This window comes from Pseudophryne corroboree, chromosome 4 (genome assembly GCF_028390025.1).
Source record: "Pseudophryne corroboree isolate aPseCor3 chromosome 4, aPseCor3.hap2, whole genome shotgun sequence".
Lineage (NCBI taxonomy): Eukaryota > Metazoa > Chordata > Amphibia > Anura > Myobatrachidae > Pseudophryne > Pseudophryne corroboree.
Window position 1 is genome coordinate 547399739 of NC_086447.1, and position 121793 is coordinate 547521531.

General features: G+C 46.9%; 1 protein-coding gene across 2 annotated transcripts; it reads right to left on the minus strand.

Annotated features, from left to right (window-relative positions):
- Window positions 1–5203: 5203 nt before the first annotated feature.
- Window positions 5204–101530, minus strand: LOC134909933 (pantetheinase-like). 2 transcript variants are annotated; one of them, XM_063917360.1, is made up of 8 exons: window positions 101212–101530; window positions 78221–78318; window positions 54049–54179; window positions 53608–53800; window positions 51698–51989; window positions 29524–29894; window positions 28481–28651; window positions 5204–5797 (listed from the first exon to the last, which is right to left on the minus strand). In XM_063917360.1, exons 2-8 carry the CDS (start codon window positions 78272–78274, stop codon window positions 5690–5692), a joined length of 1320 nt encoding a protein of 439 aa, XP_063773430.1. In that variant the 5' UTR covers window positions 78275–78318; window positions 101212–101530; the 3' UTR covers window positions 5204–5689. The 2 variants fall into 2 exon arrangements, with proteins under 2 accessions (XP_063773430.1, XP_063773427.1); XM_063917357.1 differs by lacking the exon at window positions 101212–101530 and having other exon boundaries at window positions 78221–80232.
- Window positions 101531–121793: the final 20263 nt, after the last annotated feature.

Genomic DNA, 121793 nt, shown 5'->3' on the forward strand with positions numbered 1-121793 from the left:
AGTGATCACTATATGATCACATTCGAAATCAGTTTCAAGAAAATAGCTATGAGGGATCAACCAAAACATATAACTTTAGGAAGGCTAACTTCAGTATGCTGAGAAGTGTTCTAAACGACATTGACTGGGAAGATTTGTTTCATGGCAAGAACACTACGGAAATGTGGATACGTTAAAAGTGTTGCTAGATAGCAATATTCCCAAATTCATTCCCATGGGCAGCAAACGCAGGAGTAACAAACTCAAACCAATGTGGCTTAATAAGAAGGTCAAGGAAGAAATGGATAATAAGAAGCATGCTTTCAAAGCATTTAAATCAAATGGAACGGAGGAGTCATTTCAGTACTACAAGGAATGCAATAAAAGATGCAAAAAAGCAATAAGAGCAACTAAAATTGAAAATGGAAAGCAAATCGCTATAGAGAGCAAAACCAATCCTAAAAAGTTTTTTAAATACATAAACAGTAAAAGGTTAAAAAAGGAGAATATAGGTCCAATAAAAGATGAATTTGGAGTATTGATAAATGATGACGAAACAAAAGCGGAAATACTGTGTCACTGACCTAGGTTGGGGGTGTTGTGAACTCGGGGGTTCTCCCGATGGTAGGGGAGAGGAACCACAGTTGGGTCGGAACATGGATGGCTTGATATAGGTCTTCCTCATACAGGACTCTGACAGAAAGGCTTGGTGAAAATATTAAAGGACTTTATTGCAGGAAGAGAGCATCATAATGTCACATAACCGAGAAGGAGTGTATGGAGAAATGTCCAGGAAGTACTTGTGAGTGACGGTAAAAGATACTGGTGACTGAAGAACTTGAGAGCGGTGGTTAAAAGACACTGATGATTTGAAGAACTTGAGAGCGGTGGTTAAAGACACTGATGATTTGAAGAACTTGAGAGCGGTGGTTAAAGACACTGATGATTTGAAGAACTTGAGAGCGGTGGTGAAAGACACTGATGATTTGAAGAACTTGAGAGCGGTGGTGAAAGACACTGAGGACTTGAATAACTTGAGAGCGAGGGTTAAAGACACGGAGGACTTGTATAACTTGAGAGCGAGGGTTGAAGACACTGAGGACTTGTATAACTTGAGAGCGAGGTTTAACCTGCAGCCCACGCTGACTCCAAGAAGCACTGGTGACTAGAGCGCAGTGGAACCCAGCAGCGGCTGGGAACGCTGGAAGCTGTGCAACAACTGACACCTGGAAATGCCGGAGACACTGGGGTATGCTGCAGAGAGATCCGCCGAGGACAGAAGCACTGGTATCCACTTCAGGGGAAAAGACGATACTCAGGCGCCGAGGCGCTGCCCGGCGTCTGCCTTTGGATCTCCCGCCTCCGCTGGATTGGCGGAACAGTCTGATGATGCCACCTGCTCCCCGCCCACGTGATGCCGGGTGTCATGGCGGCGCCCCAGCCCCGGAGAACCGCCGGGAGCCGCACCAGCCAGGCGCCGGAGCCCGTGGACCAACGAAGGCGGAGGCCGCAACACAGACCAGCAGGCAAGGGTAAGCGCGGTGAACGCCGCCTATGGCGTGTGACATACTGAACACATTTTTTTCATCGGTGTTCACCAGAGAAGAACTGACGGTTGGAGTAGTGCATAACGATAGTGACAGCAATGATTCGTGGCTAGATACTTGTTTCAGTGAAGAAATAGTCCGGGAGAGACTAAGCAAAATTAAGATTAATAAATCACTTGACCCAGATGGACTTCACCCGAGGGTTCTTATGGAGCTTAGGTCACAACTAGCAAGACACCTATACTTGATTTTCAATAGTTCAACTAGATCAGGCATGGTACCAATGGATTGACGTATAGCTGAGGTAGTGCCATTATTTAAAAGGGGATCTAAAAATCTTCTGGGTAACTACAGACCAGTTACACATCTATAGTGGGGAAATTATTGGAGGGAATTTTAAGGGATAGCATACAGGAGTTTTTGCATGCCGCTAAGTTTATTAGCAAGAACAAGCATTTGTGAGGGACAGATCTTGTCAAACTAACTTAGTTAGCTTCTATGAGGAAGTGAGCGACAATCTTGACCAAGGAAAAGCAGTGGATGTGGTATACTTAAATTTTGCAAAAGCCTTCGATACAGTGCCTCACAGGAGATTGATAATCAAATTAAAAGGAGCTTGGCCTAGGAAAAACTATTTGTACATGGATAAGTAATTGGCTGGATAACAGAGTACAGCGAGTAGTGGTCAATAGGATGTCCTCCAGCTGGGCACCAGTAGTCAGCAGAATACCACAAGGGTCTGTACTCTGCCCATTACTGTTCAAGATATTTATCAATGACCTGGAAATAGGCCTGGAAAGCACAGTGTCAATCTTTGCAGATGATAATAAACTGTGCAGGGTAAATAATTCGGAAATGATGTGGAGTCTCTACAGAATGACTTATCTAAACTTGAAATCTGGGCATCTAAATGGAAAATGGGATTCAATATAGGAAAATGCAAAGTTATGCACTTCGGGACTAAAAACAAACTTGCAATCTACATATTAAAAGTGGAAAATCTAAGGGTAACAGTATTGGAAAAAGATTTGGGGGTACTCATTGATAATAAGCTTAATAACCGTATATAATGTCAAAATGCAGCAAAGAAGGCAAGTAAGGTGCAGTGGTGTAACTACTCGCGGTGGCTTGGGGGCGAGGGGCTGCGGGGGCGCCGCCACTGCTTTAGCGCAGATTGACATGCGGACGAGCGTCCGCATGTCAATCTGCTCTCACTAACCCTCTGCTGCTGTAAGGAGAGACACGGAGGGCACAGCGCGCGCCTCTCCTGTGTCCCTCCTGCGTCTCCTGCGGGTCTAATAAAGGAAGTGCCGTTCGTGAGCTCCGATTGGCTCACGAACCGGCACTTCCTTTAACAGACCCACCGGAGACCCAGGAGGGACACGGGAGAGGCGCGCGCTGCGCCCTCCGTGTCCCTCCATCACAAAACAGAGGGGGAGCGCGGGGGAGCGGGGGCACACACTGGGGGAGCATATGTGCACTGAGGGGGCATATAAGGCACTGGGGGGTGTATGTGTACCTGGCACATGGGGGGGCTATATTTGGCACTGGGGGCACGTGAGTACCTGGCACTGTGGGGTATATCTGGCACTGGGGGCATATGTGGCACTGGGGGGTATATGTGTACCTGGCACATGAGGGGGGGCTATATTTGGCACTGGGGGCATGTGAGTACCTGGCACTGTGGGGGAATATCTGGCACTGGAGGCATATGTGGCACTGGGGGGGTATATGTGTACCTGGCACATGGGGGGGCTATATTTGGCACTGGGGGCATGTGAGTACCTGGCACCATGGGGGTATATCTGGCACTGGGGACATATGTGGCACTGGGAGCACAGCCCTAGCAACAAGCACTACCCCCTAGCAACGAGCATGACACCCAGTGCATGAAACCCTTGGCAACGAGCATGACACCCAGTGCATGAAACACCTGGCAACGAGCATGAAACCCAGTGCATGAAACCCCTGGCAACGAGCATGACACCCTGAGCATGAAAACCCCTGGCACCGTGCATGGAACCAAGAGCATGAAACCCCTGGCAACGAGCAGGTAATTTAAAAGTAATTAGAAGCCTTACTATAGGACTTAATGCAGGCCTGGCCAACCTGTGGCTCTCCAGCTGTTGTAAAACTACAAGTCCCATAATGCTTTGCTACAGTTTTTCTATTAAGGAATGCTAAAACTCTGGCAGGGCATGCTGGGATGTGTAGTTTCACAACATCTGGAGAGCCACAGGTTGGCCAGGCCTGACTTAATGTGTAATGGGCATTATGGTGTGTGGCATAATGTATCACGGACATTGCGGTGTGTGTCATAATGTGTCACAGGCATTACGGTGTGTGGCATACTATATCACGGGCATTGTGGTATGTGGTATAATGTCTCAGGGGCATTGCAGTGTGGCATAATGTATAATGGGCATTGCGGTGTGTGGCATAGGGTATAACAGGCATTGCGGTATGTGTCACAGGCATTACGGTGTATGGTATACTATATCACGGGCATTGTGATATGTGGTATAATGTCTCAGGGTCATTGCAGTGTGGCATAATGTATCACGGACATTGCAGTGTGTGTCATAATGTGTCAGGCATTACGGTGTGTTGTATACTATATCACGGGCATTGTGGTATGTGGTATAATGTCTCAGGGTCATTGCAGTGTGGCATAATGTATAACGGGCATTGCGGTGTGTGGCATAGGGTATAACGGGCATTGCGGTATGTGTCACAGGCATTACGGTGTGTTGTATACTATATCACGGGCATTGTGGTATGTGGTATAATGTCTCAGGGTCATTGCAGTGTGTGTCATAATGTGTCACAGGCATTGTATGTGCTATAATGTATCAGGGGCATTGCAGTGTGTAGCATAATGTATAACGGGCATTGTGATTCATGTCATAATGTGTCACAGGCATTACGGTGTGTGGCATAATGTGTCGGGGGCATTACGGTGTGTGGCATAATGTGTCGGGGGTATTATGGTGTGTGCATATTGTGTCATGTGCATTATTGTGTGTGGCATAATGTCTAAGGGCCATTGCAGTATGTGGCATAATGTATACTGGGCATTACTATAAGGAGGAAAAATGACAAATAATGTAAGGGGCATGAATCAGGACTATTTTTCTTTCCTGTGGTGGCCAACGTCTGGGCGTGCAGGTTGCAATGCAAACTGGGGTATAAGGTAGTCTTTTCCTGCAATGCCACGCCCCTTTATGCAAAGCCACGCCCGTTCCAATGAAGCCACGCCCCTTTTGCGGCACATGTTTGTCCCTTTAATAGTGACAATTATGGGGGATGTGGGGGGGGGGGCGCCGAAGAATTTTTTGGCTTGGGGGAGAAAAATTTCTAGTTACGCCACTGGTAAGGTGCTGGCGTGCATAAAACGGGGTATTGAGACAAGGGACTAGAGTGTAATCCTGCCGCTATACAAATCATTGGTACGTCCGCACCTGGAATATTGTGTTCAATTTTGGGCACCACATTATAAAACAGATATCTGTGAACTTGAAAGGGTTCAAAGGCGTGCTACTAAATTGATTAAAGAGCTAGAGGGACTGGAGTACGAGGAAAGGCTTACTATGTTGAATTTGTATACACTAGAAAAGAGGTGTCTAAGAGGAGACATTATTAATATCTTCAAATATATAAAAGGACATTACAAAGAGTTATCAGAGGAATTGTTTATTAAAAGAACTCTGTATAAGACACAAGGTCACTCACTGAGGCTAGAGGAGAGTTAATACGCAATGTAGGAAAGGGTTCTTCCCTGTTAGGGCAATAAGGATCTGGAATTCCCTTCCAGAGAAGGTGTAATGGTGGACTCTATATCTGCATTTAAATATATCTGCATTTAAAAACGGATTGGATACATTTCTGACTGAAAAAGATATCCAAGGTTATAGTATTTAAAATATTGACATTGTTAATCTGGGAGGAACATGATTTACAGTTGATAACTAAACATAAAACATTATTTCAATTGGGACATTATAATGAACTCGGTTTAAGACAGATTACAGGTTGGACCCAATGGGCATTTTGCCTCTTTTCAACCTCATTAACTATTTTACTATGTTACTAAGTTACAGATAAGAATTCTACTCTAATTACATATAACCTAAAATAAAATTTTTATCTTTCTGTTTATATTTTCACTTTCCACTTGGGTCTTTTTCATACCATCTTCCAAAAAGAGATGCACTTAATAGTGGATGTGAAGAAATACCAGATTGGCTAATAAGGCGTCCATCATTCAATACCTGGAAAAACACAAAAATTATACAAAAATTACTATGATAAAACAAAATATACATTAGTGAAAGATTTGTGCTACCAAATAATGTATTTATATCACAATGTTCTTACAATTGTGGTAAGGTTATTGTATCTAATAATTCATTTAAATGTATGAAATAAAAGGAAATGTAGTAGATGGCGTGTCTTTCTCCCCTCATTTATGGTCGTTGGGACAAGCATAGTCCACCACAAAGATCAAGGGATTAACGAAAACATTTTGTGACATGCTTTGGTACCAGGTGTTATTCTGTTAGCACTTACCTTAAAAGGATTACCCCAAAAGTCTGTTGTATAAGTGGCAATCTACTTTAGCATCTCCATGTGAGACATCACCTATGGTTTATATATTAGACCATGTCATGCTCTATATTACCATTCAAAATATCTCCTGGATTCCATGACAACATAAAAGGGAGGCATTGTTTTCTTTTATTATATATTTTATAGATTTTATTCTTTATGATTGATAGCATTTGCGCAATCTACTGCATGATCTTCCTTTTGCTTCATTTCTCTATTTCATTTAGATGTATGTTCATAATATTTTGTTAGATTTGGTAGCTTAATATCTATAATACAGTTTTTTGTGAAAACCTAAAATATAATTTATTACTAGAGACATGAGAATGAAATCCACTTACGTAAATGTAAAAAGGACATTAATCAAAGATAAATAATAAAACAGTACTACAACAAAAGTAACGTGTACGTTGTGGAAACAGTTGGAAATGAAGAAAAGACAGTCATTGCAGTTCAAAATATATTGGTAAGGGTGGTAGCATATTAAAAAATAGGATTTTAATACCTACCGATAAATCCTTTTCTCTTAGTCTGTAGAGGATGCTGGAGCTGCTTCAAGAACCATGGGGTATAGACGGGATCTGCAGGAGACATGGTCACTTTAAGACTTTAAAAGGGGTGTGAACTGGCTCCTCCCTCTATGCCCCTCCTCCAGACTCCAGTTATAGGAACTGTGCCCAGGGAGACGGACATTTAGAGGAAAAGGATTTATTTAATTTTTAAACTAAGGTGAGATACATACCAGCTCACAACTCAAACATGCTGTACAACATGGCATTCAACAACAACGCATGCAACGGCATGACTAACATCAGCCACAGAGTGACTGAACGCAACACAACATGTGTGTAACCATAACCAATAAATGCAGATACAGCCCGCACTGGGACGGGCGCCCGGCATCCTCTACGGACTAAGAGAAAAGGATTTACCGGTAGGTATTAAAATCCTATTTTCTCATACGTCCTAGAGGATGCTGGGGATGGTTCAAGAACCATGGAGTTTATATCAAAGCTCTAGAACGGGCGGGAGAGTGCGGATGACTCTGCAGCACCGATTGACAAAACAAGAGGTCCTCCTCAGCCAGGGTATCAAACTTGTAAAACTTTGCAAAAGTGTTTGATCCCGACTAGAGATGAGCGAGTTTGGTTCGTCGGGATCCGAACCCCCCCGAACTTCACCCATTTTACACGGTTCCGAGGCAGCCTCGGATCTTCCCGCCTTGCTCAGTTAACCAGAACGCGCCCGAACGTCTAGAGATGAGCGGGTTCGGTTCCTCTGAATCCGAACCCGCCCGAACTTCAGTTTTTTTTACACGGGTCCGAGCGACTCGGATCTTCCCGCCTTGCTCGGTTAACCCGAGCGCGCCCGAACGTCATCATCACGCTGTCGGATTCTCGCGAGGCTCGGATTCTATCGCGAGACTCGGATTCTATATAAGGAGCCGCGCGTCGCCGCCATTTTCACACGTGCATTGAGATTCATAGGGAGAGGACGTGGCTGGCGTCCTCTCCGTTTATAGAGATTCGAGAAGAGAGTGAGACAGAGAGAGACACAGTATTAATTTTGGGGAGCATTAGGAGGAGTACTACTACTACTAGTACTTGCTGAAGTGATAGAGATAGTGTGACTGTATTATCTGACTTGTGGGGGAGACACTGACAGTGGGGAGCAGTTAGAGTCTGAGAGCAGGACTCAGGAGTACATATAACGTACAGTGCACACTTTTGCTGCCAGAGTGCCACACTGCCATTGTTTGTGACCACACTGACCACCAGTATAATATATATTGTGATTGTCTGCTTAGGACTCAGGAGTACTACTTGCAAGTTGCTGATAGTGTGACCAGTGACCTGACCACCAGTTTAATAATCACCACCAGTTTATGAGTTTAATATATATATATATATATATATATATATAATTGTATATAATATATATATAATATTGTATACCACCTAGCACCTACCCGTGTTTTTCTTTTTTTTTCTTTCTTCTTTATACATACTACTATAGTAGCTTACTGTAGCAGTCTGCGGTGCTGCTGAGCTGACAGTGTCCAGCAGGTCCGTCATCAGTCATTACATAATAAATATATATACCTGTCCGGCTGCAGTACTAGTGATATTATATATACATATATATTGATTTCATCTCATTATCATCCAGTCTATATTATCAGCAGACACAGTACGTTAGTCCACGGCTGTAGCTACCTCTATGTCGGCACTCGGCAGTCCATCCATAATTGTATACCACCTACCCGTGTTTTTTTTTTTTCTTTCTTCTTTATACATACTACTATAGTAGCTTACTGTAGCAGTCTGCGGTGCTGCTGAGCTGACAGTGTCCAGCAGGTCCGTCATCAGTCATTACATAATAAATATATATACCTGTCCGGCTGCAGTACTAGTGATATTATATATACATATATATTGATTTCATCTCATTATCATCCAGTCTATATTATCAGCAGACACAGTACGTTAGTCCACGGCTGTAGCTACCTCTGTGTCGGCACTCGGCAGTCCATCCATAATTGTATACCACCTACCCGTGGTTTTTTTTTCTTTCTTTCTTCTTTATACATACTACTATAGTAGCTTACTGTAGCAGTCTGCGGTGCTGCTGAGCTGACAGTGTCCAGCAGGTCCGTCATCAGTCATTACATAATAAATATATATACCTGTCCGGCTGCAGTACTAGTGATATTATATATACATATATATTGATTTCATCTCATTATCATCCAGTCTATATTATCAGCAGACACAGTACGGTAGTCCACGGCTGTAGCTACCTCTGTGTCGGCACTCGGCAGTCCATCCATAATTGTATACCACCTACCCGTGGTTTTTTTTTTTCTTTCTTCTTTATACATACTACTATAGTAGCTTACTGTAGCAGTCTGCGGTGCTGCTGAGCTGACAGTGTCCAGCAGGTCCGTCATCAGTCATTACATAATAAATATATATACCTGTCCGGCTGCAGTACTAGTGATATTATATATACATATATATTGATTTCATCTCATTATCATCCAGTCTATATTATCAGCAGACACAGTACGTTAGTCCACGGCTGTAGCTACCTCTGTGTCGGCACTCGGCAGTCCATCCATAATTGTATACCACCTACCCGTGGTTTTTTTTTCTTTCTTTCTTCTTTATACATACTACTATAGTAGCTTACTGTAGCAGTCTGCGGTGCTGCTGAGCTGACAGTGTCCAGCAGGTCCGTCATCAGTCATTACATAATAAATATATATACCTGTCCGGCTGCAGTACTAGTGATATTATATATACATATATATTGATTTCATCTCATTATCATCCAGTCTATATTATCAGCAGACACAGTACGGTAGTCCACGGCTGTAGCTACCTCTGTGTCGGCACTCGGCAGTCCATCCATAATTGTATACCACCTACCCGTGGTTTTTTTTTTCTTTCTTCTTTATACATACTACTATAGTAGCTTACTGTAGCAGTCTGCGGTGCTGCTGAGCTGACAGTGTCCAGCAGGTCCGTCATCAGTCATTACATAATAAATATATATACCTGTCCGGCTGCAGTACTAGTGATATTATATATACATATATATTGATTTCATCTCATTATCATCCAGTCTATATTATCAGCAGACACAGTACGGTAGTCCACGGCTGTAGCTACCTCTGTGTCGGCACTCGGCAGTCCATCCATAATTGTATACCACCTACCCGTGGTTTTTTTTTTTTCTTTCTTCTTTATACATACTACTATAGTAGCTTACTGTAGCAGTCTGCGGTGCTGCTGAGCTGACAGTGTCCAGCAGGTCCGTCATCAGTCATTACATAATAAATATATATACCTGTCCGGCTGCAGTACTAGTGATATTATATATACATATATATTGATTTCATCTCATTATCATCCAGTCTATATTAGCAGCAGACACAGTACGGTAGTCCACGGCTGTAGCTACCTCTGTGTCGGCACTCGGCAGTCCATCCATAAGTATACTAGTATCCATCCATCTCCATTGTTTACCTGAGGTGCCTTTTAGTTGTGCCTATTAAAATATGGACAACAAAAATGTTGAGGTTCCAAAATTAGGGAAAGATCAAGATCCACTTCCACCTCGTGCTGAAGCTGCTGCCACTAGTCATGGCCGAGACGATGAAATGCCAGCAACGTCGTCTGCCAAGGCCGATGCCCAATGTCATAGTACAGAGCATGTAAAATCCAAAACACCAAATATCAGTAAAAAAAGGACTCCAAAACCTAAAATAAAATTGTCGGAGGAGAAGCGTAAACTTGCCAATATGCCATTTACCACACGGAGTGGCAAGGAACGGCTGAGGCCCTGGCCTATGTTCATGGCTAGTGGTTCAGCTTCACATGAGGATGGAAGCACTCAGCCTCTCGCTAGAAAAATGAAAAGACTCAAGATGGCAAAAGCAGTAGCACCGCAAAGAACTGTGCGTTCTTCGAAATCCCAAATCCACAAGGAGAGTCCGACTCCAATTGTGTCGGTTGCGATGCCTGACCTTCCCAACACTGGACGTGAAGAGCATGCGCCTTCCACCATTTGCACGCCCCCTGCAAGTGCTGGAAGGAGCACCCGCAGTCCAGTTCCTGATAGTCAGATTGAAGATGTCAGTGTTGAAGTACACCAGGATGAGGAGGATATGGGTGTTGCTGGCGCTGGGGAGGAAATTGACCAGGAGGATTCTGATGGTGAGGTGGTTTGTTTAAGTCAGGCACCCGGGGAGACACCTGTTGTCCGTGGGAGGAATATGGCCATTGACATGCCTGGTGAAAATACCAAAAAAATCAGCTCTTCGGTGTGGAAGTATTTCAACAGAAATGCGGACAACAGGTGTCAAGCCGTGTGTTGCCTTTGTCAAGCTGTAATAAGTAGGGGTAAGGACGTAAACCACCTCGGAACATCCTCCCTTATACGTCACCTGCAGCGCATTCATAATAAGTCAGTGACAAGTTCAAAAAGTTTGGGCGACAGCGGAAGCAGTCCACTGACCAGTAAATCCCTTCCTCTTGTAACCAAGCTCACGCAAACCACCCCACCAACTCCCTCAGTGTCAATTTCCTCCTTACCCAGGAATGCCAATAGTCCTGCAGGCCATGTCACTGGCAATTCTGACGAGTCATCTCCTGCCTGGGATTCCTCCGATGCATCCTTGAGTGTAATGCCTACTGCTGCTGGCGCTGCTGTTGTTGCTGCTGGGAGTCGATCGTCATCCCAGAGGGGAAGTCGTAAGCCCACTTGTACTACTTCCAGTAAGCAATTGACTGTCCAACAGTCCTTTGCGAGGAAGATGAAATATCACAGCAGTCATCCTGCTGCAAAGCGGATAACTGAGGCCTTGACAACTATGTTGGTGTTAGACGTGCGTCCGGTATCCGCCGTTAGTTCACAGGGAACTAGACAATTTCTTGAGGTAGTGTGCCCCCGTTACCAAATACCATCTAGGTTCCACTTCTCTAGGCAGGCGATACCGAGAATGTACACGGACGTCAGAAAAAGACTCACCAGTGTCCTAAAAAATGCAGTTGTACCCAATGTCCACTTAACCACGGACATGTGGACAAGTGGAGCAGGGCAGGGTCAGGACTATATGACTGTGACAGCCCACTGGGTAGATGTATGGACTCCCGCCGCAAGAACAGCAGCGGCGGCACCAGTAGCAGCATCTCGCAAACGCCAACTCTTTCCTAGGCAGGCTACGCTTTGTATCACCGCTTTCCAGAATACGCACACAGCTGAAAACCTCTTACGGCAACTGAGGAAGATCATCGCGGAATGGCTTACCCCAATTTGACTCTCCTGTGGATTTGTGGCATCGGACAACGCCAGCAATATTGTGTGTGCATTAAATCTGGGCAAATTCCAGCACGTCCCATGTTTTGCACATACCTTGAATTTGGTGGTGCAGACTTTTTTAAAAAACGACATGGGTGTGCAAGAGATGCTGTCGGTGGCCAGAAGAATTGCGGGACACTTTCGGCGTACAGGCACCACGTACAGAAGACTGGAGCACCACCAAAAACAACTGAACCTGCCCTGCCATCATCTGAAGCAAGAAGTGGTAACGAGGTGGAATTCAACCCTCTATATGCTTCAGAGGTTGGAGGAGCAGCAAAAGGCCATTCAAGCCTATACAATTCAGCACGATATAGGAGGTGGAATGCACCTGTCTCAAGAGCAGTGGAGAATGATTTCAACATTGTGCAAGGTTCTGATGCCCTTTGAACTTGCCACACGTGAAGTCAGTTCAGACACTGCCAGCCTGAGTCAGGTCATTCCCCTCATCAGACTTTTGCAGAAGAAGCTGGAGACATTGAAGGAGGAGCTAACACGGAGCGATTCCGCTAGGCATGTGGGACTTGTGGATGGAGCCCTTAATTCACTTAACAAGGATTCACGGGTGGTCAATCTGTTGAAATCAGAGCACTACATTTTGGCCACCATGCTCGATCCTAGATTTAAAGCCTACCTTGGATCTCTCTTTCCGGCAGACACAAGTCTGCAGAGGTTCAAAGACCTGCTGGTGAGAAAATTGTCAAGTCAAGCGGAACGCGACCTGTCAACATCTCCTCCTTCACATTCTCCCGCAACTGGGGGTGCGAGGAAAAGGCTCAGAATTCCGAGCCCACCCGCTGGCGGTGATGCAGGGCAGTCTGGAGCGACTGCTGATGCTGACATCTGGTCCGGACTGAAGGACCTGACAACGATTACGGACATGTCGTCTACTGTCACTGCATATGATTCTCTCACCATTGAAAGAATGGTGGAGGATTATATGAGTGACCGCATCCAAGTAGGCACGTCACACAGTCCGTACTTACACTGGCAGGAAAAAGAGGCAATTTGGAGGCCCTTGCACAAACTGGCTTTATTCTACCTAAGTTGCCCTCCCACAAGTGTGTACTCCGAAAGAGTGTTTAGTGCCGCCGCTCACCTTGTCAGCAATCGGCGTACGAGGTTACATCCAGAAAATGTGGAGAAGATGATGTTCATTAAAATGAATTATAATCAATTCCTCCGTGGAGACATTGACCAGCAGCAATTGCCTCCACAAAGTACACAGGGAGCTGAGATGGTGGATTCCAGTGGGGACGAATTGATAATCTGTGAGGAGGGGGATGTACACGGTGATATATTGGAGGATGATGATGAGGTGGACATCTTGCCTCTGTAGAGCCAGTTTGTGCAAGGAGAGATTAATTGCTTCTTTTTTGGTGGGGGTCCAAACCAACCCGTCATTTCAGTCACAGTCGTGTGGCAGACCCTGTCACTGAAATGATGGGTTGGTTAAAGTGTGCATGTCCTGTTTATACAACATAAGGGTGGGTGGGAGGGCCCAAGGACAATTCCATCTTGCACCTCTTTTTTCTTTAATTTTTCTTTGCGTCATGTGCTGTTTGGGGAGTATTTTTTGGAAGGGCCATCCTGCGTGACACTGCAGTGCCACTCCTAGATGGGCCCGGTGTTTGTGTCGGCCACTAGGGTCGCTTATCTTACTCACACAGCTACCTCATTGCGCCTCTTTTTTTCTTTGCGTCATGTGCTGTTTGGGGAGGGTTTTTTGGAAGGGCCATCCTGCGTGACACTGCAGTGCCACTCCTAGATGGGCCCGGTGTTTGTGTCGGCCACTAGGGTCGCTTATCTTACTCACACAGCTACCTCATTGCGCCTCTTTCTTTCTTTGCGTCATGTGCTGTTTGGGGAGGGTTTTTTGGAAGGGCCATCCTGCGTGACACTGCAGTGCCACTCCTAGATGGGCCCGGTGTTTGTGTCGGCCACTAGGGTCGCTTATCTTACTCACACAGCTACCTCATTGCGCCTCTTTTTTTCTTTGCGTCATGTGCTGTTTGGGGAGGGTTTTTTGGAAGGGACATCCTGCGTGACACTGCAGTGCCACTCCTAGATGGGCCCGGTGTTTGTGTCGGCCACTAGGGTCGCTTATCTTACTCACACAGCTACCTCATTGCGCCTCTTTTTTTCTTTGCGTCATGTGCTGTTTGGGGAGGGTTTTTTGGAAGGGACATCCTGCGTGACACTGCAGTGCCACTCCTAGATGGGCCAGGTGTTTGTGTCGGCCACTAGGGTCGCTTATCTTACTCACACAGCTACCTCATTGCGCCTCTTTTTTTCTTTGCGTCATGTGCTGTTTGGGGAGGGTTTTTTGGAAGGGACATCCTGCGTGACACTGCAGTGCCACTCCTAGATGGGCCAGGTGTTTGTGTCGGCCACTAGGGTCACTTATCTTACTCACACAGCTACCTCATTGCGCCTCTTTTTTTCTTTGCGTCATGTGCTGTTTGGGGAGGGTTTTTTGGAAGGGCCATCCTGCGTGACACTGCAGTGCCACTCCTAGATGGGCCAGGTGTTTGTGTCGGCCACTAGGGTCACTTATCTTACTCACACAGCTACCTCATTGCGCCTCTTTTTTTCTTTGCGTCATGTGCTGTTTGGGGAGGGTTTTTTGGAAGGGCCATCCTGCGTGACACTGCAGTGCCACTCCTAGATGGGCCAGGTGTTTGTGTCGGCCACTAGGGTCGCTTAGCTTAGTCATCCAGCGACCTCGGTGCAAATTTTAGGACTAAAAATAATATTGTGAGGTGTGAGGTATTCAGAATAGACTGAAAATGAGTGGAAATTATGGTTTTTGAGGTTAATAATACTTTGGGATCAAAATGACCCCCAAATTCTATGATTTAAGCTGTTTTTTAGTGTTTTTTGAAAAAAACACCCGAATCCAAAACACACCCGAATCCGACAAAAAAAATTCGGTGAGGTTTTGCCAAAACGCGGTCGAACCCAAAACACGGCCGCGGAACCGAACCCAAAACCAAAACACAAAACCCGAAAAATTTCAAGTGCACATCTCTACGAACGTCATCATCCCGCTGTCGGATTCTCGCAAGATTCGCATTCTATATAAGGAGGCGCGCGTCGCCGCCATTTTCACTCGTGCATTGGAGATTGAACAGAGAGGACGTGGCAGCGTTCTCTCCCTGAAAAGCCCTGTAATCTGTGCTCAGTGTGCTGCAAATATCTGTGCTCAGTGTGCTGCAAATATCTGATCAGTGTGCTGCATTGTGGGGACTGGGGACCACCAGTATAAGACTTATATACATGATGTGGCCATTCACTGGTACCTGGTGACAGAACGTATACTGGATTCCCCCACAATGTAACTTTATATCTGTCATCTATATACATGATGTGGTCATTCACTGGTACCTGGTGACAGAACGTATACTGGATTCCCCCACAATGTAACGTTATATCTGTCACCTATATACATGATGTGGTCATTCACTGGTACCTGGTGACAGAACGTATACTGGATTCCCCCACAATGTGACTTTATATCTGTCACCTATATACATGATGTGGTCATTCACTGGTACCTGGTGACAGAACGTATACTGGTGGATTCCCCCACAATGTAACTTTATATCTGTCATCTATATAATAATTATAGTAGTACAGTACAGTAGGCCATTGCTGTATCTTGCAGCTCTGTGTCACTGCAAGTATCCATTCCATATCTGTGTGGCATTTTTGTGAGCAGTATATATATAGTATTACAGTGCAGCATTTTGGTGACTAACAGTATATAATTGTACAGTAGGCCATTGCTGTATCTTGCAGCTCTGTGTCACTGCAAGTATCCATTCCATATCTGTGTGGCATTTTTGTGAGCAATATATATAGTATTACAGATTTACAGTGCAGCATTTTGGTGACCCAACAGTATATTGTTGTGTACAGTAGGCCATTGCTGTATCTTGCAGCTCTGTGTCACTGCAAGTATCCATCCATTCCATTTTCTTCCAGTGATTTGGACCAATAATACCATTGATTAGAACGAATAATTCCAGTGATTTTGTCATTTTCTTCCAGTGATTTGGACCAATAATTCCATTGATTAGAACGAATAATTCCAGTGATTTTGTCATTTTCTTCCAGTGATTTGGACCAATAATACCATTGATTAGAACGAATAATTCCAGTGATTTTGTCATTTTCTTCCAGTGATTTGGACCAATAATACCATTGATTAGAATGAATAATTTCAGTGATTTTGTCATTTTCTTCCAGTGATTTGGACCAATAATACCATTGATTAGAACGAATAATTCCTGTGATATTGAGGTGTTTGTGTCGCTTAGCTTAGCCGTCCAGCGACCACAGTGCACCTCTTTTTCTCTTTTCTTTGCATCATGTGCTGTTTGGGGCCAATTTTTTTAAGTGCCATCCTGTCTGACACTGCAGTGCCACTCCTAGGTGGGCCAGGTGTTTGTGCCGCCCTCTTGGGTCGCTTTGCTTAGTCATCCAGCGGCCTCTGCAAATTTTAGGACTAAAAATAGTATTGTTAGGTGTGAGGTGTTCAGAATAGACTGGAAGAGTGGAAATTGTGGTTATTGAGGTTAATAATACTATAGGATCAAAATTACCCCCAAATTCTATGATTTAAGCTGTTTTTGAGGGGTTTTTGAAAAAAAACACCCGAATCCAAAACACACCCGAATCCGACAAAAAATTTTCAGGGATGTTTTGACAAAAAATCATCCGAATCCAAAACATGGCAGCAGAACCGAATCCAAAACCAAAACTCGAAAAATGACCGGTGCACATCTCTAATCCCGACCAAGTAGCAGCTTGGCAAAGCTGTAATGCCGAGACCCCTCGGGCAGCCGCCCAGGATGAGCCCAGCTTTCTGGTAGAATGGGCCTTCACAGATTTCGGTAACGGCAATCCTGCCGTAGAGTGAGCTTGCTGAATCGTATTACAGATCCAGCGTGCAATAGTCTGCTTGGACGCAGGAGCCCCTTGTTGGGAGCCCACAGGACAAACAGAGCCTCTGTTTTCCTAATTTGAGCCGTTCTGGCGACATAGATTTTCAAAGTTCTGACCACATCGAGAGACTTCGATTCCACCAAGGCGTCAGTAGCCACTGGCACCACAATAGGCTGGTTTACGTGAAATGATGAAACCACTTTTGGCAGAAATTGCTGACGAGTTCTCAACTCCGCTCTATCAGCATAGAAGATTAAATAGGGGCTTTTGTGAGACAAAGCCGCCAATTCAGATACCCGCCTTGCGGATGCCAAGGCCAACAACATGACTACTTTCCAAGTAAGGAATTTTAACTCAACCTTTACGCAAAGGTTCAAACCAATGAGATTGCAAGAACTGCAACACCACATTCAGATCCCATGGTGCCACTGGGGGCACAAAGGGAGGCTGGATGTGTAGTACGCCTTTCACGAAGGTCTGAACTTCTGGAAGGGAGGCCAATTATTTCTGAAAGAAAATTGATAAGGCCGAAATTTGTACTTGAATTGAGCCCAACTTTAGGCCCGCATCCACACCTGCTTGCAAAAAATGGAGCAAACGCCCCAGGTGAAATTCCTCCGTAGGAGCCTTCTTGGATTCACACCAAGACACATATTTCCACCAAATACGGTGGTAATGCTTTGCCGTTACTTCTTTTCTAGCCTGAAGAAGTGTGGGAATGACTTCACTGGGAATACCCTTCCGGACTAGGATTTGGCGTTCAACCGCCATGCCGTCAAACGCAGCCGTGGTAAGTCTTGATACACGCACGGTCCTTGTTGTAACAGGTCCTCCCGTAGAGGAAGAGGCCAGGGATCTTCTATGAGCAATTCCTGAAGATCTGGATACCAGGCCCTCCTTGGCCAATCTGGAACAATAAGTATCGCCTGAACCCTTGTTCTTCTTATCATCTTTATCCCCTTTGGAATGAGTGGAAGTGGAGGGAACACGTATACCGACGGAAACACCCACGGTGTCACTAGGGCGTCCACCGCCATCGCTTGAGGGTCCCTTGACCTGGAACAATATCTCTGAAGTTTCTTGTTGAGGCGGGAGGCCATCATGTCTATTTGAGGAATTCCCCAACGACTTGTCACTTCTGCAAAGACCTCTTGATGAAGACCCCACTCTCCTGGATGGAGATCGTGTCTGCTGAGGAAGTCTGCTTCCCAGTTGTCCACTCCTGGAATGAAGAGCGCTGACAGAGCGCTTGCATGTCTCTCCGCCCAGCGAAGAACTTTCGTGGCCTCGGCCATGCCACTCTGCTCTTTGTTCCGCCCTGGCAGTTTATGTACACCACTGCTGTTATGTTGTCCAGAATGTTTATGTGCAGACAAGCTTCCTGGCTTGACCATTTTCCCTGAAAATTTCTCCCCTGTGTGACTGCTCCCCAGCCTTGGAAACTTGCATCTGTGGTCACCAGGATCCAATCCTGAATCCCGAACCTGTGTCCCTCCAGAAGGTGAGAACCGTGCAGCCACCACAGAAGGGAGATCCTGGTCCTGGAAGGTAGGAATATTTTCCGGTGCATGTCCAGGTGAGACCCGGACCACTTGTCCAGCAGGTCCCACTGAAACACCCTGGCATGGAACCTGCCATACTGAATGGCCCCGTAGGCCACCACCATCTTCCCCATCAACCGAGTGCATTGTAGAATCGACACTCTTGCCGGTTTCAGAATCTGATTTACCAAGTTCTGTATTTCCAGAGTCTTTTCCACTGGAAGAAAAAACTCTCTGTAATTCTGTATCCAGAATCATACCCAGGAACGACAGCCGTGTCGTCGGAACCAACTGTGAATTTGACAAGTTTAGGAGCTAACCATGTTGTTGCAGAATCGTCAGAGAGAGTGCAACGTTTTTCAGCAATTGTTCCTTGGATCTCGCCTTTATGAGGAGATCGTCCAAGTATGGGATAATTGTGACTCCCTGCTTGTGCAGGAGAACCATCATTTCCGCAATAACCTTGGTGAAAATCCTCAGAGCAGTGGACAGACCAAACGGCAACGTCTGAAATTGGTAATGACAATCCTGAACAGCAAACCTCAGGTAAGCCTGATGCGGAGGATATATGGGGACGTGTAAGTAGGCATCCTTTATGTCAACCGACACCATAAAATCCCCCTCCTCCAGACTGGAGATCACTGCTCGGAGAGATTCCATCTTGAATTTTAATTTTTTTAGAAAGAAATTGAGGGATTTTAGGTTCAGAACCGGTCTGACCGAGCCATCCGGCTTCGGTACTACGAACAGACTCGAATAAAAACCCTCCCCCTGTTGTGATGCGGGTACCATGACAATGACTTGATTTTGACACAGCTTTAGTATCGCAGCGCATACAGCCTCCCTTTCTGGAAGAGAAGCTGGCCAGGCCGTTTTGAAAAATTGGTGAGGGGGTACGTCTTGAAACTCTAATTTGTACCCTTGGTTTACTATTTCTAATATCCAAGGATCCAGGTCCGAGCGAACCCAGACCTGACTGAAGAGTTCGAGACGTGCCCCCACTGGTGCGGACTCCCGCAGAGGAGCCCCAGCGTCATGCGGTGGATTTGGTAGAAGCCAGAGAGGACTTCTGTTCTTGGGAACTTGCCACAGCCTGTGACCTTTTTCCCTTTCCTCTTCCTCTCGCAGCAAGGAAGGAGGATCCTCGTCCTTTTTTGTATTTATTGGGCCGAAAGGACTGCATCTGATAGTGGGGCGTTTTCTTTTGTTGCAGGAACATAAGGTAAAAAATAAGAATTTACTTACCGATAATTCTATTTCTCATAGTCCGTAGTGGATGCTGGGGACTCCGAAAGGACCATGGGGAATAGCGGCTCCGCAGGAGACTGGGCACAAAGTAAAAGCTTTAGGACTAGCTGGTGTGCACTGGCTCCTCCCCCTATGACCCTCCTCCAAGCCTCAGTTAGGATACTGTGCCCGGACGAGCGTACACAATAAGGAAGGATTTTGAATCCCGGGTAAGACTCATTACCAGCCACACCAATCACACCGTACAACTTGTGATCTGAACCCAGTTAACAGCATGATAACAGAAGGAGCCTCTGAAAAGATGGCTCACAACAACAATAACCCGATTTTTGTAACAATAACTATGTACAAGTAATGCAGACAATCCGCACTTGGGATGGGCGCCCAGCATCCACTACGGACTATGAGAAATAGAATTATCGATAAGTAAATTCTTATTTTCTCTAACGTCCTAGTGGATGCTGGGGACTCCGAAAGGACCATGGGGATTATACCAAAGTTTCCAAACGGGCGGGAGAGTGCGGATGACTCTGCAGCACCGAATGAGAGAACTCCAGGTCCTCCTCAGCCAGGGTATCAAATTTGTAGAATTTAGCAAACGTGTTTGCCCCTGACCAAGTAGCTGCTCGGCAAAGTTGTAAAGCCGAGACCCCTCGGGCAGCCGCCCAAGATGAGCCCACTTTCCGTGTGGAATGGGCTTTTATAGATTTTGGCTGTGGCAGGCCTGCCACAGAATGTGCAAGCTGAATTGTACTACAAATCCAACGAGCAATCGTCTGCTTAGAAGCAGGAGCACCCAGCTTGTTGGGTGCATACAGGATAAACAGCGAGTCAGATTTTCTGACTCCAGCCGTCCTGGAAACATATATTTTCAGGGCCCTGACTACGTCCAGCAACTTGGAATCCTCCAAGTCCCTAGTAGCCGCAGGCACCACGATAGGTTGGTTTAAGTGAAATGCTGAAACCACCTTAGGGAGAAATTGAGGACGAGTCCTCAATTCTGCCCTGTCCGTATGAAAAATTAGGTAAGGGCTTTTATAGGATAAAGCCGCCAATTCTGATACACGCCTGGCTGAAGCCAGGGCTAACAGCATGCATTACCACTTTCCAACTGAGATACTTCAAGTCCACAGTGGTGAGTGGTTCAAACCAATGTGATTTTAGGAATCCCAACACTACATTGAGATCCCAAGGTGCCACTGGAGGCACAAAAGGAGGCTGTATATGCAGTACTCCCTTGACAAATGTCTGAACTTCAGGTACAGAAGCTAGTTCTTTTTGGAAGAATATCGACAGGGCCGAAATTTGAACCTTAATGGACCCTAATTTGAGGCCCATAGACAGTCCTGTTTGCAGGAAATGCAGGAATCGACCCAGTTGAAATTCCTCCGTAGGGGCCTTCCTGGCCTCGCACCACGCAACATATTTACGCCAAATACGGTGATAATGTTGTACGGTTACATCCTTCCTGGCTTTGATCAGGGTAGGGATGACTTCATCCGGAATGCCTTTTTCCTTCAGGATCCGGCGTTCAACCGCCATGCCGTCAAACGCAGCCGCGGTAAGTCTTGGAACAGACATGGTCCCTGCTGGAGCAGGTCCTGTCTTAGAGGTAGAGGCCACGGGTCTTCCGTGAGCATCTCTTGAATTTCCGGGTACCAAGTCCTTCTTGGCCAATCCGGAGCCACGAGTATAGTCTTTACTCCTCTCCTTCTTATGATTCTCAGTACTTTTGGTATGAGAGGAAGAGGAGGGAACACATACACTGACCGGTACACCCACGGTGTTACCAGAGCGTCCACAGCTATTGCCTGAGGGTCCCTTGACCTGGAACAATATCTGTCCAGTTTTTTGTTGAGGCGAGACGCCATCATGTCCACCTTTGGTTTTTCCCAACGGTTTACAATCATGTGGAAGACTTCCGGGTGAAGTCCCCACTCCCCCGGGTGAAGATCGTGTCTGCTGAGGAAGTCTGCTTCCCAGTTGTCCACTCCCGGAATGAACACTGCTGACAGTGCTATCACATGATTTTCCGTCCAGCGAAGAATCCTTGCCACTTCCGTCATTGCCCTCCTGCTTCTTGTGCCGCCCTGTCTGTTTACGTGGGCGACTGCCGTGATGTTGTCCGACTGGATCAATACTGGCTGACCCTGAAGCAGAGGCCTTGCCTGACTTAGGGCATTGTAAATGGCCCTTAGTTCCAGGATATTTATGTGAAGTGACGTTTCCATGCTTGACCACAAGCCCTGGAAATTTTTTCCCTGTGTGACTGCTCCCCAGCCTCTCAGGCTGGCATCCGTGGTCACCAGGACCCAATCCTGAATGCCGAATCTGCGGCCCTCTAGGAGATGAGCACTCTGTAACCACCACAGGAGAGACACCCTTGTCCTTGGAGACAGGGTTATCCGCTGATGCATTTGAAGATGCGATCCGGACCATTTGTCTAGCAGATCCAACTGAAAAGTTCTTGCGTGGAATCTGCCGAATGGAATCGCTTCGTAAGAAGCCACCATCTTTCCCAGGACCCTTGTGCATTGATGCACTGACACCTGGCCTGGTCTTAGGAGTTTCCTGACTAGGTCGGATAACTCCCTGGCTTTCTCTTCCGGGAGAAACACCTTTTTCTGTACTGTGTCCAGAATCATCCCTAGGAACAGCAGACGTGTCGTCAGAATCAGCTGCGATTTTGGAATATTTAGAATCCATCCGTGCTGTCGTAGTACTATTTGCGATAGTGCTACTCCGACCTCTAACTGTTCTCTGGACCGTGCCCTTATCAGGAGATCGTCCAAGTAAGGGATAATTAAGACGCCTTTTCTTCGAAGAAGAATCATCATTTCGGCCATTACCTTGGTAAAGACCCGGGGTGCCGTGGACAATCCAAACGGCAGCGTCTGAAACTGATAGTGACAGTTCTGTACCACAAACCTGAGGTACCCTTGGTGAGAAGGGCAAATTGGGACATGGAGGTAAGCATCCTTGATGTCCAGAGACACCATGTAGTCCCCTTCTTCCAGGTTCGCTATCACAGCTCTGAGTGACTCCATCTTGAACTTGAACCTTTTTATGTAAGTGTTCAAGGTTTTCAGATTTAAAATGGGTCTCACCGAGCCGTCCGGCTTCGGTACCACAAACAGCGTGGAGTAATACCCCTTTCCCTGTTGTAGGAGGGGTACCTTGATTATCACTTGCTGGGAATACAGCTTGTGAATGGCTTCCAATACCGCCTCCCTGTCGGGGGTAGACGTTGGTAAAGCAGACTTCAAGAACCGGCGAGGGGGAGACGTCTCGAATTCCAATTTGTACCCCTGAGATACTACCTGCAGGATCCAGGGGTCCACTTGCGAGTGAGCCCACTGCGCGCTGAAATTCTTGAGACGGGCCCCCACCGTGCCTGAGTCCGCTTGTAAGGCCCCAGCGTCATGCTGAGGACTTGGAAGAAGCGGGGGAGGGCTTCTGGTCGTGGGAAGAAGCTGTCTGTTGTAGTCTTTTTCCCCTTCCTCTGCCCCGGGGCAGATATGAGTGGCCTTTTGCCCGCTTGCCCTTATGGGGACGAAAGGACTGAGCCTGAAAAGGCGGTATCTTTTTCTGCTGCGAGGTGACTTGGGGTAAAAAGGTGGATTTCCCAGCCGTTGCCGTGGCCACCAGGTCCGATAGACCGCCCCCAAATAACTCCTCCCCTTTATACGGCAATACTTACATATGCCGTTTGGAATCCGCATCCCCTGACCACTGTCGCGTCCATAATCCTCTTCTGGCAGAAATGGACATCGCACTTACTCTTGATGCCAGAGTGCAAATGTCTCTCTGTGCATCTCGCATATATAGGAATGCATCCTTTAAATGCTCTATAGTCAATAATATATTGTCCCTGTTTAAACTTTTACTCTAAGCAGCTCAGGAGAGCCACCTAGATTGCACCCTTCTCGTTCGGGCACAAAATCTAACTGAGGCTTGGAGGAGGGTCATAGGGGGAGGAGCCAGTGCACACCAGCTAGTCCTAAAGCTTTTACTTTGTGCCCAGTCTCCTGCGGAGCCGCTATTCCCCATGGTCCTTTCGGAGTCCCCAGCATCCACTAGGACGTTAGAGAAATGACGGCAGAGACGCCATAGCCTTCTTCGAATCAGCATCAGCATTCCATTGATGAATCCACAATGCCCTCCTGGCCGAGACTGCCATGGCATGGGCCCTTGATCCCAAAAGGCCAATAACCCTTTCAGCTTCTTTTAAATATGCTGCAGCGTCCCTGATATGACCCAGAATCAAAAGCACGTTATCCCTGTCCAGGGTATCTATCTCAGATGACAAGTTATCTGCCCACTTTTCAATAGCGCTACTCACCCATGCCGAAGCAACGGCAGGCCTGAGTAGCGAACCTGTAGTGACATAAATGGATTTTAGTGTATTTTCCTGCTTACGATCCGCAGGATCCTTTAGGGCTGCCGTGTTAGGAGACGGAAGTGCCACCTTCTTGGACAGACGGGACAGAGCTTTGTCCACTGTGGGGGTTGACTCCCACTTTTCCCTGTCCCCAGAGGGGAACGGATATGCCACTGGAATTCTTTTGGGAACCTGTACCTTCTTGTCAGGATTTTCCCAAGCCTTTTCAAAAAGAGCGTTCAGTTCATGAGAGGGAGGAAACGTTACCTCAGGTTTCTTTCCTTTAAACATACAGACCCTTGTATCAGGAACAGCAGGGTCCTCAGTGATATGTAATACGTCTTTTATTGCCACAATCATGTACTGAATGCTCTTAGCCAGTTCAGGATTCAATCTGGCATCACTATAGTCGACACTGGAATCAGAGTCCGTGTTGGTATCTGTATCTGCTATCTGGGTAAATGCACGTTTCTGTGACCAAGAAGGGGTCTGAGCTTGTGACAATGCATCCTCCATGGATTTCCTCCATGTCTGGTTCTTAGACTCAGATTTATCTAATCTCTTAGTTAACCGAGCCACATTTGCATTCAAAACACTCAACATATTTACCCACTCAGCAGTCGGTGGTGCCGACAGGGTCACTCCCACCGCTCTTTCTGTCCCCACTCCGGCCTCCTCCTGGGAAGAGCACTCAGCCTCAGACATGTCGACACCCACGTACCGACACCCACAATCACACTGGGCTATAGGGGACAGACCCACAGCAAAGCCTGTTAGAGAGACCCAGAGGGAGTTTGCCAGCTCACAACCCAGCGCCTATCCCGGTACTGAAACTTTATATACAATGCCTCAGACCTGTTAGCGCTTTCCTAATAAAGATAATAGCACCAAATCTACTGTGCCCCCCCGTTTTGCACCCTGTTACTTGTACAGCTGTGTGGAGGTCAGGGCCAGCGTCTCTGCAGCTTCTGTGAAGAGAAAATGGCGCTGGTCAGAGCTGTGGGGGCTAAGCCACACCCCCTCACCGGCGCACTTCAGTCCCGCTCATTTTAACATTTTTATACTGGCGGGGGTCTATATTAAGTAAGTGCCTAGGCACTTTTCTTATAACTTTTGGCAGTTACTTTCAGGTCAACATGCTGCCCAGGGCGCCCCCCCTGCGCCCTGCACCCTGTCCACTGTGTGTTTGAGAGCATGGCGCGCAGCGCGACCGCTGCGCGGTACCTCAAGACCTGAAGTCTTCTGCCGTCACTGAAGTCTTCGTTTCTTCTTTTACTCACCCAGCTTCTTTTTTCTGGCTCTGCAAGGGGGGGTGACGGCGCGGCTCCGGGAACGAGCAGCTAGGCGTACCAAGTGATCGAACCCTCTGGAGCTAATGGTGTCCAGTAGCCTAAGAAGCAGAGCCTTTGAACTCACAGAAGTAGGTCTGCTTCTCTCCCCTCAGTCCCTCGAAGCAGGGAGCCTGTTGCCAGCAGAGCTCCCTGAACATAAAAAACCTAACATAAGTATTTTTTCACAGAAACTCAGTAGAGCTCCCCTGTGTGTGACCAGTCTCCCTGGGCACAGAATCTAACTGGAGTCTGGTGGAGGGGCATAGAGGGAGGAGCCAGTTCACAACCCTTTTAAAGTCATAAAGTGCCCATGTCTCCTGCGGATCCCGTCTATACCCCATGGTTCTTGAAGCATCCCCAGCATCCTCTAGGACGTATGAGAAATGGAGATGTAAAAATTTAGCAACAAGAAATTTAGTGGAGGTGAATAAAGCCTTCAAAAGAGATACAGTGGAGAGCAATAAAGGGTTCTATGTACTAAGGGCCTAATTCAGACCTGATCGCTGCGGTGCGCCGGTACATACCAGACAGCCGACGGCCGCCTCAGCCCTGCGATCGCTTCTGCCTGATTGACAGGCATAGGTGGTCGCTGGGCAGGAGGGGGCGGGCTGGCGAAATTTGGATGCTGTTTTAGGGGCACGGTCCGGGCAATGCAGGCATGCCCGGACCGTGCGGGGGGTGGGCCGCGGCCGCTGTGTGATGTCACACGCAGCCGCTGCAACCCGGACAGCGATGAGTAGCTCCCTGCCAGTGCGCAGGAGTTGCGCTGGTATGAAGCTACTCGTCAAGTACAAAAGCATTGCCGCTGTGCAATGCTTTTGCACTTGTGCGGCGGGGCAGAGCCAGACATGCGGGGTGTACTAGCCCTGTGCTGGGTGTCCCCCGCATGTCAGGGAAGCTGATCATAGATGTGTTAAATTTAGCACATCTACAATCAGGTCTGAATTAGGCCCTAAGCCTTGAAGTGAGAAAAAGTGGACAAAGCTAAAGTAGCAACCAACACAACCGGTAACATGGCAGTTAGATTCTGATTGGCTCTCATCAAAGTTTAGTACATAAACCCCAAAGCACCAACCAATCAGTTTCTAACTGTCTTTTCACAGGCTGTGATAGAAAAATAATAGAATCTGATTTGTTGGTACTTATTTATTAAGTCTTGGATGGAGATAAAGTAGACAGAGATAAATGTCAGCCAATCAGCTCCCGACTGTCATGCCACAGGCTGTGTTGTAAAATGGCAGATAGAAGCTGATTGGCTGGAACTTACTTCCACTTTATCTCCACCCAAGGTTTAGTGTATAGACCCCTAAATCTCTGTCAAAGCTTTGCTGCATCTCCTCCAGTGATAGAACAAGAAGTGGTAGCAGTCATTGGGGCAGATGTATTAACCTGGAGAGGGCATAAGGAAGTGATAAACCAGTGATATGTGCAAGGTGATAAACCCACCAGCCAATCACCTCCTAACTGTTAATTTACATATTGGAGCGGATTGGCTGGTGCCTTTATAACCTTGCACATGTCACTGGTTTATCACTTCCTTATGCCTTCTCCAGGTTAATACATCTGCCCCATTGTGTTATGCAAATGTCTGTCCTGTATGAATTAATGCACACCAGGATGGGGTGGAAGTTATTTCTTCTAGTGTTTTGAAACACTCTCATTCAGATGGGGAATAGGCTTGGATTGGTTTGTGCTGGAACACAGGGAACACAGTTCTGGTCATGGGACATTTCATGAGATGAGGGGTCCATAAACAACAAGTCCCCTTCCATACCTCTGCTATAGGTAACTTTCAACTTGTGGGCCCCCCATATTTGCTCAGGCTCATCTTTCTGGTAATCATGTAATCAGAAAGTGCCAGAGCCTTTGCCCTCTGCTGTGCTGGCTCTCTTTCCAATGACTTGATCGCTCATTCATTCATTGGTCACACATTCGGACCAAGTATAGGGAAGTGGGGCCCACATGGATATTGGCAAACCCCTCCTGGGTGCCTCTTAGATGGTGTGCACCACACACATTACAATCATTATAGATACACCACTGGTTCTGGCATTTCTTTTGGCCACAGAGGTACTGTTGCTGAGCTGAGCTTGAACACAGTTTCGTACAAAACATATTCACTAAAAAAATGCAATTAGGCATATGTGCTGAGTTATTTTAAATGATATGATAAATACAATCTCCATGCTTTGATAATTACCCCCCTAAAAGTAAAGATAGGTTGACATACAGTTAGTCTCAGAAATCCCAGTGACTAGAATTCCTACATAAAGTGATGAGCAATACAACCACATTTTGAATTTTGTCTTCTTTGTGGTCTATTCATGTAGGTTTGCCAGTGCAGGAGGGGAGAGAGGCAGGTTAAACAGCAGCCAGATTGCTTGGCATAATGATATAGGAGAAGCAGCGGCAGGTTTCTGCTGTGCTGAAGGACAGGACACAGGGAAGGTAACTGTCCCAAGCCACCGATCTCAGCTTGGTGTGGTCGTGTCTCCCGGGGCATGCGCGGTCAGGTCCTACTAGCGGATAGTGGATCACTGGTAGTACCACAGTTCTCCCCAGCATAGAGGCGTTCTATTGATTCCTTTTAGAACCAAATTATTAATCCTTCTCAGCGCTGTGTTCTCTTACCTATGGTTATTTGTGCTCAGTAATTATATTGTGTTTTTGTTCTGTTGTCTTTGGGTCATTTTGGGTACTACCCATTTCATCACTACATAGCTGCATTTAAAGTGAAGCACAGGATCCCGCACTCCACATACTTACAGTAAATGAATACCCAAACCTGTGAAAATAGCTTTTTTCACAGTTTACGAATGAATAAAGGGCTTTTCACTGTTTTATGAATAGACCCCTTTGTTTCCTACACATCAAACTCTTGCGATTGCTTAGCATGGCAAATGTGACCATTTATAGTTTTCATTTTTACATGTTTGTTAGTTTTTCAGACAAGTGCATTTAAAATGCTGCATGGACCACTTGGAAGGTCAACAATAAACTGGAGCGGTTTCTCACTGACTGAACACTTACCTGAAACATGTTAGGAGCCAAATGAACATCAGTTAGCAAAACTTCCGGGAATACAAAGGAAGTAGAGAAATTTCCGCTGAGAGCAAATGATTCAAATCTAGTTGAAGCAGTCTCTACAGATTCCCCACACGATTCTAAATCCATGCTTTGACATTTCAGTAGTGTGCATACCTGAAATACATGAAAAAGTCTTAAATTCTTCCATTTGGCCTTAGATTATTCCCAAAAGTGATTTACAATTGATTAACTATATTATTAACAATATGAAGCAAACATACAGTATTCTCACTAGTGATGAGCGGGTTCGGTTTTACTCGGTTTTACTCGGTTTTACTCGGTTCTCAAAACGGCATCTTATTGGCTCACGAATGTCACGTGTTTTGGATAGCCAATAAGATGCCGTTTTGAGAACCGAGTAAAACCGAGTAAAACCGAGTAAAACCGAACCTCGCTCATCACTAATTCTCAGTTAATGTTTGAGCGGTGCCATAGCTAAAGACCTTCCTATGTCTCTCTGGCCACAAAATGTCAAAACATCTACCACACAAACAGAAGGCAATCATATTGCCTGCTGTCGGGATCCTGGCGGTCAGGATCCAGACGCCAGAATCCAAACAGACAACAAAGCCGACAGCCAGTATACCGCCTCACAGGGACTATTTCCACGACACCCATAGAGTTGCTTCCTCTCTTGACTCTCCTGTGAATCATTCTTCCTTGTTGGCACTTTGTACCTCCTAGGTCTGCTTCCATTCTATCCTTTCTATTCAGCACTGACTGTTCCTACTTCCACTGCACACCACTGCTCGGTACCAGTGGTCTCTTTATGAGACACTTTCACATTGTTATAGCTTGACGTCAGCCTACAGTTCCCCTATGAGAATTCACAATGTGATCTTTGCCGAGAGTTGGTGGTATATTTCAACTCCAGTACATGGATCACAAGAGCCCTGATGCATGCAGAAATCATAGCATGCACTCCATTGGTTGATTGAAACTTTTCATTAGAATGTATTTGCATTAACATCGAAAGGTAAAATTACCTGTAGATAGTACTCCCCTTCCACCAGATGAAGCCCATCGAAAACTCCAAATACATAAACCTCGTCACTGTGTTTCTCCAACATTGTATAACTTAAATGGCAACAGAGGTCATTTTGACACACTGTGTACTCTCCATGGCATTCATTAAGTTCAGTGAAAGTGTAATTATCAGCAAAAAGGTAACCACTGAACACATTGCTGCCAGAAGGATACTTCTCAATGCTAGAGGCATACAAGTTCCACTTGGTTGGAGAGTATGTTGAAGATTTCCGTGGATGAGATCTGAGTTCGGAGATAAGCAGGCCTCCTGTCTCATTGTTCATGTTATAGTAATACGGTTCCGGTTTGTCGGGGGAGAAGATTCCACTGCCTGCCAACAAGAAATATTGGTAGAATAATCCATTAGGAACACTATGGGGGGTAATGGTATCCAATTGGCCACGATATTGCGTTTTCACAATAAATTATTGCAAATGCGATAATTCGTTATCCTATTAGCAGTGATAAGTTATCACTGATAAGTCTCCATAGGGTTTATGGTAAATTTCTACACCATCTCAGGGCTGGAGATAAGTAGTGCAAAATCCCTATTTTCTCTAACGTCCTAGTGGATGCTGGGGACTCCGTCAGGACCATGGGGAATAGCGGCTCCGCAGGAGACAGGGCACAAAAAGTAAGCTTTTAGGATCACATGGTGTGTACTGGCTCCTCCCCCTATGACCCTCCTCCAAGCCTCAGTTAGGTTTTTGTGCCCGTCCGAGCAGGGTGCAATCTAGGTGGCTCTCATAAAGAGCTGCTTAGAAAAAGTTTTTTAGGTTTCTTATTTTCAGTGAGTCCTGCTGGCAACAGGCTCACTGCTACGAGGGACTTAGGGGAGAGAAGTGAACTCACCTGCGTGCAGGATGGATTTGCTTCTTAGGCTACTGGACACCATTAGCTCCAGAGGGATTGAACACAGGCACAGCCATGGAGTCCGGTCCCGGAGCCGTGCCGCCGACCCCCCTTGCAGATGCCGAAGTTGAAGAGGTCCAGAGGTCCGGAAACAGGCGGCAGAAGACTTTCAGTCTTCATAAGGTAGCGCACAGCACTGCAGCTGTGCGCCATTGTTGTCGGCACACTTCACACCAGCGGTCACTGAGGGTGCAGGGCGCTTGGGGGGGCGCCCTGGGCAGCAATGTATAATACCTTTTTCTATGGCTAAAATACATCACATATAGCCCTTGAGGCTATATGGATGTATTTAACCCCTGCCATATATCGCAAACTCCGGGAGAAGAGCCCGCCGTTTTAGGGGGCGGGGCCTATTCTCCTCAGCACACAGCGCCATTTTCCTGCTCAGCTCCGCTGTGAGGAAGGCTCCCAGGACTCTCCCCTGCACTGCACTACAGAAACAGGGTAAAACAGAGAAGGGGGGCATATTTTGGCGATATTTTTATATATTAAGCGCATATAACAGAAACAACACCTTTTAGGGTTGTTTATATACATTTTTATAGCGCTTTGGTGTGTGCTGGCAAACTCTCCCTCTGTCTCCCCAAAGGGCTAGTGGGGTCCTGTCTTCGATAAGAGCATTCCCTGTGTGTCTGCTGTGTGTCGGTACGTGTGTGTCGACATGTATGAGGACGATGTTGGTGTGGAGGCGGAGCAATTGCCGGTAATGGTGATGTCACCCCCTAGGGAGTCGACACCGGAATGGATGGCTTTAATTATGGAATTACGTGATAATGTTAGCACGCTGCAAAAGTCAGTTGACGACATGAGACGGCCGGAAAACCAGTTAGTACCTGTCCAGGCGTCTCAGGCACCGTCAGGGGCTGTAAAACGTCCCTTACCTCAGTCAGTCGACACAGGTACCGACACAGATGAATCTAGTGTCGACGGTGAAGAAATAAACGTATTTTCCAATAGGGCCACACGTTATATGATCACGGCAATGAAGGAGGCTTTGCATATCTCTGATACTGCAGGTACCTCAAAGGGGGGTATTATGTGGGGTGTGAAAAAACTACCTGTAGCTTTTCCAGAATCAGAGGAATTGAATGACGTGTGTGATGAAGCGTGGGTTAACCCCGATAGAAAACTGCTAATTTCAAAGAAGTTATTGGCATTATACCCTTTCCCACCAGAGGTTAGGGCGCGCTGGGAAACACCCCCTAGGGTGGATAAGGCGCTCACACGCTTATCAAAACAAGTGGCGTTACCGTCTCCTGATACGGCCGCCCTCAAGGATCCAGCTGATAGGAGGCTGGAAACTACCCTGAAGAGTATATACACACATACTGGTGTTATACTGCGACCAGCAATAGCCTCAGCCTGGATGTGCAGTGCTGGGGTGGTGTGGTCGGATTCCCTGACTGAAAATATTGATACCCTGGATAGGGACAGTATTTTATTGACTATAGAGCAATTAAAGGATGCTTTTCTTTATATGCGAGATGCTCAGAGGGATATTTGCACTCTGGCATCGAGAGTAAGTGCGATGTCCATATCTGCCAGAAGAAGTTTATGGACGCGACAGTGGTCAGGTGATGCGGATTCCAAACGGCATATGGAAGTATTGCCGTATAAAGGAGAGGAATTATTTGGGGTCGGTCTATCGGATCTGGTGGCCACGGCAACAGCCGGAAAATCCACTTTTTTACCTCAGGTCACCTCCCAACAGAAAAAGACACCGTCTTTTCAGCCGCAGTCCTTTCGTTCCTATAAGAACAAGCGAGCAAAAGGACAGTCATATTTGCCCAGAGGCAAAGGAAGGGGTAAGAGGTTGCAGCAAGCAACTACTTCCCACGAACAGAAGCCCTCCCCGGCTTCTACAAAGCCCTCAGCATGACGCTGGGGCTGTGCAAGCGGACTCAGGGGCGGTGGGGGGTCGACTAAAGATTTTCAGCACACAGTGGGCGCGCTCACAGGTGGACCCTTGGATCCTGCAGGTAGTATCTCAGGGTTACAAGTTGGAATTCGAAAAGTCTCCCCCTCGCCGGTTCCTAAAGTCTGCTTTACCAACGTCTCCCTCAGAAAGGGCGACGGTATTGGAAGCCATTCACAAGCTGTATTCTCAGCAGGTGATAGTCAAGGTACCCCTCCTACAACAGGGAAAGGGGTATTATTCCACACTATTTGTGGTACCGAAGCCGGACGGTTCGGTAAGACCTATTCTAAATCTGAAATCCTTGAACCTGTACATACAGAAATTCAAGTTCAAGATGGAGTCACTCAGAGCAGTGATAGCGAATCTGGAAGAAGGGGACTTCATGGTGTCCCTGGACATAAAAGATGCTTATCTGCATGTCCCAATTTACCCTTCACACCAAGGGTATCTCAGGTTCGTGATACAAAACTGTCATTATCAGTTTCAAACGCTGCCGTTTGGTTTGTCCACGGCACCTCGGGTCTTTACCAAGGTAATGGCCGAAATGATGGTTCTTCTACGAAGAAAAGGCGTATTAATTATCCCTTACTTGGACGATCTCCTGATAAGGGCAAGGTCCAGAGAACAGCTGGAAGTCGGAGTAGCACTAACCCAAGTAGTGCTTCAACAACACGGGTGGATTCTGAATCTTCCAAAATCTCAATTGACCCCGACGACACGTCTGCTGTTCCTGGGAATGATTCTGGACACTGTTCAGAAAAAGGTGTTTCTCCCGGAGGAGAAAGCAAGGGAGTTATCCGAACTTGTCAGGAACCTCCTAAAACCAGGAAATGTGTCAGTACATCAATGCACAAGAGTCCTGGGAAAGATGGTGGCTTCTTACGAAGCAATTCCATTCGGCAGATTCCATGCACGAATAATTCAGTGGGATCTGCTGGACAAATGGTCCGGATCGCATCTGCACATGCATCAGCGGATAACACTGTCACCAAGAATAAGGGTGTCTCTTCTGTGGTGGTTGCAGAGTGCCCATCTGTTAGAGGGCCGCAGATTCGGCATACAGGACTGGGTACTGGTGACTACGGATGCCAGCCTACGAGGCTGGGGAGCAGTCACACAGGGAAGAAACTTTCAGGGCGTGTGGTCAAACCTGGAGACGTCTCTTCACATAAATATACTGGAGCTAAGAGCGATTTACAATGCTCTAAGCCTGGCAAAACCGCTGCTTCAGGGTCAGCCGGTGTTGATCCAGTCGGACAACATCACGGCAGTCGCCCACGTAAACAGACAGGGCGGCACGAGAAGCAGAAGAGCAATGACAGAAGCTGCAAGGATTCTTCGCTGGGCGGAAAATCATGTCATAGCACTGTCAGCAGTGTTCATTCCGGGAGTGGACAACTGGGAAGCAGACTTCCTCAGCAGACACGACCTCCACCCGGGAGAGTGGGGACTTCATCCAGAAGTCTTCCACATGATTGTAAACCGTTGGGAAAAACCAAAGGTGGACATGATGGCGTCCCGCCTCAACAAGAAACTGGACAGATATTGCGCCAGGTCAAGAGACCCTCAGGCAATAGCTGTGGACGCTCTGGTAACACCGTGGGTGTACCAGTCCGTGTATGTGTTTCCTCCTCTGCCTCTCATACCAAAGGTACTGAGAATTATACGGCTACGGGGAGTAAGAACAATACTCGTGGCTCCGGATTGGCCGAGAAGGACTTGGTACCCGGAACTTCAAGAGATGCTCACGGAAGAGCCGTGGCCTCTACCGTTAAGAAGGGATCTGCTTCAGCAGGGACCTTGTATGTTCCAAGACTTACCGCGACTGCGTTTGACGGCATGGCGGTTGAACGCCGGATTCTAAAAGAAAAGGGCATTCCAGAGGAAGTTATTCCTACCTTGATTAAAGCCAGGAAGGAAGTGACCGCACAACATTATCACCGCATTTGGAGAAAATATGTTGCGTGGTGTGAGGCCAAGAAGGCCCCAACGGAGGAATTTCAATTGGGTCGATTCCTACATTTCCTGCAGGCAGGATTGTCTATGGGCCTCAAATTGGGGTCTATTAAGGTTCAAATTTCGGCCTTATCGATTTTCTTCCAGAAAGAATTGGCTTCAGTGCCTGAAGTACAAACCTTTGTCAAAGGTGTACTACATATACAGCCCCCGATTGTGCCTCCAGTGGCACCGTGGAATCTCAACGTAGTTTTGGATTTTCTCAAATCCCATTGGTTTGAGCCGCTCAAATCGGTAGATTTGAAGTATCTTACATGGAAAGTAACCATGCTACTGGCCCTGGCTTCAGCCAGGAGAGTATCAGAGTTGGCGGCTTTATCGTACAAAAGCCCATATCTGATTTTCCATTCGGACAGGGCAGAACTGCGGACGCGTCCTCAGTTTCTGCCTAAGGTGGTTTCGGCTTTTCACTTGAACCAGCCTATTGTGGTGCCTGCGGCTACTAGCGACTTGGAGGACTCCAAGTTGCTGGACGTTGTCAGAGCATTGAAAATATATATTTCAAGGACGGCTGGAGTCAGAAAATCTGACTCGCTGTTTATCCTGTATGCACCCAACAAGATGGGTGCTCCTGCGTCTAAGCAGACGTTTGCTCGTTGGATCTGTAGCACAATCCAACTTGCACATTCTGTGGCAGGCCTGCCACAGCCTAAATCTGTAAATGCCCACTCCACAAGGAAGGTGGGCTCATCTTGGGCGGCTGCCCGAGGGGTCTCGGCATTACAACTTTGCCGAGCAGCTACGTGGTCAGGGGAGAACACGTTTGTAAAATTTTAAAAATTTGATACTCTGGCTAAGGAGGACCTGGAGTTCTCTCATTCGGTGCTGCAGAGTCATCCGCACTCTCCCGCCCGTTTGGGAGCTTTGGTATAATCCCCATGGTCCTGACGGAGTCCCCAGCATCCACTAGGACGTTAGAGAAAATAAGAATTTACTTACCGATAATTCTATTTCTCATAGTCCGTAGTGGATGCTGGGCGCCCATCCCAAGTGCGGATTGTCTGCAATACTTGTACATAGTTATTGTTACAAAAATCGGGTTATTATTGTTGTGAGCCATCTTTTCAGAGGCTTCTTCGTTGTTATCATACTGTTAACTGGGTTCAAATCACAAGTTGTACGGTGTGATTGGTGTGGCTGGTATGAGTCTTACCCGGGATTCAAGATCCTTCCTTATTGTGTACGCTCGTCCGGGCACAGTACCTAACTGAGGCTTGGAGGAGGGTCATAGGGGGAGGAGCCAGTACACACCATGTGATCCTAAAAGCTTACTTTTTGTGCCCTGTCTCCTGCGGAGCCGCTATTCCCCATGGTACTGATGGAGTCCCCAGCATCCACTACGGACTATGAGAAATAGAATTATCGGTAAGTAAATTCTTATTTTAAAATAAAAATGTCGGGATTTGGCTCAGAACCATTGGGATACCGCCTTGAATGATTAATTAGGCACTTAGAGGTTTATAATTATTTTTAATTAGCCATTAATACCATGTAATTTTTGGGGTCAAAAAATGCAAAGTGATGCAAATTGGGGTGCAAGGTATGGGACAGGTATATTGCGGTGCTTTGTGAGTTGAAAAAGTGTTTCTAGGCTTGCAGGTGGGAGTAATCCGTCCGTTTCCACTCTTTTGTTAAAGTCCACTAAACTGACCCAAATATATACTTGTACCCATTTTTATGTATCCCAAATGTAATGAAAGTACTTATTTTGCAGAAAAAAATTGCTTCCTATAATTTTTAAACATTTTAAATACAAATGTATATAACAGCCATTTGTCCAGATTTAATGACACCAATTAGTTATATTATGGCTACTAATAGACTTCTATAATGTTTACCGATATTAGTTTGCCATTTTTAGTAGTACAGGCACATTTTCCTACTTTGTCCTATGCTTTTGCACTAGAATTATCGCGTGATTGACGATCTTCCCGATTTTTTGGGAGATAGGTACGATAACATTAGCCACAATCGCGGATTGCGTTATCACGGCTAATTGGATACCACCTATACCACTTTCCAAAACTGTAACCTGTATTAAGATTATTATTAATATTTATTTATGTGGTAACTAACAAAGAAGTAAAATGGCTCTACTTGCACATAATCTAAAGGACTAAATATTTACCACTTACAGGGCCATATGTAACAATTATCAGGTTTTATATCAGATAATTGTAACCATTTGAGACAATAGGAAGTAAACATTTGCAAAAATGTTTCAAGTTATACACCCAGATTCGCTGATCACGCATATGTGGCAGCAAATGCTGAGCCCTTTCCAGTTGTGCAAGTAGAAATATTTTCTTAGTGGTACTGAGTGCTGTAAATGGGCATGGTTATGTGTTGTGATGGGTCGTGGTCAAACACCACTAGTGGGAGTGGCCACACGACACTGGGGGTCATTCCGAGTTGATCGTAGCTGTGCTAAATTTAGCACAGCTACGATCATGAACTCAGACATGCGGGGGGACACCCAGCACAGGGCTAGTCCGCCCCTCATGTCAGTGCCGCCCCCCCTCCGCAGAAGTGCAAAAGGCATCGCACAGCGGCGATGCCTTTGCACTTCAAGAGTAGCTCCCGGCCAACGCAGCTTTAGCGTGCTGGCCGGGAGCCACTCCCCGCACGGCCCGGCTACGCCTGCATTGGCCAGACAGCGCCCACGAAATGGCGGCCGCCGTTTCGCCCTCTCCCACCCATCGACCGCCTCTGCCTGTCAATCAGGCAGAGGCAATCGTAGCGCAGCGACGGGCGGCCATGCACTGGCGCACTGTGGCGCTGGCGCATGCACAGTTCTGACCCGATCACTACGCTGCGAAAAACTGCAGCGTGCGATCGGGTCAGAATGAACCCCACAGTCCCTTTGTTTTGCACTCTGGAGGCAAGGCTAGAAATATATAGTAATGCCTCTAATATAACAGAAATATATAGTAATACCCCCAGTATAATAAATATATATAGTAATGCCCCCAATTTAATAGCAATGCCTCCATTATAACAGAAAAATATAGTGCAGTAGTGCCCTTGGTATAACAGAAATATATAGTATTGCCCTCATAATAATAGAAACATACAGTAGCGTCCACATTACAATAGAAATATATAGTAATATCACCATAATAATAGAAATATATAGTAGCGTCCACATTACAATAGAAATATATAGTAATACCCCCATAATAATAGACATATATATAGTAATGTCCACATTATACTAGAAATTAATTACCCCACACAGTGAAGCCAGAGACACAGTAGCGCACGCAGGTGGGGGGTTCTGAGTACCCAGAAACCCCCCCTGACGGACCAAATATTTTTTTTTTCAGAGATGGAGACAGTCTTGTCTCCGTCTCTGTAACAGCCACGAGACCCCAGCTGAGATCAGAGCTGTCCGGCATTCCACTACCGGATCAGCTGTCAGCGTTTCTGCATCAAGTGACTTTCATATACCTGATGCGGAGCGCTGACATCTGAACGGCAGTGGGAGGCCAAGCAGCGCGCCACAGTCACAGACAGGAACATGGGAGGATCTGTGCTGCCTAGCTGCCAGGAGGGAAACGAAAACCACACACAGCTTGTCTGCAGGAGCTGCGTACCTAAGTGTGCTGTGTGCCCTGCGTTTGTAAGTGTAATATCGTGTATGCATTGTGTATAGCTATGCTATGTGTAATGTGCTGTATGCTATGTGTGTGTCTGCGTGTGTGTCTGTGTGTATGTATGTACTGTATTTTGTGTGTGTAAGTATGTTATGTGCATGTATGCTATGTGTGTGTATGCCCTGTGGATGTTTGTAAATGTGGATGTTTGTGCATGTATGCTATGTGTGTGTATGCCCTGTGGATGTTTGTAAGTGTGTGTGTGTGTGTGTGTGTGTATGCTATGTGCATTAATGCAAGTATGCAGTGTGTACTGTAATATGTATGTGTGCGACACATTTAAAAAAATTAAATAAAAATATTCTATGCCACTCGGTGCTCCCATCCATTAAATGATATCTATTGCTGTGTGCCCTCCATAATGAAATTGAAGCACACGTTCTAAACTGGTGGCACTCACAGACCACAAAAGAATCACTGATAGGTGCTTTGCTTCTATGTTTCGGTTAATTCGACCGTCATCAGGAATACAGATATACAGTAGTACATTATTTAATGCAATTTAACTAATAGCACAGATATAAAACATTTGTAGAAGCAAAGCAGCTATCTGTGATTGTTTTGTGGTCCGTGAGAGCCGCCACTTCGGAACGGGATACGGTTATGTGACCGGCGGACAGGAGACTGCTGGTCACAATACCAACATACAGTATAACGACCGATGTATAGAAACTCCCCCCCTGAAAATCCTGCATTTGCCCCTGAGACATGCCCAGCATCCCAGCCTGTGAAGAACAAAGGCCGCTCAGCGCCAATGCGTCACATGAGCTGAGTGAATGGTAATAGCTGCACTGCTGCTCCCTGCAAGGGAGGCTGCAGGAAAGTGCAATCAGGCTCCTCTCTTCACGCCAGCCACAGCTGCCAGAGAAGGAAGCGGGATGTGCACCATAGTCTTGTTGCTTTGTGATAATGGTGGTCACAGACAGGGGTGTCAGAACATTTATAGGTTGGGGGGGCAAGATAGATCCTCATTTTGGCGCCCCTGGGGGTGGAGGCGACACTATGAGGATGAAAAGGAGGCAGCACCACTGTGGGCAGGAGACCGCACCATGTAGATGGAGGCAGGGAGTCCCACTGACGGAGGTGCTGCGATGGGGAAAGGAGGAGCCTGGGACTGCAGCATTGCGCTGGAAAGTACCATTGTGTAGGTGAGGCTGGCCCCCAGGAGCAGGCAGGGACGGCAACAGAAATATTGGGGCCCAGTACACAGATATCTCTGGGCCCCCTTCCCCACCTCGAACCCATTCATCCCCATCCACTGCCACTACAATTCCCCTTAGGGGAGCAGGAGAGACAGGGGAGTGAGAGAGAAACAAAGAGTGTGTCAGCGAGAGAGAGAGAGAGGAGCAAGAGAGAGAGTGTCAGGGAGAGAGGTGCAAGAGGAGAGAGAGTGTTAGGGAGAGCGAGCATACGCGCACGCAGGGGGGATCTGAGTACCTAAAAGCCCCCCTGGCCACCGATCATGGCATATAGGGGGACTCCTCTCAGGCTGATCTCCTGTGGTGGATCTGAGAGGTGAGAGCCTGTCGCATGGTTGTGGCGCAGTCTTCCGTATCTTCACTCCCTGCCACAGCACTGACTTCAGAGCAGCAAGGTGCGGGTGGGCGCCGGTATTTAATAATGAATTAAGCTCTCCTTGACCAGCATGAGTGCAGGGACCGTGGCAGGGGCCGGGGGGGATAGTGAGGAATGATCATGGTGCCAGCCTGTTTACTGTCTATGTGGTGGTTGTGGTGCCTGTGTGCTATCAGTCCCTGGAGGGGAGGAAGGGGGTCTTGCTGCCGGTCTATGGAGGCCATATTATTATTATTTTTACATATATATATATATATATATATATACATATATATTTATATTTATATTATGAGGCATTAGTATTAGCCAAAATTCACATTATAGCACACAGTATGAGCTGAAATTCACATTATAGCACACAGTATGAGCCGAAATTCACATTATAGCACACGGTAAGAGCCAAAATTCACATTATAGCACACGGTAAGAGCCAAAATTCACATTGTAGCCAATGGTATGAGCCGAAATTCACATTATAGCCAATGGTATGAGCCGAAATTGACATTATAGCACACTGTATGAGCCGAAATTCACATAATAGCATACGATATGAGCCGAAATTCACATTATGCCACACGGAATGAGACACAATTCAGGGAAAGTGACAGCAGGAATGTAGGTACAGGGAGAGGGGGGCCAGCATACCGGAGCCGGAATCCCGACTGCCGGCATACCGACAGCTGGGCGAATGCAAATGAGCCCCTTGCGGGCACGGTGGCGGGCTACGCTATCTACTCTCCCTCCAGGGGGGTCGTGGACCCCCAAGAGGGAGAAAAGGCGTCGGTATGCTGGGTGTCGGGATTCCGGCATTGGTATACTGTGCGCAGGGATCCCAACAGCCGGCAACCTACAAACCACCCAGGAGATGGACAGGGAGAGTGACAGAGGGTCAGGGGGAGTGACATAGGAACAGGGACATATGGACAGGGAGAGTGACAGAGGGACAGGGGAGAGAGGGTTTGTGAAAGTGACAGCAGGGACAAAGGGAGAGAGAAAGGCAGCAGAGTAAAAATTACCTATTGAGCAGTGGCAATGCGGAGGAGGCTGTGGTCTGCAGTGCGGTGGATGAGGAGGCTGTGGTCGGTGTGGTTCATTGGAGGCTGTGGGCGTTCGAGATGATGCGGAGGAGGAGGCTGTGGGAGTTGGTGTAGGTGCAGAGGAGGCTGAGGGCAGCGGTGATGCAGCGGAGGAGGCAGAGGGCGGCGGTGATGCAGTGGAGGAGGCAGAGGGCGGCTGCGGTGCAAAAGAGGAGGCGGCTGTGGTCGGCGACCTTTGGTGCGGTTCCTATGACCGCCACTACTATTTCGAATCTGCCACGGACCGGCAGCCAATCAGGAACGGCTGCGCGGCTGCTCCTGATTGGCAGCCAGTTCGAGAGAGGTCTGTGATATGCGGAGGCGGGGATCTTCTGCAGTCAGTGCTCGAAGTGCCGGCCCATTTTTAACAATATATATATATATTTATATATATATATATATATATATATATATTATATGACGTACATACTGTATAAGGATCCCCCCCCCCCCCTTACAAATCCTGCATTAGCCATTAGAGAGGGAGTGGGAGCGGGTGGAAGAGTCTTTTACCTGACTCAACCCAGTCCCAGCCACAGCAGGTGCCATGAGCCAGCCTTGGTAAGGGGAGGAGGTGAGAGGGCGGCGGGCAGCCCCATTGAGCTGGGTCTGGGAGGAGGAGGGTCTGCACACAGCCGCATCCTGCCGCTGCTGCTCAGTCCCTGCATGGAGGTTGTGATGTGCGGTCTTTCAGCTGACCGCACATCTCTGCTCCTGTATATCGGCGGCGGTGCCTCTCCAATTTTGGGGAGGGCGAGCTGCCCCCTTGCCCGACCAGTTCCGACGCCTCTGGTAGATGCAAAGTGTGTAGCAGGTGGTACTGCGTACCCGCTGCCAAATTCTTAAGGGTACTCCGTACCCGAGCATACCCGCATACTTGCACCACTGGCTCTTTCCCAATACTTTTTGTAGAAACTAAGTAGCCTATAGGCTACAATGGCTAATACTGCAATCCATAGCTGTTAAATTTGACAGCTCTGGAGAAAGAAAAATGCTGATGCGCACTCTAAGTTCTAAGGACACTGATAATAAAAATAATATTGATAAACTCTTACAATTAACATGGAGTATAAGTGAAGTTCTTAGCACGTTTGTCCAAATATGTGAGCCCATCCACCGCGTCCAGGTGACTTCATTAGATGGGTCCCTAACGACTCTGATACTAACATATTATATTATTTATCTAGGTCTTACCTTCAAATAGAGCCCATATTAAGCATTCAGTATGAAAAGCCGGCAGTCGGGATGCCGTTGTCAGTATCCCGATTCTGGCATCCCAATCAAGGCAATACCGACAGGGGTGGGCTAGGTACCGTAACCTCCCTCCCCTACCCCCTAACCCTATCCCTCCCTGTCCGCAGTTTAACCCTAACCTCACCTATTGGTGCCTAACCCTAACCTGCCCCTGGTGTTGCCTAAACCTAACCCCCAATTTCCCATAGCCTAAACCTAGCCCTCTCCCCTTAGTGGCTAACCTTAACACTCCCCCGGTGGTACCTAACCCCCCCCTTTCTCTTCAGCCTAACCCTAACCTCCCCCACCCCACATCCTGACCCTAACCCAATCGGCATTGTGATGGCTGTCGGGATTCCGTTCCGGTGTTGGTATTATGTCTGCTGGGATCCCAAGAGCCGGGATCCTGAACATATACCCATATTAATATGTAGCCAGCAATGTAGGAACCTGTGCTAATTAAAACACCTGAGGGTAGATGGGAGGGGTGCCAATATCAGAATGAAGGAGCCTCACCTTCAAGTGTACAAAGTTTTTCTAAATATAAGGCTATGGTATACTGGGTGGTCTTCAGTATGCCGACTGTCGGGATCCCGACAGCCAGCATACCGATACTTTTTCTCCCTCGTGGGGGTCCACGACCCCTCTGGAGGGAGAATAAAATAGCGTGGCACGGGTAGCGCGCCACCGAGCCCGCAAGGGGCTCATTTGCGCTCGCCACGCTGTTGGTATGCCGGCGATCGGGCTCCCGGCACCGGTATGCTGGTCGCCGGGAGCCCGGCTGCCGGCATACCATACTACACCCAGTATATCATGTCCTTTATTATATTGTAATAGACATGAATATGGGCAAGAGTAATGATATATAAAGTTTGTATGTAAATGAACTCTATATTTAAAAGGATAGAATATTGACATGAAGTTGTTGTTGCTATTTTGTATTATTCAAATAAGTTTACTGCTTCATCTGGTTGTTAGAAACTGTAGAATTAATATTATTGAACAATTACAGTTATTGTAGTGTATTAAGTATTAACATGGTAGTAACTGTATAGACTAGCTCTTACTTCTTTAAAACCATATCACTGGGGGAATGTCATAGCCTGCAAAAAGCATTAAGTGCAAGACTTTGTGCGAGTTCTCCTGTTTTTTTAAAGCAGAAATCAGTTTTGCCATGTAAATGATTGATGTTTTAAAAAAAATGTGAGAACTCGCTCAAGCTATTACATCCCGCCACCACCAGCAGCACACACGGAACCAGCACACACATATCATTATGACATTATGAAAGTACCTAATTTCTTGCCATCCTGACAATACAGGTTTGAGTGTCCCATATCCAAAATGTTTGGGACCAGAAGTATTTTGGATATCGGATTTTCCGCATTTTGGAATAATTGCCTACCATAATGAGATATCATTGTGATGGGACCTAAGTCTAAGCACAGAATACATTTATGATTCATATACACCTAATACACAGCCTGATGGTAATTTTATCCAATATTTTTAATAACTTTTTCCATTAAACAAAGTGTGTGTACATTCACACAATTCATTTATGTTTCATATACACCTTATGCAAACAGCCAGAAGGTCTTATAATACAATATTTTTAATAACTTTGGGGGTCATTCTGAGTTGTTCGCTCGTTGCCAATTTTCGCTATACTGCGATTAGTCGCTTACTGCGCATGCGCAAGGTTTTTACACAAAAGTTAGGTATTTTACTAAACATCCTAGTGATATTTGGTGGACCCCCTTTATTAAAGTAAACCTTAGTTACCTTCTAATACCAGTAAATAAAGACACGGAGACATGATTTTGGCAGAAAAATTGCTAGCTATTTATTTGACCCTAACCATAGCAAACCTGTAAATGGAAAAATTTGTTAAGCTGCCGAATCACCTGGCAAAATGGTGGCAGAAAAAAGAACGGCTCTATTAAACTATTGGTAAACTTAAATTGGTAAACTGACCGAAACCGTCCAACACCTTATCAAAACCGGTAATAGGTGTCAACACAACCCCCACAGTGACTTCCCACCGCTCCTGGGTGCCCTGCCGCTGCCTCCCGGATGGGTGGTCGAGCGGCCATTAAGTCGATGGAGGTGAGTGCACCTAAACCAAATAAACTGAAACTTACTACCTATATAAGCGATACAACTACAAACTGCCGTTCTTTTCCGCCTATAAATAGCCAACGAATGAAAACCAGCCAGCAATTAAAAACGCCAATGCACTCCGCATCAAACAAAACAACCTCTATCCCAGGGCGGGAAGGAAATTCAAACAGCAAAGAGGCCCAAAATGGCCACTGCAGCCTATATATACCCTAACCCTCCCCCTTTTCCTAAGGCTGTACTACCTCACAGCTAGTTCCACCCCTCACAGGATGTTTAACCCATTCCTCTCCTATGCAGTCAATTCTTTCTCCTAAACATCCTAGTGATATTTGGTGGACCCCCTTTATTAAAGTAAACCTTAGTTACCTTCTAATACCAGTAAATAAAGACACGGAGACATGATTTTGGCAGAAAAATTGCTAGCTATTTATTTGACCCTAACCATAGCAAACCTGTAAATGGAAAAATTTGTTAAGCTGCCGAATCACCTGGCAAAATGGTGGCAGAAAAAAGAACGGCTCTATTAAACTATTGGTAAACTTAAATTGGTAAACTGACCGAAACCGTCCAACACCTTATCAAAACCGGTAATAGGTGTCAACACAACCCCCACAGTGACTTCCCACCGCTCCTGGGTGCCCTGCCGCTGCCTCCCGGATGGGTGGTCGAGCGGCCATTAAGTCGATGGAGGTGAGTGCACCTAAACCAAATAAACTGAAACTTACTACCTATATAAGCGATACAACTACAAACTGCCGTTCTTTTCCGCCAAAAGCGAAGGACTCCCTCCCAGAGTCCTCGCACCGCCACCATAACCTAACCTAACTCCTGCAACACTAGGAACAGATCCTCCAGGAAAAACATCATCCCCTCATTGGATAGATGTACACCATCAGGCCGAAAAAGGTGTTTGTCTCGGAACCGAATCCTAGGGTGGCGAACCACTTTGCCTCCGTGGGCCAAGACCCACTTCGCCACCGCCCCATTCACCTTTATCCTGGCCTCATCTATTACGCGTCCGTCCTCCACACCGCGCCAACTCAACCTTGGCACCATCAGGGAAAAAACCAATACGCAATTGGTCCATGCTGCGGCCACCTTTGCCAGATCTTGTATCATGGCCCACCTTAGCTCCAAGGAAGTCCTCTTCCCCAGGTCGTTGCCACCTAAGTGGACAACCAACACCTTGGGAACACCATGCTTCCTAGCTTGACTGACTAATCTACTCAATAGATCTGTCCACATCATTCCTCGCCAACCAAGCCATCTGATTCCCTGACCTCCAGGGAACCTCTGAGCCGTATCAGAGGCCAAGAACCTAGCTGCCCAAAAGACATAAGAGTGGCCAACCACCCAAACGGACAAGCCATCAGCGAAACAACCTGAATGGAGGAAAAGGGGTAAAATGTGTTACTAAAATCTATACCAGAAATAGAAATTGCGTTAACCTGAAGGATCTGCCAAAAAAGAAAAATTTTGTTGATAGCTTCCTAAGTCGCAGCAGTCACGGCCTAGCCGATCTCCCGATATTCAAATAAATTTGAAGCAAAGCATTAAGACTTTAAGGGAAAGGTAAAAAAAAAAAAATCAAAACGAAATCAAACAGGGGGGGGGGGGTATAAAAAAGAGGGTAAAACATGAAATAACTCAGCTGGAGGTGAAAGCATAAAAACCTGCTGAGGGACTTTGATAGCAAAGATTAGCCTAATTAATGATTAGAATTCAGTCCGTCAAGTCAGGCAAAAATAGCAAAATAACTCCAGACCCCCGCTGCCGGCTCACGCCCGCAGCGGCAAGTGGCTAATCCCTGAGTAGGATCACACACGGGTAAACGAACCAACATATAGTGAACATAACATATGCATAAACCAAGCAAACCTTATCTTACTCTAACTTATTGATGCCAGCTACGCTTACGCAAAGTATCTCATGCGACGGGGCGAATGTACCGCTTATAACAGGACGACTTCCATCGCCCCACCGCCTGGATCTGGGCTCCCGAAAAACCCGCGGCCGCTGCCGCCGTAGCAGCCCCAATGCGGAAGGAGTGTGTACCGAAGTGAGAGGGGGAAAGGCCCAAGCTCGTCAGACAGCGACCCATCATCCACCGAAATTGGAACTTTGTTACTGGCAGCCCATCATAGTGCAGCAACCACGACCCCCGACAGTCGGGCCTTACTGCCTCATACTGCACTGCCAGCCGTACTGGGCATATGCTCTCCTCAAGTGCCGGAACCAGGGTGACCCATCGGCCCTTCCCCACCTGGTCCGTCTTAGAGCGTCGCAATCTGCACAGCAAGGACCTCCCACTCACCACCACGTCCCCCACCAGCATGCGCGAATCCGTTTGCTTAGAAGGCGCTACCAACTCCGAAATCCTAAAGGCACCATGGTAGGCCATAGAGAAAGCCAATCTAAAAAGCAGCGATTCAAACATAGACGATGCGATGGCTCCCACCGACCCAATGATGTCAGGCAGCAAAGCTGCATCAATGGGCCGCCTCCTGTCAGGCGGCGTAGGTGCAACGCGCGCCCATCCTTTCATAGCCTTCAGCAGAATCCCGCTTTTCGTCAGATCGGGAACACCCTTAATTCTGCAGAAGAACGCAATGCCAGCCAAGTACCGGGACACCACCGCTCTCGACCTACCCGAAACATAAAGCTGCCAAATAAAAGAAAGCATCATCCGATGCCCACTCTTACCTCGTTGCTTCCGTCCTCTAGCAAATTCTTCCCATTCGCTCCAGGCCTGTTCGTAAGCCTTAAGCGTGGATGGCGCGACCGAGCGCAGTGCTAAACCTTCCAGTCCGGCTCGATGACCTGCCAGACATAACCGGGACAATGAAAACCCCGTTGGTCGGCCTCGGGAGCCAACAAGTAAAACCTATCCCAATGCCCTCGCGATAGCGCATCAGCGACCCCGTTCTCCAGACCCGGCACATGCTGCGCGCGGAACCACACGTTCCTGCGCAGACAAGTAAGCAGCAACTGCCCTAGGACCCGCAGCACCACCAGCGATTTAGCCCTCTGGTTGTTAATCGCGTGCACCACGCCCAGATTGTCGCATCTGAACAGGATGCTGCGATGCGCTAGCCGCTCGCCCCAAATCTCCAGCGCAACCATGATGGGAAAAAGCTCCAGGAGCAGAAGGTCCCTAGTGAGACCCGCCTGATGCCACTCCGCTGGCCACGATGCCGCGCACCAAGATCCCTCAAGATAGCACCCAAAACCGGATGCCCCTGCCGCGTCGGTGAAAAGCTGCAATCTGGCGCTATCTACCGTCGGTGCCTGCCATATTCGAACCCCGTTAAAATCTTCCAGGAACGAGGCCCACACTGCCAGATCTCTTTTTATCTCGGCTGGCAACCGTACAAAGTGGTGCGGCCTGGCACACCCCGCGGTTGCTCTTTCCAGCTTCCGGCAGAAAACCCTGCCCATCGGGATGACCCGACAAGCAAAGTTAAACATGCCCAGCAAGGATTGCGCCTGCCGCAGCTTAACCTTACGCGAGCCCATGAACTGGCCAATGGCCTCGCGAAGCTTAGCCACTTTGTCCAAAGGCAGACGACACTCGCCTGCCACTGTGTCGATCTCGATACCTAGAAATGACAGGCAAGAGATCGGCCCCTCCGTTTTGTCTTCGGCAACTGGCACTCCGAAGTGACAAAACAATGCTCGTATACTGAAAAGCAGGTTGCCGCACCGCGGCGAACCCGCCGGACCCGTACAAAGGAAATCATCGAGGTAATGGGCAACGCCGTGCCCACCCGACGAAGACTCCACGCACCAATGCAGGAAGGTGCTAAAACGTTCAAAATACGAGCATGAAACGGAACATCCCATCGGCAAACATTTGTCGATGAAATATTCCGATCCAATCCGGAAACCCATAAAACGAAATGAGTCCGGATGGAGGGGTAGCAACCTGAACGCGGATTCGACGTCAATCTTTGCCATGAGGGCCCCAGCTCCGTAGCTGCGGACCAAATTGAGCGCCTCGTCAAACGATTGATATACCACCGAGCAATGACCCGGAGGTATAGCGTCGTTGACCGAGGCCCCCGGTGGGTAGGAGAGGTGCTGGATCAGACGGAAGGCCCCAGGTGTCTTTTTGGGCACCACCCCCACCGGGGAGATGACGAGATCAGCCACGGGGGGTGAAGCAAAAGGCCCCACCATCCTGCCCAGCCTGATCTCCTTATCGACTTTTTCCCGCAATACTAAAGGCAAAGCTCGAGCCGACTGCAGGTTCCTCTGCGCCCTAACTGTAACCTCGCTTGCAACAGGCAAGCGGAACCCAAAACTAAAACCTTCGTATAAAAACCCGGCATCCTCCTTATTCGGATACCAACTCAACCATTTACGCATAGCCTCTAACCTAATTGGCGTTGGCGCCCTGAGGAGCACTCCCGCCGGGTGCTCCTCTAGAGTAGGGTTGTTTAGCGCGGGGACCCTGCCGAGTATTCTTGAAGCAGGAGGAGGCCGGGTGGGAACCCCCGCAATGGAGGCAAGCGTGACGGAACCGACACTGCTTGCCGTAGGTACATGCTGCGTTGTTAAACGCGAAGCATAACCCTTTCGTTCCTGTCTGTTTCCCAGTCCGGACGGCCGACCTAACTGGCTTGGCCGACCCGCCGTCCCCGCCGGGCGCATGGGCGGACGGCCCGACCCGGTGTCCGTCCGCCCCTGTGCCCCGGGGCTCCTTGGCCTGTTGTGAGGCCCTGGTGACCCTAAGCCATACCTCCACGTCCTTGAACCCGAAGTCCATCACATACAACCCGTCCTGTTTCTCTCTGAATTCCTCATCATATCTACGCCATTCGTCACCCGCCGACGTGCGTTGCATATCATGCACGAGGTGCAGGTACCGGATGACATTCATATGCTCGTCTGGCCTGTCCTCAAGGTAACAAGCCGCGAAAACCCAGAAACCTGCCAGCCAGTTATCGAACGTGTGAAATGCCTCGGCCCCTATGCCCTTCTTAGCGGTAGCTGCCTTGAACTCCCTCTTCGCGCCTTTCGTCAAGACGAAGACATCCACGTAGTCCCCCCTACGAATGCTTTTGCTGCAGCTATCCCTAAGCCCTCGCATGACAGCGGTATATTCGCAGCGAACCACGCCTGGCAAGTCGCGCCGCTTCCTAGCCTTGCGAGATTCTTTGCTAACCCGCCTTCGCCTCTTATGCCTCTCCTGCCTCCCAGCCGCCTTTTTGGCGTATTTAATCGCCCTTTTCTTCGCCTTCGCCGTGCTACTTATGTCGGACACCGCCGAGGAAAGGGAGGAGGAGGAAGAAGAGGAAGAAGAGGATGAAGGGGACGAGCTGCGCGAACTTGAGGGAGTACTCGCAACCGACCCAGACTGCTCCGCCTCACCTGAAACCGTAGAATGGTCGGATCCAGATTCATCAGGGGCGATGTACGAAACGTCCTCCACTTCCGATTCCGCTTCCTCCGTATCCGTCTGATCAACTGCGGGCAAAAAGGGGGAAGAGGACCCAGAGACACACAGTGGCGAGCGCCTAGCCCTTCCAGGCGATGGCGTGCCGGATGAACGCACATTCTCATCCCGCCGTGGCTGCTGCTGCAGCTGAGCCGCGGCCGCACCAAGCTCACGGCACGCACGCGCTACCCTCTGCGCGGCAGAACCCGCACCCGCGCCCGATCCGCTAGGAAACCCCCTGGACCCAACCTCGCGCTCGGGGGCCGCTGAGAGCGGGCCCAAAGCTGCCACCACCGTGGCGAGGGCCGTAGCGAAAGCGTCTTGTGTTATATTCGCATCCCGTGGCGCAGGCGCGTCGCCTGCTGGTTGCCGAGCGGGCGGAACGCGCCGTGTGGACCCGCCGCTGGGCACGGGAAGCCATGACCCATCCGGACCACAAATCGGTCGGCCCTGCGGGGAAAGGTCCGTAATGACCGGGCACCTCACCCTGGACATAAACCCCCCCCTACTTCCTGTGCCCGCCCGTCCAGGTCCCCCGGAAGTGCTGGATGAGCTGCCACGTCCAGCCCGGGAGGCCCTGCTCTGTGCATCATGTGACGCCCGCGGTGCCGTGCTGCCCATCCTTTGCGCACCGCTGGGAGAAAAACCCCGAAAACCTGGTTGATCACCACCAGGCCTGCTTTCCCTCCTCGCCCCGCCGGAACTAATCCGCAGCGAGGAGGGCTGAGGGGACACGGAACGATGCGGCGTCGCTGCGCGCACCCGTGCGCGAGAGACGCCGCCGGAGCCGCGCGTTGGTGCGCGCGCCCGTCGTGCGCGCGCCCCACCGCCTCCTGTCCTGGTGTGCCCCGCTGACGATGCAGCCTCTTGCTGTGCACTCCTATCCGACGATCCGGCGCTGGGCACACCGACGGGCCCAGGCCGGATCGCCGTCACGTCTGTCGCCCGCCCAGTTCTCCCCCGCCGCGTGGAGCTTCCAAGCGGCCCTGGCAGGAAGGACCGGCTGGGTGTCACCGCAGCGGGTGCCGAGCGGCGTCCAGCGAGGCGCGCTAGCGCGCGCCCGCGGGCTCTCACCGTCCCGACTCCCCCGACTGCCCCCGGAGGCGAGGACCGTTGGTCCCCTCTCTCCAGGATGTCAGACCTCCGGACCGCCACGTGCCGCCCACCGCGGCCGCCAGCAGCTACACTCGCGACCGCAGGGTCGCCGGAGGAGCGCGTCCTGCGCCCTGCACCCAACGACCCTGGAGCAGCCCCATGCGTATTAACGGCCTCCCCGGCGCCGGACATCCCGGCCCCGGGCTCAGCCTCGCTGGCCTGGTGACGGGCTGGCGCGCCTACTGATCGGCGTGGGCGGCTGGAGGCCATATTATAATTTGTTTCCTAAAACAAGTGCACGAAATATAGAAGGGTGAACAATCTGCCAGGCAGAACTCACCCCAAGGAAATTCAAACAGCAAAGAGGCCCAAAATGGCCACTGCAGCCTATATATACCCTAACCCTCCCCCTTTTCCTAAGGCTGTACTACCTCACAGCTAGTTCCACCCCTCACAGGATGTTTAACCCATTCCTCTCCTATGCAGTCAATTCTTTTTCCTCACGGCATAACAAAGCTTTTTCATCGCTGTGCTGATCGTAGTGTGATTAACAGGAAGTGGGTGTTTCTGGGCGGAAACTGGCCGTTTTACGGGAGTGTGCGGAAAAACGCAGGCTTTCGAGTTGCAAAACGCAGGAGTGTCTGGAGAAACGGGGGAGTGGTTGGACAAACGCTGGGTGTGTTTGTGACGTCAAACCAGGAACGAAAAGGACTGAGCTGGTCGCAATCTGTGAGTAAGTCTAGAGCTACTCAGAAACTGCTAAGAAATTTCTATTCGCAACTCTGCTAATCTTTTGTTCGCAATTCTGCTAAGCTAAGATACACTCCCAGAGGGCGGCGGCTTAGCATGTGCAATGCTGCTAAAAGCAGCTAGCGAGCGAACAACTCGGAATCACCCCCTTTGTGTATTAAACAATGTTTGTGTACATTAAGCCATCAGAAAACAAAGATTTCACTATCTCACTCAAAAAATTCTGTATTTCGGAATATTCCGTATATCGGAATATTTGGATATGGGATACTCAACCTGCATTTACATAAAAATAAGTCTAAATGTAAATCTTTATTATGACTCTAGTTCGGTGCTTACCTGTCATCCTTTTGCTTGTGTTATGGGTGTTAGCAGAGAGAAGGTTTACACCCATTCCCATGGCCCAGGCTGAGTGGAATTCTATAGCAGTTAAATGAGGGAGGAGGTTCATCCATGCAGTGGGGAACAGAATAGTGTCCACATTGTGCTGGACCACAAGGGCAACAGCTGGGTTATAAAAAAGAATATCAAAGCAGATGAAGATACCAAACTTTCCAAATGGGGTATCAAATGTCACTAACTCAGGTTCACTGGGTGCATTAAACTGGAGCTCCCCGAGGAACAGGTGATACTGCAAAACATATGAATTATTAGAAAGAACGGGTTATAATACTGATGTTATTTTCTACAGCAAATACAGGGGGTGATTCAGACCTGAACGCTACTGTGCGTTTTTGCTCAGCGGGCGATCAGGTACTAACTGCGCATGCATATGCACTGCAATGCGCACACGCATCAGACACCAACAAATGGTATCGCCGGTCGACGGGATGGTGCGAAAAATCTGATCGCACGAGCGTTCGCAAGGTGATTGACAGGAGAAAGCCATTTGTGGGTGGTAACTGACCGTTTATTGGGAGTGTCCGGAAAAACGCAGGTGTGCCCAAGCGTTTTCAGGGAGGGTGTCTGACGTCAGCTCTGGCCCTAATCAGTCTGTTCTCATCACACTGTAGGAGTAAGTCCTGGGCTGCGCAGAGACTGCACAAAGTGGATTTTTGCAGCTCGGCATACACATGGGATCGCACACTTGCATGGCGAATTTACACTCCCTCTGGGAGCGGCGACTATCAGAACGCAGGACAGCAAAGTTTGCAGCCCAGCGATCAGATCTGAATCACCCTTACAAATAACTCTTATCAATTAGTTATGTGTGGGTTCGGATTTACCTGGATTTACTGGGATCTCAAAATGGCATCTTATTGGCTCTCGGATGTCACATGTTTTGGTTAGTCAATAAGAAAAATCTGGTTAAACTCACGTTAATTTTGGCGTTAAGAACTGAGAAAATCTGAACCCGCACATCTTTACTTATAATAGGGGCACAAGTATAATACTGTATAATAATAATAATAATATTAAAAGTATATTAATACCGTAGGAGTTTAGAATGGGCATGGTGTATTCACCTTTCAGCTATTGTACATTACCTTTTACACCTCATCTTGATATGAGTAGGCATATACTGTAGTCTTATGTAAAGTATGTTTTAGTTTTCCCAAATTGCTAATCCAAGGGATGAAAGTACAGTATCAGGTGAATAAATGCCATTTTCCAAGTTTAAAGTTTTGCCAGTTGAAACAGAAAATGACATGACACTCACTGTTGGAAATAATGGGGGTCATTCCGAGTTGTTCGCTCGGTATTTTTTTCTCGCAATGGAGCGATTAGTCGCTAATGCGCATGCGCAATGTCCGCAGTGCGACTGCGCCAAGTAAATTTGCTATGCAGTTAGGTATTTTACTCACGGCATTACGAGGTTTTTTCTTCGTTCTGGTGATCGTAATGTGATTGACAGGAAGTGGGTGTTTCTGGGCGGAAACAGGCCGTTTTATGGGTGTGTGCGAAAAAACGCTACCGTTTCTAGGAAAAACGCGGGAGTGGCTGGAGAAACGGAGGAGTGTCTGGGCGAACGCTGGGTGTGTTTGTGACGTCAAACCAGAAACGACAAGCACTGAACTGATCGCAGATGCCGAGTAAGTGTGGAGCTACTCAGAAACTGCTAAGAATGTCTATTCGCTATTTTGCTAATCTTTCGTTCGCAATTTTGATAAGCTAAGATTCACTCCCAGTAGGCGGCGGCTTAGCGTGTGCAAAGCTGCTAAAAGCAGCTTGCGAGCGAACAACTCGGAATGACCCCCAATGTCATTACATGACATTCACCTCACAATAATAACACAAATATGACATACCTTGTGGTAACGTGCTACTAGCTTTCCATCAGAGTCGTATACGACAGCAGTGTTATAGTTATACTGACCATCATCTGGGCATCCAACATCAGTAATATTACACAATTTTTTATCTCCGATATTTGCAACTACATAAATAGTGTTATGTTTTGCCATACAACTCAGTCTTGTCTGAACAGGTGCTCGACCAAACCTACAAAGTTCAAAATAATTTTTATTCTATTTATGTTTGAAACTATTTCTTAGCCTGTGTTTGTTTTTCCTCAATATTCTTTTATAGTAATTGTTTCTTGTTATTTATTGAGGAAATGGCTACAAAAAAAGCCACATAATTTATTACCACTCTTATTATTCAAATATATATATGTAATATTTAAAACCCAGTAAATTCTACAGTATATAGCACATATATTTTGTGTCAGATAGACGACCATTTTGTACCTTTCAGGATCGGAACATGGAACCCAGTTGACCTTAGGATCAGGAATATCTTCTAGATAAGGATAAATTGTTTCTCTGGTAAATCTCCAACCATAAATACCATCTTCTGGCGTGACAATTAAATGAGCGCCCTGGAAATAAAATAAAAAATAATAATTTCAGAGTATAATTTTTATCAAAAAATGTCCTCCCACCTCTTCAATGCTACATGTATGACTGAGATTATGTGAATAAATATTCATTTATCTTAATTTAAATTTTAAAGGCTTTCTAACATGGCAAGAAAAGGTAAACTATAGTGTCGCATTTCTCAATCTAAGTTCCGTGACACCTCAGAGTCTCACCAAAGAGTATCAGGGCTTCCAAGAGAAGAAAACGCTTAATAGCAACAAAAAATATTGTTGGTAATAAATGTTTTTTAAAAAGTAGAATGCATGTTGCGAACTCCAATGCGAACCATTTTTGCCATGGGCGTAACTAGAACTTTATGAGCCCCATAGCAACAGTATTATGAGGTCCCCACCCCAATGCTTCTAGAGAGAGACACCTCTCCACTGCATTGTGCCAGAGTCTACTGTGCATGCACAGGTCTTCAGAAACATGGTGCCTGCCATGTTCCGGAGACTAATTTCACTACTGCACATGCACTGTGGCCATTTTGGTTGTTATTTTTGCTTCAGCGCCCGATGTCGGACTCTAAAAAAGGAAAGTAATAAAACATGGGTACAATGTGTGCAGTGTGGGCCCACCTGGACCCAGGGACCTATTATAGAATTGCCAATGGGTAGAACCCTTATAGTAGTTCATATTCACAGTCTTTCCCAGCAGACAGGAGCAGTTTTTGTTGTGGGCTAGCTAGATGGCTGCCCGGGGCACTTTTACCTCACAGGCGCCTGCCACCTGCACACTTAAATGGCTCCAGCAGGCATCGGGGGCTGCATGGGCACCAGTTGCAACCGATACCAAAGAGGGAGACAGACAGATGCTAGAGGTCCTAATGCAGAAATGCATCTTCTACCATATAAACCCCTGACAACGAGCATGAACCCCCTGGCAATGAGTAGGAAACCCCTGGCAATAAGCATGAAACCCCTGGCAACGAGAATGGAACCAAGAACATGAAACTCCTGAGAAGTGAGAACATGCATGAAACCCTTGGCAACAAGCATGAGACACCTGGGAAAGAGCAGGTAACCCCTGCAATGAGCATGGAACCCTTGGCAATGAGCAAAAGACCTCTGCCAATGAGTAGGAAATTCCTGGCAATGAACATGAAGCCAAAAGCAGGAAACCCTTGGCAACGAGCGTGAGACTGCTGGCAACAAGCAAGTAATTTGAAAGTAAATAAGGGACATTATTGTGTGTGGAGCATAAAATGGTGTCAGGGGCATAACTGTATGTGGCATAATGTGTAATGGGCATTACAGTGTAATGAGTAATGAGTAGTGATGTGCACCGGAAATTTTTCGGGTTTTGTGTTTTGGTTTTGATTCGGTTCTGCGGCCGTGTTTTGGATTCGGACGCGTTTTGGCATTTTGGCAAAACCTCCCTGAAAATTTTTTGTCGGATTCGGGTGTGTTTTGGATTCGGCTGTTTTTTTTACAAAAAACCCTCAAAAACAGCTTAAATCATAGAATTTGGGGGTCATTTTGATCCCATAGTATTATTAACCTCAATAACCATAATTTCCACTCATTTCCAGTCTATTCTGAACACCTCACACCACACAAACACCTGGCCCATCTAGGTGTGGCACTGCAGTGTCAGACAGGATGGCAGATTTAAAAAATAGTCCCCAAACAGCACATGATGCAAAGAAAAAAAGAGGTGCAATGAGGTAGCTGTGTGACTAAGCTAAGCGACCCAAGTGGCCGTCACAAACACCTGGCCCATCTAGGAGTGGCACTGCAGTGTCAGACAGGATGGCAGATTTAAAAAATAGTCACCAAACAGCACATGATGCAAAGAAAAAAAGAGGTGCAATGAGGTAGCTGTGTGACTAAGCTAAGCGACCCAAGTGGCCGACACAAACACCTGGCCCATCTAGGAGTGGCACTGCAGTGTCAGACATGATGGCAGATTTAAAAAATAGCCCCCAAACAGCACATGATGCAAAGAAAAAAAGAGGTTCAATGAGGTAGCTGTGTGACTAAGCTAAGCGACCCAAGTGGCCGACACAAACACCTCGCCCATCTAGGAGTGGCACTGTAGTTTTCTAACGAGAGGATGAGTGCTTCCATCGTCATGTGAATCTGAACCACTAGCCATGAACATAGGCCAGGGCTTCAGCCGTTCCTTGCCACTCCGTGTCGTAAATGGCATATTGGCAAGTTTACGCTTCTCATCAGATGCTTTTAATTTGGATTTTTGGGTCATTTTATTGAACTTTTTTAGTATACTTGACGACACAAAGGTAGAGCAGTGGACTACTGTACCGTACTGCTATATATATACTGGTGGTCAGCAAAGTTCTGCACTGTCCTCCTACTATATACTGCGCACAACTAAAATGCAGCACAGGTATGGATGCATAGTATACTTGACGACACAGAGGTAGAGCAGTGGACTACTGTACCGTACTGCTATATATAAACTGGTGGTCAGCAAAATTCTGCACGGTCCTCCTACTATATACTGCGCACAACTAAAATGCAGCACAGGTATGGATGCATAGTATACTTGACAACACAGAGGTAGAGCAGTGGACTACTGTACCGTACTGCTATATATATACTGGTGGTCAGCAAAATTCTGCACTGTCCTCCTACTATATACTGCGCACAACTAAAATGCAGCACAGGTATGGATGCATAGTATACTTGAAGACACAGAGGTAGAGCAGTGGACTACTGTACCGTACTGCTATATATATACTGGTGGTCAGCAAAATTCTGCACGGTCCTCCTACTATATACTGCGCACAACTAAAATAGAGCACAGGTATGGATGCATAGTATACTTGACGACACAGAAGTAGAGCAGTGGACTACTGTACCATACTGCTATATATATACTGGTGGTCAGCAAAATTCTGCACTGTCCTCCTACTATATACTGCGCACAACTAAAATGCAGCACAGGTATGGATGCATAGTATACTTGACGACACAGAAGTAGAGCAGTGGACTACTGTACCGTACTGCTATATATATACTGGTGGTCACAGTAACATTCTGCACTGTCCCCTTCAACTATATACTGCACACAACTAAAATGCAGCACAGGTATGGATGCATAGTATACTTGATGACACAGAGGTAGAGTAGTGGACTACTGTACCGTACTGCTATATATATACTGGTGGTCAGCAAAATTCTGCACTGTCCTCCTACTATATATACTGCGTACAACTAAAATGCAGCACAGGTATGGATGCATAGTATACTTGATGACACAGAGGTAGAGCAGTGGACTACTGTACCGTACTGCTATACTGGTGGTCAGCAAAATTCTGCACTGTCCTCCTACTATATACTACAATGCAGCACAGATATGGAGCGTTTTTCAGGCAGAGAACGTAGATATTTTCAGCACACTGAGCACAGATATTTGCAAGCACACTTAGCACAGATATTTGCAGCACACTGAGCACAGATATTTGCAGCACACTTAACACAGAAACTGAGAGAACGCTGCACGTCCTCTCGCTATCATCTCCAATGCACGAGTGAAAATGGCGGTGACGCGTGGCTCCTTATATAGAATACGAATCTCGCGAGAATCCGACAGGGGGATGATGACGTTCGGGCACGCTCGGGTTAACCGAGCAAGGCGGGAAGATCCGAGGCTGCCTCGGAACCGTGTAAAATGGGTGAAGTTCGGGGGGGTTCGGATCCCGAGGAACCGAACCTGCTCATCACTAATAATGAGCATTAATGTGTGAGTCATAATTATCACAGACCTGGTTTGGGAGTGTTGTGGACTCGGGGTTTCTTCCGGTGACCGGGAAGAGGAACCGCAACTGGGCCGCAGCAGAGATGGCCGGATGTAAGTTTTCCTCATGCAGGATCAGGTCGGCAGACAGGAGGCACGTGTGGACGCTGAAGGTCTCCTTGAAAACAGAACTTGAAAGGTGCTGGTGAATCAGAGAAGAATACTAGGTGCTGGAGGCACAACTGCGCTAACGTGCACTGGGGCTTGGAAACACTGAAGTGTTTGTAGGCGCTGAAGTGCTTGGAGGCGCTGAAGCGCATGGAGACACTGAGGTGCTTGGAGGCACTGAGGTGCTTGGAGGCGCTAAGGTGCATGGAGGCACGGAGGTGCATGGAGGCACGGAGGTGCTTGGAGGCACGGAGGTGCTTGGAGGCACGGAGGTGCTTGGAGGCACGGAGGTACTTGAAGGCACGGAGGTGCTGGTGGCACGGAGGTGCTTGGAGGCACGGAGGTGCTTGGAGGCACGGAGGTGCTGGAGGCATGGAGGTGCTTGGAGGCACAGAGGAGCTTGGAGGCACGGAGGTGCTTGGAGGCACGGAGGTGCTTGGAGGCACGGAGGTGCTTGGAGGCACAGAAGTCTGGCGATCACCACTCCTGGGGAACTGATGATACTCAGGCACTGATACAGCGCCTGATGCCAGAATTTATACTTCCCACCACCAGCTGGTTGGTGGGAAGTACCTGATGACGTCATCCACCCAGACGCCGGGCCGAGCGACGGGAGCCGGGAGCCGCCAGCGCGGACGGCCGCAGAGAGGACCAGCGCGCCCAGAGAGGTAAGTAAGGAGCCCGGGGCGGCAGCGTGACAATAATATGTAATGGGCATTATGGTGAGTGGCATAACGTGTAATGGGCATTATGGTGTGTGGCATAATAAGTATTTGGCATTACAGTGTGTGGCATAATGTGCAAGGGGTATTACAATGTGTGGCATAATGCGTAATGGGCATTATGTTGTGTGGTATAATGCATAATGGACATTATGGTGTGTGGAATAATGTGTAATGGGCATTATGGTGTGTGGAATAACATGTAATGGCTTTATGGCATGTGGCATAATACATAATGGGCATTATGATGTGTGGCATAACATTTCATGGGCATTACAGTGTGTAGCATAAGTTGTAATAGGCATTACGGTGTGCAGCATAATGTGTAATGGGCGTTATGATGTGTGACATAAGTTGTAATAGGTGTTACGGTGTGTGGCATAATGTGGAATGGGCATTATGGTGTGTGGCATAACATGTAATGGCATTATGGTGTGTGGCATAACATTTAATGGGCATTACAGTGTGTGGCATAAGTTGTAATAGGTGTTACTGTGTGTGGCATAATGTGGAATGGGCATTATGGTGGGTGGCATATTGTGGAATGGGCATTATGATGTGTGGCATAATGTGGAATGGGCATTAGGGTGTGTGGCATAATGTGTAAGGGGCATTATGGTGTGTGGAATAATGTGTAATGTGCATTATGGTGTGTTGTATAACGTGTAATGTACATTACGGTGTGTGGCATAATCTGTAATGGGCATTACGGTCTGTGTAATAATATTTATGGGGCAATACTATAATGAAAAATGACAAATAATATAAAAGGCATTAATCAGGTTTTTTTTTTTCTCTGTGTTTTTGTTTTTCCTGTGTTGTGTAAGGTGCTCTACCTTGAGTAATGTATATAAGGTGTACTACTGTGTGGAGAAATGTGACTGACAGACACCACTGTGCTGTGTAATGCAAATTGGTACTATTCTTTGGCCATGCCCCTTCCCCCTGAAGCCACACCCCTATTTTTTGCCACACGCCTTCGACAAGCACTAACCCTGTTTTGATTGGGGGGGGGGGAACTTTCACCCTAGGCACCACAAGGTCTAATTCCGGTCCTGCCAGCAGTGTTAGTGCTGAAACACACTACCCGGCTTTTGCCGGCCGGGAAAAAGCTGGACGGCTTTTTCCCGTGCCGGCATTGTAGTTAACAGTGTGAGGGCTAGGGTCCCTTCACACTGCACGGCCCCGGCCCGGCTGCCGGGTTGCAGCCGGGTCTCACCACTGGAAGGTCCGGCGGCCGGGCGGCCGCCGGGCCGTCTTTGGAGCCAGTAAACCATGTGTGTGAAGGGGAGCTTTCACACACAACGGTTTTTGGTGAAGCCGTGTCTGATGCTGCGCATGCGCACAGCATCACCCACGGCTCAAAGCCGTCCTGTGTGAGCGACTCTGCCGGTTTCTCCCGGATGGCAAAAAGCCGGACAAAGTTTGTCCGGCTTTTTGCCATCCGGGAAAAACCGGAGTGTGTGTTACAGCCCTTAGGTGGTATGAGCTGTGTTCAGGGGAGGTAGGCACCAGATAAAGTCCACATTCCATAGAAACAGCACCCCCTACCCCCACTGTAATTATGCCTCTGTCCTCTACCTTGCCTCTACAAGGAATGTGTTAATATAGATCTTAAGTTATTGAGCCCAATGTTGCCATTCTTCTGATTCTAATGCACTGCCTGCAGAGTGGCATCCGGTCTACAGTGAATAGGTCGACCACTAATGGTTGAAATGCATTAGGTCGGGTCAACAGTGCTTATGGTCGACAGGCACAGGTTGACAGTTTCAGATGGTCAACATGATAGCGATCGACACACATATGATACTTTTTCATGCTTTACCATCATTGTGGACTATTATTATTATTATTATTATTATTATTAACCTTTATTTATGGCACCACAAGGCAGCGCCCATTACACAGTACATAATCAAATGAGCAAACAAGAAAACAGCACTTACAGTTCAAGACAATATAGGACAGGTATAGAAAACCAGGGTTTAGGTGTCATCAAGAGGAGTATGGAGTATAAGATAGTGTAAGTAAGAAAAGGAAAGGCACATGAGGAAATAAGTCCCTCCTCTTGCAAGCTTACAATCTAAAAGGTGAAGGGCTAACAGACCGGGGTGACACAGAAGGGATAGACAGTGAGCATAGACAAGAGGGTTAGGAGGAGAGTTGGCTAGGTTTGGTGAAGAAGTGGGTTATGAAAGCCCGTTTGAAGTTTTGTGGAGAGTCGGATGGGGAAAGGTAGAGAATTCTAGAGATAGGGAGCAGCACGTGCAAAATCTTGTAGGTAGGAGTGGGAGGAGGTAATCAGTTGGCAGGAGAGATGGCGTGCATTAGCAGAGCGAAAAGGACAGGTGGGAATGTAAAGAGAAATAAGGTCAGAGATGTAAGAGGGATAAAAGTGGGTGAGGGCTTTGTAGGTGAGTGTGAGAAGCTTGAATTGAATTCTGAATGGGAAGGGTAGCCAGTGAAGGCCCTGCAAGAGAGGGGATGTGGGTGTAGTACGTTTGGTGAGGAAGATGAGATGGGCAGCAGCATTGAGGATAGATTGGAGTGGAGAGAGTCATTTTTGAGGGAGGCCAGATAGGAGGAGATTGCAGTAGTCCGATCTGGAGATGACTACTGAGTTGATGAAGGTCTTAGTAGCATTCTGGGTGAGAAAGGGTCTGATCCTGGAGATGTTTTTGAGATGGAAACAGCAGGTTTGTGAGAGGTACTGAATGTGTGGTTTGTAGGAGAGGGAGGAGTCAAGGATTACTCCAAGACATCGCACTTGGGGGTTAAAGGAGATAGTTGTGCCATCGATGGATAATGAAATTGTGGGAGGTGAGGTTATGCGTGAAGGAGAGAAGATGATCAGCTCAGTCTTAGACATGTTAAGTTTAAGAAAGTGCTGGGACATCCCGGAGGAGATAGCAGAGACAGTTGGATACACAAGGAGAGCAGGGGAGAGGTCAGGGGAGGAAAGGTAGATTTGAGTATCGTCAGCGTAGAGATGATATTGTAAGTCAAAAGAGCTAATGAGCTCACCTAATTTGGATGTGTACAGAGAGAAAAGGAGAGGCCCAAGAACAGAACCTTGGGGGACACCTACTGGTAGAGGAAGTGGGGGGGAAATGGAGTCATGAGAGGAGACAGAGAAGGAACGGTCAGAAATGTAGGAGGACAGCCAGGACAGAGCAGTATCATGCAAACCAAGGGAGTAAAGGATTTGCAGGAGGAGAGGGTGGGCTACAGTGTCATAATCAGCAGAGAGGTCAAGAAGAATAAGCAGAAAGTAGTAGCCCCTGGATTTAGCAGCAAGGAGGTCATTGCAGACTTTCATGTGGGCAGATTCAGTGGAGTGCAGAGGATGGAAACCAGACTAGAAAGTGTCAAGCAGTGAGATGGAGGAAAGAAAGACCGTGAGGCGGTTGTGGACAATAAGCTCAAGGAGTTTGGAGGCAAAAGGGAGGAGAGAGATGGGTCAGTAATTGGAGAGATTGGTTGGATCAAGGGTAGGTTTTTAAAGAATAGGGGAGACAAGCACATGTTTGAAGGCAGAAGGGACAGTGCCTGATGAGAGTGAGAGATTGAGTAGATGGGCAAGATGGGAACAGTCAGAAGAAGAGAAGAAGCAGGGAAGGCAGGAGGGAATAAGGTCAAGTGGGAAGGTGGAGGGGGTGAGGACTGGATAAGAACCATGACTTCCTCTCCAGATACAGGGAAGAAAGATGTCAGAGTTGGTAGGAAGGAAGGAGAGGGGGGGGGGGGGGTTGGAAATGGAGGAGGGGTGTTGGCCAGGTTCTGGTGGGATTTTATGTCCTGACAAATGGAGTCAATTTTGGATGTGTAGTACTGTAGGTGGCAAAGTCAAGAGCAGAAAGTGAAGAGGGGAGTTGAGGCGGGGGTGGGCAGAGGAGCGAGTTGACAGTGGCAAAGAGGCGCCAGGGGTTTGAGGATTGGGAGGAGCTGAGGGTTTTGAAGTAAGATGGTTTGGAGAGGGTAAGGGCAGCAAAGTAGGATGAGAGCATAAATTTGTAGTGGAGGAAGTCGGCCTTAGGGCGTGATTTCCTCCACTGTCGCTCAGCGGAACGTCAGCATTTTTGCAGATATCTGGTGCATTTGGTGTGCCAAGGTTGAGGGGTAGATCTGCGAGGGTGAATAGCGGTTGGTGGGGCGACAGAGTCAAGAGCAGAGGTAAGGGATGCATGTATAGGGAAGTAGCTTCTTCAGGGCAGGAAAGAGAGAGAATAGGAGAGAGGAGTGAGTCAAACAGGGAGGACAGGGAAGTGGTGTCAATAGCCTCAATGTTACACTTTATGATGGTAGTCTTAGGCGGTAGAGTGTTAGGCGCCGGGGTCCGCTCGTCGGTGCGGCCCGGCGCCTAGCAACCAGGGACGCCGTGCGCGTACAGCCGCCGGCTCCCTGGCAACGCTAGACGCCGGGCGCACGGAGCCGCTCAGACCCTAGCAATGGGGACGCCACGTTCGGGCCGCGTTCCCCGTTGCTGGGTCTTTTCTAATTGTATAATGGTGTGCTGGCCGTGCAGCATGCAAGCTGCACGGCATTACTTGTGATTACCCAGTCTGGCTCCTGATTGGGGAGCTCACAGTTATAAGCACCCTTTGGACTTCTCACAGACGCCGGTGATAGCTTCCTGTTTGCCTGTGTTGGTTACAGAGAGTTTCCAGTCCTGCTCAATCCGGTTGTTCCTGTCCTCAGTGATCCTGTACTCGGAAATTGTCATCTGTTCCTGGAGTCTGACCGAGCACCTTTAACATCCTGTGGTATTCGTGAGTCGCGGCGTAGCCGTGTGTTGCGGCTTGACCGCTTACTGTTTATTATTTTGTATCTTTGTGTTCTGGAGCTTTTGCGGAGGATTCCGCTCCCCCTGATCCACTCTGGTATCCAGCGGTGCTGGATAGGAGTTACGGATCAGTGGATCTTTGGTTGTCCTTTTCCCTGGCGGCTAGTCCGCACATACTTTTTGGTTTAGTTAGTTAGCTTGTAACCCCTGGCCTGGTTGCTTAGTCAGAGGGCCCCTTGTTATCACCCTGTCTCGGATTTCCCTTTGTCTCCCATTAAGACCTGAGGGGGCATCGGGGTTGGGCAGACATAATCCGCCCTTCGAACGCGGCTGCCATGGGCTCAAGCAACCATAGTCTCGCAGGGGATTTCTGATAACACGGGCGAGACAACGGAGTTAGGGCGCCAGGGGTTACTAGGCTCTCCTGCTCCCACAACCAGTATATCTTTCCAGTACTCAGACCTCTGCCATAAGATCTCCTCTGGTCTGGAGTACGGGAATCATAACATTATCACCGGCCAGACTAAATTTAAAATTAAACAGGAGTTAATTTTTTCCCTTGTTCAGTTGGGAGATTTGTCGGCCTCATGAATCCCACCGGTGTCGGGCCAAATCCTGGCCAGCTTCTAGTTAGCCAGATTCAAGAGCTTACTCAGATGGTTCAGGATCTGTCTCTTCGGGTGAGGTCACAGGAAGATCTGTTACGGACTTCCCCGAGGGTCATTCCTGAACCAAAAATGCATCTGCCTGACCGTTTTTCTGGGGATAGAAAACAGTTTTTTAATTTTAAAGAGTCTTGTAAACTTTATTTTCGTTTGAGACCAGTCTCCTCAGGTACGGAGGCTCAGCGGGTTGGAATTATTATTTCTCTGCTTCAGGGGGATCCTCAGACCTGGGCTTTTGGTTTAAAGACAGACGATCCGGCTTTATTTTCTGTAGACGCCTTTCTAAAGTCTTTAGGGCTATTGTATGACGACCCTGATAGAGAATCATCCGCCGAGAGTCAGTTGCGTGCTCTCAGACAGGGTAGGAATCCCGCAGAGATTTATTGTACGGAGTTTCGCCGTTGGTCGAACGACTGTGGATGGAATGACCCAGCCCTGCGCAGTCAGTTTCGCCTCGGCTTATCTGAGTCTATAAAAGACAGTCTCCTTCAGTATCCCGCTCCTGAGACTCTCGATAAACTCATGGAGCTCTCTATTAAGATTGATCGTCGGCTCAGAGAGCGGAGGGCTGAAAAAGGAGCATCTGTCGGGTCAACTCCTTGTGTTTTTTCCATCCCTGTGGACATAGAGGAGCCTATGCAGATAGGTCTCTCCAAACTGTCTTCTGAAGAAAGAACCAGAAGGCAAAATTCTGGTCTTTGTTTATACTGTGGAGGTAAGGGACATTTTGCCCGTAGTTGTCCGAACAAGTCGGGAAACGTCTCGACCAAGTGAATTGTGAGGGGGTTCACTTTGGTCTGCAGCTTATCTCCTCAAATAATTCACTGTTAGTCCCAGCTAAAGTTTCCTTTGGCAGCCTCTGTTCCTCGGTCTCTGTTTTTGTGGACAGTGGAGCTGCAGGGAACTTTATGGATTTGACATGGGCCAAGACCTTAGGTATTCCTCAGTTAGCCTTGGGTAGGTGTATCACCATGCATGGTTTAGATGGGAGTCCCTTGTCCAATGGGGTTATTTCTCTCTGTACACCTCCTGTTCTACTCTCGGTAGGAGCTCTGCATTCTGAAAAAATTGAGTTTTTCCTCACCCATTGCCCAGCAGTTCCAGTGGTTCTGGGTCACCCTTGGCTGGCCTTTCATAATCCCATCATTGATTGGCAGTCGGGGGAGATCTCACAATGGGGTACCATCTGTAATAAGGAATGTATTACGCTTCCCATCAGAATAGCTGCTGCCATTCCCGCACCCATTCCTGTGGAATACCAGGATTTTGTTGATGTTTTTTCCAAGGGCAATGCGGATATTCTGCCTCCCCATAGGCCTTATGATTGTGCTATTGAGCTAATTCCTGGTGCCACTTTGCCTAAGGGAAGGTTATATGCATTGTCCGGACCTGAAACTGTGGCCATGAATGAGTATGTTAAAGAAAGCCTAGGGAAAGGATTTATCAGGCCATCTAAATCCCCTTTAAGTGCAGGCTTCTTCTTCGTAGAGAAGAAGGATGGTTCACTCAGACCCTGCATTGACTTTAGAGCCTTGAATAAAATCTCAGTAAAAAATACTTACCCTCTGCCACTGATCTCTGTCCTCTTTGATCAGCTACGTTCGGCTGTGATTTTTTCTAAGATTGACCTGAGAGGAGCATATAACCTCATCAGAATCAAGTCAGGGGATGAGTGGAAAACGGCATTCAGTACTCAGTCAGGCCACTATGAGTATCTGGTTATGCCATTCGGCCTGTCTAACGCTCCGGCAGTTTTCCAGGATCTCATTAACGATGTGCTCCGTGAATTTCTTGGAAAATTCGTTGTAGTCTACTTAGACGATATTTTGATTTATTCTGACTCTGTAGAACAACATGTTACCCAGGTGCGTCAGGTTCTAAAAAAATTACGTGAAAATCACCTATATGCCAAGCTGGAGAAGTGTGAATTTCATGTCACGGAGGTATCCTTTTTAGGATACATTATTTCCCCTCGGGGATTCCGTATGGAACCAAAGAAGCTCCAAGCCATCCTTAGTTGGGCGCAACCCACCAACTTAAAAGCAATTCAGCGCTTTTTAGGGTTTGCGAACTACTATAGAAGATTTATTCACTCTTTCTCTGACCTAGTTGCTCCCATTGTGGCACTGACTAAGAAGGGAGCGGATCCTACCAATTGGTCACGTGAAGCCGAGCTATCTTTTCAGACCTTGAAACAAGCCTTTGTCTCAGCCCCTGTCCTCAGACACCCCAACCCAGAATTGCCTTTCATTGTTGAGGTTGATGCCTCAGAGGTTGGAGTAGGGGCTATCCTATCTCAGAAGGATCCGGATTCCCTTGAATTACACCCTTGTGCCTTTATGTCCAGAAAATTCTCTTCTGCTGAATCCAACTACGATGTTGGTAACCGGGAATTGCTGGCTATTAAATGGGCTTTCGAGGAGTGGAGGCATTGGCTTGAGGGAGCGACTCATATCATTTCAGTTTTGACTGATCACAAAAATCTTCAATACATTGAATCAGCTAAACGACTGAATGCCCGGCAGGCTCGTTGGGCTTTATTTTTTACTCGTTTCAAATTCATTATCACCTTCAGGCCAGGTTCCAAGAATACCAAGGCAGATGCCCTGTCACGCAGTTTTCTTCCAGTTCAAGACAACAGTCCTGTTACTCCCATACTTCCGTCTTCAGTCATTCGGGCAGGCCTCACACAGGATTTATTTACCCAGTTAAAGCTGCTTCAACATCAGGCTCCTGGAAATACTCCTGCTGGTCGTCTTTTTGTCCCTGAGTTTTTGAGAGCAACTGTTTTGACGGAGTTTCATGATAGCAAAGTTGCCGGGCATCCGGGAATCGCTAAGACTTTGGAATTAGTCTCCCGCTCAGTATGGTGGCCTGGTCTTTCCAAAGACATTAAGGAGTTTGTTTTTTCGTGTCAGGTCTGTGCACAGCATAAAGTTCCCCGTTCTTTGCCTATCGGTCAGCTTATGCCCTTGAATGTTCCTCTTAGGCCATGGTCTCATATCTCCATGGATTTTGTGGTGGACCTCCCTCTGTCAGCCGGATGCCGAGTCATATGGGTGGTAGTGGACCGTTTTAGTAAAATGGCCCATTTCATTGCTCTTCCCCGATTGCCATCTGCCCAGGGATTGGCAGTCTTGTTCCTCCGCCATGTTTTCAGACTCCATGGGTTACCCACTGATATTGTTTCCGATCGGGGTCCACAATTCATTGCACAGTTTTGGAAATCTTTTTGTGTCTCATTGAAGATGAAATTATCTTTAACGTCAGGCTACCATCCCCAATCCAACGGGCAGACTGAGCGAGTTAATCAATCACTAAAACAATATTTGCGGTTGTACTCGGCCAAACTCCAAAATGACTGGTCTGAGTTTCTTCCATTGGCGGAGTTCGCTTACAATAATGCCTGTCATTCCTCCACCAATGTGTCTCCATTTTTTGCAGTTTTTGGTTTTCACCCCAGAGCTAATTCCTTTTTTCAACATTCCTCTGTCTCCTCACTGACCTTGACCTCTCATCTTAGGCTCATTTGGAGAAAAGTGCACCTGGCTCTCAGAAAAGCGGCATTTCAGGAAAAGAGATTTTCTGACAGGCTCCGGCGGCCGTGCACTTTTAAAGTAGGTGATAGGGTGTGGTTGTCGACTCGCAACATTAAACTTCGACAAACCTCAGCCAGATTGGGTCCTAAATTTATTGGACCATTTCACATTATCAAAAAAGTCAATCCAGTTGCCTTCCGGTTACGTTTACCAAAAACTTTACGGATCGGAAATACTTTCCATTGCTCATTGCTGAAACCATATATTTCGTCCAGTAGATTTCCTCGTAAGATATCTCAGGGGAGATCACCAATTGTTGTACAGGGTCAGCAGGAGTTCTTGGTGGAGAAGGTTCTCGATTCCAAGTTGTCCCGGGGTCGGCTTTATTTTTTGGTGCATTGGAGAGGTTATGGTCCAGAAGAAAGGTCTTGGGTCCTGGATAAGGATCTCCATGCCCCGAGGCTCAAGAGGGCATTTTTTCGAGAATTTCCTCGGAAACCGGGCTTTAGGGGTTCCTTGACCCCTCCTCAAGGGGGGGGTACTGTTAGGCGCCGGGGTCCGCTCGTCGGTGCGGCCCGGCGCCTAGCAACCAGGGACGCCGTGCGCGTACAGCCGCCGGCTCCCTGGCAACGCTAGACGCCGGGCGCACGGAGCCGCTCAGACCCTAGCAACGGGGACGCCACGTTCGGGCCGCGTTCCCCGTTGCTGGGTCTTTTCTAATTGTATAATGGTGTGCTGGCCGTGCAGCATGCAAGCTGCACAGCATTACTTGTGATTACCCAGTCTGGCTCCTGATTGGGGAGCTCACAGTTATAAGCACCCTTTGGACTTCTCACAGACGCCGGTGATAGCTTCCTGTTTGCCTGTGTTGGTTACAGAGAGTTTCCAGTCCTGCTCAATCCGGTTGTTCCTGTCCTCAGTGATCCTGTACTCGGAAATTGTCATCTGTTCCTGGAGTCTGACCGAGCACCTTTAACATCCTGTGGTGTTCGTGAGTCGCGGCGTAGCCGTGTGTTGCGGCTTGACCGCTTACTGTTTATTATTTTGTATCTTTGTGTTCTGGAGCTTTTGCGGAGGATTCCGCTCCCCCTGATCCACTCTGGTATCCAGCGGTGCTGGATAGGAGTTACGGATCAGTGGATCTTTGGTTGTCCTTTTCCCTGGCGGCTAGTCCGCACATACTTTTTGGTTTAGTTAGTTAGCTTGTAACCCCTGGCCTGGTTGCTTAGTCAGAGGGCCCCTTGTTATCACCCTGTCTCGGATTTCCCTTTGTCTCCCATTAAGACCTGAGGGGGCATCGGGGTTGGGCAGACATAATCCGCCCTTCGAACGCGGCTGCCATGGGCTCAAGCAACCATAGTCTCGCAGGGGATTTCTGATAACACGGGCGAGACAACGGAGTTAGGGCGCCAGGGGTTACTAGGCTCTCCTGCTCCCACAACCAGTATATCTTTCCAGTACTCAGACCTCTGCCATAAGATCTCCTCTGGTCTGGAGTACGGGAATCATAACATAGAGATGGAGAAGCAGATAGAGATAGGTTAAAAGTGAGCAGGTAATGGTCAGAGAGAGGGAACAGGGAGTTGGAGAAATCAGAAAGATCACAGCGGTGAGTGAAGACCAGATCCAGTAAACTCCCACTCACATGGGAGGGGAGGAGGTCCACTGGAAGAGACCAAGAAAAGAGGTGAAGTAAAGGAGTTTAGAGGCAGGTGATTTTGTGGGGTTATCGATAGGGATGTTGAAATCACCTAGGATAATGGAGGGAATGTCAGAAGAGAGGTTGTGAGGAAGCCATGAAGCAAAGTTGTCAAGGAACTTGGAGGGCATGCTAGGGGGCAGTAAATGACAGCTACTTGAAGATGAACAGGTTGGAAGAGGCGTATAGCATGGACCTCAAATATGGAGAATGTAAGGGATGGTTCTGGTGGTATGAGTTGGTATGAGTAGCTGAAGGGTAGTAGGAGCCCAACACCACCACCGTGGCGACCCCCAGGTCAGAGGGGGGGGGTTAAAACGTGAGACCCCCAGCAGAGAGAGCAGCGGGAGAACCTGTATTAGAGGGGGTAATCCAAGTTTCAGTGATGACTAGGAGATGCAAGGAATTTGAGATGAAAAGGTCATGGGTGGGGACCAGTTTATTACAGACAGATCTGGCATTCCAGAGGGCACAGGAGAGAGGGAGAGAGTCTGAGGGAGTGATGTGAATGAGATTATCAGGGTTGCTGTAGCAGTGAAGTGGGATGGATTTAGAAGGCAGGGATACAGAGGGTGTAGTGAGTTTGCTGGTTCCTGAGCTAGGAAGGGACACTGCAGCAGTTGAGCAAGGAGTAAAGTGTGGTATAAAGGGATTTAAGGTGAGGTAGGGAGAGGAGGGACGGAGCAGGGCAGAGTGGAGGATGATTGGGCCCAAGGCAGGGTAGAGGTGAATGACAGTGGGGTGTCAGTGGAAGTGAAGCAGTGGGATGAATGGAAGACAGAGGAGGGGAGAGAGGAGGAAATGTAGGAGACAGGATAGAGGTGGGAGCAGGGGACAGAGAAAAGGATAGGGAGGAGTTTTGGGGGGTGATATTGACAGGCTAGACATGCTGTAGTATGGATGAGGTAAATAGGATTATAAGTGTGGAAATAGGAGTGGTGGTTGTAAGATGAACAGAGCAGTAGGATTAAAGAAATGCAGGTGAAAGGATAGTGTTGGAAGTGTTCAGTGACCGTAATATGGTTAAAGCAGAAACTTTATGTAGTAGCAGAAATTGAAGTTGAAGGAGGTGTTATAAATGAGAGGACATGAGAGGGTAATCAAAAAGCAAAGGTAATTCAGACTGGATTTGCAAGTGTGTAAAGACAAAATTATATAGGTTCAGCATGTGCATGAAGATGTTTGTGAATACTGCAAATAAACATTCAAGTAACTGAAGGAGAAATAAAAATTGTAAATGCATCAAAAACATGGCAATACAGTGCCTATTGTCCAGGCTACACAGACAGGATTTGTTAGGTGTGATAAGAAGGTAAACTCACAATTGTGCCAATGAAGATCTTTGTGATCCTGATTATGGATGGAAACTTGATCTTACATATGTTCCTTTCTGCAAATGGGTTGGATAGTGTTCACAGAGTGAAAGTTGGAGGGTGATAAATGTGCACATACAATTGATATTGATAAGTAGTTCATCTGTTTTTGTTTGTGTTGTTAGATGTTTTCTTTCAGTTTTTCATCCAGTTTAAGTCCAGGCTAAGTCCAGGCTTTGATATTTGATATTAAAATTATTAATCTTCTCCCTTTGAGCCTACTCCTTTGGAGTCCTACACCCTGGATCAATCAACCAGGCTTAATCAGCCAACTATACTCTTATATGAACTAATACAAACATGTGTAAGCTATAGGTTCACTGATTAAAACCCCACCCATTGCCCAACATCCACTAGTGGGCAATAAAAGCTAAAACAAATAATGATAGGGGAGGAGGCCATCACAAATCATCCCAAATATCTAAAGGCCAGTACTCACCGACCGATGTTGGAGAGATGTGTGCTGGGCGAACCACTCAGCACACATCTCTCCCCACGCTCAGCACAGCGTGATGTGTGCTGAGCGTGCGGGGGGCGCTCATTTCACCCATCGGGTGAAGTGAGCGACCCGCTAGATTGGCCTGCATGCAGGCCAATCTAGCACCAGCGATAGCGATGCGCGGGGCTGCGCATCGCTATCGCTGTGAGGGGTACACACGGAGAGATCACTGCTTAAAATCTAAGCAATCTAGTCAGATTGCTTAGATTTTAAGCAGCGATCGCTCCGTGAGTACCCCCCTTAACAATTAAACAAGCTAAAGCCTGCTTATAACAATAACTCCAGTTTGATTACCTATGCAATATAGACAGTGCTATGCAATAGTATCCTAGTTCCCTGTGCAGCTGGTGAGAGTTGTAGTAATTGTTCTGATTACCTATGCAATATAGACAGTGCTGTGCAATAGTATCCTAGTTCACTGTGCAGCTGGTGAGAGTTGTAGTAATTGTTCTGATTACCTATGCAATATAGACAGTGCTATGCAATAGTATACTAGTTCACTGTGCAGCTGGTGAGAGTTGTGCGGAACAGTAAACGTAGCATGGTGAGCAAAGTGGGTGTGGACACTAACTGGGGTTCCCTGTGCTTTGACTGTGAAAATTACACCAAAAGAACAAAAAAAATGGTTTGTCGACTTTATATGTGTTGACCATTTTCCATGTTGAGCTTTTCATGTGTTAATCTTTTGTACCTGTCAACCTTTTCTGTTGTCTACCCAGGGGCCGGCTCCAGGCCTACTCACACTCTGAGCGAGAAAAATTAGAAGCGCCCCCTACCCCACCCCCCCAGCCACGCGCCAAAGGCGCGTGTGCTCCCGGAAAAGTGGGCGTGGCCTCACATAGATATGATATGCCCCCCAGCAGTGTCAGATACACATGATATGCCCCCCAGCAGTGCCAGATACACATGATATGCTCCCCAGCAGTGCCAGATAGACATGATATGCCCCCCAGCAGTGCCAAATACACATGATATGCCACCCAGCATAGCCAGATACTTGTTATGCTGCCCAGCAGTGCCAGATACACATGATATGTCCCCAGCAGTGCCAGATACACATGATATGCCCCCCAGCAGTGCCAGATACACATGATATGCCGCCCAGCAGTGCCAGATACACAATATGCCACCCGCAGTGCCAGATTCACATGCTATGCCCCCAGCAGTGCCAGATACATGTCCCCACAGTACTATATACATATATGCCCCACAGTGCCAGATACATATATGCTCCTAGTGCCCGATACACATGTCCCCACAGTGCCAGATATGCCCCCAGAGCCAGATACAGTACACATGTCCCCAACAGTGCCAGATATGCCCCACAATGCCAGATACACATGTCCCCACAGTGCCAGATATGCCCCCAATGCCAGATACACATGTCCCCACAGTGCCAGATACACATCTCCACAGTGCCAGATATTCCCCCAATGCCAGATACACATGTCCCCACAGTGCCAGATATGCCCCCAATGCCAGATAAACATGTCCCCATAGTGCCAGATATGCCCCCAATGCCAGATACACATGTCCCCACAGTGCCAGATATGCCCCCAATGCCAGATACACATGTCCCTAGAGTGCCAGATACACATGTCTCCACAGTGCCAGATATGCCCCCAATGCCAGATACAAATGTCCCCACAGTGCCAGATATGCCCCCAATGCCAGATTCACATGTCCCCACAGTGCCAAATAATATGCCCCCAGTGCCAGATACACATGTCCCCACAGTGCCAGGTATGCCCCCAGTGCCAGATACACATCCCCACAGTGCCCGATATGCCCCCAATGCCAGATACACATGTCCCCACAGTGCCAGATATGCCCCCAATGCCAGATACACATGTCCCCACAGTGCCAGATATGCCCCCAATGCAGCTGCTGCCTGGGAAGCGCAGATGGGAGGACGCGGAGGGAGTGAGACACTACCTGTGTAGCAGGGCATGACACATGGGCCCTGCCATTGGAGCTGGAGAGAAGAGCATAGAGCAGCAACTAGGGAGGATGGGGGAGGGGGGAGCCGCCAGCTTTCCAGCCCGGGCATGACTGACTGAGTGATTCCCCAGCTCCAATTAAGCGCCGGTCCGTGAGCCAATCAAAGCTCATGGTCCGGCAGCCAATCAGGAGCTTTGGCTGCCGGTCCGCGAGCTCTGATTGGCTCATGTGCCGGTGCAGCTTACATGGGGGTTGTGGGAAGCAGGCCGTGGGACAGACGCTGTGCAGGCAGGGACCTGGCTCCAGGGCAGGCTACATTATGGCGGTGAGAGCTAGTGGCGCCCATTGAGTGTGGCACCCTGTTCGGCTGCTGTATTCGAACATGCCTGGAGCCGCCCCTGTGTCTAACTTTTACCTATCGACCTAATGACCCTGTTGACCTTTTGACCATATTAACCATATAGGGTTGGCCTATTGACTGTCGACCAAATTAGGGTTGACCTAGTGATCCATACCCCTGCAAAGTCTACTTCCCCTTAACTGATAATCTATCATTATATTAGCAATCAAGCTTTTCATTTATTCAGCTGTTGCAGGGTTCTCCTTCTTTTGTTTCATCTAAATAGCTTCTGTGTGTGTGACTTTACTCATACTCTGTAGAGGAACGCTTTCATCAAAATATTACAGGTAATGACATAAAGCTCTCTCTATGGGGTGGTCTTCAGTATGCCGACTGTCGGGATCCCGGCGCACAGTATACCGGCGCCTGAATCCCGACAGCCGGCATACCGACACTTTTTCTCCATCGAGGGAGTCCACGACGGAGATGGAGGGAGAATAAAATAGCGTGGCGTGCGTAGCGCGCCACCGTGCCCGCAGCGTGGCGAGCACAGCAAGCCCGCAAGGGGCTCATTTGCACTTGCCACGCTGTCGGTATGCCAGCGGTCGGCCTCCCGGCATCGGTATGCTGGTCGCCGGGAGCCCGGCCGCCGGCATACCATACTACACCCCTCTCATTATGGTCTGTTTTATTTGTAAATCACTCATGTCATGTTATTATCAACCATTAGGCTAACTACTTGCAGCTTAGGATGCAGACATTTTGTAATGGCATTATGAGGCTGTCAGAAGAGATGGAAGACTGCATAACTGCATAGTTACCTTCACACTTGTAAATTGACTACAAGAGCTTAATTCGATTTGACAGAGGTGGTGGTGGCTGGGTGTGGCAAGATGAGCAGGGAGAGATGATCTGATGTGGGCTGGGGGGGCAGATACGTTAATGTGGTTTGTCTGACACAAAACAGGAGAAGACACTTTAACTGGGATTTGATGGGGGGGGGCTCTATAAGTGTATTAGCCTAAGTCTACTGGACACAGGCGGAATTAGCGGTGGTGCAGCTGGTGCCCTGCCGATATGAAGGGACCAGCAGGCGGCAGAATTATAATGAGTCAGATTGACTTATCATTGGTATGCAGCTGCTCTGTGGGCTGTAGGAGCCACTGTGCTCCTGCCTGCAGTTGCAGCCCATTTTACTCACAGACTGAGCCGACAGCTGAGCCAGCCACACTGCTCTGGCATGGGTCCAGGTCCTGATCCCACTGGTAAGTACACCTAGGTTTAGTACAGTACTGTATGTAACTAAGGGGGATAAAACTGGACAAGTGAGCCAGTGGAGAAGCTGCACATGGCAACCAATCAGCAGCACTGTATACTCTTATGGTATGCAAATAATAAATGTTATGTCAATGCTGATTGGTTGCCATGGGCAACTTCTCCACTGGCTCACTTCTCCACTTTTATCACTGCTTAGTACATGTCCCCCTAAGTGTCCCTGTCTGACAGTCACATCACAGTTGTCACTTACTGCTTCTCTCCAAGTCACCCACTGCTTCTCCCTGTCACCCACTGCCTCTTCCTGTCACCCTCTAACACTCCCTGTCACTCACTGCCTCTCCCTGTCACTTGCTACCACTCCCTATCATTCACTCCCTCCACTACCTCACCCTGTCACTCACTGTCTCTCCCTGACACCCATTACCTCTTTGTGTCACCCACTACCTTTCCATGACCCTCTGTCTCCCTGGCACTTTCTGCCCCCTCCCCCTCCCCCTGTCACTCTCTGTTGGTCACTAAGAACTTATTGTCTCCCCAGTCACCACTTGCCACCCACTCAACAGTAATTCTATACTTCAAGTAAATTAGAGAGAAGAGAGAGAGAGAGAAGTAGAGAGAAAGAGGGAGAGAGATAGGAGAAGAAAAGAGAGAGAGGGATGGAGAGAGGGGGGGGGGAGAGGGGAAGAGAGAGAGAAAGAAAGAAAGAAAGAGGATGAGAGAGAGAGTGAGAAGGCTGAGAGAATGAGAAGGGGAGAAAGAGAAAGGAGAGAAAGAGAGGTCAGGGGAGAGAGAGAGAAGAAGGGGTGATATAGAAGGAGAGAGAGACCTAGATAGTGAGGAGAGAGAGAGAGGAAAGAGGTAGAAAGAGATAGGGGAGGAGACGGAGGGAGAGGGAGAAGGAGAGAGAAAGAGAGCGTGAGAGGAGAGAGGGAGGGAAGGTGAGAAAGAGATAAAGAGAGAGTGGGGAGATAGACAGGAGAGAGATGGGGGGAGAAAGAGGGGAGAACAGCCAACACAGCATGAAATAGGAGTGATGGGGAAAAAATGAAAGGGGAGGGCTAGATCACCTTCTCCTGCTTTGTTATGGCCCGCCGCCAGCCACAGCATTCTGGGGGCTCAGGTGTCCCCACTTCCCCCTGGATCTGCCTATGCACGCACATATTGTATACACACTAGGATTCATTTTTGTCACAATCCAATTAACATACTGGTATGTTCTCAGAAACATTTAATTTTTTTTAATAATTTCATACTTCTGACATATGAACTATATTTGTATGAGTGATTTAGGGTTTCATTTTATTATTGGGAGAAATTCCCTAATTAAATTGGCTTCAATATGCAGATTATCTATTTCAGCATTCTTCAGTATTTTCATTCTTCCTGTCAAGTAAGGTAGCAAGCAGTAACATAACCCCAAAGGCAATGAAAGCATTTGCCTCCAGGCACCAGGAGTGTGTGAGGGTACCAGTGGGTTAGTGAGCAGGATCTGGGCTACACATTGTGTATAACGTAGATAGATAGCACATGGCCATTTACAAAGTGTATCGTGTGTTTATGCACATTTTTGCACTCAAGGAGCTCCCTCCTGCTGGTAAGCAATGAGGGGGATCTTTTTTTTGCAGGTGGTCTTGTCTCCATTGGGGCCTTGCCTCTGAGAGTCGAGGCTATGGTGGTGCTAGAGTTTGTATCCTTGCCCACCCCTACTGCTAAGGACAGAAGAAGGCAGACACCACCCCTTCCTCCACCCCTAATCACCAACACCACCATTATCACCACCCCCCGCTCACACCCACTAAGGACAGAGCTCTTGGAACAGTGAAAATGGAATGGAGAGCAGTTGGAGGCTCTCTCCTTCTGGGCGATGGTAGGGGACAGCGATGAGAAAGATGGTGGGGCAGTTAGGAAATACAGATGGGGATGGGGTACAGAGATATAAAAAAGAAAAGGGTGGGGGATCAGAAATTAGAGCGAAACAGGGGAAGGTGGTATAGAGATGAGAGAAAGACTGAAGGACAGAGAAGAAAAGACTGAGGGTGGGGTACAGTGATGAGAGAGACTGACTGGGGAGGAAGAGAGAGATGAGAGCAAAAGAGAGAGAAAGAGATGGGAAAGAGATGAGACAGAGAAACAGTGGGAGAAGACAGTAGAAAAGGAAACCCTGCAACGTCAGGCACAGTATAATGACCTGTCAAATAAAAATATTAGAAAAACATAAAATAGCTTAACGCCTTTTTTTTTGTTTGCTGCAGTATTGTCTCATATAAAAGTTTCCTAATGTTTTCATGATTTTCAGATATCCATTTAATTAATGTAAAAATGCACACATTTATTGATTCTATTTAAGAAAACAATGTTACTAAATAACCACATCTCTCACTCAGATATTTAAGGATCAAACCTTCATTATATTCAATACACAAATTAAGAAGAAATACAGTAGAAGACATTGATTGGAGCTAAGGACATAATTTTTTATAGACTATAAAATAAAATAAAATGGCTCAATATAAAAATATTTATTAACCATTAACAAATGTAATACTGTCATTTTCTATACAGGCTCTCTGTAAAACATACTCCATACTATATTTTGAATTCTGATCCACAAAAAAATGCACTAGTCTGTTTCAGTTTCAACTAGAGATGTGCACTCAGTCTCGTGTTTTGGTTTTAATTTCATTGACATGTTTTGCTTTTGATTTGGTTTCGCAAAACCAACCTCAAATGTTGTAAATGCATCAAAAACAGCTAAAATTATGTAATTTTTGCAATTCAAAGCCTGGAATTTGGATTTAAAATTGAATTCTGCAATTTGTCAAGATCAAAATCGGGACTCGGTTCTGATCGCCTCAGGAGATTAGAAGGGACTTAGGGGGTAATTCAGACCTGATCGCAGCAGCAAAATGTTTTTCTAATGGGCAAAACCATGTGCAGTGCAGGTGGGGCAGATATATCATGTGCAGAGAGAGTTAGATTTGGGTGGGGGGCGTTCAAACTGCTACATATATTGCAGTGTAAAAATAAAGCAGCCAGTATTTACCCTACACAGAAACAAAATAACCCACCCAAATCTAACTCTCCCTGCACATGTTACATTCCCCCCCCCCCCCCCTCCCCTCCTGCAGTGCACATGGTTTTGATGCAATCAGGTCTGAATTAGGCCCTAAGTTCAGTTTGGATCATCAAATTTCTGGTGGGTTCAGATAGCTAAAGTGCTGAACCACACATCTCTAGTTTGAACCCTATGGAATGAAGATTTTTATCAAGTGCTTTGCCAATTAATGAGTACCTGCAGAGCTGATGCCTTGACTGCCTCTTCCAGAATATCCATATTTCTATTCATTAAATCCAAGGCTTCATCGCTTGAGACAGGTGTCTTTGTGTCATCTGGAAGTATAACAGCATGTTCGTAGACTGCACCAATGAACTTGTCTAAAGCTTTGCAGTTAGCAGCAAAAAGAAGCATGGAAAACAGAATACATGTAGCTGCCATAGTGGAAGTATGAAATGCTCCAAAGCTTTGAGTGCACAACACACTTATCAAGCACTTATGTAATCTGCATAGTACACCTCTAACACATCTACCAACTCTGTAGGGTATTGCACAACATAAAACAACACTATAAAATAATAATTAACTAACAAAGAAAGAAACTGTGTAACCCCTGCTCACCGGCAGAGTGGTGTAAGCACCTTTACTTAACACTTTGTTAGAATCAATCACTCTCTAGCTCATTTGCAGTCATCTCAGGTTTTGGTTCAGGAACATGTTAGTTTTGTGTCTGTAGCACGAAACAAACACAGGACCTCATCCAGACAAAATGTGTCCAGAGGAAAAAGTTGCATTTTCTGAATTGGCCACAAACACAAGAAATGTGACCATCTCTTCATAGGTGGCAAATGTGCCTTCTTCCGTGGCTAGTAGCAGGAGAACACTTGCCAGGAATATGAAAGGAGGTATGGCTTCTCTGTGAGTACAAAAGATGTTAACATTGCAGTATACTATTCATACACATTCAGTATATAAGCTGAGTGTTCAAACAATAAGTATCCAATAGAAAAAAAGACACAAGTACATTTTTATGATGCATTGCATCCAACACCAATACATATGTGGGCAGCCTTCCCAAATATACTTTAACTTTGAAAAACAAAAGATCAATATGATCTTGCTTTTAAATCACAGTTGCAGAACTCCAACTTAATTTGCATTAATATGTGTTTAAGATGCATTGGACAATGTAGCCTGTGTCATTATCATCATCAGTTGCACCAGGGTTTGAGTACCTGCAAGTCATATCCCTCCAAACAGGCACATTTGTACTTTGTTACTTGCCATTTTAGGTGCAATCCATATGAGCTTACTCTACCTAGTCACACACTCTCCAACCCCCATGTCAGCCCTCTTGGCACACAGGGCCATAAGTGCAAGTTGCCCAGTAATAAAAGGGATGCAAAAAAAAAAAAATGCAAAGTGTAAGTTGTGGCCATAAAAATACAGCAACTTTCATTGATGTCCAACTCTGAGCAAGGCTCTCGTGTTAGTACTTTTCTTAGTCACAGGGCAATTGAAGGCAATAACTCAGCAGATTACAGTATATCAAGAGATGAAAGGCTCTCTCTCTCTTACTGTATTATTGTCGCTCTGCCTGTTGACCTCTCCCCTACATTGTCTACAGTGTACTTTATATCTCACTGGTTCTCAGCATACTGTGTGATCTCAGTCTCTGCTGACTGAAGTATTGGAGTACCATAGGGTCAAACTGCCACTGCTAAAAGCCTTCTAAATCAGGCAAATCTTTTCATTCAATTCTTTGATTGGACAGATTTATTACACTATGCCTGAGCAGGGCTTCAATAACTCCATCACAGTACCATGCCCCTTGCACCACCAACTTTACCATATCATGCCCCACCTAGCCTACCATTTGGCTGCCCCCTCCCAGAGAGAGGACTGGCAACAGAAATTGTGGGGCCTGGTACACTGACATATATATATACACATATGTTGGACTCAGCACAGACAGGGAGCAAAGAATTAAGGTTCAAAAAGGGTTGAGATTACCTAAAGGATAAAAAAAGGGGCAGACTAGATGGGCCAAGAGGTTCTTATGTGCCATCAAATTCTATGTTTCTATGAGCCAGTGTCTGTGTCTGTAGGATCAGCAGTGGTGCTGCGAGCTGCTGCTGTTTGTATGTCCCCTCAGATCGAGTCTGTCACGGACTTGTGTACGTTGCCGGGCAAAGTCATTCCTGCTGGGCTGGCTCAGGGTTGCTCTTTGGCTGCAGCTGTGGTTGGAGACAAGGAAGGGCCGGCGCAGCACAGCACCAGCATCATCACTGGCACCACAGGGACCAGACAAAGTGACAGGGTAAGGTGGGGGGAGGGAGGTTCATGCTGCTGGCCTGTAGGGACAGCAGTGAGCCTGGCGGGCAAGCAGTTTAAAAAGTATTAAAAGGCACAATGGCCCCATTTTTTCCGTCCCTGATCCTTGGGCCCCTCTGTCCCTTGGGGCCCTATACAGTTGTACCCTCCTGTCACCGAGGCTGCCCGAAGAGAGCAGTCAGAAAGTTGCCAAGTACTGTATAACTGACCTGTAGAAGCCCTGAACTTGAACTCAAACACATGCTATATATACACACCATATAGTACTTTAATTAATTATGTTCAGGGTCAGATTATAGGCGGGCAGACAGGGCAGTCACCCAGGGGCCCCCAGACTGCAGTAAACATTGCCCCATCCTGTCTTACTCTGCACCCTCCCTGGCCAGCTCCAGGCAGCATCGCAGTGTACTGGTGGTTGGACTTGGGGTAGTGGCCAAACACTGGGAATATTAAACAGCACTACCATCTGAGACAGGAGAGTCCAGAGACAAGGTAAGAAGCATAGTAGTGGATGCTGGTAACGATTTTATTGATTGGGGCCACAATAACTTAGTTGCCAAGAATTGATCCGGCTCTGTCTGATTATACTGGCCCCACTTCACATAGTGGTGGGATGAGCTATGCCGGTTGTGGACAAGTGGAAGCCACGCTGTTCAGTTTAGTAGTGGTACCTGTCTAATTAGCAATTACCTATACTAACACTAATGAGTATGTTGCCGAACACCCCATGGGGTCTTAATCCAGCTCTTGTAAGAGGGAAGGGATGTTGTCTGCAAACTCATTCTGCTTGACATAGCATTAGAGTGAGCTTTACCCTATGTCTCAGACTGAGCCTTAGTACACTGCACAATGGGGGTCATTCCGACCCATTCGCTCGCTGCGCATGCGCTGTAGTGCGCCTGCGCATGCGGGACAGCCGAAGGCCATAGCAGGACAGCGATCGCCTCTGCCTGATTGACAGGCAGAGGTGATTGATGGGCGGGAGGGGGTGAAACGGCGGCGTTTGGCTGCCGTTTTGCAGGCGCGGTCCGGCCAACACAGGCATGGCCGGATCGAACGGGGGGCGGGTCGCAGCGGCTGCGTGACATCATACGCAGCCAAGGCGGGCCAGGGAGCGAGGAGTAGCTCCTGAAGTGCAAAGGCATCGCCGCTGTGCGATGTCTTTGCACTTCTGCGAGGGGGGCCAGACTGACATGCGGGGCGGACTAGCCCCATGCTGGGCGTTCCCCCGCATGTCAGGAAAGATGATCGTAGCTGTGCTCAATTTAGCACAGCTACGATCAACTCGGAATGACCCCCAGTATCCTACCCCATTCACTCTTGTGTTATAATGCTGTGTTTGTGCACTTTGGCAAAATAAACATTTGTAATATATGTCAGTCTTAGGTGCCCTGAAAACATTTGAATCTGTGCAGTCAAGCTTGCAGATGATGTAATATTTGTTCATTCAGAAGTTTACTAATGACTATTTAACAGATGCGGAAACAGGAAAGTATTGTGCTGACTACTGTTTTTTTTTCTACCCCCAAGTAAACAGTGTTGATGTGTTACAGATTTACAGTATATAGCTTACTCCTACAATAGAGTAGAGATGTGTGCCTACATAGGCAAATGCAGGGGGGTTCCGGTTGCCTGGAAACCCCCTCTCTAGCCCATACCATAATTAAATTTTACTAGAGCTGCATGTTTTAATGATTTCCTCAGTATTACAAATAAAATAAATAGCAACACCCGTGGATGTTGGCAATAATGGATAACTGAGCTGTGGACAGATTAGATGTGAAACTGTGTTCTAGGCATTGGCATTTCTATAATGGGTGCAATGTGTGCGGTGCACACGGGACCACTTCACCCACTGCATTCTAATACTCACCTTTCCGGGGTCCAGCACCAAGCGCTGCTCTCGCGGTGAAAGGCGCAGCTAAAATGACTGTCATGCATGCGCAATAGCTAAATTGGTCTCCGGAACATGGTGGGCGCTATGTTTCCGGAGACCTGTGCATGCGCAGTAGACTGCAGCATATTGCCGGAGACTACCGCACAGTGCAGAGGAGGGGGCCCACCCAGAGGTTCACACAGGCCCCCTCCTCTGTTACAGTGCCCCTGGTACTAGGTTATGGGTCCATGTTTCTATGGCCTTAGTGACCCATGCTGTGGCCATAGCTGGCGTGGCAGTAGTTCCTGTAAGGGAGTAAACTGACTTTAGACACACATCCAGTTATCTATCCAGCAGTTCCTTAAGTGAGGGTACAGTAGGGATAGGTAGGACGAAGCTTTTGAGTAAGTCTGTCACATGAGTATCCACAATAGGTGGGTTTTCCCACTGTGCACAATCCTCTATGGGTAAAGGTTAAAAGGAGCTGAGTCTCTTAGGTACCATAAATTTCTTAGTAGGTGTTTTCAGTGCCTCAGTTCTAAATTCTGTGAAGTGGTCAGAGTGCAGAAACTCAGCTAGAACTACTTTCTGCCGCTTGTGTAGCGGATCTTTTGAAGCAGTGGCCAGTTCAGCATCCTCAAGCTGAACAGAGAATTTGACTGCCCTGATTAATGCTGCCACATTAAATTTAGATGGGGACTCCTCATTCCCTGATTGAGATTTTGTATCAGAAACCTCAGCCATGTCAGCAAGTACTGATGACTCCTCCGAATCCGAGTGTGGTGTGGATTATGAGGAAGGTACAGTATGTTTGACAACAGTAGGTGCAGGCAGTGTGCCCCGCCCTTGTATCATGTTTTGAAAAGCAGCAGATGAAGCAGCAAGACTCTGAACAGATGTAAAGAATGAATCCAACCACTGAGAAAGGATGGTTGGGGCTGCTATGGCCTGTCAAACAGGTTGTAACGGCTGGTGAAAACTCATAGAGTGAGCCACTGGAGGTTGCAGTTGCTGTGGAACTGTTACAGGGGGAGCCACTGTGGGCTGCACTGGTTGTGGACCAGTCCCTGGGGAAGCCAGTGTGGGCTGTACTGGTTGGGGTATACCCATAGGGGGGACAGCGTGTGGGGTAGCTATATGGTCGGCAATCTTAGCCAGTAACGTTGTGAATGAAGCCCATGGGAGCTCTTGTACAATGACTGGTGAGGCTAAGGTGCTGGGAGGCAATAAACAGCCCTGGCGTAGACCATCCTGTGAAAAATCCTGAGGCAGAACCTCAGTGTGACAGGCAAGAAGAGAACACACACAATGTGGTAATGTGCAGGCACAATATGTGACAATGAGCGCAAACAAGTACAATATTTAGTAAAGTGTGGCAAATTTAACCAAATACACACTAGTATTTAAGGGTCACAGAGAAGAAACAAGTACATGGAAAGCAATGTCATTGTACAGTTGAAATAAAGAGAACGCAAACAGAAGCACTAGCAAAAGTCACACAAAATGCAGAAAACAATTTTAACCTCAATGGACACTGCTATCAATTATTCAGCACTTATACATGGCTGGTAGGATTCAGCATTTTGTATAACCTGTGATGTAGGAGAGGTATACAGGGAGACACAGCCCACCACCTCTGGAGACCTGCAGAGCTCTGTATTATGGCTGTCCAGCGTCTCTAGTAGGAAAGGAGGAGGGAAGGGCAGCCCAGGGCGGGAAGACCACAGTGGAATGGCGCCCTGGGCTGGGGGAGGGGCCGCTGGGGAAGCACTGACCTCCCATGTGCTGGCAATCACCACCGGTTCTCCTGGCTGATTAAATTGTCCCGAGCGCCAGTGTACATGTTTGCCCTGGTGGTTAAGTGTGGCCGCGAGTACACTTAATGGACTGGGTGCACACCAGCAGCCGCGGCCCGTCTCTCGGGACCGCAGCACAAGGACTGCGCAGACCTGCAAGTGGGAACCCGCCATACCTGTCCCTCATGTGTCCGGATGCAGTCCTGGGAGCCCCTGCATCTTGCTAGTGAGAAGGATGCAGTGGGAGTCCCGCCAAAATCAACTACCAACTCGTGGTGTCGCGGCCTGGTGGGGGTGTTGGAGAGACAGCTCTGGCATCTTATGGACTGCCAGTATCTGTCATCCCATTGAAAGTCATTAAAATAAAATAAAAAAGTTTAGGATGCAGCTGCAACCCTCTGTTCAGTGTGTCTAGCTCCATGGTGACACCGAAAAAAACCCTGAAGTGCCTGAACATAGGGGCAGAGTATGAAGAGGTAGTAGCCCAGTGCATCCTAGGAGGCTCACAAGCTTATTGTTTGTTGTCAGTCCTGGTCTCCACCAGCATCATACCCAAGGTAAAGGATTAACCCCGTGGAGACCATGGACCCCGAAGAAAAAACCCTTTGCTTCATTGTTAAGGAATCAGATCAGAAGGCATTTCATGTGTCTGAAAAAGAATGAAACCCCTTGACTAGGATAGGTTGTTGCAAGCCCTTTTCTGACGTAACTTTAAGGGGTATAGGGGGTCATTCTGAGTTGATCGCTAGCTGAATTTGTTCGCAGCGATCAGGCTAAAAATCGGCAGTTCTGCGCATGCGTATGCGGCGCAATGTGCACGCAAGACGTTCGGGCACAACGAACTATGTAGTTTTGCACAGGGTCTAGCGATGCATTTCAGTCGCACTGCTTGCCACAGAGTGATTGACATGAAGTGGGCGTTTCTGGGTGGCAACTGACCGTTTTCAGAGAGTGTGCAGAAAAACGCAGGCGTGCTGGGAAAAACGCAGGCGTGGCTGGGCGAACACTGCGTGGGTTTGTGACGTCAAATCCGGGACTGAATAGTCTGAAGTGATCGCAAGCGCTGAGTAGGTTTTGAGCTACTCTGAAACTACACAAACATTTTTTTGCAGGTGCTCTGCGATACAACCGTTCGCACTTCTGCTAAGCTAAAATACACTCCCAGTGGGTGGTGGCATAGCGTTTGCATGGCTGCTAAAACTAGCTAGCGATCGATCAACTCGGAATGACCCCCATAGGGTTACCTTTTAATATCATCTTAGCTACAACCTATTACTGTAGGTAGCTTTAGGGGTGGGATTTTGTTCTTGATAAGCTATTATCACAGTCTCTTTTCTTCTGGAAATTTCCAGGTGATGTGAGGAAGGATTCAGTATGATTTACCGGCACACGGGATATCGGCTGTCAATATCCCAATAGTGGCATCCTGCCCGCCAGAATGCAGGCTCTATTTCCACTCTATAGGTCTTGTGGACACCCACGAGTGCAAATAGCCCTGGTGCACCAGGATTCTGGCTGGTGGCATTGTCGCCTGTGGGGATTCCGGCATCGGTTTCCTGACCGTCGGGATCACGATAGGCGACAAATGAAATGCATCCTGTGAGGAACTGCAGCTCTGCTGTGTGTATTGCATTACTGTCTAAATTTCTGATTGGTGAATTGTTTCTGTCCTCTGCTTATCTTCTCTCAGTTACTTCTTTTCTATTTCTTCATTTCTAGCTTTTCCTTCACTCTTTTTTCTTTCCTTCCCTCTCTATTCTTATCCTCGTCTTGTTTTCCTGTTATTACTTTTTATATTTTATTTCCTGCCCACTTGGAGGATGGGTTTGGGCTTGTGCCTTGTCTGAGACTGCAGTCTCTGTTAGGAATGCTCCAGCAGTATCTGGCCTGCCCATTTCAGAAGGGCTACGGGGTCTGGAACTGAAAAGGTATAAGGGCCCATACTGAGGATGGGAGAAACTGTGACCAGTGATGTGTGGGTTTGCATGCTCCCCACACTCAGCTACACTGGTCTCCATAAATACATAAAAATTGCATAATGTTGTGAAAACATGCTAAAACTATTAATACTTATTATTTATGGCCAAGTATGGCCAGTTAAGTAGCTTGTTATCATACTAGCATGATGATGGGCCTATTTTTATTTGAAGGCCTGGAGCTGTAGCTTCATCTGCCCCCTTGTTAATCTGCATTGAGGAATTGGTACTGCGCTAACTCCCCAGTTACTGTCATTGTCAAATTCCACCAACCACCTACTTTGTGGGCAGGAACTGGCGGCTATGCCAAAGCAGTTGCTGCAGCTGCCACTGCATGCTCTCCCATTTCTAAAGGCTACCTGGTGCATAGTCTGCTGTAGTTTTGGAAACAAACATGTGCACCATAGTTGGGGTTTCTGCAATAGACCCAGCTGCTATAGTTCCGCCACTGAGGGTGTGTGTGTTGCAGTGAATCTGTGACAGCGAGCCTTTCAGCCCTCTATTTCTGTTAGTGGGTTTGGGATCTGTATTTTTGTTTAAAAAAAAAAACAGCTAAAATCACAGAATTTGAGCCTATTTTGTTTCTATAGTATTAATAACCTCAATAATATTAATTTCCAGTCAATTTTGACCACCTCACAATATTGTTTTCATCCAGTTTAGGCCAAAAGGTTGCACCAAGGTAGCTGGATGACTAAGCTAATTGACAGCAGTGGGTGGCACAAACATGTATCACTTAAACTTCCAACATGGCACATCTAGGAAACACAATGGCACTGCAGTGGCAGACAGGAAGGCAGTTAATCAACTACATGAGGGAGGAAGAGAAGGAAGGAAGAGAGGGAAGGAAGGGAAGGAAGAGAGGGAAGGAAGGGAAGGAAGAGAGGGAAGGAAGGGAAGGAAGAGAGGGAAGGAAGGGAAGGAAGAGAGGGAAGGAAGGGAAGGAAGAGAGGGAAGGAAGGGAAGGAAGAGAGGGAAGGAAGGGAAGGAAGAGAGGGAAGGAAGGGAAGGAAGAGAGGGAAGGAAGGGAAGGAAGAGAGGGAAGGAAGGGAAGGAAGAGAGGGAAGGAAGGGAAGGAAGGGAGGGAAGGAAGGGAAGGAAGGGAGGGAAGGAAGGGAAGGAAGGAAGGAAGGAAGGAAGGAAGGAAGGAAGCTGAGACAACCTCCTGTTGACAAACAACTCCCAGCAGGAGAGCCACAGGCGCCTTTTCCAGGTCAAAGATGCATTTCAGGAAATGATACTACATTAAGGTTGAAAATATTTTTTGACAGATGATTACAGCATCTCAAAATATTTATTATATATATATATATATATATATATATATATATATTATTTTAGCTATTCTTTGTAGAAGAAACCAAAATCAGCAAAAATGGTCTGGCACACATCTTTATTAAAAACTAGATTAGGGGCCCAAGGGAGTATATATGTAGTGGAAGGAAGGATTGATTACTAATTTAATGTAATTTGTTTGATTCTGAAAATGTAAATTAATCATTGGAGGCATTGGTGATGGTCTTTATTGCATAGACAACATTTTTTTATTGGTTATTGCACTAATCCGACTATTACTAATTTGCAATACATTTTTAATTACCAATGTGCAGTGCAAGTATCCCAAAATTCACCAACAAACAGCCCATTATTAAAAGGAAAGTGGTGCAAGATTAACTTTTTCATGGTACCTCCCACCAACCCTTCTGTTGTATAGATCACCAGTCTTGAGCAGAGTCCAAGCAGGGTAAGCCATTTTGCAATGGTTTACCTGAGGTTTTTTTAAGAGGCGGTCAGCAGCATTCCTCTTAGTGAAACCAGTTATAAACAGAGTAGCCTGCCTCTGAATGCACTGCTGCTGTTTGTGCTGCTGAAGGCAATACACCTCCCAGTGGGCTGTCACAGACATGTATCTTTAGTTTGCCCTGTCCCGCTTGTCCACATATATGTGCTTAAGGGCAGTGGCGTAACTTAATCTCAGTCGCCCGGATGCATGAAAAATTTGGTGCCCCCATCCACCCCACGTGCCGTCTTTTTGACTTTGCAAAATTAATGACGTCCTATGAAAATAAGTTGTTTTGTGTGACTCCCGTCCAGTTACGGTATCTGTTCAGATGGTCGACCATGTTATGGTCGACAGTCATTAGGTCGACCACTATTGGTCGACATTGACATGGTCGACATGGACACATGGTCGACACATGAAAATGGTCGGTGCATGAAAAGGTCAACATGAGTTTTTTAACTTTTTTTTCTTTTGGGGAACTTTTCCATACTTTACGATCCACGTGGACTACGATTGGAACGGTAATCTGTGCCAAGCGAAGCGGTAGCGGAGCGAAGGCACCATGCCCGAAGCATGGCGAGCGAAAAACGACACCCAAAAAAGTTAAAAAACTCATGTCGACCATTTCGAGTGTCGACCTTTCATGTGTCGACCATGTGTCCATGTCGACCATGTCAATGTCGGCCAATAGTGGTCGACCTAATGACTGTCGACCATTCATACCGGAACCTCCAGTTACAGCCCATTTCCCGCTAACCTGTAAAGCATTAGCCCATAGGTACCGAGAGCATTTTTGTGACCACCAGACTATGAGCGGTTTAGTGACTTCTACACAATACTAAGAGCATATGAGTGATCACTATACAATACAAAGAGCATATTGGTGACCCCCTATACACCAGACAATACGAGGAGTGTTATTGTGACCTCCAGACAATATGGAGAGCGTTATTGTGACCTCCAGAAAATATGGAGAGCATTATTGTGACCACCAAACAATACTCTCTGTATTGTCTGGCGGTCACAATAACGCTCTCTGTATTATTGTGACCACCAGACAATATTTAGAGCAATATTGTGACTGCTAGACAATACGGAGAGCATTTTAGTGACCACTCAATTTACATTGCATATTATAACATAAGAAAGCAAGTGTACAAGTGATTGTCAGTGAGTGTAATATACTGTATATTTCAATAATTCCCGCCGCCTACCCCCCACCCCCAGCTAGGAAAACCCATCCCTTCTATCACCACCAAAAACCGCCATCCGCATGATCCTTTACCTGGGGTCTTCTATCATTAATAGTGCAGACCAGCACCACACCTTCATAACAAATGTGGAGGATCAGCAGCTGCCAACTTTACAGGTAAGGTGCTTTATGTTAGTTGCTGGTGCTCAATGCACCACAAAGACATCAAAGGCACTGCATGAGTGACATCATTTCACTTATTCAATGTCTTAGGTGTCCTTACTGCACCCTGTGTCAGCGTCCGGGGTCTTACCGGAACGCTGGGGCCGGGCAGCGGCGGTGGAGGGCTGCGGCGCTGGGTTCAAGGGTACAGGCAGCGGAAATGGCGTTGAGGGGGTCCGCTCGTGGAGGCGGGACGCCGCTGCAGCAGCTCGCTCTCGCTAAGCCGTTGCCTAGGAGACCAGGGGCAGTGAGCAGCATGTTGTCAGAAAAGGTCTGCATTACTGGGCGCCGCCATGTTGGAGACCAAGTTTCTGACATAATTCCTGTTCCTAGTTTTCCAGCCAATCCAGGGAAACTTCTTCCTATAAAAGGGGGCTGGTTTAGGATAGGGATGCCAGTGCTTCAAGTTACAACCCTGTTGTAGGTGCTTTAGCCTGTGCTCCCAGGATTCCTGCTGTATTCTGGTACTTCTAACCCTGCTTTGCCAGTTCTCAGTTGCTGCTGCAGTTTTCCCGTTCCTAGCCTGCTGCTGCCCGTGGAGACGCTCTTGGAAAACCCGGTTCAGTAAGACCCTTTGGGCACGGATGACCCCGGGTCTCTTGCCTCGTCCTCCAAGCCACAGTCCGCAGATTCTTGCTTCAAGCCAAGTCCTCGAACCACCATTCACAGTCCTCAGCTCGTTATCTCCAGCTTCATCTTTCAAGCCACAGTCTACAGTTCTCAGTCTCCAGTCACGACCCAAACTACCGTCCACAGTTCTCAGCTCCTCTACCGCAGTTTCATCTCATAAGTCGCAGTCCACGGTTCTTGTCTTCAGCCTCGTTTTACGCTCACCCACAGTTCCACAGTTCTTTGTCTACGACCACGTTCTCAAGTGACCGTTCATCAACCTCAGTTTTCTACCTCTGCTCTGTACATAATAAATACTTTCCATTGACTCTCAAACTCCGCCTACATCCTTCATTGCTCCGTATCCCATGCAAAAGAACTATATCCAACCCCCTCATTTTGTTCTTCCCCAGCCTGCTACCTCCTTGGGCAAGTCTCAACTGCCGGATCCCCAAACTTTGCTAGACGTGACAGTAAGCACTGGCCCAATGGATTCAACGGGTGATCAGGCCTCAGGAGGAGATTCAACCGCAGATACTGTATCTGGTCTCGCTTAAGTAAGCAGGAGGCCACACAATCTCAAATTGTGCAGTTCATGCAGAGTATGTCCGAACGTCTCGATTCTCTCTGTGTTGCCATGACGGCTCCTCAAGTTCCTACAGCTGCTCCCACATTAGCACCTCCGGTTCCGCTTCCTCCTGTGCCAGGCCCACTTCCACGGTTGCATTTGCCATCTTCCAGTAAATTCGATGGGAATCCAAAGCAATGCCGTGGGTTTCTTAACCAGTGTGAAATCCAGTTCGAACTACAGTCGGCCAGTTTCCCATCAGCACGAACCAAGGTAGCCTATATCATTTCTTTACTTACTGGGCAAGCGTTGGAATGGGCGTCACCATTGTGGGAGAGGTCGGATCCAATCCTGTCTAACTACTCAGAGTTTGTAGCCGCCTTTCGAAGAATCTTCGACGAACCGGGCAGGACTTCTGCTGCCTCATTGGAGATCCTGCGCCTGCGTCAGGGCACGCGTACGGTCAGTCAGTACGTGATCCAGTTTCGTACTCTCTCCTCTGAACTGAACTGGAATGAGGAGGCTCTCATCGCAGCTTTCTGGAGCGGTCTCTCCGAGAAGATCAAAGATGACCTCGCAACTCAGGACGTACCTGATAAGTTGGATAAGTTAATTTCCCTATGCAATAAATTAGTCTTAAGATACAGAGAACGCTGTATGGAGAAATCACGGTCAGATCGTCCCAGGCCTCGAGTCGTTCCTCCACCAACACCATCAACTCCAACTACTGAGGAACCCATGCAGATCAATCGTTCCCGTCTTTCCAACGAGGAACGTCAGAGACGGCGACAAGGGAACTTATGCCTGTACAGTGGTGCATCTGATCATTTTGTTAAATCTTGTAGCCAACGTCCGGGAAACGCCCGCTCCTAGCTTGTGCCGGAGAGGTCAAGCTAGGAGAATTCTCAGAATTACTTGCAAAGAAAGAGTCAGTCTTGTTAACCCACCTGGAACTTCCTTCTTCCTCTCTTCTCATCCCTGCACTACTCGACTCCGGAGCCGCCGAAAGTTTTATTACATCAGCTCTGGTCAAACGATCTGGGATACAAACGGTCTGTTTGGATCGTACCATCTCAATTACTGCTGTGGATGGAAGTCATATTCCTGAGGGAATTATTACTCTTCGTACAATTCCTCTTAAGATGAAGGTTGGAGCTCTTCATTCGGAAAACATCTCTTTCCTAGTAATTCCCAAAGCCTCTCACGAACTGATCCTAGGATTTCCATGGTTAAGTAGACACAATCCCCATATAGATTGGCAAATCATGGATGTTCTTTCCTGGGGACGAAACTGCTTCCAGAACGGTTTGCCCTCTGTAAGACCTCTCTGCTCTTCTAGTCCTTCCAGCCTCCCTGCAGAATACCAGGCCTTCCAAGATGTTTTTAGTAAGCATGGGGCGGACACCTTGCCTCCGCATCGCACTTGGGATTGTCCCATTGATCTGGTACCCGGCAAGACTCCTCCCCGAGGTCGAATCTACCCGCTCTCACTCCCTGAGACTCAGGCCATGTCGGAGTATATCCGGGAGAACTTGGAAAAAGGGTTCATTAGGTCATCCACCTCTCCGGCTGGGGCGGGGTTTTTCTTTGTCAAAAAGAAGGATGGGGTCTGCGGCCCTGTATTGACAATAGAGGTCTCAATGACATTACAATTAAGAACAGATATCCATTACCTCTAATTCCAGAACTGTTCGACCGTGTTAAAGGAGCTACTGTATTCACTAAGCTGGACTTACGGGGAGCCTACAACCTTATACGTATTCGCCCAGGTGACGAATGGAAGACGGCTTTTAATACCCGCGACGGCCACTACGAATATCTGTAATGCCTTTCGGCCTATGTAACGCCCCAGCCGTCTTTCAAGAATTCGTTAATGAAATCTTCAGAGATCTCCTCTATGACTGCTTGGTGGTTTACTTGGATGACATCCTCATTTTTTCTAGGGATCTGAAGACCCATCGAGAACAAGTCAAAGAAGTTCTAACTCGTTTACGGAGGAATCAACTATTTTGTAAGCTCGAGAAGTGCACCTTCGAAGTACCCACGATTCCATTCCTCGGTTACATCCTTTCAGGGCAGAAATTGCAGATGGATCCCGCTAAAGTCCAAGCAATTCAGGATTGGTCGCTTCCAGCTTCCCTTAAGGGAGTTCATCGTTTCCTGGGGTTCGCTAACTTCTACCGAAGATTCATTCAGAATTATTCCTCTGTCATAGCCCCCATAACAGCATTAACCAGGAAAGGAGCCGATCCAGCCAAATGGTCTCCAGAGGCTTTAGAAGCCTTTTCATCGTTGAAGAAGGCCTTCATGACCGCTCCTGTTCTTCGACAACCTGATCTCAGTCGTCCGTTCCTGGTGGAGGTCGATGCCTCCACGGTAGGAGTGGGAGCAGTTTTATCTCAGCTCTTAGAGGACAAGAAAGTCCATCCTTGTGCGTTCTTCTCGCGAAGATTCTCCCCCGCTGAGCAGAATTACGCTATTGGTGAACAAGAATTACTAGCAATTAAGTTAGCCTTTGAGGAGTGGAGGTATTTGTTGGAGGGAGCTCAGCATCCAATCTCGGTAACCATGGATCATCAGAACCTCCTGTATCTACAGTCAGCCCGATGTCTGAATCCACGTCAAGCAAGATGGGCACTCTTCTTTACCCGTTTCAACTTTAAACTTACTTACCGCCCAGGGTCCCTCAACAAAAAGGCAGATGCATTATCTCGTTCCTTGAGTTCTGAAGAACCCTCTGACCGTTCAAAAGAACAATACATCTTAGACTCCATCTCTTTTTCAGCAACCAATACCTCTCCACTTCCTCCTCCAGGAAAGATCTTCGTTGCTCCAAATCTTCGCAAGAGACTGCTTACATGGGCTCACTCCTCCTCCTTCATGGGCCATGCAGGTGGGCATAAAACGCTCAAATTCATTCAGCGCTCCTACTGATGGCCTCATCTCAGGACTGATGTACAGGAATTTGTGGCTGCCTGTCCAAAGTGTGCTCAGCATAAAAGTCCTAAAGGTCCTCCAGCCGGGTTACTTCATCCGCTACCTGTGCCGCAAAGACCATGGACACATATTTCTATGGACTTTATTACTGATTTGCCTGTGTCTGGCGGACGGAACACCGTATGGGTCATAGTTGATCGATTTTCTAAAATGGCACACTTTGTTCCCCTGGCCAGTCTTCCATCAGCATCCCAGCTGGCAAAATTATTCATAGCAGAGATTTTTCGTCTCCATGGATTACCGCAGGAAATCGTATCTGATAGCGGTCCCCAGTTTGTGGCCAAGTTTTGGAGATCCCTATGTTCTGCTCTTGGCGTGAAATTGAATTTCTCCTCAGGATATCATGCTCAAACGGATGGTCAAACAGAAAGAGTGAACCAGGACCTGGAGACATTTCTGCGTTTATTCATGTCCTCCTCTCAGGACGACTGGCTGGACTTCCTCCCATTTGCAGAATTTGCCCATAACAATCTTTATCACTCTGCCACAAAATCTTCTCCATTTTTCAATAATTATGGTTATCATCCGAAAGTTCCTGACTTCCAACTTCTGCCTACACTCGAGGTTCCTGCCGCAGAGTCAACACTTAGACAATTTACTGAAACCTGGAAACAAATTCACAAGGCCTTGCTCAAGACATCCAAGAAGTATAAGACCTACGCAGATCTAAAGCGAAAAGCGGTACCAAGTCTTAAAGTGGGAGATCGGGTTTGGGTTTCCACACGTAACCTAAGATTGAAGGTTCCTACTAAGAAGTTTGCTCCCAGGTTTATTGGGCCCTACCCAATCGAAAGAGTTTTGAATCCTGTGGCTTACAAGGTGAAGTTACCTCCACAATTAAGAATCCCTAACGCTTTTCATATTTCTCTCTTAAAACCGTTGGTACTCAATCGATTCAGAGCTGCTCTACCTAAATCACCCAAGATCCAGTCAACACAAGGAGACGAATTTGAGATTCATAAGATCCTCGACTCCCGCAAACGATATGGTCGCCTCCAGTACCTAGTTGAAGGGATATGGACCTGAGGAATGCTCCTGGGTAGAGGCAGAGGACGTCCATGCCCCAAGACTTCTTCGGTCATTTCATGCCAAATTTCAAGCTAAACCTTATAGGTGTCCGGAGTCCACCCGCAAAGGGGGGGGGGTACTGTCAGCGTCCGGGGTCTTACCGGAACGCTGGGGCCGAGGGGCGGGCTTCACGGGCGGCCGGGCAGCGGCGGTGGAGGGCTGCGGCGCTGGGTTCAAGGGTACAGGCAGCGGTAATGGCGTTGAGGGGGTTCCGCTTGTGGCGGCGGGATGCCGCTGCAGCAGCTCGCTCTCGCTAAGCCGTTGCCTAGGAGACCAGGGGCAGTGAGCAGCATGTTGTCAGAAAAGGTCTCCATTACTGGGCGCCGCCATGTTGGAGACCAAGTTTCTGACATAATTCCTGTTCCTAGTTTTCCAGCCAATCCAGGGAAACTTCTTCCTATAAAAGGGGGCTGGTTTAGGACAGGGATGCCAGTGCTTCAAGTTACAACCCTGTTGTAGGTGCTTTAGCCTGTGCTCCCAGGATTCCTGCTGTATTCTGGTACTTCTAACCCTGCTTTGCCAGTTCTCAGTTGCTGCTGCAGTTTTCCCGTTCCTAGCCTGCTGCTGCCCGTGGAGACGCTCTTGGAAAACCCGGTTCAGTAAGACCCTTTGGGCACGGATGACCCCGGGGCTCTTGCCTCGTCCTCCAAGCCACAGTCCACAGATTCTTGCTTCCAGCCAAGTCCTCGAACCACCATTCACAGTCCTCAGCTCGTTATCTCCAGCTTCATCTTTCAAGCCACAGTCTACAGTTCTCAGTCTCCAGTCACGACCCAAACTACCGTCCACAGTTCTCAGCTCCTCTACCGCAGTTTCATCTCATAAGTCGCAGTCCACGGTTCTTGTCTTCAGCCTCGTTTTACTCTCACCCACAGTTCCACAGTTCTTTGTCTACGACCACGTTCTCAAGTCACCGTTCATCAACCTCAGTTTTCTACCTCTGCTCTGTACATAATAAATACTTTCCATTGACTCTCAAACTCCGCCTACATCCTTCATTGCTCCGTATCCCATGGAAAGGAACTATATCCAACCCCCTCATTTTGTTCTTCCCCAGCCTGCTACCTCCTTGGGCAAGTCTCAACTGCCGGATCCCCAAACTTTGCTAGACGTGACACCCTGGACAGCTGGATAAGTGGAGTGGAGACAGGCATGAGGGAATCATCAGAAGAACTGTAGTGGTAGGCATGACACAAGGGAACACTGATTTTTATGGAGCCCCAGAAACACAGTAAACATGGACAAGACTTTTAGATAGATAGATAGATAGATAGATAGACAGATAGATACATGAAAACATTTATGATTAATCGTTTAAGCATGCTGGAAATGCTACACTTAGGATCACCCTTTGGATCGTGGAGCTGGGACTGCCCTACATGCAACACCCAACTCTACAGCACCTGCCCCCACTACCCCAGCCCCTTACGGTTGAACTAATCAGAATGTTGCCTTGCACTTACAGTTAAGTGGTCTGTCCTCAGGCTCCTCCGAGTCCCGACAGTGACAGGCACTCTCTGCACACCCAGCCCGCTCACCGCACACTCTCCTGTCCCGGCTCCTGGGATGGACTTCACCGCACGGCACTGCCTGGCTCCCAGCTCCCCGCTCACTGCCTTAGGTCACGGCTTGCATTACAGCCAATGTCAGGTGATGTCCGTGACCAGAGACAGCAGTCAGACCATGTCACGGGGAGGAGCGCCATGATGATGTACGCTCTGCACGGCGGCTCCTCCTCAGTCCTCAAGCTGCGGCATGGACATGCGGGACAATGAAGTAAGGGCCCCCTTCAGGGCTGGCGCCAGGCGGCAACAGACTCCATTTTCTCCAATAGTTCTGCCCCTGCTTAAGGGGGCAGTGGGTACAACAGTATTTTGGAGGACACTAATAAATGTTTTTTTAACTTTCTTGTACATAATAGAAGTGGAAACTAGATGGGATTTGGTAGCGGGGACACAGGGCCTCAGTTAACTGTCTAAAGCCCAATGCATTAATGTTGGATACTGGAGACACATCTAATACCAGCATAGCTGTTATGGCATCAGTAATCCACTGTGCAACTAGGTGATTGTTGTCATACTTGCTCTTCGTTGAAAAGGTATAACAGTCAATTGTTTTGTTAAAATATGACAAGTAGTTTTCCTGGTCCCCTTCTGGGAAGATCAACTCACAGCAGCAGCAGCAACAACAGGTGTAGCAATCAAGGATCCTTCTGAGAAATCCCTGACAGGACAGAAGTCAGTCATGATTATGAAATTGGATGCAGGACTACTCTGAATTTGACAAAAACTTTGAATGAATGCGCTGCAAGTGATGTAACAGGGAGGAGGTTCCTAGATGGTTATGGTCCCTACCTAACTGGGGTAGAGAACCCCTAGATTGATAGAGCACCCCTGGAGGACACAGCACCCCTTTATGTACAACAAAGCATGGACCACCTACAGTGTCGCAATACGTGTATGATTATACACTGCGGCCTGACCGGCAGTGTCACAGAAAAATAATAGTATAGTACACTGGAGTATATCACCCAAAAAAAACATACATTTTTTAAACTAGATATTTAGCTTTTATTTTGTTTAAACTGGGTCAGAGCACCCCTATATTGACAGAGCACCCCTGGAGGACAGAGCACTCCGTTATGGACTGAGAGAGTACCTGTGGAGGACACAGCACCGTTTTATGGATGGAGAGAGTACCTCTGGTGGACACAGCACCTCTGCATGGATGGAGAGAGTACCCCTGGAGAACACAGCATCCTTTTATGGAGGGAGAAAGTACAAGTAGTACTCCTGGATAGACAACACAGTACCCCTGGGTGGACCCCGCACAGACACGTCTGCTCAATACAAGCTCCACAGTCGGAGTGAAGATGGCGCGATTACCAGTGACCTTTATAGAATCCAAAACTCGCAAAAAACCAACATAGGTCAGACGGGAAACCCCGAGCAGAACTATGATCCAGGCTCAGATCGTGACGTTTGGGTGGGTCCAGTTCCCAAAGGAACCAAACCCGCTCATCTCTACTAGTTACTTTGAGTTATGATGGCAAAGACTAAGATCCCACTTTGCAGGGAAGTGTTTGATCAGTGCATTCATTTGGTGACCTAGCTGCGGTTAGGAGAACTTCTGTTTTTTCCTTTTTAGGTTACACCTAATCCTGGGGAGTCCAGTGAGATAGCAAGCGGTTCCAGGAGAGCTTGGTCATCTACTCATGTGACTGAGGAAAGTAGAATGTGAGCCAAGCTTCAGAAAAAGCATAGAGTTAGTGGTAGATTACACCATCATACTAGGCAGTCCTCTTGACAGTAGTAGTGTGACTTTGGGTAAGGGTGCGCTGTAGTGCTCTTCACCTACACAGCATTCCTGCACGTTCTCTGGCCACATATTTTCACAAATTAGTTGTGGTAAGTACATGGATGCGTACAAAACAAATATCTGTTAATCAAAAAAGACATGGATGTGGCTAAAAAGAAGGGCGATGTAGATAAGAAGGAACACAAGTCCTATACCAGTTGGCTCAGGAGCATGAATATATTTGCTCCTGCAGATCTCAACACTCACTCGTCAGAATTTACAAACATGATTGGATATCTACATTTGCTTCATGGTCTGTTCTGTTCAGCAAGGAAAGTTATTTGAATAATTTATTCAATAAATTTTGAAAGAAACAACATGGCTTGGCTACAATGGACTTCGGTTGCAAGGATGTCATGATATAGCTCAATGTCATGCAGCCACTGAGGATACCACTGAAACCAACACAGAGTCATCTCATTGACGCTTCCTCTAGGATTAAGTGTTTTGTATACAAAAATGGGCAATGTATGTTGAAGGCTTGATGTTGTTTTTAACACTTTTACAGTACCTTAGATGTGGAGCTCCGAACCCCATTAAATCATCTCAACCATGCTGCAGGAAATGCCGCTGGGAGCAGTGATCAGAAAAAGAGTCCCAAGTCCTGTGTATTATCACTATTTTATGATGGTTCCTTTTTTTCTCACCACTTTCTCTCAGACTGGGGCTTCTGGATTGCCCACATTCTTTGCTACATATCACATTGACCGGTAAAATACACCCCTCTCTTCATACAACCACACGTTGCCTACTTAAAGATGAGCAAATTCATATCTTGAATACTCTTTGGTGCTGTCACAACTCAAATGGGTTGTTCTAACACAGAAACATAGAATTTGACAGCAGATAAGAACCACTTGGTCCATCTAGTACACACAAGGCTTAATTTTTTTTATTTTTTTTTATTTTTTACAGGAGCCAATGAACCATTCAGTATATTTTTGTATTGCAGGAGGAAACATGCAGGTACAGGGAGAATATACAAACTCCACACAATTATGGCAGTGGTGAGAATCAAACCTCACTGCTGTGAGGCTATAATGTTAACCATTACACCATCCGTACTGCCAACACATTTTTCCCTACTCAGGAATCGAACCTGGGCTGCTGCAGTGAGAGCGCCGAACCTTAACCACTAGATCAACAGGGACTTATACTATCACCACCTACTTCAAAATTGGGGCAAATATATTAGCAGAAAGTAAAAAACTATAACAAAAATCTTCTGACTCAAGTCCAATGCACCTTAAAATGTCTATCATAATACTCAAAACTCACTTTTGTAAAAAGGTTTATTAAAAAATAAATATTTTTTCTTTCAAGCTTTTCTTGACCGTTATTAATTTTTGTTAAAGTTTATATCATTGTGGATAAACCTTTTTTTTCCCATTAGTCACTAATGGTTGCCAGGCCATTCCTGACACATTCACTCTCACAAATGTGGTCATATAAACAATCCCACAAGTATGTAATGTACCTTGGGGGTCTTTCCAAGTTGATCGCTCGCTTGCTATTTTTTGCAGCACTATTTGTGACCCAGTTGACACCAGTTGTTGGTCCCTGTTGATGTGCATCGCTATCGTTTGAGGCTGACAAGCGGGAGAAGGGAGGACGCTATATGCGGCGGCTTGAAGACGGGAGCACAATCAGCTGACAGGCGCCTGCGGTGTGTGCACTGCTCACGAGAGGCATTTTAGTGGGAGACGGAGGACGCCACTTGCGGTGGTTGGAGAACAGGAGCCCAATATTCAATAGGTGCTTGCGGTGCACCGAGCCCCGGGTGTTTGACTTTATCCTCCAAGATCCAGGATACATCTCCCATAGTGAGAACATACCATTCTGTGAGCATATGGATAATTCCATGAACTGGTAAAAAACTTCATTCATGCTACACTATATATGATATTCAATTCAGGAGATTATTTATAAGCATACCTTATGGGACTGTCCTATTTAGGAATAAAATAAGGACATCAACATTTCTACAATTATCGGATTAGTCCACTGTGGTCAATTATAGCAAATAGATATATGATCCACCTCTTATGCTCAATTATTATTATTATATTTTTATTGGGGGTTTTATATGCGCATATTAATTAATTTCTTGATTTTTTTTTGTCTTTATGTGATTGATTTTATAGATATTAAAAATATCATAAAGGAACTAATGTATTGAGTATATTCATGTCCTGTTGCCTCAATTTGATTATATTAGCGCGAGGGGTTATATAGTTTCATATTATAATTATACACACATACACACCCATGGAAACCCCCCCTTAATAAATCCTGCGTTTGCCCCTGAATCCATATACTATGTTTTCAAGATTGGGGCCAAGCTACAGTACCTTTGTTTAAGTTGCCAGAATTATTCTAAAATGTATTTCATTTTTTATAGATTTAGGTGACTGTTGTTAAGGATTTCAGTTCACAAAAGCAAAATTTCAGTTGGAATAAGCATGAAAGTAGAGATGTGCACCGGACATTTTTCGGATTTTGTGTTTTGGTTTTGGTTCCGTGGCCGTGTTTTGGATTCGGACGCGTTTTAGCAAAACCTCCCTGAAATTTTTTTGTCGGATTCGGGTGTGTTTTGGATTCGGGTGTTTTTTTTTAAAAAAACCTCAAAAACAGGTTAAATGATAGAATTTGGGGGTAATTTTGATCCCATAGTATTATTAACCTCAATAACCATAATTTCCACTCATTTCCAGTCTATTCTGAACACTGAACACCTCACAATATTATTTTTAGTCCTAAAATTTGCACCGAGGTCGCCGGATGACTAAGCAAAGCGACCCAAGTAGCTGGCACAAACACCTGGCCCATCTAGGAGTGGCGCTGCAGTGTTAGACAGGATGGCACTTAAAAAAAATAGCCCCAAACATCACATGATACAGAGATAAATAAAATAAAAAAAGAGGTGCAAGATGGAATTGTCCTTGGGCCCTCCCACCCACCCTTATGTTGTATAAACAGGACATGCACACTTTAACAAACCCATCATTTCAGTGACAGGGTCTACCACACGACTGTGGATGAAATGACTGGTTGGTTTGGGCCCCCACCAAAAAAGAAGCAATCAATCTCTCCTTGCACAAACTGGCTCTACAGAGGCAAGATGTCCACCTCCTCCTCATCATCCGATTCCTCACCCCTTTCACTGTGTACATCCCCCTCATCACAGATTATTAATTCGTCCCCACTGGAATCCACCATCTCAGGTCCCTGTGTACTTTCTGGAGGCAATTGCTGGTGAATGTTTCCACGGAGGAATTGATTATAATTAATTTTGATGAACATCATCTTCTCCACATTTTCTGGAAGTAACTTCGTACGCCGATTGCTGACAAGGTGACCGGCTGCACTAAACACTCTTTCGGAGTACACACTGGAGGGGGGGCAACTTAGGTAAAATAAAGCCAGTTTGTGCAAGGGCCTCCAAATTACCTATTTTTCCTGCCAGTATACGTACGGACTGTCTGACATGCCTACTTGGATGCAGTCACTCGTATAATCCTCCACCATTCTTTCAATGGTGACAGAATCATATGCAGTGACAGTAGACATGTCGGTAATCGTTGGCAGGTCCTTCAGTCCAGACCAGATGTCAGCACTCTCTCCAGACTGCCCTGCATCACTGCCAGCGGGTGGGCTCGTAATTCTTAGCCTTTTCCTCGCAGCCCCAGTTGCGGGAGAATGTGAAGGAGGAGCTGTTGGCGGGTCACGTTCCGCTTGACTTGACAAGTGTCTCACCAGCAGGTCTTAAAACATCTGCAGAAAAATATATAACAAATGTATATATATTCAGGCGCTGGAATGGGGGTTTCTCTAGCTGCTGTATGATGGGAGGTAGTAGGTCTCCCCAAAAGATACAAATATATTATAGAACAAGAAAAGAGCGCTAAATTGAATCACAATTTAATATATTAAAAAATACAATTATCTCATGCAATTAAAACAATTCACAAGCTCAATGATAGAGGATAAAAGGTACAATGAATAAAGTGCCAGCTGCAATTTAGAAAGACCAATGTCCCTTTACATTCACAGACAGTTCATGGCAGGCAGAGAGATATATTTCTCCAATGAAGGTGTATTACCGGCTGTGTGTTCCAATTAGAGATGAGCGGGTTCGGTTCCTCTGAATCCGAACCCGCCGAACTTCAGGTTTTTTACACGGGTCCGAGCAGGCTCGGATCTTCCCGCCTTGCTCGGCTAACCCGAGCGCGCCCGAACGTCATCATCACGCTGTCGGATTCTCGCGAGGCTCGGATTCTATATAAGGAGCCGCGCGTCGCCGCCATTTTCACACGTGCATTGAGAGTCATAGGGAGAGGACGTGGCTGGCGTCCTCTCCGTTTAGAGAAGAGAGAGACACAGTATTTTTGGGGAGCATTATTAGGAGGAGTACTACTGTATACTACTATACTACTTGCTGAAGTGATATTTATAGATTAGATAGTGTGACTGTAAGTGTATTATCTGACTTGTGGGGGAGACACTGACAGTGGGGAGCAGTTAGAGTCTGAGAGCAGGACTCAGGAGTACATATAACGTACAGTGCACACTTTTGCTGCCAGAGTCAGTGCCACACTGCCATTGTTGTGACCACACTGACCACCAGTATAATAATATATTTTGTGATTGTCTGCTTAGGCCTCGGAGTACTAGTTGCAAGTTGCAACGTGACCTGAAGTGACCACCAGTTTAATAATCAATCACCACCAGTTTAATATATATATATATATATAATTGTATATAATATATATATATAATATTGTATACCACCTACCCGTGGTTTTTTTTTTTCCATTCTTCTTTATACATACTACTATAGTAGCTTACTGTAGCAGTCTGCGGTGCTGTGCTGACCTGACAGTGTCCAGCAGGTCCGTCATCAGTCATTACATAATAAATATATATAGTACCTGTCCGGCTGCAGTACTAGTGATATTATATTGATTTCATCTCATTATCAATAATTTATCATCCAGTCTAGACTCTATATTAGCAGCAGACACAGTACGTTAGTCCACGGCTGTAGCTACCTCTGTGTCGGCACTCGGCAGTCCATCCATAATTGTATACCACCTACCCGTGGTTTTTTTTTTCTTTCTTCTTTGTACATACTACTATAGAGTATAGTAGCTTACTGTAGCAGTCTGCGGTGCTGCTGAGCTGACAGTGTCCAGCAGGTCCGTCATCAGTCATCATTACCTAATAAATATATTATCTACCTGTCCGGCTGCAGTACTAGTGATATTATATATACATACATATATATATTGATTTCATCTCATTATCAATCATCCAGTCTATATTAGCAGCAGACACAGTACGTTAGTCCACGGCTGTAGCTACCTCTGTGTCGGCACTCGGCAGTCCATCCATAATTGTATACCACCTACCCGTGGTTTTTTTTTTTTCTTTCTTCTTTGTACATACTACTATAGTATAGTAGCTTACTGTAGCAGTCTGCGGTGCTGCTGAGCTGACAGTGTCCAGCAGGTCCGTCATCAGTCATCATTACCTAATAAATATATTATCTACCTGTCCGGCTGCAGTACTAGTGATATTATATATACATACTGTGACAAGAACACTGGGATAGTGTTTGAGGGCAGGTATATTTGTCCCAGGTTCTTGTCTTACATGTTTTAGAAAATGTTAACTTCTAGGAAAAATGCTTTTTGTTTTGTCTGAACCTTTTCAGTTTGCTGTAAAAGCTGGGTAAAGGCTCTGAGAGAGAGATAAGGCGAGTTCTAGACATTGGGCCCAGTTCGGGTCTTTGGCCTCACAGAGGGCTAATCAGGGTTTCAGCTGTGTAAGAGTGATATAGTGCTTCTAACCTGATTAGTATGGGCAGACTGCCTGGGAAGGCTGCAGGACCTGTGTGTGAGAGACACGCTTTCTGATGCAAGTAAGCTATACAGTATGTACTGAAGAACTCTGTGTTTTGTTTAGTGACAGTTAGGAACATCTTATGTTTAGTTAGTGCCGGACAGGCACGGTATTTTTATTTTGGGGTTTGTTTTATTTTCTGTTTCAATAAAACTGGCCGGGGTCAGTTGTACCAGAAACTGGACTTGTGTTGTTCCTCAACTGCTGCGTGCTGCCATATTCCCCAGGAAAAGGCACCTTGCACCCCTACAGTGTTACAACTTGGTGGAGAATGCGAGCAGGCCGTTCTGCGCATAAGTGAAAGCAGCAGCTTTGTGAGGCCTGCAGAAAACGGTGGTTTATGCAGATACAGCCCAGTGTGAAGTTACTGAGACTCACCCCTGAGGGTTTGATATATGTCCTGGGTGAAAGCAGCTGCAAAGCCGCCTGAAAAATCTGTTGACATGGAGGATCTGCTTAAAGCCTTGCTGCAAGCTACAGCGGCTCAGCAGGAGGCCAACCGACAGCAGCAGGTGGCAATGGAGGAAAATTGGAGACTACAGCAGGAGGCCAACAGACAGCAGCAGGTGGCAATGGAGGAAAATAAGAGACAACAGCAGGCAGTTGTTGATGAACTTTACAGGCAACAGCGTCAGGATAGAGAGGCCTTAGCAGAAGTGGTGCAGAGACTTGCAGCTCGGGTTGGAGATGTGGCCGTCAGTGCTCCAACCAGCTCTAGTTCTATACGAGCCAGTCACTTCCTGCAGAAAATGACAGAGGCTGATGATGTGGAGGCCTATCTGACCACGTTTGAAAGGACTGCCGAGCGTGAGAACTGGCCGAAAGCACAGTGGGCCAGTCTGCTGGCACCTTTCCTGTCAGGTGAGCCCCAAAAAGCTTACTTTGATTTAAGCCCTGCTGAGGCTCGGGACTATGATAAACTAAAGACTGAGATCCTGACCCGCCTGGGAGTCACGCTGTCAGTACGAGCACAACGGGTGCACCGTTGGCTGTACGCCATGGAGAAGCCTCCGCGCTCCCAGATGCACGACCTTATTCAGCTAACAAAAAAATGGCTACAGCCAGAGACATTAACTGGTCCCCAGATGGTGGAAAGAGTCGTCATGGACCGCTACTTGAGATCTTTGCCCATGGTCCTGCGCAAGTGGGTGAGCCATGGAAACCCGGGTACTGCTGACCAATTAGTGGACATGGTAGAGAGGTATTTGGCAGCAGAGGAACTACTGATGACCACCCAGCAACCCATAGATCCTCGACAGTGCCCTTCAGTAAAGACTGGTAAGACTGTTCCGTGGGAAAACGTTGCTGGGCGGTTAAGAGAACGCAAGGCTGGAGAGACTGTAAACACTGGCCCTGGAAACAGGCCAATGGGGCTAGAACGGTCTATGCTGCCCAAATGGGTTGATAATCGTGTGGTTAAATGTTTTAGGTGTGGTATGCCAGGTCATGTTATTGCCAATTGCCCAGTCACGCAAGAACCCATGCAATGTGATGCTGCCTTTGAATGTCGCAGAATGTCTTTCTTTGCTAGGTTAGCCTGTACTGTGGTACCTTCACCTGAGCTGGAAAAACAAATGTGTGATGTGTTCTTAGAAGGTAACCGGGTAGAGGCCTTGCTAGATTCAGGAAGTTTAGTTACCCTCGTGAAAGCTGGGTTAGTGAACCCCTTAAAGGTCCAGCAAATACCTATTGGGGTAACTTGCATACATGGGGATACCCAATATTATGCCACTGCTGAGGTGAATATAGAAACTTGTTGTGGGTCAGCAATGGTTAAAGTGGGACTGGTCCCTACCTTGGTGCATGAGGCCATAATAGGGAGGGATTTTCCTCATTTTTGGAAACTGTGGGAATCACGGTTATCAACAGATGTGAGAAGTAAAAAGCCAGTTGATAATACCGGTGATTTTATGGATGTACGTGGGTCTTCGGAACTTTCTGGCCCTTTGCCTTTTGCTAGTTTGGCTGGGGAAGTGACAGATGGGGAGTCCATTGAGGACCCTCTTGCCGGGAACAGAGACATAGTAGTTAGAACTGAAAGCGTGCCTGACCTGGAGGTAAAGAAGGATCTGTTTGCGTCTGAACAGTTAAAGGATCCTACCTTAATAAAGGCTAGAGAGAATGTTAAGATTGTTAATGGGGAACCTGTGGTACCAGGTGACAGGGTTACGTATCCCCACATGGCCATCTGTAATGAGCTCTTGTACCACATTGTCAAAAGGGGTGAGGATGTGGTGGAACAGCTGGTAGTTCCCCAGCCTTATCGGAGAACGGTACTAGATTTAGCTCATAGTCACGTTACCGCAGGACATTTAGGGGCAGAAAAAACCACTGAAAGAGTTTTACAAAGGTTCTTTTGGCCAGGGGTTTATAAAGAAGTGTCTGAATATTGTTCTTCCTGTCCTGAATGCCAGTATCATGCCCCTAGACCCCATTTCAGGAGCCCACTAGTTCCCATGCCTATTATAGAGGTCCCGTTTGACAGAATAGCCATGGATCTCGTGGGGCCCTTGTTAAAGTCTGCTCGGGGCCATCAGTATATCCTGGTAATTATGGACTATGCCACTCGATATCCTGAGGCTGTCCCTTTACGCACTATCACAACCAAGGCGATAGCTAAGGAGCTGGTGCAGGTATTTAGTAGAGTGGGAATACCAAAAGAAATTTTGACTGACCAAGGTACTCCATTTATGTCAAGGATCATGAAAGAATTGTGCAAGTTATTTAAGGTCACTCACCTCAGGACGTCCATCTACCATCCCCAAACTGACGGGTTGGTGGAAAGGTTTAATAAAACATTAAAAAGTATGTTAAAAAAGGTTGTTGAGAGAGATGGGAAAAACTGGGATTGTTTGTTGCCCTACTTGTTAATGGCCATCAGAGAAGTTCCTCAGTCCTCTACGGGGTTTTCTCCATTTGATTTGTTGTATGGTAGACACCCCAGAGGGCTGTTGGATGTTGCCAAAGAGACGTGGGAAGGACAGCCCACTCCTTATAGAAGCGTTATTGAGCATGTAACACAAATGCAGGATAGGATTGCAGCCGTGGTACCTGTTGTCAGAGAGCACATGGAACAGGCCCAAAGTGCTCAACAGAGGGTCTATAACCGGAGTGCCAAGATACGGGAATTTGCTCCTGGAGATAGAGTTCTTGTTTTGGTACCCACTGTGGAAAGCAAATTCCTAGCTAAATGGCAGGGTCCATTTGAGATTAGGGAAAAAGTGAATGAGGTTAATTACAAAGTATACCAGCCGGGAAAGAGAAAACCCGAACAGATCTACCATGTTAACTTAATCAAACCCTGGAAAGATAGGTTGTCTCTGTCAGCGGAGCCTTGCCCTTCGGTGTCTTCACCCCGGTTGCTTCCCGCAGTGAAGGTGTCAGAGACATTATCAGCTGATCAGAACAATCAGGTTAAAGAATTTCTCATCCAAAATAGGGAGGTATTTTCAGAGCTGCCTGGCCGAACGACCATAATAAAACATGACATTGTCACAGAACCAGGGGTCAGGGTTCATTTAAAGCCATATAGGATTCCTGAAGCTCAGCGAGAAGCTATTTCTAAGGAAGTTAAAACCATGTTAGAACTTGGAGTCATAGAGGAGTCTAACAGTGAGTGGTCCAGTCCCATAGTGCTCATCCCGAAGCCCGACGGTAGCATACGCTTCTGTAATGACTTTCGTAAGTTAAATGAGGTGTCCAAGTTTGACGCATACCCCATGCCCCGTGTGGATGAGCTTGTAGAAAGGCTGGGAACAGCCAGGTTTCTCACCACATTGGACCTGACCAAAGGTTACTGGCAAATACCTTTATCTGATAGCGCCAAAGAAAAAACAGCCTTTTCGGTTCCGGAGGGGCTGTACCAGTATAAGATGTTACCCTTTGGGTTGCATGGGGCTCCAGCAACCTTTCAACGGGCGATGGATAAAATTTTGAGGCCCCATAGAAAATATGCAGCTGCCTATTTGGATGATGTGGTAATTCACAGTACAGACTGGGGGTCACATTTGGTTAAAGTACAAGCAGTACTGGACTCAATCAGAGAGGCAGGGTTAACTGCTAACCCAAAGAAGTGCTGCCTCGCAATGGAGGAGGTCAAATACTTGGGCTTCACCATAGGCAGAGGTCTGATTAGGCCCCAATTGAATAAAGTTGATGCTATTCAAAACTGGCCTCGTCCAGTGAATAAAAAAACAGGTAAGGGCTTTTTGGGGAATTACTGGGTACTATAGACGGTTTATTCCTAATTTTGCGACCACAGCGGTGCCGTTGTCAGACCTTACCAAAGGGAAGCAGTCAAATGTGGTGAAATGGAACCCTGATGCAGAAAAGGCGTTCCAAGCGTTAAAAGTGGCTTTGTGTTCACAACCGGTGTTGATAACACCAGATTTTTCAAAAGAATTTGTGGTACAGACAGATGCCTCAGAGGTAGGGATAGGTGCTGTGCTGTCCCAAACCAGAGATGGGGACGAACACCCTATCATTTATTTGAGTAGGAAACTCAATGAGCATGAAAAAAGGTATGCCATTGTGGAAAAGGAGGCTTTGGCCATTAAGTGGGCACTAGATACCTTGAGATATTACCTCTTGGGTAGACAATTCAGACTAGTGACAGACCATGCCCCTTTAAAATGGATGTATGTAAATAGAGGCAAGAATGCTCGTGTAACTAGATGGTTTCTAGCGTTGCAGGACTTTAAGTTTACTGTCGAACATAGACCGGGAACACAATTGGCCAACGCAGATGCATTGTCTCGCATCTTCTGTTTGGGGGCTACAAGTGTTCCGGCCCCTAGGTCGAAACAGGGGAGGGGGATATGTGACAAGAACACTGGGATAGTGTTTGAGGGCAGGTATATTTGTCCCAGGTTCTTGTCTTACATGTTTTAGAAAATGTTAACTTCTAGGAAAAATGCTTTTTGTTTTGTCTGAACCTTTTCAGTTTGCTGTAAAAGCTGGGTAAAGGCTCTGAGAGAGAGATAAGGCGAGTTCTAGACATTGGGCCCAGTTCGGGTCTTTGGCCTCACAGAGGGCTAATCAGGGTTTCAGCTGTGTAAGAGTGATATAGTGCTTCTAACCTGATTAGTATGGGCAGACTGCCTGGGAAGGCTGCAGGACCTGTGTGTGAGAGACACGCTTTCTGATGCAAGTAAGCTATACAGTATGTACTGAAGAACTCTGTGTTTTGTTTAGTGACAGTTAGGAACATCTTATGTTTAGTTAGTGCCGGACAGGCAAGGTATTTTTATTTTGGGGTTTGTTTTATTTTCTGTTTCAATAAAACTGGCCGGGGTCAGTTGTACCAGAAACTGGACTTGTGTTGTTCCTCAACTGCTGCGTGCTGCCATATTCCCCAGGAAAAGGCACCTTGCACCCCTACAGTGTTACAATACATATATATATTGATTTCATCTCATTATCAACCATCCAGTCTATATTAGCAGCAGACACAGTACGTTAGTCCACGGCTGTAGCTACCTCTGTGTCGGCACTCGGCAGTCCATCCATAATTGTATACCACCTACCCGTGGTTTTTTTTTTTTCTTTCTTCTTTGTACATACTACTATAGTATAGTAGCTTACTGTAGCAGTCTGCGGTGCTGCTGAGCTGACAGTATCCAGCAGGTCCGTCATCAGTCATCATTACCTAATAAATATATTATCTACCTGTCTGGCTGCAGTACTAGTGATATTATATATACATACATATATATATTGATTTCATCTCATTATCAATCATCCAGTCTATATTAGCAGCAGACACAGTACGTTAGTCCACGGCTGTAGCTACCTCTGTGTCGGCACTCGGCAGTCCATCCATAAGTATACTAGTATCCATCCATCTCCATTGTGTACCTGAGGTGCCTTTTAGTTGTGCCTATTAAAATATGGAGAACAAAAATGTTGAGGTTCCAAAATTAGGGAAAGATCAAGATCCACTTCCACCTCGTGCTGAAGCTGCTGCCACTAGTCATGGCCGAGACGATGAAATGCCAGCAACGTCGTCTGCCAAGGCCGATGCCCAATGTCATAGTACAGAGCATGTCAAATCCAAAACACCAAATATCAGTAAAAAAAGGACTCCAAAACCTAAAATAAAATTGTCGGAGGAGAAGCGTAAACTTGCCAATATGCCATTTACCACACGGAGTGGCAAGGAACGGCTGAGGCCCTGGCCTATGTTCATGGCTAGTGGTTCAGCTTCACATGAGGATGGAAGCACTCAGCCTCTCGCTAGAAAACTGAAAAGACTCAAGCTGGCAAAAGCACCGCAAAGAACTGTGCGTTCTTCGAAATCCCAAATCCACAAGGAGAGTCCAATTGTGTCGGTTGCGATGCCTGACCTTCCCAACACTGGACGTGAAGAGCATGCGCCTTCCACCATTTGCACGCCCCCTGCAAGTGCTGGAAGGAGCACCCGCAGTCCAGTTCCTGATAGTCAGATTGAAGATGTCAGTGTTGAAGTACACCAGGATGAGGAGGATATGGGTGTTGCTGGCGCTGGGGAGGAAATTGACCAGGAGGATTCTGATGGTGAGGTGGTTTGTTTAAGTCAGGCACCCGGGGAGACACCTGTTGTCCGTGGGAGGAATATGGCCGTTGACATGCCTGGTGAAAATACCAAAAAAATCAGCTCTTCAGTGTGGAGGTATTTCAACAGAAAAGTGGACAACAGGTGTCAAGCCGTGTGTTGCCTTTGTCAAGCTGTAATAAGTAGGGGTAAGGACGTTAACCACCTCGGAACATCCTCCCTTATACGTCACCTGCAGCGCATTCATAATAAGTCAGTGACAAGTTCAAAAACTTTGGGTGACAGCGGAAGCAGTCCACTGACCAGTAAATCCCTTCCTCTTGTAACCAAGCTCACGCAAACCACCCCACCAACTCCCTCAGTGTCAATTTCCTCCTTCCCCAGGAATGCCAATAGTCCTGCAGGCCATGTCACTGGCAATTCTGACGATTCCTCTCCTGCCTGGGATTCCTCCGATGCATCCTTGCGTGTAACGCCTACTGCTGCTGGCGCTGCTGTTGTTGCTGCTGGGAGTCGATGGTCATCCCAGAGGGGAAGTCGTAAGACCACTTTTACTACTTCCACCAAGCAATTGACTGTCCAACAGTCCTTTGCGAGGAAGATGAAATATCACAGCAGTCATCCTACTGCAAAGCGGATAACTGAGGCCTTGGCATCCTGGGTGGTGAGAAACGTGGTTCCGGTATCCATCATTACTGCAGAGCCAACTAGAGACTTGTTGGAGGTACTGTGTCCCCGGTACCAAATACCATCTAGGTTCCATTTCTCTAGGCAGGCGATACCGAAAATGTACACAGACCTCAGAAAAAGAGTCACCAGTGTCCTAAAAAATGCAGCTGTACCCAATGTCCACTTAACCACGGACATGTGGACAAGTGGAGCAGGGCAGGGTCAGGACTATATGACTGTGACAGCCCACTGGGTAGATGTATGGACTCCCGCCGCAAGAACAGCAGCGGCGGCACCAGTAGCAGCATCTCGCAAACGCCAACTCTTTCCTAGGCAGGCTACGCTTTGTATCACCGGTTTCCAGAATACGCACACAGCTGAAAACCTCTTACGGCAACTGAGGAAGATCATCGCGGAATGGCTTACCCCAATTGGACTCTCCTGTGGATTTGTGGCATCGGACAACGCCAGCAATATTGTGTGTGCATTAAATATGGGCAAATTCCAGCACGTCCCATGTTTTGCACATACCTTGAATTTGGTGGTGCAGAATTATTTAAAAAATGACAGGGGCGTGCAAGAGATGCTGTCGGTGGCCAGAAGAATTGCGGGACACTTTCGGCGTACAGGCACCACGTACAGAAGACTGGAGCACCACCAAAAACTACTGAACCTGCCCTGCCATCATCTGAAGCAAGAAGTGGTAACGAGGTGGAATTCAACCCTCTATATGCTTCAGAGGTTGGAGGAGCAGCAAAAGGCCATTCAAGCCTATACAATTGAGCACGATATAGGAGGTGGAATGCACCTGTCTCAAGCGCAGTGGAGAATGATTTCAACGTTGTGCAAGGTTCTGATGCCCTTTGAACTTGCCACACGTGAAGTCAGTTCAGACACTGCCAGCCTGAGTCAGGTCATTCCCCTCATCAGGCTTTTGCAGAAGAAGCTGGAGACATTGAAGGAGGAGCTAACACGGAGCGATTCCGCTAGGCATGTGGGACTTGTGGATGGAGCCCTTAATTCGCTTAACAAGGATTCACGGGTGGTCAATCTGTTGAAATCAGAGCACTACATTTTGGCCACCGTGCTCGATCCTAGATTTAAAGCCTACCTTGGATCTCTCTTTCCGGCAGACACAAGTCTGCTGGGGTTGAAAGACCTGCTGGTGAGAAAATTGTCAAGTCAAGCGGAACGCGACCTGTCAACATCTCCTCCTTCACATTCTCCCGCAACTGGGGGTGCGAGGAAAAGGCTCAGAATTCCGAGCCCACCCGCTGGCGGTGATGCAGGGCAGTCTGGAGCGACTGCTGATGCTGACATCTGGTCCGGACTGAAGGACCTGACAACGATTACGGACATGTCGTCTACTGTCACTGCATATGATTCTCTCACCATTGAAAGAATGGTGGAGGATTATATGAGTGACCGCATCCAAGTAGGCACGTCACACAGTCCGTACTTATACTGGCAGGAAAAAGAGGCAATTTGGAGGCCCTTGCACAAACTGGCTTTATTCTACCTAAGTTGCCCTCCCACAAGTGTGTACTCCGAAAGAGTGTTTAGTGCCGCCGCTCACCTTGTCAGCAATCGGCGTACGAGGTTACATCCAGAAAATGTGGAGAAGATGATGTTCATTAAAATGAATTATAATCAATTCCTCCGTGGAGACATTGACCAGCAGCAATTGCCTCCACAAAGTACACAGGGAGCTGAGATGGTGGATTCCAGTGGGGACGAATTGATAATCTGTGAGGAGGGGGATGTACACGGTGATATATCGGAGGATGATGATGAGGTGGACATCTTGCCTCTGTAGAGCCAGTTTGTGCAAGGAGAGATTAATTGCTTCTTTTTTGGTGGGGGTCCAAACCAACCCGTCATTTCAGTCACAGTCGTGTGGCAGACCCTGTCACTGAAATGATGGGTTGGTTAAAGTGTGCATGTCCTGTTTATACAACATAAGGGTGGGTGGGAGGGCCCAAGGACAATTCCATCTTGCACCTCTTTTTTCTTTAATTTTTCTTTGCGTCATGTGCTGTTTGGGGAGGGTTTTTTGGAAGGGACATCCTGCGTGACACTGCAGTGCCACTCCTAGATGGGCCCGGTGTTTGTGTCGGCCACTAGGGTCGCTTATCTTACTCACACAGCTACCTCATTGCGCCTCTTTTTTTCTTTGCGTCATGTGCTGTTTGGGGAGGGTTTTTTGGAAGGGCCATCCTGCGTGACACTGCAGTGCCACTCCTAGATGGGCCCGGTGTTTGTGTCGGCCACTAGGGTCGCTTATCTTACTCACACAGCTACCTCATTGCGCCTCTTTTTTTCTTTGCGTCATGTGCTGTTTGGGGAGGGTTTTTTGGAAGGGACATCCTGCGTGACACTGCAGTGACACTCCTAGATGGGCCCGGTGTTTGTGTCGGCCACTAGGGTCGCTTATCTTACTCACACAGCTACCTCATTGCGCCTCTTTTTTTCTTTGCGTCATGTGCTGTTTGGGGAGGGTTTTTTGGAAGGGACATCCTGCGTGACACTGCAGTGACACTCCTAGATGGGCCCGGTGTTTGTGTCGGCCACTAGGGTCGCTTAGCTTAGTCATCCAGCGACCTAGGTGCAAATTTTAGGACTAAAAATAATATTGTGAGGTGTGAGGTATTCAGAATAGACTGAAAATGAGTGGAAATTATGGTTTTTGAGGTTAATAATACTTTGGGATCAAAATGACCCCCAAATTCTATGATTTAAGCTGTTTTTTAGTGTTTTTTGAAAAAAACACCCGAATCCAAAACACACCCGAATCCGACAAAAAAAATTCGGTGAGGTTTTGCCAAAACGCGGTCGAACCCAAAACACGGCCGCGGAACCGAACCCAAAACCAAAACACAAAACCCGAAAAATTTCCGGCGCTCATCTCTAGTTCCAATTAGTAGGATCCTATAGCGGTAGTCCTTAAGGCAATAGGGCTTCACGCAGATGGTATTAGAATCCCTGGTCCACATTAGCTTGAGTCAGCCTGGTGAAAGCCTGATCCTCGAACTTGTCCAAAACCCTCGGGTAGATACCGTACGGGAAGGAAGGTGCAGGTCTCTGATCAGCAGCGTATGCACTATCCTCTGACGCATTTCACTGCGTCCATGCAGCCTTATCAAAGGTGGATGATTAGTGTTCTTATCCCATCTTTTATATGGCACATATTAGCATTGTCACATCTTATTGGCTGCTTGTTAATAATTTAATTAAGGAACAAACAATACCTAGAAATCATCAAATACAATAGAAGCAAACCGAGGCATTACAATTATTTAAAACATCTATTCTGGCTGGATAGCGATATAAGGAAAACAGTGATTAGCACAAGTTATATTTCTATACAGTCCCGATCATGTGACCGGTAGTGTGTTTATTATCAAGTATCAGAACACACTTCATTCAATCTATTGGTTGTTTTTGTCACGTGCTCGTCTTCTATGACGAGCCTGATGACACACCTTTCTGGCAGCCAATCCTAGATTGGACATGTGTCCTCCTATCGACCAATAGCGAACTGGACACGTGATCGTATGTTTAGACACGTGTTTGTTTTCTTTTCCGGAAACTCACTTCCCGGTTTAGATCACGTGATCGGAATTGGTCAAGCGGCGTCTTGTATAGGGCTGTTCACTTAAATTGTCTGTCATCAAAGACTGGGCCGCCCTACCTGAACGGTCACATGATCGGAGGATTACATGACACTTAGATGAATTAAAGACTCCATAGATCTACAACCTTAATAATATTCATTATAGGCGACTGAAATATTCCAGACTTACATTAGAGTAATTTACAATTTATCGTTGACACTAGTATGATGTATAGAAAAAGTACTTCATATGTAAATAGCTGGCTATAGAAACATCAAAGAGTCCTCAAGGAGACATCATTAGTGTTGGCAAATTTGCCCACACCTATAATACAGAGAAGAAATAAACATATATTCAAAGAAAAATCATTAAATAATACTAAAAATTATTGAATTTAATAGAAACAATTTTATATTTAGAAGTTTATAGTATTTTAGAGATACATAATTACCTAGGGAGTAGGAAAGGGATATAAACTATACAAAGTCCCAAATACTTATTTTCATTATTATGTATAGTACACATTTGCGGAGCGAATCTCTAAGACCACATCACCACAGAGCCCAATAACAACATGGGACCTTCCGTGAATAAGATGTGGAAAAAGAGAATCTCACAACACTGAGTTAAGTTCTAGGGCTTCATTGAGACCCTGAGGATGAAGTGTACTTAGTCGAAAAGTCCAAAAAATCTCCTGTTTACACAGTCTATTAAATCTATCTCCACCCCGCTTGGTTAAGGGGATATGTTCTAAACCGATCAATTTTAAAGATGTCGGATCACCTTTATGGAACTCCGAAAAGTGTTTGGGTATGCTATGTGTTTGGAGTTTCTTTAAAATATTCCTTCGGTGTTCCATAAGGCGGACTTTTAGGGGTCTGGTGGTTCTTCCCATGTATTTTAAATTGCAACCACATATTAAAAAGGTACACAACCCAACTAGTGTTACAATTTATAAAGGTAGAATTTTATATTCCTGCTCTGAAAAAAATGATGGTAAACTTATTGTTTTATTGATTGCATGACAGCATGTTGTACATCGATTTTTTCCACATTTGAAAAAACCCACTTGTTTATTAGATAGCCACATATTTGTTACGCCTTCTTTATCTTTTACTGGTTTCACAAAACTAGGAGCTAAGATCGTTTTTAAAGATCTGTTTTTTCTAAAAATGAAACTTGGATTTGGTGGAATTATTCCTTTAAGGATTGGATCAAATTTCAGAAGATTAGAGATAGATTTAAGAGACTGTGTAAACAGGAGATTTTTGGGACTTTTCGACTAAGTACACTTCATCCTCAGGGTCTCAATGAAGCCCTAGAACAGGGCTGGCCAACCAGTCAGTGACAAAGAGCCAAAAAACCTTGTTAGGTACGTAAAAGAGCCGACATCGAGCCGATGGCATGCATGCAAAAATGTAATGTGGCCTTGTGCCTGCCAGACCACACCCCTGGTTTAAAATACATTGAAAAAGCCAGAACGACATAAAATAAATGTTTTAAAGACAGATCCATTGAAAAAGCCACTTTCACAAAAAATAACTGAAAAAGGCAGATTCACATAATAAACTTCAGCTCCCCCATGTGTCACTCCAGCCAACACCCTCCTATGTCACTCCAGCCAGCTCTCCCATGTGTCACTACTGCCAAGACCCTGCTGTTTCACTGAAGCCAGCTCCACCATGTGTCACTTCTGCTACCACCCTCCTACAGTATGTCACTCCAGCCAGCTCTCCCATGTGTCACTCCTGCTACCACCCTCCTACGTCACTCCAGCCATATCTCCCATGTGTCACTACTTCCAGCACCCTCCACGTCACTCCTGCCAGGACCCTCCTGTGTCTCTCCAGCCAGCTTTGCCATGTGTCACTCTAGCCCATCCTCATGTATCACTGCAGACCCCCAGTAAACTTGTGCCATTGCAGCAGTCCCTAATGTGTCCTCGGTTTGCTTGTGGGTGTCTCACCTCTAGTATCTGGCTCCTTCAGTTTTCAGTCCCTGTAGTGCTGCAGACTTCAGTCTGGCTGGAGTGCAGCGGTTTCTGTATCTGTTGTGGTCACATGATTTAGGGTGTTGGGAGCCACATTTGAATAAAGAAAGAGCCACATGTGGCTCAAGAGCCACAGGTTGGCCACCGCTGCCCTAGAACTTAACTCAGTGTTGAGAGATTCTCTTTTTCCACATCTTATCCACGGAAGGTCCCATGTTGTTATCGGGCTCTGTGGTGATGTGGTCTTAGAGATTCGCTCCGCAAATGTGTACTATACATAATAATGAAAATAAGTATTTGGGACTCTGTATAGTTTATATTTCTTTCCTACTCCCTAGGTCATTATGTATCTCTAAAATACTATAAACTTCTAAATATAAAATGGTTTCTATTAAATTCAATAATTTTTAGTATTATTTAATGATTTTTCTTTGAATATATGTTTTTTTTTCTGTATTATAGGTGTGGGCAAATTTGCCAACACTAATGATGTCTCCTTGAGGACTCTTTGATGTTTCTATAGCCAGCTATTTACATATGAAGTAGTTTTTCTATACATCATACTAGTGTCAACGATAAATTGTAAATTACTCTAATGTAAGTCTGGAATGTTTCAGTCGCCTATAATGAATATTATTAAGGTTGTAGATCTATGGAGTGTTTAATTCATTTAAGTGTCATGTAATCCTCCGATCATGTGACCGTTCAGGTAGGGCGGCCCAGTCTTTGATGACAGACAATTTAAGTGAACAGCCCTATACAAGACGCCGCGTGACCAATTCCGATCACGTGATCTAAACCGGGATGTGAGTTTCCAGAAAAGAAAACAAACACGTGTCTAAACATATGATCACGTGTCCAGTTCGCTATTGGTCGATAGGAGGACACATGTCCAATCTAGGATTGGCTGCCAGAAAGGTGTGTCATCAGGCTCGTCATAGAAGACGAGCACGTGACAAAAACAACCAATAGACTGAATGAAGTGTGTTCCGATACTTGATAATAAACACACTACCGGTCACATGATCAGGACTGTATAGAAATATAACTTGTGCTAATCACTGTTTTCCTTATATCGCTATCCAGCCAGGATAGATGTGACAATGCTAATATGTGCCATATAAAAGATGGGATAAGAACACTAATCATCCACCTTTGATAAAGCTGCATGGACGCAGAGAAACGCGTCAGAGGATAGTGCATACGCTGCTGATCAGAGACCTGCACCTTCCCTTCCCGTACGGTAGCTACCCGAGGGTTTTGGACAAGTTCGAGGATCAGGCTTTCACCAGGCTGACTCAAGCTAATGTGGACCAGGGATTCTAATACCATCTGCGTGAAGCCCTATTGCCTTAAGGACTACCGCTATAGGATCCTACTAATTGGAACACACAGCCGGTAATACACCTTCATTGGAGAAATATATCTCTCTGCCTGCCATGAACTGTCTGTGAATGTAAAGGGACATTGGTCTTTCTAAATTGCAGCTGGCACTTTATTCATTGTACCTTATTTATATATCCCCTATCATTGAGCTTGTGATTTGTTTTAATTGCATGAGATAATTGTATTTTTTAATATATTAAATTCTGGTCTTTGAACATCTGCAGACTTGTGTCTGCCAGAAAGAGAGATACAACGTAGGCTTTAAACCTAGGATCGAGCACGGTGGCCAAAATGTAGTGCTCTGATTTCAACAGATTGACCACCCGTGAATCCTGCTTAAGCGAATTAAGGGCTCCATCCACAAGTCCCACATGCCTAGCGGAATCGCTCCATTTTAGCTCCTCCATCAGTCTCTCCAGCTTCTTCTGCAAAAGCCTGATGAGGGGAATGTCCTGACTCAGGCTGGCAGTGTCTGAACTGACTTCACGTGTGGCAAGTTCAAAGGGTTGCAGAACCTTGCACAACGTTGAAATCATTCTCCACTGCGCTTGAGTCAGGTGCATTCCCCCTCCTTTGCCTATATCATAGGTAGATGTATAGGCTTGAATGACCTTTTGCTGCTCCTCCATCCTCTGAAGCATATAGGGGGTTGAATTCCACCTCGTTACCACCTCTTGCTTCAGCTGATGGCGGGGCAGGTTCAGGAGTGTTTGCTGGTGCTCCAGTCTTCGGTACGCGGTCGCTGAATGCCGAAAGTGGCCCGCAATTCTTCGGGCCACCGACTACATCTCTTGCACGCCCCTGTCGTTTTTTAAAAAAATTCTGCACCACCAAATTCAATGTATGTGCAAAACATGGGACGTGCTGGAATTTGCCCATATGTAATGCACGCACAATATTGGTGGCGTTGTCCGATGTCACAAATCCCCAGGAGAGTCCAATTGGGGTAAGTCATTCTGCGATGATGTTCCTCAGTTTCTCTTATGGAAAGCGGTGATACAAAGCGTAAGCTGCCTAGGAACGAGTTGGCGTTTGCGAGATGCTGCTACTGGTGCCGCTGCTGCTGTTCTTGCTGCGGGAGGCAATACATCTACCCAGTGGGCTGTCACAGCCATAAAGTCCTGTATCTGGCCTGCTCCACTTGTCCACATGTCCGTGGTTAAGTGGACATTGGGTACAACTGCATTTTTTTTGGGACACTGGTGACTCTTTTTCTGATGTCTGCGTACATTCTCGGTATCGCCTGCCTAGAGAAATGGAACCTAGATGGTATTTGGTACCGGGGACACAGTACCTCAAGCAATTCTCTAATTCCCTGTGAATTAACGGTGGATACCGGACTCACGTTTAACACGACCGCAGCTGCCAAGACCTGAGTTATCCGCTTTGCAGCAGGATGACTGCTGTGATATTTCATCTTCCTCGCAAAGGACTGTTGGACAGTAAATTGCTTACTGGAAGTAGTACAAGTGTTCTTCCGACTTCCCCTCTGGGATGACGATCGACTCCCAGCAGCAACAACAGCAGCGCCAGCAGCAGTAGGCGTCACACTCAAGAATGCATCGGAGGAATCCCAGTCAGGAAAGGACTCGTCAGACTTGCCAGTGTCATGGACTGCAGGACTATTGGCTTTCCTGTCTAAGGAGGAAATTGACACTGAGGGAGTTGGTGGTGTGGTTTGCAGGAGCTTGGTTACAAGAGGAAGGGATTTAGTTGTCAGTGGACTGCATCCGCTGTCACCCAAAGTTTTTGAACTTGTCAATGACTTCTGATGAATGCGCTCCAGGTGACGTATAAGGGAGGATGTTCCTAGGTGGTTAACGTCCTTACCCCTACTTATTACAGCTTGACAAAGGCAAAACACGGCTTGACATTTGTTGTCCGCATTTCTGTTAAAATAATTCCACACCGAAGAGGTGATTTTTTTTGTAATTTGACCAGGCATGTCAATGGCCATATTAGTCCCACAGACAACAGGTGTCTCCCCGGGTGCCTGACTTAGACAAACCACCTCACCATCAGAATCCTCCTTGTCAATTTCCTCCTCAGCGCCAGCAACACCCATATCCTCATCCTGGTGTACTTCAACAGTGACATCTTCAATTTGACTATCAGGAACTGGACTGCGGGTGCTCCTTCCAGCACTTGCAGGGGGCGTGCAAATGGTGGAAGGCGCATGCTCTTCACGTCCAGTGTTGGGAAGGTCAGGCATCGCAACCGACACAATTGGGCTCTCCTTGGGGATGTGTGATTTAGAAGAACGTACAGTTCTTTGCTGTGCTTTTGCCAGCTTAAGTCTTTTCATTTTTCTAGCGGGAGGATGAGTGCTTCCATCCTCATGTAAAGCTGAACCACTAGCCATGAACATAGGCCAGGGCCTCAGCCGTTCCTTGCCACTCCCGTGTCGTAAATGGCATATTGGCAAGTTTACGCTTCTCATCAGACGCTTTTAATTTAGATTTTTAGGTCATTTTACTTAACTTTTGTTTTTTGGATTTTACATGCTCTCTACTATGACATTGGGCATCGGCCTTGGCAGACGACGTTGATGGCATTTCATCGTCTCGGCCATGACTAGTGGCAGCAGCTTCAGCACGAGGTGGAAGTGGATCTTGATCTTTCCCTATTTTACCCTACACATTTTTGTTCTCCATTTTTTAATGTGTGGAATTATATGCCAGTAATATATCAATAGCAATGGCCTACTGTACTGTACTATATATGTATACTGTTGGTCACCAAAATGCTGCACTGTAATACTAGAAGCTATAGAAAAGTATATATATTATTGTATATATCAGTACAGAGCAGTGTAACTGTGACCATGTGTCCTGACAAGCAGTATAGAAGCTATAGAAAAGTATATATATTATTGTACATATCAGTACAGAGCAGTGTAACTGTGACATGTGTCCTGACAAGCAGTATAGAAGCTATAGAAAATAAGAAAAGTATATATATTATTGTATATATCAGTACAGAGCGGTGTAACTGTGACCCATGTGTCCTGACAAGCAGTATAGAAGCTATAGAAAAGTATATATATTATTGTACATATCAGTACAGAGCAGTGTAACTGTGACCATGTGTCCTGACAAGCAGTATGGAAGCTATAGAAAAGTATATATATTATTGTATATATCAGTACAGAGCAGTGTAACTGTGACCATGTGTCCTGACAAGCAGTATAGAAGCTATAGAAAAGTATATATATTATTGTATATATCAATACAGAGCGGTGTAACTGTGACCCATGTTGTATGTCCTGACAAGCAGTATAGAAGCTATAGAAAAGTATTTATATTATTGTATATATCAGTACAGAGCAGTGTAACTGTGACCATGTGTCCTGACAAGCAGTATAGAGGCTATAGAAAAGTATATATATTATTTTATATATCAGTACAGAGCGGTGTTTCTGTGACCATGTGTCCTGACAAGCAGTATAGAAACTATAGAAAAGTATATATATTACTGTATATATCAGTACAGAGCAGTGTAACTGTGACACATGTGTCCTGACAAGCAGTATAGAAGCTATAGAAAAGTATATATATTATTGTATATATCAGTACAGAGCAGTGTAACTGTGACCATGTGTCCTGACAAGCAGTATAGAAGCTATAGAAAAGTATATATTATTATATACTGGTGGTCCCCAGTCCCCACAATGCAGCACACTGATCAGATATTTGCAGCACACGGAGCACAGATATGGAGCGTTTTCAGGCAGAGAACGTAGATATTTTCAGCACACTGAGCACAGATTATTTGCAGCACACTGAGCACAGATATTTTCAGCACACTGAGCACAGATTACGGAGCTTTTCAGGGAGAGAACGCAGCCACGTCCTCTCCGTTCAATCTCCAAAGCACAAGTGAAAATGGCGGCGACGCGCGGCTCCTTATATAGAATACGAATCTTGCGAGAATCCGA

Excerpts from the sequence above, each read along its gene's own strand:
- LOC134909933 (XM_063917357.1), bottom strand. The coding sequence starts at position 78,424 with ATGGCAGCTACATGTATTCTGTTTTCCATGCTTCTTTTTGCTGCTAAC. Across the intron at positions 51,990-53,607 it reads TAGTAGCACGTTACCACAAG|TATCACCTGTTCCTCGGGGA; the intron begins GTATGTCATATT and ends TATGTTTTGCAG. Across the intron at positions 28,652-29,523 it reads AAGGGGAGTACTATCTACAG|GTATGCACACTACTGAAATG; the intron begins GTAATTTTACCT and ends CATGTATTTCAG.